This window comes from Monodelphis domestica, chromosome 3 (genome assembly GCF_027887165.1).
Source record: "Monodelphis domestica isolate mMonDom1 chromosome 3, mMonDom1.pri, whole genome shotgun sequence".
Classification (NCBI taxonomy): domain Eukaryota; kingdom Metazoa; phylum Chordata; class Mammalia; order Didelphimorphia; family Didelphidae; genus Monodelphis; species Monodelphis domestica.
Genome location: NC_077229.1, coordinates 437,980,769 through 438,124,947, shown reverse-complemented (window position 1 = coordinate 438,124,947; position 144,179 = coordinate 437,980,769). Strand labels below are relative to the sequence as shown.

At 38.4% G+C, this 144,179-nt stretch overlaps 1 protein-coding gene across 2 annotated transcripts; it reads left to right on the top strand.

The window, feature by feature from the left end:
• Positions 1-46,134: 46,134 nt before the first annotated feature.
• Positions 46,135-140,084, top strand: MTMR12 (myotubularin related protein 12). 2 transcript variants are annotated; one of them, XM_001365807.4, is made up of 16 exons: positions 46,135-46,496; positions 99,287-99,347; positions 104,683-104,822; positions 106,137-106,209; positions 107,444-107,574; positions 109,358-109,451; positions 113,250-113,379; positions 119,431-119,506; positions 120,281-120,387; positions 121,122-121,246; positions 122,543-122,621; positions 124,786-124,856; positions 128,242-128,414; positions 131,064-131,231; positions 132,621-132,782; positions 136,997-140,084. In XM_001365807.4, exons 1-16 carry the CDS (start codon positions 46,140-46,142, stop codon positions 137,558-137,560), a joined length of 2,511 nt encoding a protein of 836 aa, XP_001365844.3. In that variant the 5' UTR covers positions 46,135-46,139; the 3' UTR covers positions 137,561-140,084. The 2 variants fall into 2 exon arrangements, with proteins under 2 accessions (XP_001365844.3, XP_007487564.2); XM_007487502.3 differs by lacking the exon at positions 46,135-46,496 and adding an exon at positions 89,495-90,214.
• The last annotated feature ends 4,095 nt before the right edge of the window (positions 140,085-144,179 follow it).

The window sequence follows — 144,179 nt, the reverse complement described above, 5'->3', positions numbered from 1 at the left end:
TTTTTTTTTAGATCCCTGCAGATTGTTCAGGGAAATTGCATTGATACTACTGGAGAAGTCCATCACCTTCGATTGTACCACAATGTATCAGTCTCTGTGTATAATGTTTTTCTGGTTCTGCTCCTTTCGCTCTGCATCACTTCCTGGAGGTTGTTCCAGTCTCCATGGAATTCCTCCACTTTATTATTCCTTTTAGCACAATAGTATTCCATCACCAACATATACCACAATTTGTTCAGCCATTCTCCAATTGAAGGGCGTCCCCTCATTTTCCAATTTTTGGCCACCACAAAGAGCGCAGCTATGAATATTCTTGTACAAGTCTTTTTGTCCATTATCTCTTTGGGGTACAAGCCCAGCAGTGCTATGGCTGGATCAAAGGGCAGACAGTCTTTTATCACCCTTTAGGCATAGTTCCAAATTGCCCTCCAGAATTGTTGGATCAATTCACAACTCCACCAGCAATGAATTAATGTCCCCACTTTGCTGCATCCCCTCCAGCATTCATTACTTTCCATAGCTGTCATGTTAGCCAATCTGCTAGGTGTGAGGTGATACCTCAGAGTTGTTTTGATTTGCATCTCTCTGATTATAAGAGATTTAGAACACTTCTTCATGTGCTTGTTAATAGGTTTGATTTCTTTGGCTGAAAACTGCCTGTTCATGTCCCTTGCCCATTTGTCAATTGGAGAATGGCTTGATTTTTTGTACAATTGATTTAGCTCTTTATAAATTTTAGTAATTAAACCTTTGTCAGAGGTCTTTTGTACAAAAACTTTTTAATTTGATGTAATCCAGATTATTTATTTTGCATTTTGTAACTCTTTCTAATTCTTGCTTGGTTTTGAAGTATTTCCCTTCCCAAAGGTCTGACATGTATACTATTCTGTGTTCGCCTAATTTCTTATAGTTTCCTTCTTTATGTTCAAGTCATTCACCCATTTTGAATTTATCTTGGTGTAGGGTGTGAGGTGTTGATCTAAGCCTAATCTTTCCCACACTGTCCTCCAATTTTCCCAGCAGTTTTTATGAAATAGTGGATTTTTGTCCCAAAAGCTGAGATCTTTGGGTTTGTCATATACTGTCTTGCTGAGGTTGCTTGCCCCCAGTCTATTCCACTGATCTTCCTTTCTGTTTCTTAGCCAGTACCAAATTGTTTTGATGACTGCTGCTTTGTAATATAGTTTTAGGTCAGAGACTGCAAGGCCCCCATCATATGTGTTTTTTTTCATTATTTCCCTGGATATCCTTGATCTTTTGTTCTTCCAAATGAACTTTGTTATGGTTTTTTCTAAATCAGTAAAAAAAAATTTTGGAAGTTCCATGGGTATGGCACTAAATAGATAGATGAGTTTGGGTAGGAGGGTCATTTTTATTATATTGGCTCGTCCTACCCATGAGCAGTTAATGTTCTTCCAATTGTTCAAGTCTAGTTTTAGTTGTGTGGAAAGTGTTTTGTAGTTGTGTTCATATAGATCCTGTGTTTGTCTCGGGAGATAGATTCCTAAGTATTTTATTTTGTCTAGGGTAATTTTGAATGGGATTTCTCTTTCTAGTTCTTGCTGCTGAGCTGTGTTGGAATTATATAGAAATGCTGATGACGTATGTGGGTTTATTTTGTATCCTGCAACTTTGCTAAAGTTGTTGATTATTTCGATTAGCTTTTTGGTTGAATCTCTAGGATTCTTTAAGTAGACCATCATGTCATCTGCAAAGAGCGATAATTTGGTCTCCTCCTTGCCTATTTTAATGCCTTCAATTTCTTTTTCTTCTCTAATTGCTACTGCTAGTGTTTCTAATACAATGTCAAATAATAGAGGTGATAATAGGCATCCTTGTTTCACTCCTGATCTTAATGGGAATGGATTTAGTTTATCCCCATTGCAGATGATATTAGCTGATGGTTTTAGATATATACTGTTTATTATTTTTAGGAATGACCCTTCTATTCCTATGCTTTCTAGTGTTTTTAGTAGGAATGGGTGTTGTATTTTATCAAAGGCTTTTTCTGCATCTATTGAGATAATCATGTGGTTCTTGTTGGTTTGCTTGTTGATGTGGTCAATTATGTGGATAGTTTTCCTAATGTTGAACCAGCCCTGCATCCCTGGTATAAATCCTACTTGATCATGGTGGATGACCTTTCTAATCACTTGCTGGAGTCTTTTTGCTAGTATCCTATTTAAGATTTTTGCGTCTATATTCATTAGGGAGATTGGTCTATAATTTTCTTTCTCTGTTTTTGGCCTGCCTGGTTTTGGAATCAGTACCATGCTTGTGTCATAAAAGGAGTTTGGTAGAACTCCCTCTTTGCTTATTATGTCAAATAGTTTGTATAGTATTGGGATTAACTGTTCTCTGAATGTTTGATAGAATTCACTGGTGAATCCATCAGGCCCTGGGGATTTTTTCTTAGGAAGTTCTTTGATGGCCTGTTGGATTTCTTTTTCTGATATGGGATTATTTAAGAAAACTATTTCTTCTTCTGTTAGTCTAGGCAATTTATATTTTTGTAAATATTCATCCATATCACCTAGATTGGTATATTTATTGCCATATAGTTGGGCAAAGTAGTTTTTAATGATTGCCTTATTTTCCTCTTCATTGGAGGTGAGATCCCCCTTTTCATCCTTGATGCTGTTAATTTGCCTTTCTTCTTTCCTTTTTTTAATTAGATTAACCAGTACTTTTTCTATTTTGTCTGTTTTTTCAAAGTACCAGCTTCTAGTCTTGTTTATTAGCTCAATAGTTCTGCCACTTTCTATTTTACTAATTTCTCCCTTAATTTTTAGGATCTCTAGTATGGTTTTCTTCTGGGGGTTTTTAATTTGTTCATTCTCAAGTTTTTTGATTTGCATTTCCAATTCCTTGGTCTCTGTCCTCCCTAATTTGTTAATATATGCACTCAGGGACATGAATTTTCCTCTAAGTACTGCCTTGGCTGCATCCCATAAGGTTTGAAAGGATGTTTCGCCGTTGTCATTTTCTTCAACGAAATTGTTAATTGTTTCTATGATTTCTTCTCTAACTATCTGATTTTGGAGTATCATGTTATTTAATTTCCAATTAATTTTTGATTTGGGTCTCCATGTACCCTTGCCGATCAATATTTTAATTGCCTTGTGGTCTGAAAAGGCTGCAGTTATTATTTCTGCTTTTCTGCATTTGAGTGCCATGTTTCTATGACCTAGTGTATGATCTATTTTTGTGAATGTGCCATGTGGTGCTGAAAAGAAGGTGTATTCTTTTTTGTCCCTATTTATTTTTCTCCACATGTCTATTAACTCTAATTTTTCTAAGATTTCATTCACCTCTTTTACCTCTTTCTTGTTTATTTTTTGGTTTGATTTATCTAAATTTGATAGTGGTTGGTTCAAGTCTCCCACTAATATGGTTTTACTGTCTATTTCCTCCTTCAATTCTCCTAGTTTCTCTATTAAAAATTTGGATGCTATACCATTTGGTGCATACATGTTGATTAGTGATATTTCCTCATTGTCTATACTCCCTTTTAGCAGAATATATTTACCTTCCCTATCCCTTTTGATCAGGTCTATTTGTGCTTTGGCTTTGTCAGATATCATGATTGCAACTCCTGCCTTCTTTCTATCAGTTGAGGCCCAAAAGGTCTTACTCCAACCTTTAATTCTAACCTTGTGAGTGTCAACCTGTCTCATATGTGTTTCTTGAAGACAACATATGGTAGGGTTTTGGGTTCTAATCCAATCTGCTATTTGTCTACATTTTATGGGTGAGTTCATCCCATTCACGTTCAAAGTTATGATTGTTATTTGTGGATTCGCTGGCATTTTGATATCTTCCCCTAGTTCTGACCTTTCTTTTTTAGCTTTCTCCTTTTGAACCAGTGATTTACTTTAGGTCAGTCCCCCTAGTCCCCTCCCTTGAGATGCTTCCCTTTCTAGCCCCTCCCTTTTTATGCTCCCTTCCCCTCCCCCCTCTCCTTCCCTCCCTTTTTGTACTCCCTCCCCCCACCCCCTCCTTAATTTTCCTTTCTTTCTTGCCCTAATGGATGAGATAGAATTCAGGATCTCACTGGATCTAGATGTTCTTCCCTCTCAGATTTGATTTCACTGAGAGTAAGGTTTTAGTAATTCCACTTCACGCTCTCTTCCTCTCCTTCTCATATGAGAATTCTTCCCCTCCCCTTCCCATGTGTATCTTTATATGGGAAAGATTATTCTATTGATTCCCCCCCTATTTCTTGAAGTTATTCTTAATATTATCGATGGTTTCCCCCTCCCTTTTCCTTTTTTTGCCCCCACTTTCCCCAAATCTTCTTGATGCCCCAATCTTTCCCTATGCATGTTTCTTCTAACTACTCTTATGATGATACAATTTATGAGAGTTACACAAAACATTTTCCCCACATATTAATATATATAATTTGATGTAAATGTAGTCCTTATATAAGAGAGTTTGACTTAAAGAAAAAGATAAGATTTATCTCCTTTTCCCTTTCTTTCATATTTACCTTTTCATGTTTCTCTTGCTTTCTGTGCTTGGATATCGAACTTTCCACAGAGCTCTGGTCTTTTCTTAGCAATGCTTGGAAATTTTCTATTTTGTTGAATGCCCATACTTTCCCCTGGAAGTATATAGTCAGTTTTGCTGGGTAGTTGATTCTTGGTTGGAGACCCAGCTCTCTTGCCTTTCTAAATATCGTGTTCCATGCTTTGCGGTCTCTTAGTGTGTTAGCCGCTAAGTCGTGTGAGATCCTTATGGGAGCCCCCTTATATCTGAAGCTCTTCTTCTTGGCTTCTTGTAGGATTTTCTCCTTTACTTGGAAGCTCTTGAATTTGGCAATTACATTCCTAGGGGTTGTCTTTTGGGGATTTAGTATAGAAGGTGTTCTATGAATCCTTTCTATTTCTATTTTGCCCCCTTGCTCCAGAACGTGAGGGCAATTTTCTTTTATAATCTCCTGTAGAATAATATCGAGTGTATTGTTTATCTCTGGTTTTTCTGGGAGACTGATAATTCAGAGGTTTTCTCTTCTCCCTCTGTTTTCCAGATCTGTGACCTTCTCAGTGAGATATTTTATGTTTTCTTCCAATTCATTAATTATTTGGGTTTGCTTTATTGATTCTTGCTGTTTTATCATCTCACTTTCTTCGAGGTGCTTAATTCTGGTCGTTAGGGACTGGTTTTGCTTTTCAGCCTTGTCTGCCCTTCTATTGGATGCTTTGAGCTCTTTTTCCAATTGAGCATTCTTATCTGTCAGACAGCTGATCTCTTTCTCCCATTTTTCTTTCCAGGTTTCCATCTTTTGGATAAGTTCCAGTTTGAGATCTTCCAGAGCTTGTTGATAGTTTCCATTTTGGGAGGCGTGTTCTGAATTTTTTTGGATTTCCTCCTCATTCTCCTCTTTTCCTTGGGTACTTCCACCATAAAAGTTTTCAATAGTCACTTTTTTCCCTTTCTTCCTGGAGGCTTGATTTTGGGTCATGTGAGCCATCCCTTTGGTGGTTTTATTCCCCTTTCCTTTTTGGTCTGGGATCTGGGTGATATGGGTGGTTTTTCTGTGATTTTAGGTTGCTTCAGACTAGTTCTTCCCAGCCTCCGAGGTTTCTTAGAGCGCTGGGTCCCTGATCACAGCCACACTGCCCAGGTGTTCAGCTCCGCCCAGATAATCAACGCGTGGACCGCCCCTGGTGTTTAGCTCTGCGGAGATGTTCAGCGCAGCCCGCCCCAAGTACAGCTCCGCTGAAGAGCTGGATTCTCCAGTGAAACCGCCCTGAGACGTTTTTTCCTGGCAGTCCCCAGATCCCAAGGACCCTGGAGTGCCCCCCCCCCCCAGACAGAGACGTTCCCCACTCACTCGTTGTCCCGTTGAGCGCTCAGGTAGCTCACACTGGTTTAGTGGGGGAGGTGGGGTGGGGGAATGGCGGCTCAGTTCACTTTTCTGTGCAAGCTTTTCCTCCTTATTATAGTGTGGAAATGTTCAAATCCCACGTACCTTTGCCTCAGTGGAGTACTGGGAGTACTGGGGTGTCCTTCTGTTCCTCCAAAGGTGATTTTTATGCTCCTTTGATGTAGTCTCTTTTGTTCGGTGCCGGGGAGAGGAAGCGTGTGGCATCTAGATTGCGGCCATGATTACCCCGAGACAGCTGATGTTTAAGATTGGCTCAGAGACAGGAAAGGGGGCTTGAAGATTTTCCCCCTTTAGCCTTCCCTCCTCAGCTCTGGCTGCTCTCCCAGATTTGCTCTTGTCCCTCTTGTCCTTCTCTACTACTAGAGACTAAAATGTTTCTTCTTAGGAAGTTGTCTCTCCTCTTGAAGCTGATACTTACACTTGATTCAAATTTGGGAAAGGATAACCACTTGAATTGAATTAATTCAATTAGGGTAATACAAAGGAATGGCTGATAGGGAAAAGAATGGGAAAGGCAAATGGGGAAAAAAGAGGTCCCTTTCCCTAACTAACACCTTTCCCTCCCTCCTCAAGTTTGGGGAAACTCAGGCTTTGGCAGCCTGTGCCCCCTGAGAGATAGTCAGATTGGCTGACCCTGGGTTTGGCCCCTTAGCCACAGTTCAGACCCAGGACAACAGGAGCTGAGGTAAAGTCTGACAGAGACTCAAAATGTCTTTTCTCAGGCTTCTCTTCAGTAGTCTTTTCATTTGGGAAATGTTGGAGGGAAGGATTTCCAGTCACTAGCAAGAAAAAAGTGGATAACCCTCAGGAGAAAATCTTAACCAGCCCTTTCTCTTCAGCTTCTCAAAACTGAGAGACCAACTGCTCTTCAGAAGGAACCTTCTGGCTTCTCAAGATTCCAGCCTCCTGGGACCCCTCCCCCAATGAGGAGAAAGACTCAGCCTGGCACTCTTCCTTTAGTGCCAGCCTCTGTCACACCTCATTTTTCATGGTTTTCCTGTATTATTCTTATTTCTTTCCCCAATTTTTCTTCTACCTCTCTTATTTGATTTTTAAAATCCTTTTTGAGCTTCTCCATTAATTTTTGGGGACTTGAGAGCAATTTCTATTTTTCTTGGACGTTGGTTGCAACAATATTGACTTTGTTGTTGTCTTCTGAATTTGAGTCTACCCTGTCATCAAAATAATTTTCTATGTTGAATTTTTTTTGTTGTTTCCTCATTTTTCTGCCCCTTTTCTTTTCTTTTAATTTGAAAAACTGTTAAAATTGGGTTCTGTAATGTGGTGAAGGAAATACTATTCCAAGCTTCAGGTTCTTTGTGAAGTTGCCTTCAAAGTTGGCTTTTAATTCTTCCAAGGTGGCATGATGTAAAGAGAAGTGTGTTTACTATTAAAAGTCTGTGTGCTTAACCCCCAATCACTTTTACTCCTTAGAGCTGTGACCAGGGGAAACCAGGGTCCCCACCTCCCCACTGATTGCAAGTGCTGGTATATACTGGTGCTCCTCCTCACCTTGTGACTGTACCCCAGGACTGCAACCTAGTTCTGTGTATGAGCAACATGGCAAGAGTGTTGTACCCAGAGCCAGCAAAGGGACCCCTGTAATCTCCTTCTGAGAAGTAGTCTAATCCCCCTTACCATCTGTTATTGCAAGTTCTGGATGCTGTGGCTGCTACTTCAGTTGCACCCAAGGCCTGTTGCCTCCATGGGGCCTTGCCCTGGCAGGTATGCCACCTCCACCCTGGTGTTCCAGATCCCTCACATTGGCCTTCTAAGTTGTTTGGAGCTAAAAAATTACATCACCTTATCTTTTTGTGGGTAATACTACTTCAAAATTTGTTTTGAGGTATCATTGCTTTTTGGAGATAATTTTGATAGAATCAAATGGATCCACAACCCTTCTCATCATCTTGGCTCCATCCCCTCAACGGGTCTTTTAATAACCTCAAACTTCTCCCTAACATAAAGACCCATCATTGTAATAGATTATTAGATTCTGCAAGTCAAGGAATGCTGTAGTCTCTAAAGTGCTAAAGTTGAAGATGACCCAAAGAACAATGGAGAAGAGGAAGATAGGTGGGAGCAAATGATCACTGTAAAAATGGTCCTTTTTGAGGCTAAAATATCCTCTGTTTTTGATAGTATATCAGTGGAGTTTCTCAAGAAGTTTCTGGAGTAGAATCTGAATGAGAGAGAGTTGAATCCTGAATTGGCTAGCACCTACTCTCCTCCCACCTTCCCTGAGAGAGGGTGTTGTCAATTGCTACACTAATATATTGAGGTTCCCTGAGGGAAAGGGGTAGTGGAGAGTTGATGACAGGGTTTTCCTACCAACCCTTCAGCTAGGAAACACATCCTGCCAGGTCAAGGACTCTGCTGAAAGGCCAAGAATTCCATCTAGATCTTTCTCAGGTCAATTTCCTTTCCCAGCATACCTCACTCTTCCACCGACGCTTTCTGTCACTCACCCTGATGCCAAAATTCCAAAATCCTCTCATGCACTGATCATTACACCACACATCACCAACAAGGAATTGTGTAGAAATATGGTCTATGATCTGATCAAAGAAATGTATGAGAGAAAAAAATGGGTTGACCAGCCATGTTGTGAGTGAGATGGAAGAAATGGATAGCCTGTGTCCTCGAGTGGTAGCCATGAAATGTCTAGAGAATGCAAAGAATTTGAGTGGACCTTCTGTGTTGAACTTATAGAAACACATGCTAAAAAATCACATAGAATAACCAGGTATGAATGGGGTGCTAAATTAAATAATATTTGAACATTTATTAAGTGCCTCCTGAGTGGCAGGCACTATGCTAATCTAATCATTGTAGGGAATAACTATATTGATGAAATCATAGATCATTTAGAATACTAGCATATAAGAAGACATTAAATAAATAAAGTGGCAAGAACATTAGGATTTTGAGCCAGAGGATCTGGTCTTAAATCTTAGCTGTTCTATTTATCACTTGTGTAACCCTGAACAAATCCCTTCACTTATGTGTTAGCTCAGTAGGAGGCTCAGTGTATTGATAGCTAGTCCTAGAGACAGAAGGTCCTGGGTTCAAATCTGTCCTCAGACATTTCCTAGCTCTGTGACCCTGAGCAAGCCCCTTTGCCTAGCCCTTACTGCTCTTCTCCTTAGAAACAATATATACTATTGATTCTAAGATGGAAGGAAAGTTTTAAAAAACAAAACAAAACAAGAAAATGAGGAAGTTACCCTATTAAATGCTCTGAATCTCTGGTCTATGAACAAATTTTTAAAATTTACGATAACTATTAATTATAATGGTTTCCTCTATGATTTTATATACTTTAATGGATTTAGAAAAAGTATTCTGAAAAGGGGCCCATATGCTTCATTAAACTGCTAAAGGCATCCAGAACTCAAAAACATTAAGAACTTCTATCCTAGTATGAATTTTAGATTTATTACACCCTGCTTAGTCTAGCAACCAGGCATGTATACACCCTTACTTAAGGATTAAGTGTTGACAAGGATTGCCTATGACAGACATGTGCTAGCAAAGTGACAAATAAGAAACAACTGACAGACCCCTGGGCTGTCCTAAGTCAAGCCTAACCTACCGTTGGTACATGTGAGATGCAGGAAGTGATGTAAAAACTGGTCTATGTATTTTGCGTCACTTCCTCTCTCCAACCGCTTTTTGTGGAGAGGTGGCTCTGGCTCGCTTTCACAGTGGAGATGTGGTTGGTGGCAGCATGCTGGGCGTCTTGGCGAGCTTGCATGTCTTGTCCAGGATTGGTATGAGCATGCTAGGTGAGTGAGTTTAGACTGATACCTTTTTTTTCCTTACCTTCAAAATCACAAAATCACAAAATCTTAGGAGGCCCCTCATCTTGGAGTAGACCTCGTGGCTGGAAACCAAGCTAATTTTAATCCTGGAAGACGCTTCATGGCTGTGGTCTCTGAACTTCCCTTAGCTTAGGCTAGACCAGAAAATTCTTATACCTCTTTCTCCCTCTCTTATTCTTAATTCCTTCCCTCTATATTAATTAAACCACCATAAAATTCCCAAACTGACAAGTATTTTTATTGGAATTTAGAAATTAAATCCCTGGTGACCAACTAAATTTATATTCAGTCTCAACCCTAAATTTACCCATTACACTAGATAATCTTTTAGCTCTAAATCTGGCAAAATAAATTGAACCTTGGGAATCTAGAGAATGAGTTATAAAATCAATATATTTCAGGGAGGAAGGGGCATGGCAAGAATATTTGTTGATTTGGATGTAAAGTAGAGAAGATAAAACCCTGTTATTACTTTGGTGATAGGTCATCTCAATTTTGATGATAGCCCATAATAGCAGGCTTATTGCTCAAGGAATCAGACGAGAGAACAAGGCGCCCCATTATAATTGGTCATTTCCTAGACCAAATCAAAGTCTATTTGATGCATAAATGTCAGCCTGGCAACAACTCATATTTATATAGCAACTTATTTTTTTCACAGCACTTATTTGTTGAACTTAATTGAGTAATCTCAATGCTTTTGACACCTACCCTATTTTAGTAGGTTCCTACCCATCTTCAATCAATAATTTTATCCCTTGATTAGTCCTAATCAGTATTGCCTATTTTAACATGATTCTACAAGGATGGTGATTCATTAGTTACTTATTATTAGTAGGCAATAATCAGAAGAAACTAGGCACAAGTAAGAGTTGAGTAGATTCTTTCCTATAAGAAGAGTCTTTCTTTTCACGTTAAACTTTAACTTGTCAGCATAGCTTGAAGGGGCCCCTCTACCAGTCTCACAAGTTTCAGTGGAAAGACTCAAGCTATATTAAGAATCCCTCCACTCTGTATTGCTTCCTCCTTATGCCTTATTCCAAGGAGGCTTGACCTAATACCAAATCATATCCATGAAATGTCCATTGTTAGGGTGCCCAGGACCCATTGAAAAGAGTGAGTATACTGAGGATGGACTGTAGGTGAGCCAGTTGCCATGAGGATGGACTGTAGGTGGGCTGGTTGCCATGAGGATGGGCTGTAGGTGGGCTGGTTGCCATGAGGATGGACTGGAGATGGACTGGTTGCCATGAGGATGGGCTGTAGGTGGGCCAGTGTCCATATGCCCACTTTATTGTTTGGTAGCAACATGACTGGGGAAATATCGAGAGTTTGGAGTCCACCAATGAGATAACATGCTGATGCCTGGACTGACCAGACATATAAGGATGGGGATGGGCACTGAAGGGAATAAAAACTGTATACTCTGAAAAAGGTAGAACTGTGAGGAAGGTCTGGGATTCCAGTTGTTGGAGGGGACCAGGATAATTATTGGCTTTGGAGCTCTGCCTCAGTTGTTTTATTTCAAACTGGACAAAATTCTGATATCACACAAGGTTGTCTTGTGCAAAGGATGTCCCTGAACTAGACTTTTTGTTTGTTTCCAGAGAAGTGGCGATAAAATAGTAAGGGAAACACCTAGCCCCCCAAATTGTGAGTGACTCCAAGGGTACTCTTGTGTAGGATTGACAAGGGAGATGGGGTTTCAGTTCACCTGAAATCTTGTTCCTGCCCAATCTTTACTGGCTGAAGGGAAGATGAAAGGAAGATAATATTCTCCATCAGCACACTCCTTTTGTTTTCCTCCTGTCCCCCTTCACTTGAAACTACTTGACTTCTTGCATATTATAATCTAGGCCAAGTGTTGCTCTTTTTCCACTGCATCTTGTCTCTTGTCAGTCTGCCTTTGCACAGGCTATCCTCCATATCTGGGATTCTCTCTCTTCATCTCTGCCCCTAAGATTCCCTTGATGCCTCAAGGCTCAGCAGAGGTGCCAGCTTCCATTGGAAGTCTTCCATGAGCTCCCTTCCCCAGTTAGTACTCTCCCTCCTCAAATTATCTTGTATTCATATATCTGACTACATGCTATATCTCTCCCAGCCCAGTAGCAACTAAGCACCTGGAAGGAAAGGATTGACTTTGTTTTCTCTTCACCCTGAATGCCTGGCATAGAGTAGGTGCTTAATAAATGTTCACAGAATTGACTTTCCTCACAGTAATTCTAAGAGGTAGGAATTATGATCCCATTTTACAGATAAGGAACCTGAAAGTTAAAGAAAGTGACTTATTCAAAATTATACCAGCCAGTCAATAGCCAATAAGGGACCCAAATGTCCTGATGTCTCAGAATGAGAAAAGGCTCTTGAAAATCTCCCTACCTCCTCCTCTCTCCTACCCTGACCTGTCACCTCCAGTCCATAAATAATCATTTAATTCACATCCCACTTGGTATTTCTGCATTTCGGTTCATCATCTTGTCCTCACTCCACCAAACCCTTCTTGCAAACTCACATTGTCTTCATTTGTCTTAAATCTCAGGTTAGTCTAAGTTTCTCCTGCATCTCTACTCAGTCAGCATCTCAGCAGCAACAAAAGCCACCTGCCCTGGCACTGCGGACATTTAAAATGTGTGCAATGCTTTGTCCCAGATCCTGAAAGCTTTATAAATGGCCCCAGTCCCTGGCCTAATGAGATATAATCAACGAAAAGCATTACACCAAAAGAGGAATGGCGGGAAGATCGGGTGTTTGTGTTCATGTTCAGTCAGACCACCTCCACACAAGGGTTCATGGGTCAGTGATGTCGGGCCACTAAAGGTGAATTTCTAGGAGAGGGAAGACCCTGTGAAATTTCTTCCTTCCCCCTGGATGAGTGGAAAGGAGGGGGAAAAAGAGCAGGTGCTCTCATAGGTCACTGCTCCAGGTAAATGGTCCTGGTTCCTGGAGGTAAAACTCAAGGGCACAATTATTTAGAGCTGCCAGCGGTCTTAGACGAAGGACGGCTAGTTTAGCACCCAGAATAGAAATAAATGCCTCTGCCTCAGATGTCCAGCCTTCGGGATTATTGACCTGGTTCAGGACATAAAGAATGAAATTTTGAACGCCTGGACACAGTCTTCACAAAATCACTTCCCTTTTCTTTATTCCAAGTAAGCTTTCTAGAAGAAACGGTTTAGTTCCAACAACTGGAAAACCCAAAGTCCCAGGCAAATCAGTTGGTCTGTAGTATTAACAATTAAGGATAAAGAGAAGGATTTGCACAAGGCCTGACAACAAGTTAACAGCAGAACCTAAAGCAGTTAGTGTTGAAATGGACACTTCCTAGCTGTGTGATCCTGGACAACTCACTTAACCTTTCTCAACCTGTTTCTCAACTGTAAAATGGGAATAATAATAACATCCATCTTACAAGGTTGATGCAGAGATCAAATAAAATAAAATGTATAAAGAGATTTTGAAACTTTAAAGTGACATATATGCTATCTTTTATTATTATTCATCGCAACAGGAAACCACATCTCCAGTCACAATTCTAGTCTTCCTTCCTCTCTCTCTCTCTCTCTCTCTCTCTCTCTCTCTCTCTCTCTCTCTCTCTCTCTCTCTCTCTCTCTCTCTCTCTCTCTCTCTCTCTCTCTTCCTTCTGTCCTTCCTTCCTTCCTTCCTTCCTTCCTTCCTTCCTTCCTTCCTTCCTTCCTTCCTTTCTTTCTTTCTTTCTTTCTTTCTTTCTTTCTTTCTTTCTTTCTTTCTTTCTTTCTTTCTTTCTTTCTTTCTTTCTTTCTTTCTTTCTTTCTTTCTTTCTTTCTTTCTTTCTTTCTTTCTTTCTTTCTTTCTTTCTTTCTTTCTTTCTTTCTTTCTTTCTTTCTTTCTTCTTTCTTTCTCTCTCTCTCTCTCTTTCTCTCTTTCTCTCTTCTCTCTCTCTCTCTCTCTCTCTCTCTCTCTCTCTCTCTCTCTCTCTCCCTTTCTCCCTTCCTCCCTTTCTCCCTTTCTCCCTTTCTTCCTTCTTTCTTCCTTCCTTCCTTTCTTTCTTTCTTTCTTTCTTTCTTTCTTTCTTTCTTTCTTTCTTTTCTTTCTTTCTTTCTTTCTTTCTTTCTTCTTTCTTTCTTTCTTTCTTTCTTTCTTTCTTTCTTTCTTTCTTTCTTTCTTTCTTTCTTTCTTTCTTTCTTTCTTTCTCTCTTTCTTTCTTTCTTTCTCTCCTTTCTCTCTCTCTCTCTTTCTCTCTCTCTCTTTCTCTCTCTCTCTCTCCCCTTTCTCCCTTTCTCCCTTCCTCCCTTCCTCCCTTCCTCCCTCCCTCCCTCCCTTCCTCCCTTCCTCCCTTCCTCCCTTTCTCCCTTTCTCTCTTTCTTTCTTTCTTTCTTTCTTTCTTCTTCTTTCTTCTTCTTTCTTTTCTTTCTTTCTTTCTTCTCTCTTTCCTCTCTTTCTCTCTTTCCTCTCTTTCTCTCTTTCTCTCTCTCTCTCTCTCTCTCTCTCTCTCTCTCTCTCTCTCTCTCTCTCTCTCTCTCTCTCTCCCTTTCTCCCTTTCTCCCTTTCTCCCTTTCTCCCTTTCTCCCTTCCTTCCTTCCTTCCTTCCTTCCTTCCTTCCTTCCTTCCTTCCTTCCTTCCTTCCTTCCTTCCTTCCTTCCTTCCTTCCTTCCTTCCTTCCTTCCTTCTTCATACTATCAGTTCCAAGGGAGAAGAACAGTAAAAGCTAGGCAACTGGGGTTAAGTGACTTGCACAGGATCACACAGCTAGGAAGTGTCTAAGGTCAGATTTGAGCCCAGGATCTCCTGTCTCCAGGCCTGGCTCTCTTTCCTAGTTGTCCCTCCAATACCTTTTCCAATATACTTCTCACCACCCCTATGACTTACCCTTCCAAAACAACTCTCCCTGGCCAGCATTTCCCTATACAAATTGTCTCCTTCTCCTTGGAAATCTCTACCTGTTGAGTACATCAGGGCCTTGGGGTAGCAGCATGAGTGCTGCCTAGGGGATGGAGAGAGCAAAGTGGCATGGTAGGAAGATGCTGAGAGTAGATTCCACGACAGGAAACTTCTCAAAGCATCATCGTAAAGGCCTTGATCCCCAAAAGATGGGTTTTTGTTCTTGGGAGAAGTGTCGGGGTCCTCAAAGGCACTTTTCAGTTTTACAAATGCAATCTTTCTTTTTCCTCTTAATTCCATGCCCAGTTCCTGCCCATTTGTACTGTCTGTAACCTGCTACTGATAGACTAGCTCTCTGGACTGACTGACTGGCAATCGATATCCTTTGGTTTCTCTTGTGTGGATGGTTAGGTCAAACTCTTTTGAGTGGAGTTGTTCATCATTCAATCATTTCAGCTTTGTCAGACTCTTTGTGACCCCATATGGGTTTGTTTGGGTTTTTTAGGTAAAGATACAGGAGTGGGTTGCCATTTCCTTCTCCAGCTCATTTTACAGATGAGGAAACTGAGGCAAGCAACATTAAGTAATTTGCCCCAGGTTATATAGCTAGTTAATGTCTGAAACTGAATTTGAATTTGGGTCCTCCTGAGTCCAGGGCAGCTAAGTGGTACAGTGGATACAGCGTCCAGCCTGAGTCAGAAAGATTCACCTTCCTGAGTTCCAATCTGGCTTCAGACACTTACTAGCTATATGATCATGGGTGAGTCATTCAATCCTATTTTCCTCAGTTTCCTCATCTATAAAATGAGCTGGAGAAGGAAATGGCAAACCACTCCTGTATCTTTACCTAAAAAAAAACAAACAAACCCATATGGAATCACAAAGAGTCTGACACCACTGAAAAAATGACTGGCTGACCTCCTGACACCAGGGCCTGTCAGGTTGGTTTTTTTTTTATCTGCCCCTTTTACATGTAGGGAGGCAGGTTTTTCACTGGCCTTGTGCTGCTGCTGTACAGAGCGCATCAGGTGGCACTTGTTCTACTAGTTCATGGCTTAACCATGGAAGCACTTGGTGGCCTTACAGTGTCTGCCAAGGGATGTTCCATGCTCAGATATTCTGGGCTGATTTCTCTTATTATTATTTTAAACCCCTACCTTCCGTCTTGGAGTCAATACTGTGTATGGGTTCCAAGGCAGAAGAGTGGTAAGGGCTAGGCAATGGGGGTCGTCAAGTGACTTGCCCAGGGTCTCACAGCTGGGAAGTGTCTGAGGCCACATTTGAACCCAGGACCTCCCGTCTCTAGGTCTGTCTCTCAGTCCACTGAGCTACCCAGCTGCCCCCAGCTTTGTCCTTTTCACTACAGACCAATGCCTTCTGTGGCATCCAGCGGAGGCTGACTGTTAGACACTCCTGAGTATCTTTCTGGTTTAGCTTGCAAATGAATTTGAGCCAAAACAAAAGGAGATACAGTCATTGTTCTCTCCCCATCCAGTCCATGTTCCTATTACTGAATTAAAGAATGAAGAATCACAAGTGTTTATTATTTGCAAAATACTGTATTAAGTACTGGAAATATGAAACCAAGCAAACAAAACCTTTCCTCAAAAAGCCTATCTCCTAAAAGGGAAAACAACAATTATAGGGGGAGTGGTGGCCCTGAAAGGATAATTTGGCTTGGGAAGCAAGATGGATGGTGAATGGAGTGATCAGATAACTGATTGACAGTCTTTTTCAGAAATGGTAATGCTAGCAGCTACCACTATAAAGGAGTTGGATGCTCTAAACACTGTTCCAGAAGGCTGAAAACCAAGAATAATCACCCAGCAAAACTGAGTAAAAATCTACAGGGCCAAAAAAAAGGGGGGTGGGGGTGGGGTAGAAAACTACCAAGCAGCCCTAATGAAAAGATCATCACTTTGTAGAGATGAGCAAGCAATCATAAGGAATGAAACAAGGAAAAACTGCTTACATTCTTTTTTTTTAATTTTAATTTTATTTTGTCAATTTAGAACATTATTCCTTGGTTACAAGAATCATATTCTTTTTCTCCCTTCCCTCCCCCCACCCTTCCTGTAGCTTACGTGTAATTCCACTGGGTTTTACATATGTCCTTGATCAGAACCTATTGCCATATTATTGATGTTTGCGCTAGAATGTTCATTTAGAGTCTACATCCCCAATCATATCCCCATCGACCCATGTGATAAAGCAGTTGTTTTTTCTTCTGTGTTTCTACTCCCACAGTTCTTTCTCTGGTGTGGATGGCATTCTGTCTCATAAGTCCCTCAGAATTGTCCTGGATCACTGCATTGTCATTAATGGAGAAGTCCATTCTATTCGATTGTACCACAGTGTATCAGTCTCTGTGTACAATGTTCTCCTGGTTCTGCTCCTTTCACTCTGCATCACTTCCTGGAGGTTGTTCCAGTTCCCATCGAATTCCTCCAAAATTGCCTACATTCTAACAAATGTCACGAGTCAGAAAGAAAGTCTAATAACACAAATGGCCTAAGCATGGTTTTTGTTTTTGTTTTTTGATCTAGAAGGAAAAGGGGAGGGAAAGAAGGAAAAAAGGAAGGAACGAAGAAGAAAAGGAGGGAGGGAGGGAAGGAGGAAGATACGAAGGAAGGAAGAAAAGAAAGGAGTAAAGAAGGGAGGGAGGAAGGAAATGGATACACTAGGGAGAAACTAGAGAAGAAAGGTAGAATAAATCATTTCACTTAACTTGGGTAGAAGTAGAAGACTACATACAAAGAGGAACCCATGGGAGATCAAATTGAACGTTATTTTCATCTGAACTGATCAAAGGAAAGAAGAATAAACACACCAAGTTGTAGGGAAACAAGAGGTTATTATTCATTTTTGTAAAACATTTTTCTACACATATGATACCAGTGGAATCACACGTCGGCCACCGGGGGGTGGGAGGGAGGAAAAGAAAATGATCTTTGTCTTTAATGAAAAATGCATGGAAATGATCAAATAAAATACTATAAAATTAAAAAAAACATTTTTCTAAAGAAAAAACATTCAGACAATAAAAATTTGATTTCTAAAGATATGAAAAAGTAGGCATGAATCAGTAGTCATTATTTTCTCCATTATCTTTTTTTTCCATGAGGGGAGGGAGGGCATAGAGGAACTTGAGGCTAGAGAGGTGTAGGTTCAAGTTGCTCCTCAGATACATGCTAGTTGTATGACCCTGGGCAGGACACTTGACTTCTCATGCCCTGAGCCAACAAGCTGGGGAAACGCCAAACTGTATGTGTACCAGCTACACTCCTTGGATTCAACTCACCATCTCCATGCCCTCAGAAAAAAGTTCATCACCAGAATTAGCCCCTCAGTGTCTTCAAGTCTGTGCTTTCCTCAATATGCTTGGCTTTTTTCCCCCCTTCTAGCACCATTTATAATTCTTTCTATACAATGCATCAAGTTTATCTTCTAAAATGGTATTGCACCGAGTTGCTGTGTCTTTTCTCCCACAAGGAGATAAGTGTTTGCTAGCTGTGGCAGCTTCTGTGGTCCTTCCATCTCCTCATTATGGAGTCTGATCAGTATCGATTTAACTTCTGGGAAAAGCAACATGACCTCGTGGTGAGAGAACTGGACCTCAAAGAGCTTTTGTGTAGGTAAACTATATCTATCAGTGTTTACTGTATTTAAATTAAGACCGACAAATTACTTACAAGACTTATTAATTAAAAATGATAAAAGTACTAGGTGCTAACATTTATAATCTAATCTATAAAATAATTATGTGTAATTATATTATATATAATAATAAAATCTTATATATAAAACAATATATTATATATAATGACATAATCTTATATGTAAAATATATTATATTTTATGATAATTACCATATTTTCCAAGACAAATTTAGCAGGAAGAGTGGCACAATTTTACATATTTTTAAAAATCTATTTAATAATTGGCCTCTTGCCTTCAACACCAACTTTGCCAGTTTGGGATGTGGTAGGAACTAGAGTTCAGGCTGAGCAACAGCCCTGAGACTAGAATACTACCACCATTCATTATAGCAGTTAGGTATTCCTTAACCATTAAACATATATAAAACTGTGCTGCCATTTTAACTAGTTCTTAGCTTTTTATTTTAGAAAATTTTATTTAGTCAATTTAGAACATTATTCCTTGGTTACAAGAATCATATTCTTTCCCTCCCCCCACCCCTTCCTGTAGCTGATGCACAATTTCATTGGGTTTTACATGTGTCCTTGATCAGAACCTATTTCCATGTTGTTGGTGTTTGTACTAGGGTGATTGTTTAGAGTCTACATCCCCAATCATATCCCTCTCGACCCATGTAATCAAGCAGTTGTTTTTCTTTGGTGTTTCTATTCCCACAGTTTTTCCTCTGAATGTCGATAGTGTTCTTTCTCGTAGATTCCTCCAATCACTGTATTGCCACTAATGGAGAAGTCCATTACGTTTGATTGTACCACAGTGTATCAGTCTCTGTGTACAATGTTCTCCTGGTTCTGTTCCTCTCACTCTGCATCACTTCCTGGAGGTTGTTCCAGTTCCTAGCTTTTTTCTTTTAATGTATCACTGACAGAGTTTTTTTAGTGTTGTATCCTTACCCTACTTTTCCCATATGCTCCATGGTTTTTATTGAGCAATTTTGCACAGCACATTGATTTTTAGGAATGCATATATTAAGGTGTAGCAGAACTGACTTGCTGAGTTAGGGTTTTTATAGAATTTATATATATATATGTATTATCTTAGCAAACACTCCTCTCCTGAGTGCTCCCTCTTTTGGTTGGGACTATGATAAACAAAAACAAAATCTCCCATCATGATTTGGTACCAGATAAAGTAGGTAATTCTTCATTTTCAATTTGGCTAACAAAAGGGTATTCCCTCTACTAATATCATCACTAGATGATGGTGACTTTTTGAAAAATTGAACATACTTTTCTATCTGTAGTTTCTCTGATCAAAAAGAGAGCCTGAGGAATTAGACCTAGTACACTGTTACAACATGCAATATTAATATTATGATATATAAAGAGGTCATAGCTCTATATACTTTCTCACTAACAGGAATAAAAAGTTAAAATCAGAAGCTATCAGAAATCCTACTTCCTCTAACACACTCCTCATGAGCCTTCTCTTAGTCCTGTCTTTGCCCCACTCTTCCTGGTAGCCTCCTTCATGTATCTTGCGAACTTTCCCCACACAAAACCCTTTGTCCCAAGGTCCAAAGTCTCTTCCAGTTTCCTCAATTGATTTGAAGATTTTAAGGATGTCTTTCACGTTGCTTGGCTAATGTTTTTGTTTGTTTGCAGTAATTGCCCAAGGCGTCAGATTTCCTAGTTATAGAACTGACAATGAAGACAGAATATTTTAAATCATGTTTATTTCCAAAATAGTTGTATAAATATATTTCCAGAAATGTTTTACATGATTACACATCTAAAACCTATATGAGACTGCTTATTATCTCAGTGGAGGAGGGGGAAGAATTAAAGATTCATAATTCCTTTTAAAATGTTGAGGGAGCAGCTGGGTGGCTCAGTGAGTTGAGAGTTAGGCCTAGAAATGGGAAGTCCTGGGTTCAAATATGACCTCAAACACTTCCTAGCTATGTGACCCTGGGCAAATCACTTAACCCCCGTTACCTAGCTCTTACTGCTCTTCTGCCTTGAAATCAATACACAGTATTAATTCTAAAATGGACGGTAAGGATTTACAAAAATAAATAAAATGTTGAAGACTATTTTTACATATAATTTGGGGAAAAATAAAATGAAATTAAGAATATATATTTCTAAACTTTAAGGTGACATAATTTTAGGTACATCCCTCCACTAATAAAGATTTTTGTCCCTCCTGCCTTTGTAGATAGTTTTCTTTCTTTTCTTTTTCTTTTTTTTTTTAGAACCTTTACCTTCCATCTTAGACTCCAAACTATATATTGGTTCCAAGGCAGAAGAGTGGTAAGGACTAGGCAATGGGGATCAAGTGACTTGCCCAGGGTCACACAGCTAGGAAGTGTCTGATGCCAGATTTGACCCCAGGACCTCCCATCTCTAGGCCTGGCTCAAAATCCACTGAGCCACCCAGCTGCCCTCTATAGATAATTTTCAAGAGATGTGATGGTCATAAAATAAATCACTGCAGTACCTAGCATAGAACCTCTCTAAACTTAGTGAAGCTGGTCCTTGGAAAAATATCTGCTGCCAGATTCATGTTTGAAGTCTTTATAGCATGGTTGACCTGCAGATCCAATTCTATGGCTTCCAAATCAAATGGAAGTAGCACTACTTTAAGGCTTTTCATCTTCCAGTTCCTCTGATAAAATTCACACATGGTATTGACCTCAAGACTGACTTTGCTTTTGCCCCCAAACCAGTTATATAAAACCAATGTGCCATCGATAATTAATGTCCTCTTTTATATCTTATATATTTTTTCCTTTCAAAGTGATCTAATATGAGGTTTGGCCTGCCCTGCCCAATACACTTGGGAGGGGATTCTACTTTCTCAAAGGTTTCCAGATGATCCAATACCTTAGAGGATATTAGATAACACCCAACTGGTAGCCAAGTCCTGGAAATAAGATACAAGACCATGAAGAGGATTGTGGGAAGACGGTGGAGTAACTCCTCCATAATGGAAGTGTTGTGGGTTAAAAATATTGGTGGGCAGAAGAAAAACAACTGTTTGATCACATGGTTTGATGGGGATATGATTGGAGATATAGACTCCAAGTGCAATTATCAATAATATGGAAATAGGTCTTAATCAATGACACATGTAAAACCCAGTGGGATTGAGCATCAGCTGGGGGGTGGGGGGGGAGAACATGAATCATTTAACCATGGAAAATATACTAAATAAATTAAATAAAATTTTTCAATAAAAAAATTGGTGGGAGTTTGATAAACATTCAGAGAACAGTTTAGTAAATCAGCTCTACTTATTTATTCAGAGGAGAGAGTAGGGCTAGGAAATAGTAGATAGGAAATAGGAGATTATATCTCTTAAATAGTATAACTATGCCTAAAAATCTAAACCCTATGCTAAAATCTCTAAGAAACCCTAAATCTAAGGATCTTCTTGCCTGACTAAGCAGGCCTAACTAAACTACACTAAGATCATAATTTGCTATGTATCTTTTCCTAAGCTAAATCAATTGATATTAATCTCCAACACCTCCTTAAAAGTATTTCTTCATCCTCAACTCTCAGTGGTGAAACTGCCTTTCACAGTGACACAGACAGTTCTCTTGCACCCTCAAAGTGCTGAGGAGAAAGCCCCTCAGAGATAGATTTCTCCAATCGGTATCTAAATTCAACCTCTCAACAGTTAAATGTAGGAAGTATGTAAGGGATAGAGGACATTTCATGGATTAGCTTTAAGAAAGAAGAAGAATTTGGATACAAGCCCTGGGAGAAAATTCTGACAAGGAGAAAAGGATTGTGGGAGTTTTTACTAGCATTAACTGTCACTCTCCTGTTTTGGCTGAGCTGGAAGGAAGATCTTTGCTCTGGCAATTTTCCCTTGGAAATCCTAATCTTATGGAAAGATTAGTGATTCCTTGGTTTGAGAATTTGCCATGGAGTATACTGTTTTTTCCCTGAAGTACAGAGACCATCTGCCTGAGATCCATCTGTCAGAAATCCACTTGATGATGGTAAGCCCTAGGGTTTGGTCATCTGGGACTCTGGGTATATCTAGGAAGAACCCCAGACTTTAGATAAGGGCTTAAATACATCTATAAGTCCTTCTTCATTATCCTTTTTTAAAAAATCCATACTAATGGATATAGTAGTATAGCCATAGAGGTGGGTTTTCTGGGTCTTAGTTAGAGATAAGGAGTTTAGAGTAGCTTGAGTGAATTCTCAAGAAGAAATAATTCACTGTGAGGTGAAAGAGGTTGGGTAGAGATTAGATCTATAGGTTTAGGAACCTGCCTAACATTTCGCCTTTACTCCTATTATAAAAAATAAACTTTGTTTCTAGAGTCCAAGGGGTTTTGTGCTTTACTGGTCCTGAAGAAGTCCCTAGGCAAGTGATTATCATCTCCCATCCATCTAGGAAGGATTTTTATTTCAACTGTCAGATCCTCTTGACAGAGAGAGACCAACACAAATCCTCAGACCTCCGGCTCCCTCAGAAACAAGAGAAAATGGAGTCTCCTATTAACTGATTTTTTTTCTTTTATAATCAGCATCTTAAAGAGATGAAGTGCGAGAGCTGTCTGTTAACTACCTCTTAAAGTGACAGCATGAGATTAAGCAACTCCCTCTAACATAGAAACTCTGTTCTTAATGAGACAGAGTGAAATTAAGAAAACTCCTTATGACAGAAGAGAATACGGAGGGAAGCAGAGAGCTAGGGATAACTGGGAAGAGGGGTCTCTGACCTCCATGGCTTCAGTATTGCCCAAGCATTGAGGTGTCAACAAGCTGCAAACCCTGGGGGAGGGCAGCCAGCATCCCCTCATCTGTCTGAGCTGGGACTCTATAGCTCAGTGCCAGATATGGGGAGAGTCAATAAGCAGCAGTCCTGGGAGTGGCTGTATGGGCTGCAGTCTGGGCTCCATCTTCCCAGGAGTGCTGACCAAGATACAAGTTCTACTCCAGATAGAGACTCTGGAGAGGAGGAGCAAAGAGGCAGCACCCATCAGTGACAGGGGCCCTGTTGACTGTGGTCACTCACAGGACAGTGCAGTTCCTGGCTGCTGTCCTTAGGGGAGAGGATGAGCTGTCTGCTTGCAGTGGCAGAACTAGGGAGGAGTCCTAGTTGGAGCACTGAAGGTTAATGAGAGACTGGGGTTTGAGCTGAGGGGGAGCAGGGACTAAACTTGGCCCTGGATTATAGAAACTGGAAGAACTAAGTAGGACCCAAGAAATAACAAAGACAAAAAAATCCTGAAAGCCAAGGCATCACCTCTAATGGTATGGAAACAGAGCTTGATTCAAACATAAAACTAACAGTTAAGCTTATTGACTTGGCACTAAAATTTGAAGAAGAAAAAACAAGTAAGCCAAAGAGAAAGAACCCAACTATAGATAATTATTACAGGGACAGAGAAGACCTGAGTTCAAATTTAGAGGACAGTGAAGTTAAAACACCTATCTCTAAAACAGAAAAAAAAGCACCAAATGGTTACAAGCTCAAAAAGAGCTTTTAGAAGAGTTAAAACAAATGAGAGAGGTAGAGGAAAAACTAGTATAAGATTAAAATTAATTTCCAGCACTCCAAATATTTTATTTTTATGAAGTTTATTAATAATCACTTGAAGTAGAAGGAATAAAAAGGAGAAAGAAGTAAAAAAAAAACCCAACAATTTAACAAAATTAAGACCACATGACTAAGTTCTCCTTGCCTGTTTGAAAAGCCCACTTCACCAAAGCCACTAAAGGAAGACAAGAGAGCGAGAGGCAAGGCTACACCAAATTTATATTCTCCCTACATCAGCATGTAACCTGAGGAGAGTGGGGTGCTGGGAATTGTAGTTTCTAGGGTAACAGATTCTAAGTACACAATCCCCACTGTGATCCTTTGGGAGATTAGTCTACCCAATGGATCATTTAAACATAACTATCTTATACCTCTAAAGATCTAACTAAAGGTGCATACAATATTGCATTTTCTAAGAGGAAACTACAATAGTTAGAGCTAAGAGGGAAACAGAAGAGAGAGAGAGAGAGAGAGAGAGAGAGAGAGAGAGAGAGAGAGAGAGAGAGAGAGAGAGAGAGAGAGAGAGAGAGAAAACAAAACCAATGTTTGTTAGGCACATTGACACAAAACCAATTATGGGGCATTCTCCTTTGGCATAAGAGTTTACATTCAAAATAAATGTATTCAAACTCCCACAGTTCAATTTCACTACATCCCAAAGTTGATTCTGGATCTTTTGGTGCAGTGTGTGGTTTCTATAGGCATTTCATGGTGCCTTCTCCAAGCAGTTCACTTTTTTGATTTTGGGGAGGTAGCAAGTTTCTTATCCTAAAATTACCCTCAACTAAGAAAAAATTTTTATAAAACTAGAATTTTATAACAATTATACAACCCCCCACCCCCTGAGGAGGGTGTTGACCAACATACAGATCACCCAGGGATACATGGCTGAGTTATGAAGTATGTAAATCAATTGTTAAAATGAAATAAAAAGCATAAAAAAGAGGAAAAGAAAAAATCAAAATTAAATAATATATAAAAATTCTGAGTAGGCAAGAATAAGCCCATAGCAGGTCCTAGAATCAGGGCCCAGTAAAGTGATTTATGTCCCACATGCCTATAGGACCATTGCAGCAATATGTACTTACCCAATCAGCAGCCAATACAGAAAAAAAAAACACTTATGAAAGACAAAGGGACTAGATTTTTATAGCAGTCAGGAAATAGCATTCTCTGGTCTGATTTTACCTTTGTTCTCAAGGATAAGGGAGCCAATATCCTAGCCAAACTAAGGTATTCTTTGGAATATGGCATGGGGAAATCCTGCATCTGAGGTTGTCACACAGCCACTTCCTCAAACCACAAAACAAGTCCTCTGTGGGCACAGATTTTCATCAACCCCAGTGGGATTGATTGGTCTCCTAGACCTTGTGCTCATAGACACTGTGCAGATTAACTTTGTACTTCCTTGGCACTGTATAATGGCTCTTTTGTGATCCTTTCTCCTTGAATCAGACACAATCATTAATCAAAGTCCCATAATATTTAACAATCAATGGCAGGTTTCCAAAGCCTAAAGCTTTTGGGTGTGCATTGATATTAGAGCAACTGGATATTTTAAATTTATATTAGTGCAAAATAAAAAAAAACATTAATACTGGTAACGTGCTTCAAGTACAAAAATGAGAGAGAAAAAAGAAAACTCAAATCTCTATTGAACATACAAGGGGGAAAATAATAAAATTTTTAAAAATTCAAAAATATGTAGTTCACAATGTGATAGAGACTTGAAGAGAGAGAGGTTTTGCAGGACAAGCCAAGATGCAAGAAACAAAGCTGGGGACCTGTATGTCAATCAAGAAGAAGGTTCCAAATGGAATGTTCCCAGGAGGAGAGGCAGTTGAAGCTGGCTGAAGGACCCTTGGTGGGCTGGCTTGGCTTTTTGGTTCTGACCAAAGGAGGAACTGATTCTCTGGCTCTGGGAGTTGAAGCTGACCAAGGGAGAAACTGGGACTTCTGACTCTATATCTCTCTCTGAGATTTTACTGACCAAGTTGGAGGAAAGCCAGGCTGAAGGAGAGACTTTTCTTGGTGACTGGCTGAGGGGGAAAAGCTGAACTGATCTTGTTAGCTTTTGTCCCAGACTGAAGGACCCTTGAGGAGGGGCTTCTGAAATTAGGCTGAGAGACCTTGGTGGCTTTGTGAAGAAGAAAGATTTTAAACAGTTGTCCTCCATCTTTCTGAGTGTCCCTCTGTCACAGTTATTACTGGACTGATTTTCCAAACCCTCAAATTCTTATTATAGATTAGGGAAACCCTCATCCCTCTTTCCTCAGTTTCCCATCCTGTTGTTTTCCAATAAACCCCTTACCTGAGAAAGAAAACAAGAGTATCCTTATAGTCCACTCAGGGGGGAGGGAGGAAGCCAAAGGCTTCAAGAAGGCACTGGGAGGGAGAGGTTTGGAGAAGGGAGGAGGGTAGGAAATAGATTGATCCAATTAGCCTTCCAATAGGAATCAATAGGCAAACCCCAGTGCATTCCTCTGTAGCACCATCCCTCTATCTCAGGCAGCATCTCTCAGTGTCTCTCAAAGTACTTCTATCTCCATTGCAAATAGGCAGGTGTGTCCCCATACTAGAAGCAGCTCTCTCTAGCCTCAAGCCAGAGTACATCAGTCATTGCAACAAGAAATAGTTCACAACAAATTAATATTTTCTATTTCAACAATCAGTAACACACTGTATTTGCCCAAGAATAGGCAGAATGCAAAGATTTCTTACACAAAACTGAGATCCATTTCCTTTTTAACTTGGCTATGATCTACAGTATGAGTGTACATAATTTTCATTTTATAAAAACACCCAAAACAGTAGTATAGCAGCTAATGCACATTCAAAAAGTACCAACCCCCCCCAATAATAAGAGCACATTTAAATGACAATAGCAAAAAAAACCCACTATCATTTAGGATTCACATGAGTTGCTGTGTGATATTTAAAAAAAGAAACCTTTGAAGCTCGTGGATACTTGTCACAAGTTCTCCAGATCTAGCCAACCTTTCAACCTTGTTTTAGATATTCTTAACAAAGTCTATTACTGCCATCATTCCAAAATTTGGCAGGAGAGCCCAGAAAAACTTTTGTAATGATGATGAAAATCTTTTGGGTCTAAAATGTCACCAAGAATCTAGATCATTCTGGTGGAAGTGTAGAATAAGCTGAAGAGTTACAAATATAAAAAACTATTCAGAAGCTACTAGACTTCATGGGAAATGCTCCTTCTCAGGGGTACCACAACCCCTAGGGAAACCTTACTACCTCCAGATGAACATCCTTCCTCTGGCATGAGACTGTAACAGCTATAAAAGGCATGTCTTTATATGTCCCATCCATTGCAATGTGGAGGCAAGGACTAAAATAGTGAAAACCACTTCAGATGTCTCATCTATTACATTTTTATAAACGCAGAGGTGGGGAACATAATAGTGCTACAGCACTTTACTTCAGCTACTAAATGGACCCTTTAACTCTTGCTTAAAACAACTCGAAGGTAGACAAATGATCAGTCAGAGGTGCTACTGGATATCTAAAAATCATTTCTGAAGGCCCCTTAAAATCAATTTAAATTTTTAGGTCATTAAATTTTCCAAAGGTTGTATACAGGTTGTAACCTGTTTGATGGATTCCATCCATCATCATCTATGTGGCAATTAACAAAGGCAAAAAAAAAAAGCAGAAAAGGCCATTTAGGTAATGTGACCTTGATGGACCTGGTGACAAATCCGGAATCCATAAAGACCTATGGTTTTTCCATGGAAAAGGGTCTGTGCAAGTTATTTATGGACTTTTACAATGGTATTTTCTCCAGTCCAATTATATGGGGAAGTACAAATAAAGACAATATATAGCTAAATGGCCAAAATACGGTAACTTTAAATGACACAGTGTAACAGAATATCATAGATCAGATTAATATGTGAACTTAAAAAAAAACAAAATTAAATCTTAAAGCAAACAATCAACAAATACAATATATATAATAGGATACAGGCACTGAATTCAAGAGCCTTTTTCTCCAATTTCAATACAGAGACTTCTTCACTATTTGGAGGGGAACATGACTGAAAGAGTTAACAATGGAGTCTGAAAGGGATTAAAAATTCATTGCCAGACTCTTTAGGGTTCCTTCCCCTCCCCAGTATCATTATCCATCTAGATTCCTTTGGTCACATCTCTGGGGTTCCCCATACCCACACTTAGCATAGTAAGGATGAATCCCATATTGGATGTGTTGCAGAGACTGGGCAAGCCAAAATGGCAAGGGATGTAAGGAGATGAATCCCCCCCTCCTCCCCAATCTCAGGATTACTCAAACTAATTGCAAGGACCAGTGCACCAAGGAACAGTAGTAAGAGAAGATACCCCAAAACTGAGCTTTGCAAACTCTGTGATGCTCTCCCAGAATGGGAGCTGTTTGAGACAGGCAGGAAACTGGGCCATGCTTGCAATTCTGATTATTAAATTGCTAGCAAATCTACTTGCTGTTTGGAAGAGTAACCTTCCTTTCCCTCCTCCTCCCCCCCCCCAGGGGTAAAAATGCCAAGGAGCCACTTGCTTCCATTGCTACATGGAGAGGGAGTTAAGAGGGTAGAAGCATCTCCTAAGGTAAAAGCCCTTTAGGAGGCTGATTATTGCCTAAAAGAAACACCAAGGCTTCACATTCAGGTGTTAGCAATGCAAGGGAAAGAGGGGTTAAAACTTTACCAGCAACAGCAATAGCAGCAGCAGGAGGAGGAGGAGCAGAGGTTTCAGAGGCTTCAGAGGCTTCAATGGCAAGCAGGATGATCCAGGCAGTAAGCAAGGAGCAGCAGCAGGCGTCAACAGCAACAGCAGTGGGAAGCAAAGCAGACAGGCAGAGATGCCACCACTCCCTGGAGTGGAAAGGCTTAAAAACCATGGCAGCAGAAACATGGTTTCTTTCAAACTGATTTACTCAGAGAGAACTAAGGGTTCTAAACCCCACTTCTGGTCGCCATAAATGTAAGATTAAAATTAATTTCTAACACTCTAAGAATTATATTTTTATGAAGTTTATTAATATTTGAAGTAGAAGGAATAAAAAGGAAATAGAAGTTAAAAAACTTAATTATTTAACAAAATTCTATAAAATTAAGACCACATGAGTGTTTTATTTTATCTATTTATTTATTCAAGAAAAATTTTTCATAGTCTCTCAAATAGAGATCTCCTATCTAAAATATAGAGAGTGGGCAGCTAGGTGTCTCAGTGGATTTAGAGTCAGGCCTAGAAACAGGAGGTCCTAGCTTCAGATCTGGCCTCAGACACTTCCTAGCTATGTGACCCTGGGCAAGACACTTAACCCTCATTGCCTAGCCCTTACCATTCTTCTGCCCTGGAACCAATACACAGTATTAATTCTAAGACAGATGGTAAAGGTTGAATAAGTAAATAGATAAAATAAAATATATAGAGAACTGAGTCAAATTTGTGGGAATGAGCCATCCTCCTATTAATAGACGAACAAAAGAGATGGACAGTTTTTTGATGAAGAAATAAAAGCCATATATAGATACATATGAAAAAATGCTCTAAATCACTACTAATTAGAGAAATGCAAACCAAAACAATTGAATTATCATCTCACACTCATTAGATTGGCTAAAATGACAAAAAGGCAGGGCGACAAATGTTGGAGGGGATGTGGAAAAGTGGGGACACTGTGAGAGGAACTATGAACTGATCCAACTATTTTGTAGAGCAATTTATAATTATATCCAAGGAGCTATAAAATTTGTATATCACCAATTCCACTGCTGGGTCTATTTCACAAAGAGATTAGGGAAAAAGGAAAAGAACCTATATCAGTGATGACAAACCTTTTAGAGATCATGTGCCGTGCCTCACCCCACCACATTCTGAGTATGTCCCACCCCACCCAATCCACACAGGGGATGGAGGAAGCCCTCTCATTGGGCTGCTGGGCAGAGGGGCGGGAGATGTGAAAAATTGTTCTCAGGAATGGTGGCAAGGGGGAGGGGAGCGCCTCCATCCAAGTCCCTTTGCTTTTTTGGTAATGAACTCTGGTGGGGGGAGGCAGCCATGTTCCCATAGAGATCACTCTGCATGCCATGATTTGCACCCATGCCATAGGTTTGCCATCAATGACCTATATGTTCTAAAATATTTATAGCAGCTCTCTTTGTGGTGGCAAAGAACTAGAAATCAAAGGGATATTCATCAATTAGGGAATGGCTAAACAAATTGTGGTAGAATATTCCTATAACATAAGAAACAATGAGAAGTTTATTTTTTTTAAAACTTGGAAAAAACTGAATGAGAAAATGAAGATTGAAACAAGTCGAACCAAGAAGACAGCATATTGTTATAAGGATATAGGAATTAGCAGGAATAAGAGCAAGCTGCAAAGCAGGAGGAGGAAATATTACAGGGCAGAAGGAAGATTCCAGACCTCTGAAGAGGACACAGGCAGTTTCTGCTCAGGGAGAAAATGTTAAGCAGCCAAGAGCTGAGTCTGAGTCTAGTCTTTCTAGGGTGGACCTAGATAGCTAGATACTCTCTATCCTGTGGCTTTTCCTTATGATCCAGTGTATCCCTGTGAATCCTGCTGAAGCTGAGAGTGTTTTCCAACAGAGCTGCTCAAGACTTCAAGGGAATATCTATCAGTGAGACTTCCTTTGATCCTTGTTCCTGCTACCTTCAAGTCCTTCCTAATTTTTATATCCACTACAGAGAGTTAATTAATAGTTGTAGCAAGTAGATTTGTCGGTAGAAAATTATTAGATAGACTGGGTAAACAACTAGGTTTTGGGGTTTTAGATAGATCATCCCAATTCCCTTCCCTTCCTTCCTTTAACCTAAATTAAACTGTTTTTAAAATTTTTAGTTATATTTATAGTTTATACCCATTATTTAATATACATATTTCAACATACAACTACAGATTTAATATTTGATGAATAACTTGGTTTTTTTTAAATCCTTACCTTCCATCTAAGAATCAATGATCCCAAGGCAGAAGAGCAGTAAGGACTAGGCAATATGGGTTAAGTGACTTGCCTAGGGTCACACAGCTTGGAAGCGTCTGACAACAGATTTGGATCTAGGCCCTCCCATCTCTAAGCCTGGCTCTCAATCCACTGAGCCACTTAGCTGTTCCCAAGAATAACTTGTGAGTGTTCATTTCCAGAGAATTAACTAAGAAGTAGAAACATAAAAGACATTATCTATATATACATATGGTTGCCAGATGATGCCTTCTATGTATGGTATGGGGAGGGGAGGGAAGGACTAAGATACTTAGAAACAAATTCTATTAATAAAAAAAAAGACACAAAGCTATATGTCATTTTGGAGGGGGCAAGAAGACTGGAAAGGGAGAGGGATGAATATGAGTTGAGAAAAATTCAGGGAGGTCTTCAAAGATAAAATTTCATGTATTTCACAGTTTCCAACCTTCACAGTTATAGTTATGCCCAGCAAATCCATTAGGTCAGCAACAGTGAAAATTTTTTTCTAAGAATTTCACTCAAGCTATGAGGGTATCTCCACAATGACTGGTCCATGCCATGGCCCCTCTCCAAGGTACATCTTGTTCACTTCTTCTAGCAAATACATGGCAATAAACACATCACTAAAGTCAATGAGAGAGGTAGCGTGTTAGAGCATTTACAGCAGTGGATTTAGATAGGGAAGGCCAAAGGTTCAAATCCCACCTCTGCCACCTTGGTGGATCATTAATTTCATTTGCCCACCTTGGATCTCATCAGTAAATGGAAAATTAAACTAAGTGTTCTTAAAGGTCCTTTTCAGTTTCTATGAGCCTCACAGGGACATTGCCTAAATTGAGACCTAATGGAGCTGGTATTCTCCCGTAAGAACATCATTACAATCCTTAACAAGGGGTCCTTGAGATGGACATAAAGGATTAGGAAGGAAAATTTGGAAAAGAAATCAGATAAAATTAATATAATTTCCACTTTAAAATTAAAAATAGATCACAATCTCATGGTTGTAAATACAAGTAACTGATTAAGTCCTTTAATAAGACTTTGGGGTTGGGGCAGGGAACATGTCTTGGGATTTCCTATTTTGTTGCATAATGCATTTGAGGGCAGGCTTTCAGTCCAAAACTGCCTGCTGACAAGGATGTAATGGAGATAAGGAGAAAGAGGATTGGTAGGTATTTCCCCCCCTCTAACTCTCTGATTTAGCTGAACTCTGAAGAACTGCTTCATTCTTAATGGGGCTAAACATTGTGAAGAAGTCCTTATAGAAATGGATGTTACTGGGCTTGATGCATTTACTAGCCTTTCACTTGACTGAAAGAATCTTTTTTTCCTTTCCCTCTCTTATTATTATTATTAAAATCCTACACTTTCCTTAGAGCCTTCCAAAGAAAAGAGGATAGTGAAGAGATTCCAGTATTTGGCAGGCTGGGGAAGATGTTGTGTAATGAGGGTGGTTTCCCTGTTTAGGTAGGGTGAGGTTGCCTGGCTCCTAATTTCATCCTCACGTTGGGTTTTGGGGGGCATTTGGAGGGGCAGATTAGGATGAGTCACTTTTTAAGCTTTAAATTGGAGACTACATTAGGCAGAGGGCTTTTATAATAGTTTTTCCTTGGTGGTGGTGGTGTGTGTGTGATCTAAAGTCATCTAAAACAATAAGCCTTTCAGTTTCTCTGTGAGCAGGATGGACCAAGCCTAGAACAGGTCAAACTGCCTTAGGTGCAAAGATCACATTCCCCAGCCATGATGGCATAGCTTGCCTTAATTTTTGTGGGGAATGCTATCACAGAACTTGTTTTGTAACAGAAACAATGAGAACCACATCCCAGTTTTCCACTTTGGGATCAGAAGGAAACAATTGTGTGGGCCTGAGCACAATAGAGGGAAAAAGACTACCTCCCTGTCCTTTGTGGCTAGTGTTCTACTGGGCTTCAGCCAAAGACAGATGTATGAAGCTCCTCTTCTGTGCCTTCTTTCCCTGGCTCAGGGAAGGTGCACATCCGCCTTTGGGGGCCATGCATCACCCAGGGCTCACTTGTGATACCAAGAAGCTGTAGCATGCACGGTGACCACATCCTAGTAAAGCCAGGGTGAGTTAGGGGGATGTCTACAGTGAAGACTGAATTTAACACTCCCCTGATTAGAACAATGAAGATACTTAACTCTCCCCTGATTGTGAAGATTAAATTGTAACCCATCTATTTTTAGAACACAGTACTTAAAAGTTAAGTATGGAGATTGACCCATTTTTAGATTTAATCACCAAAGGTGAAAACACTCTATTTCAGGGAAGGTCTGTGACCCACGTGTGTGATAGGAATCAGAATGGACTAACTGCCTTCTGGGCAATCCTAAAACAAAGCATCAACTGTGATTGGTAGATGTAAAAGTGAGGGAAGACACAGGAAGTGATGCAAGGAGCATCTTGAAAAGGAGCTGTTATTTCCTGTGAGATGCAGTTCTTCATTTTTTGGAAGTGGAGACTGGAGGAATTCTTCATGGTTTTCGAGTTGAGGCTGGTGAAGAGGGGCAGAAGAATCTGCTGACTGGACTGACATGGGGTGAGTGAAAGGCTGACTCTTAACAGCTGGATTTTTCTGAAAAACAAACAAACAAACAATCCTCTGGAAAGACCTACTCTTGAGAGACACTTCCTGGTTCCTCAGCTTTGCAGAGGCTGGTTGAAACTAATTCTCCCTGCTCAGAAGGGCCAGGAGCAAATTACTTAATGCTCAGGCTAAATATCTTGCCTTATCCCCTCTCTGATTTCTTGCTTCACTCTTTCTACATTTTGTAAATAAATTGTAAATAAAATATCACTGGAATTAATTAAATTCTTGGCAACCACACTCTTACATAATCAAAACTAACCCTTTAAAAAATAACTCCTTTTCCCCCTTACACTACCCCTGGAATGGGAAAACTCCCCCCAACTTCAGATGAGAACAATTTATTACAATGGCCACAAAGGCTGCTAAAGCTAGAGATTGGCCAGACTTTGAAGAACTCCCAGACATCCATGGCATCCCGGGTCATCAACAGTCATCTTGACTTCTGTCTTGCCACTGGACTTGTATGACTCTGGAAGAGAGAGACTTTGTGAAACTCTGTCTGACTTAAATCCAAATTCGAGCAGAAGTCAAGACATCACAGTCTCCTTCAAAAATGAATCAAGAATCAAAAATCAAAAATGAAGGACAAAAATCAACAGTACCTAGTGAGAAAAAAATGAGCCTAAGATTCCAACTAGACCCCTTCGTTCCAGGCTTAAAGCCTGATCCCTGTTCAAGTGCAAAGCACTGCTAGGAGATAAAGCACTTTAACTTTTTAAAGGTTTTTATTTTTTACTATCACCATAGTTACCCAAGTATTCCTCCCCTTCTCATATGATAAGTAGTACTTTTTTAAAGGAGAGGGAAAAAAAGTCAGCACAACTGATCAATACATTGAAAAAATTCAGATTATTTCAACAGATGCCAAAAAAGGCTTTTTGACAAAATACAATACCCATCCCTAGTAAAAACACTAGAAGGCATAGGAATAAACAGAATTTTTCTTAAAATTATAAGTAGTATCTTTGTAAAGGCAAGTGTAAGCATTATCTCTAACAGGGATAAACTGCCAACTTTTCTGATAAAATCAGGAGGCAAGACTGCCCACTGTTACTGTTATGTTTCAATATTATACTAGACATTTTAGCTACAGCAATAAGAAAAGAAAAAGAAATTAAAGTATAAGCATGGTCGACTAAAACCTTTTACATATATTGGTTAGTTTTGCTAAACTTTTTTTTCTTCTGCTTTTTGTTATAAAAGATGACTCTGGGAGTAGAAAGGGATATATTTGGAAACAGATTAATACAACTTTTTTTTTTGGTAAAAGAATACAAGGAATTGCAGGCCATGATGGAGATGTCCTTACTGAGAACATAAAGGGAATGAAAAAGGAGGTGAGTTGATCGAGTTGCCAAGTCAAGAAGTATTTATCAGGCACTTTTACTATGTCCAGACTGTGCTAAGTGCTGGGGACATGAAGAAAGGCAAAAACCAGTAAAGTGAAGCAAAGCAAAGCAAAGAGAAGCAGAACGAGAATTACAAGCACAAAGACTCTAGAAAAAGACAGAGGCAACGGTAATAAAACTTTAGAAGGAATAAGACACAAAGCAAACACTTTCTTTTAGTTCTCTGTTAATTCTCTTGTTGTACTTTGCTAAATAATAAGGATTTTATGTAAAATGTAGACTTCATATTGTTTATTATATTCGTCGGTGATGATTAAATATATATAAGGTAGCCCCCCTCATAACTGGGTCACTCACTGTAAACCTCCCTCAGATGTGACATATTTTGTAGGTCGGCATAACACACTCAGGATAAGAAAGATGTCTTCCAAACACACAGGAGCTCTCTCCCACAGCTTGCTAAATTACAAATGTGAAAGGGGGCAAGTGTAAACAGTTCTGTGGGTCTGAGAGCCCACACGGCACTCAGGGTGGCTCTGATGCTGCAGTACGCGATGGTGATGCCAGGAGGAGAACTGTCATCTCTCCTCAGCAAGGAGTTTCCTGCTTCTCTCTTCTTAGAACAAGACCTCCTGGTTCTGGGCACTTTCTGGGGATGCCCCTGTGCCTGGAAGGCTTTCCCTCCTCATCTTCTCTTGCTTGGCTTTCCAGGCTTCCTTCAAGTCCCAGCTAAAATCCCACTTCTTGCTGGCATCCTTTGCCCTTCTCTCGGCGTTCCAGTGCTTTCCCTCCATTTGTTATTCCCTAAAGATTCTGTCCGTGGCCTGTTTGGACATAGTTATTGAATGAGATTTCTCCCATTTGCACGTAAGCTTCTTGAGAGCAGAGACTCTTTTTGGCTTTTCTTTGTATTTCAGGTTTTGTATTGTAATAAAATATGTAAGCTGAGGAGAAACTACTACTTGTTGAGAGAGTGAAGGTAAACTGAGGAGAAGCTGTTACTGGCACATGGTAAAGTGCTTGGAATCCCCTCCCCCCTTATGCCCTTGGGGGGGGCTCTCCTTTGCTTTTTGCAGTGTCAGACGTCCCTGCTCCACATTTAAGGCTCCACTTCTTATACGAGGCCTTTTCTGAGTCTCCCTTTTAATTGCTTTGCATGTACTTTATATTTAGTTATCTGTGACCACATTATACCCTCCACTAGAATACAAATTATTGAGGAAAGAGATCATTTTGGTTTTGTCTTATTGTCACTAGCACTTGCACAGTGTTTTGGCCGAGTAGGTCCTTCATGCTGGTTGACTTGAACTAACACCTGCTTGCAAGAGTCTTCCTGAGGCCCCTTGAATTGTTCATAATTTTTGATCTTGTGAGGTTTTTCTGTTCCATGACTTGCTACTATAGAATGCTAGTTAGAGAATGTTACCACTAGTTACAGCAAATCTGCATCTTTGAAAAAGCACATTGCAAATTCCAAAATGCAATTCTGCATGATCGCTTCCTCATACTCACTTCTTGGCCAAGTCCATTATCCAACTACATCATTCATCCCAGATTCTCAGATGATCAGCCAATTTGATGAATTGCTTGTCCAGGTGCATGTCATAATCTGGATAATATGTGTCTCTCGTCCACTTTGTTTTACCACCTCTTCTTATTCTTCTTTTAAATATAATTCTTTTTTTTTTAAACCCTTATCTTCCGTCTTGGAGTCAATACTGTGCATTGGCTCCAAGGCAGAAGAGCAGTAAGGGCTAGGCCATGGGAGTTAAGTGACTTGCCCAGGGTCACACAGCTGGGAAGTGTCTGAGGCCAGATTTGAATCCAGGACCTCCCATCTCTAGGCCTGGTTCTCAATCCACTGAGCTACCCAGCTACCCCCTTTTATCCGCTTTTCTGGGTCACAGTATATGAGGTGCTGCAAATTGGAAGGGAAAGGAAGTAGGTTGGTGGCAGGAATGCTGACAGCAGCGAGAAGGAGTAGGATAGATGTGGAAAGCTACCAAAAGGAGAGTTAAGCTTGCAAAAGGTAGAATGGCCTCTGAACATTTAGAGGAGAGGCAAACATTTCTCTACCTTTTAGGCTGTTAAGTTTCCATCAGTAGACTTTTTCCAGCGTTGGCTCCAAGTCAACAAGAGAGTTAACTGTGCTTGTTGTATTGTTTAAGAAACCAGGGACATATAATATATATACACATATATGTGTGTGTGTATAGAGATATAAACATAGATGTTTTGGAAATGTAACAAGGGTCTTATTCAGATCCCCATTTTAGAATTTCTATCAAAAGTTGTTAAGTTAAAAGAGAAAAAAACTTTGGATAAAGGGAGTAATTTTCAGTTACCTATAAACTTTACTCATGTGGTACCTCAGAACTGGAAACACCATGAGAAACAGCCCGAAGTTGTTCCTTGCTCCTTCCCTGAGCAGTAGGGAATAATTGGACAAGATAAGATTTGTGAGAGAAGTAGGGGCCCATGGACTGAACTTTTTTTTTTAACCCCTACTTTCCACCTTAGAATCTATACTGTGTATTGGTTCCAAGGCAGAAGAGTGGTAAGGGCTAGGCAGTGGGGGTTAAATGACTTGCCCAAGGTCACACAGATAAGAAGTGTCTGAGGCCAGATATGAACCCAGGATCTCACATCACTAGGCCTGGTTCTTAATCTGCTGAGCCAACTAGCTGCCCCCAGGTTAACTTTTATACTCAGGACTGTGACTCATTTTATGTACATCTACCCAAAGATTTCTTTTTCTCTTTTTTAATAATTTTCTTTCAGAGTACTGTGAACTGAATGTTTATAGGGGGGATGCCAGTCTCAGTTGTACGGCAGATATATATACTATGCATTTTAGTGGTGTGACTTAGAGTGATAAACTAAAAGTCATGCTGTGTGTATCAAATTCCTGGTTCCATTACTTACTATCTGTGTGACTGGGCAATTATTCTAATCTCTCTGGGCCTCAGTTTCCTCTTCTGTAAAATTATTGGATTGAATTAGATGATCTTTAATGTTCTTTCCATATTTCAAGAACTTTTAATCCCCTGATCCAGGGTCAATAACTTACTATTTTCTCAGGTTTCCTTATTGGGGGCACTGAGAAGAGAATGAGAAAATCCCCCTGGAATGTACCTGGATCTATTCTATCATCATAATAGTATTTATACACATGACTCTTGGGGAAAGAGGCATTCAAGAGCCTCTAGAGAACCAAATTATAGCATCATCTCACTCTATTCCTTTTGGTTTTGAAGTTTAAATTTCAACAAATGTTTCAATACACAAAGAAAAGAAAAAGAGGATTGTATCTGTAATTATGTATAGCATACTTTTGGCCAACAAGGAACTCTAAAGATAACCAGGAGTAAGGATGTCATCAAAGAACTGTATGACAGAAAGAGAAGTGGGGCTGGTTCTGTGGCATGAGAAGGTAGCCAGCCAGAAGGCAACACAGAGAGCAAGTGCTCAAACTGCAACTCTGAGCCCCGCCTTACCCCATATAGGGGAGAGAGGAAGCACTCCCATTGGCTGTTGGGGAGAGGGATGGGTCATGTGAGAAACATCCTTGGACACATGTGAAGAGGGGGAGGGGAGCAGCTCTCCCTTTGGCACACGTGCCATAGGTTCACCAACAAGGACCTAGAAGGAAGGAGAAAACAAAGAAGACCTCTAACACACAGAATAGCAACTCCTAGTAAATGTTTGAGAAGACATGTTCCAAAGTCACATAGAATATTTAGGCACAGAAAACCTGTGTTCTGCATCTGCTGAAGTCCCAAATTGGTGAGATCACATTTGAGTACTTCACTATTCAATTTAATACAAGCATTACAAAACTACAGTTTGTATGGACTCCCTTCTATCACCTCCTTCTCCTTCCCCTTTTTTAGTGTTTCATTGACTTTTTCCTCCCCATCATTATTACTACCCAACTAGTCCCTTCCAGCACTATTCTTCTCCAGTCAACTCAGACTGCAGCCAATCTTGAGTATTATCTCCAGAATATACACGGAACTTTCAAATCTTTGTGTGTTTCCTCTTTCTATTCTCCATTATCTATACTATTTTCTTACTGACCATCACCCTCTTATATTCATTTGTTGAAATTCTTTCCATAATTAAACAGTTTTTAAGTAGTATAGACTATGTGGGATATGAGTTTCCCTGAACCTACCACTCAGGAAAAGAATACTAATATATCATAGGAAAACATGTTGCAAATCATATAAAAAGGAGATAAGTCCATCAATCATCAGGTTCCCCTTTCCCTTGAAAGTGTCTGTTTCTGCCTCTTAAAGAGACAGAGGAAGAAATAAAGAAACTCCCTTTAACAAAAGTCACCTTTGAGAATCAATTTAATAAAATTATCACATTAAAAAAAAACACCTTTACCTTCCTTCTAAGTATCAAAACCGTGTATTGGTTCTAGGGCAGTAAGGGCTAGGCAATGGGGGTTAAGTGACTTGCCCAGGGTCACATAATGAGGACGTGTCTGAAACCACATTTGAATCCAGGACTTCCTGTCTTTAGGCCTGACTCAATCCACTGAGCCACTTAGCTGCCCCAAACTATCACTCTTTTAAGGGCAGCTAGATGGCACATGAATAAAGCTCTGGGCTTGGAATTAGGAAGACTCATCTTCCTGAGCTCAACTCTGGCCTCAGACACTGACTAGTTGTGTGAGCTTGGACAAGTCACTTCACCCTGTCTGCTTCAATTTCCTCATTTGTAAAATGATCTGGAAAAGGAAATGGCAAATCATTCTTTGTCAAGAAAATCACCAGGGGGCAACTGGGTGGCTCAGTGGATTGAGAGCCAGGCCCAGAGACAGAGGTCCTGGGTTTAAATGTGGCCTCAGATGCTTCCTAGTTGGGTGCCCCTGGGCAAGTCATTTGACCCCCACTGCCTAGCCCGTAACACTCTTCTGCCTTGGAATCAATACACAGTATTGAATCTAAGATGGAAAGTAAGGGTTTAAAAAAAAAAGAAAGAAAATCACCAAATGGGGTCACAAGTTGGACACAACTGAAATGACTCAACATATATAACGACACAAACTCATTAGTCTTTTAAGCCTGTGGGACTTTTTGTCTATACCATACAGAAAGTATTACTCATCATTGACCATTTCAGTGCACTAATGTAAAAAGCTGGAGTTGGGTGTTATAACAGCCTTCCTGCACATGGATGAAGAAGCCTCCTGAGTTATTTGTTTTAAGACCAGTGATAAAGGCCCAAAAAAATCTGAATATCAACTGGTCAATTCTGTGGGGATCTTCCCTTCCCCCCTTCCCCTCCCAGTGCAAGTTACCCAAGTCCAGCCTCCTTGCACCCTCTGTCCAATGCCTGGTCTTGCTGAACTCAGATAAGAAACCTATAAAAACCCACCATATTTAATGGGTTTGGGAGGGTGCCCAAGAGACTGGATATCAGAAAAGATTCCTCCTGATCTGAGGGGCCACTATTACCTTTAAGATTCAATTATCTGGGAGAAGAAACAGAATCCTGTATGGCCTTAGTTCCATAACGTAATTCTGTGTGAGAGAAGGTATTGTCTTCCTTTTTGGTGTTTATATTTCACAAAGGGAACCCTAGAATAGCATCCAGAGGATTCAGTGACTCCCCTTCCCAAACTATTGTGTGCAAATGAAAAATTTCCCCTGTTCCATGCCATCAGTCGCATTTATTAATAGATGAATTCTTTGATCTTTACATAACAGGAATTTTGTAGGCAGTTTGGAAATTCTCCTGTGGTGCTGACCAGACACAAAGGGGAAACAAGAACTGATATTCTGAGGGCAGCCCAAGAAGAAGATAAAACCAATTTTGGAATCCATAGTCTAGTTTCCTTAATTCTCTTCATATTTCCCTCAAATAATGACCACTGAGTAGTCTAGATCAGTTTTCCACAAATTGTTTTGATCAAAACAATTTTATAAATTTTTACTTATAAAAAAAATTGAGCATGTACTCCCAAGGTGTGTATATTCCATCTTTACTGATCATAAGCATATTCTTCTCTAATAATTATATGCATTATAAAACTTACATGGAAATAGACATTTTAAAAGGAAAAGATAAAGATGAAGTCATGGATTCTAGAGTCTACGGGAAGTCAGAGAAGTTTAATGAGCCAGGGAGTGACAGAGTGTAGAGGCCTTGTAGAGGATGGACTGGAGAGACCGGAGGCAGCCATCGAAAGACTGGGCCTGCGTGGACCACCGTGTGAGCAGAGAGAAGAGAGGAAAGCAGGAGAGGTGGGAATGACGGAATGGGGCTCCCTCTCTTCCTGGGAGCCCTGAGGAGGGGAAAGAGCTTTGTGTCTGTTGGAGAACTGGTTAAAAAAATAATAATAAATTCTTATTGACTGACTGATAACGGTAACATTATATGTGTATAGTGTAACACTGTACACACCAATATATTACTTTACATTTTAAACTATGTAAAACCTATACATGCACAGATACCTCCCAATCTATGATTTTATACTGAAAGGAACTCCAGAGTAGGCCCTCCCTCTGCTGATCCTAAGGGGCCCTCTGTCCACAATTCAGTCTTTTTTTACCTTATTTTTTAACAATCATTTTTTATAATAATATTATAACATAATATTATAACATAATAATAATAATAATATAATAATGATTTAACAATCATTACTTTATCTTAGTAACAACTCTCAGATGGAAAGACAAGTGCTAGCCAAACAGGGTTAAGTGACATGCCTAGAGTCACTTATTATAGATTAATTATTATATGTGATAATAATCACAATTATTGCATATTATGGCCTATGTGTGGAACACAGTGCTAGGTTATTTGGAGAGAGAATAAAGTCATGATTCTGTCTTGATTACCAGTTTAAAGGACTAACCTTCCCAAAGGCTTAATGGGGAAAGACATCCTGAAATGTAGCATTAGTATAATCTGAAAATATTTTAAGTCTAATCTTCCTCAAATTCACTATGATAATTCACAAACTAGGCAAAAGATGTACCCTACCAATATCACAGGGTTATTCTATAATTATAAAACAAAATGATTATAAGGTATAAAGTATATTACAATGATGGGTTATTTTTTCAGTTCTCCAAAAACCACTATCTATGATTTCATCCTGAATTCAATTGGAAGAGGTTGATGAGTGTTTCTCTTTGCGACTGAAAAACATCCTCTTGTGGTCTTCTTGGTGACTTAAGCTCTCCAAGGGGAGCAAGGACAGGCACACTCATGCTGTTGTCAGGTTGTACTGAAGGGTTCCTGTTTAGCAAGAACTGTAATATATGGGCCAAAAAGGGAACATGGAGGGAGAGAGAGAAAGAGTTGTGAAAACGGAGAGGGGGAAGAGATTGACCAATATTTGGCCTTCATATTGAGAGGAGTATGTCTCCTCAGAGGATGGTTCTGGGAGATGGGGGATAATAGATAGAGGGATAAGCTTTGGTAAGATGACACACTGCCTCCCTTTTGGTCCCAGCTATTGTTGAGAGGCAGGATGGACTCTTCTGCCTCTGGATCCCTCAAGTATACCAACTGCCACTCCCCCCCCAAACCTTGGGTTACTCCACAGCCCAGGAGAGATGATTGCTTCTTGGGTCTGATTGTTTGGATCCCTGGGATCCTGAACTAACTCTCTTCTTTGGGGAGTGGTATATGGATCTTCCCAAATCTTCAGCTCCCTTTCCTAGTATCAGAAACTAGCCAGACCTGATTCTAAGTAGTAGACAATATATTTGGGTTCACCCAGGGAAGGAGTGGTAAGGGTGTCAGGTAAGGGAAGTGGGTGAGCAGGAAGCCCTATTGACTTGCCCTCTCTGGCAGACTGACCCCCCCCCCAAGGTCTTGGGGTTCAGGTTCTCAGCCTTGGTCCCTCTTCCTGCCAGCTGCTGGCTTGGTCCCTATTCCTGGGCTAACTAGTTTGAGCACTGGAGTCTGGGAACAAGTTAAGATGGAGAATGAGATCCTTGAGAAAGGGGACTTTCTTCAAGTCCCCGTCCACAATATTCACTGATGAATCTGAGCTGTTGTTGAGAGCTGAGTGAGAGATATTCATAGGTTCATATGGAAATAATTGATCTCCAGAGAGACTCAAGCTTCTTTCTAGCCTGTGAGAGCTGCTTCTTCTCCTACCTGGCTCCTAGCTGGAAGAAGTGAAGGAGTGATTACCATTTGGAGTCCTCCAAGTTTCTGATTCTCTGAATGGAATCTTGAATTTTTTCTTCTTGCACCTTCCCCACTCTCTCTCTGCAGCTGAATTCTGCCAGAGATTTCTCCTTGCACAAATTGGACAAATTCCTCTCTTACAGAACTCCCAGAGTTTGGGACGGGCAGATTTTTTAGGAACCTGGGGTCACTTCCCAACCAGAATGACTTTAGTGGGGAGAGAAGTTATTCTCATCCCTCCTCCATATTTGCTGTTGTTCTGTCTTGTCTAATTCTTCATGACCCCATGGACCATACTTTCCATGGGATTTTCTTGATAAAGACACTGGAGTGATTTGCTATTTCCTTCTCCAATGGATTAAGGCAAATAGATTAAGCAACTTGCTCAGAGATACACAGAACTAGTAAGCATCTGAGGTAAGATTTGAATTCAGACCTAGCACTCTAGCTTTATCTACTGATTGGTACCCCTACACAATTTTTCTAGTAGGAAAAACAAACAAACAAACAAACAAGAGAGAGATAGACATAAAAAACATTGACTGAAAATGGTGTTTTCTTCTCTTTTCCTTTTTCCTTGTGGGACAAGGAAGAGATTCAAGAACAATTTATAAACAGAAAATATCATATTGAATTTTTTAAAAAAGAGAAGTCAATCATGATTACCATAGGTTGTGAACTCCTTGAGGGCAGAGATTATTTTATATTTCTTTTTATTCCCATAATTTAGCATGGTATCTGACATCTTTGAAATATTTAATAAATGCTTATTGTTAATAAAATACTTCAACTTAATACTTATCTCACATGCATTCATTTATTCCACAAACTTTTTAAAAGCACCTACTGTGTGAATGGCACTGTGCTAAGTGTTTGTGGAAATAAAAAAATTAAAGTATGGTCCTATCTGGTGGAATTTACATTACACTAAAAAAGATGACTAAAATGCCAATAATTTATAATAAGCAGTAGTACATGATAGATGCATTAGAGGCACAAAACTAAGAGCTATGTGAGGGGTGTTTTAACTGACTTAAGTAATCACGAAAGGCTCCTAAAGGAGGTAACATTTGACTTAGGCTTTAAGGAGTTTATAACCACATCTGCTTTCCAGTCATTTTTGTCCAAATTAATTAACCATTTAGTAACAAAGAACTTGAAACTAAGGGTTGTCCATCAATGTAATTTAAACAGTTTCATTTTATTATACTGCTTTAAAGTTCACAAAAATTTACTTGTTGTCTAATTTGTCCCTTACAACAACCCTCATTTTAACCACAGCATAGTAGCTAGTGTTAGAAATAAACCTCTGGGCCATAATTCTCCAAACTTTAATTGTGGTCAATTAAAGCTGGAGATCTTACCATGCCCAGTCTGTGGCAAAACCCCCATTTTGATGTTCAACAGTGTGTTTTTTAGGTTTTTAACAGTTAACTAGCATGCCATTAATTAGGCAGAAGGTACATAGAATATTATGAAACATGCTGTAGCCTTTGATAACAAGAGTTTGGAACATGGATATGAAGTTATAGGTTCCAGTACAAGGTAAGATAAGAAAATTTAATCCTCCAGAACTATCATATTACTTCTGGGATGGGTTGGGTCAAAGTAACTTTTCTTGACAATACTCCAGGGATCCTGTGGCTGGCATACATTTTCACAGGATCAAACAATATCTGGATATGCCAAGGTTGTTTTCTATGATCTCATCAGGTCAGCCTTGCACTCACCATTCTAAATGAACTTGGCTCCTTCTGCATGGGTTTCAGCCTCTTTAGATACCTACACAGGGCTGAAGTTTTTATTCCTCTAACAGAAGCTCTTAATCTAGTTAGTTGCAAACTATATCCTTTTTATACTATGGTTAATATTCTATTATAATTGATATCTTTATACACATTATAATAACTGGGTCTAATTTTTTCTAAAAATTATAATTTCAGTTACTTATCTAAAGGATTATATGTGATCATTCAGCTCATGATAAATAATATAAAGGCAATAAAACAATTTTTCTTTCACTAGTAGATGTCTAAGGCAGGATTTGAACTATAATGAAATACTGCTGCCCCCTAAGAAATTACCAAAAGGGACGGTTTCAGAGAAATCTGGAAAAACTGTTATGAAAGTAAAGTGAGAAGAAACAGAAGCACAAATTACACAGCGACATTTCAGAGACAAATCTTTTGACAGACTTAAAAGAACAATAAGAAATGCAAAATCAATCACAATTTCTAAGGATGATGCATGCGACCTACCTCCTGACAGAAGGATGGATTCAAGATGTAGAATGAGACATACATTTTGGTAACATGGACAAAATGATTGTTTTGCTCAACTATGCATATTTGTTCAAAGGAGTTTCACCCCTTTCCTTTTTTTTTTTAATGGAGCAAAGTAGGATGGGGTGGGGATTGTTAACTGAAAAATAAAGTAAAATAAAAGATTAAAAAAAAAACCCTAACTAAGGGGCAGCTCGGTGGCTCAGTGGATAGAGAGCCAGGCCTAGAGATGGGAGGTCCTGAGTTCAAATAATCTTGCCTCAAACACTTCCAAGTTATGTGACCGTGGGCATGTCACTTAACCCCCATTGCTTAGTCCTTACTGCTCTTCTTCCTTGGAACCAATACACAGTATTGATTCTAAGACTGAAGTGAGGGGTTAAAAAAAATAACAACCTAACTACAACAAGGGTTTAAAAATAAAAATAATAATAACAATAAAAACAACCTAACTACAAATTTCTGAATATAATCCAGAAAAGTGGATGCTACCTTAGAACACTACTGCTTCGGTATCGGTTACTGGCAGCACGAAAATTAAGACCACCCAATCTAATGCAATATACACAGACCCAGTTGGCGGCTCCCTCAATCTTCGGAGTGTATTTCGAAACTTACTTTGCGCTGTATTTTGGGGGAAAAAAACCAAAAACAGGCAAGTATTAATAACAAAATCAGAATTCAGCACACCAGGAGCTAGCTACAATTTAGTGAACGTCCTTTTGGAGACGGAAAATTAGCCAATCAGAAGAGGCCTCAGAGACTATAAGTCGTTGATTGGTCCGTAGAGACATATCTTCAATTCACTAAAGAGGGGGTAGGTGTTCAAAGAGAGAGAGAAAAGCTTTGTAACCAACCAGGGAGAGATCTGAGGGAGGGACTCCAGATTGGCCCTATCATGGAAGCCAGGTCCCCTAAGGGGGCGGGGCGAGAAAGGATGGGATGTGGTCTCTGGACACCAGGAGTGTTCTGAAGTGGGGAGGGAGAGTGGGCGTAGGCAGGCTGTGGGCGCGCCCACAGAACTATGGGCGGGGTGAATGGAGTCAGCTGCGGGAGCCGGATACAGGCGCCGGGGCCCTGGGGATGGGCGGAGCCGCCGCCAGCGCCGCCGCTTGGTGCTGGTGGCCGCCGCTGCCGGAGGAGCCGGAGCTCTGGAGACTAGTCGTCCTTGCTGTTGTGCTTCTACTCCCCTCACGGGGCCCAGCTCCCGAGGACGGCGAGATGCTGGGGAAAGGGGTGGGCGGCGGCGGCGGTTCCAAGGCGCCCAAGCCCTCCTTCGTATCCTACGTGCGCCCCGAGGTGAGCGGCCCGGCCCGGACAGAAGGCGCCAGGGCGCGGGGTGGGGCGGGGGTGGGGGGCGCCGGGAGCGGAGCTGTTCCTCCGCCACCTTCCTCTCTCCCTTCCTCTGCTTGCTCTTGGGGAGGTGGGTACGGGAGCGTGGGGATGCCCCCTCCCGCCCCGGGCGTACTGGGGCGCGGTGCCTCAGAGCTGGAATGCTGGCGGGCTCCCCGGCCGAGGAGGGGGCGTCGCTGCGGGGCCGCAGGTGTCAGCTGGATGATCTCGGCTCGCTGCGACCTGGGGAGGGCGGCGTTGGGGCCGGGAGAGGTGACTGTGGCCTAGGACCTTCCTGTTGGCTTGCTGAGCTTTGGGCTGGTCCCCTAGGAGGAAGACAGGGTGGCCCATGCTTTCCGCCCCCTGCTAGGGCATGTCTGCTATGCCTCCGTAGTTTCTGCCGACCTTGTACACTTCGGGCACCCATGTTTTTAGTTTCAAGTATGTGGTGGATTACTAACTCCTGTACAGGACAAGCCTCTTGTCATGGCCTTGTCTCGCCTCGTCCCCCTGTCGGTCCCCTTCTCCATCCTCTGCTGTGTGCTTCTCTGTGTCCTGTTTTTGCCCCTTTTGTATCCTCAGCGCTTAGCAATGTACTTGATACCCAATGAGAGCTTAATAAATGCGTGTTTCTCCCCTCTTTCGACCCCCTCCCCCAAATCATTTGTCTCCTAAAACCTCCATTCATTTTTTTCCTGTTTTTCCTTTCTCAAAGTACAAGTTCTTTAGAAAGCCCCATTTCCAGAGAGCATGGACATAATTTAGGGTTTCCTTTACACACTAACTCAACCTCTCAGAGAGACTGGAAGTTAACGTTGGACACTTGAATCCTGTGGAGCTGAGGCTCTCATAGATAATACCAAGCTGGGAAGGATTTGAATCTGACACTGCCCCGGGCCGGACTGTCTATGTACCTGTTGTACTCAGCCTGGGAGTTAAGAAAGACCCCATTTCACATCCTGCCTCAGACACTTCCCCAGCGATGTGACCTTAGGCAAGTCACTTAGGACTCAGTTCCTTCCTCTCTGAAATAGGGATATTAATAGTACTTTCCTCATCAGTTCTTGTATCAAAGGATATAGAGCAGTTTCCAAATCTTAGAATATTATATAAATGCCGAAAATTATTGTCAGCCTTCCACACCACAGTCCCTGGTGAACAGTGGGGGATTGGGGAGTGGTGGAGAGAAGCATCTTTGAATCTCCACAACCTAGCAAAAAGTGTCTTGCAGGTATCAGGCTCTTAATACATGTTCCTCCCATGGTTGAGTGATCTGTCAACTAAGGACCAGCCTCTAGTTAAGTTAGTTTATCACCAGGTTTCTTTCAAGATGATACATTTTCCACCTCTGACTTCTTGCAATCTAAGTTGTTGGTGGGTTTGGGATCTGTGTTTTATCTGGAATGGGAATTACTTCCACCATTGTAACTATAGATTCTTGACATATCAAAACTTCAAAGCCAGATTCAAGCAGTTGCAGTTTTGCATTAGTTTGTGAACTTTCCTGTCCTCTTTTCCTTTCTTGTCACTCACAACTCATTCTGTTACTCCCTTCCATGTAGGTGAACTGGCACTACATGCATTCATTCTATTTGAGGTGATTTGAAGTCACATGAAACCAGCTTGAAAGTTAGAATGGCACTGTGTGATTAGCTAGGTTTGATCTTGCCAAGGGCCTCACTTCTGGCCCCAGGCAAGACCAGAAGTTTTGTGTAATTTTCTTAAGGTACATTGAAAACTCTTTGGTGTTAGGTAGACTGTAGAATACCAGAAGATAGTCTTATTTTTAGATCTTATTTTTAAACTAAATAACAACCACTTCCTCTGTAAACACTTAGAATGGGTCAGCATCCTCCTAAACTTTTTTGAACAAAGGAACTCTGCTAGGGAAACTAACTTATAAGTAAAATAGTTTAGTTTTTTTCTGCTTCTATTTTTGTTAAAGTGCTCTCAAAGGGCAGTTGTTGATCTTTTCATTTGCTTCTCAAGGCGAGTCAAAAATTCAATTGTACAGTCCACTGAGAAATGTAGCAAAGACCAGGAATCCCTGAACTTTCCATGTACATATGCATTCTTTTAAATGAACTGTGTATTAATTACAGCCCACAGGCTAATTTTTTCCCTTTGGGTGAATTTAGGAAATGGGTATAGTTAATTAAAAAATACACCCATGCTAATAACTTTCCCCCCTAATTTGTTTTATTTGGCTTATTATGATTTTAATTTGGCTTCTTTCTTTTTCTTGAACCAACATAATTTAGATTATCATAATGATAAAGTACCTATCAATCTTTCTCCCAAAAGAATATTATCTTCTAATCTAGAAAAATGTGAGTTATGAGAACCTGACCAAAATTATGGCTTCTCTCACACTTTTTTTTTTAAAAGACTGTAAAGGTAATGTATCTCTTGTATTCATCATACTATCAGAAATTCAAATGAGAGGTATTCAGATAAAGCATGTATGTCTCTGAGGATGGCACTAATCTGTCTGCCAACGACCTTAAATTACTTAGTTATATAAGAACTGCTTCAAAATATTTTTCTAAAAAGCTCTTTTACTAGTTGCCTAGTGTTTTTTGCTATCATTATCCCTTCCAAAATTACTTTTTTATTAAAAAAAAATGATTTTTTGTCAGTTGGGAAACTGCAGGGGGGTTTTCTTTACAGATCAGAAGTGCCAAAATAGCTTTGGCATCTTTACATCTAATGATACCTGCTGTTAACAGGGCAAATATTTGAGCCACCAGAAGTGATTTTAGGTTAACTGTAACTTTTCCTTTCACAAAATGCCATACTGAAAGGAATGTTGGAAATAGTCCAATACATTCTAATTTTACAGATGAAGAAACTGAGGTACAGAGAGGCTGTGACTTGTCTATGGTGGTAGGACTAGTAGTGCTATCCTAGGGAATATTTAAAATTAAGGTTTACAAAATATTTTACAGAATTCTTTTTTGAGCCTTGCAACAACACAATTGGGTGGGTGCTGCAGGTGTTAGCCCCATTTTGCAAATGAGGAAAAACTGGCTCAAAAAAGACCAAATGATTTCTCCAGTCATGCAACTAGTAAGTGTCAGAGTTGAATGCAAACCTAGTTTTCTCCTTATTCCATGACCAATGCTGCTACACTGAGTTGTACAACTAGTTTTTTAATAGCCTCATGTTAATAAAAACAGAAGCTCCAAACTGACCAAAATGCTTGAATATACTTTTCATATTGCATTTTTTTTCTTTTGCCCTGACGCTATTGGCATTGGACTTAGATGGAATAGAATTTGGTTTTGTCTGTTAACAGGATTTAGCTGTTTTGTATGTAAGTGACTAGTTGTTTAAAATGCTTAGAGTGGGGAAAAAACCAGTCAGTAGTCCAAGAATCTTCTCATTCCAGGTCAATGGATATAAAAGTTTTAAAATTCTGAACTGTGATTCAGTCATTTTTAGAAACAAATTCCCTCTCAGTGTAAAATCAGTTGTGCAGAAAAGTGGGAAACAGATGGTATGTGTTGGCAGATTGGTGCCTGGGTGGCCACCTGAAAACAGTCCTAGAGCTTAGAGCATGAATAGTGAGAGTGGGATTTGTATTCCATTCTTGAGGGCTTTTTTTCTCTGCACCATAACAGAAAATATCACTGGGGAAAGGAATATTGAAAGGGAGCCTTTAGAAACTAGGAAGTTAATGCTTATTTTAGTTGAATGCTAAAGTCATTTGGACTTGTGTGTAACCAAAAGGATGAAGGTAACAGATTCATGCTCCAAGCAAACAAACAAACAATATATATATATATATATATATATATACACATATACATATATATAATTATTATTATTACATACCTTGTTTAAGGTCCTGGCATTATATCCAAATAATAGCTGTTATACTGAAACTACTTGTAGATGATTGTTAGGGGCTTAAATTATTGTGCAGGTGGTTGATAAACGTCCTGAAACAGTTTGTACAACCCTTACTTATTATCAGGAGAGGTGGGATAGTGAGAGAAATAAAATTCCTTGTACTGAAGAATAAATAGAACAGAGCCCTTGCTCTTAAGGAGTTTATGATACCTTTTAAAAAGAATATAAAACTTTTTAAATAAGAATAAAGTACATGCCCACAATGGTGAAATCATGGGGCAGAAGAAGAATAGTAGAGTAGAACAATATCAACATTTTCTCAGGACTCTTTTTAAAAATTGTTCATTATTTTAAAGCATCATTGTCACTGCTCAGTAATTTTCTGATTTGTAATCAGAAAGTCATTCTCTTCCAGGTACTAGTTGTGACCCTGGCTTTATAAATTACTTTATCTGAGTAAAAGTTTTTTCTCTTTCAGCTCTTAACTTTATCCAATATTTTGAATATACTAATCCCACAAAGACATTTCTTTCAGTTTGTAGTCTTACTTCTGGGAACAAAACTTTTACCTAATCATACTACTTCATACTTAATGTAAGTTACACATCCTTAATATGAATTGCTTATTGAAAATGGAAGCTTAAAATAAGTATAAGCCAATAGAATGCTATGAGAATTTCTTTTTTAAAATAATATATCCTGTCTTAGTAACAACTTTAAGACAGAGGGATAAGGACTAAGCAAAAGGAGTTAAGAGACTTTCCTACAGCTAGGAAGTATCTGAGGCCAGATTTAAATCTAGATTGTCCTGGCCCCAGGCCTGGCTGTTATTCTGCTGTGCCACCTAACTGCCTCTTGAGACTAATTTTTTGATATGTTGTCTCTAGAAGATAGACTATGTCAGGCATGGGTGCCCCAGGCATGGAAGGAGGAGATGGGATGTGGGGTGTGAGGGATGGCAAGTATGAACTGAAAAAGCATTGATTATAAATACTTAGTATGCAGAGACACTGTGCTGAATTAAGGGATCCAAATAGAAAAGTCCTTGATATCAAGGAACTCACATTCTGATGGGGGTAAAAGGGAGCAGCTGCAAGTGAAAGGGAAAGGTCCCATTGTCCTTAGGGGGTAATGATAAAGTAGACAAGGTTGTGTCTTCTTTAAAGTAATTTCTACTGATAAAATTATGTATTTGACATATATGTCACATGTGACACTATTTGCATAATGTCTGCTGATTAAATTATATATTACTGAGGTTGAGCACTTTGATGGTAATAACATTCTTTTCCCCATCTTCAGTAGCTGTGGAAGCTGAGGAGGAGGAGCTGTAGCACCTGCAAGAGGAATTGCCCTGTCTCTTCTCCACATCCTCAGGGGTTGATTCCTAGGACAGTGGTTGATGGGGCTGAGTTGGAAGCAAGACTGGTGGTTTAGAGAGTGCTCCAGCTCTCTGGGGCTTTCACAGTTTGTCAGGAGTTGGTGGTGGAGGTGGCAAGGAATGTGACTTCTTTTGCAGTAATTGCTTCCCTTGGTGACAGATGAAGAATCTAGGTCAAAAGCAGTCTCAAGAGGCTACTGTTATCATAGTGGATGCTTGAAGTTAAGGATTACAAAACATTGCTAATGTCGAGGTTCATTCTAGAATATTAACGTCAGGGTCTGAGGTGGTAGATAGCGTCGATAGTATGAATTGTTCAGCACATTCTGCCCTCTTTCTTTCTCTGCCTTGTTGATTAAGTTGGGCTGGCTTGTTGGTGAGTTGACCGGTTTGACTGGAGCCCAGAATAAATGAGGAAGAATAATATGTAATCAACTTGGAAAGGAAGGGTGAAGCCAAATTATGATGGGATTTAAGTGCTAGAGAAAATAGAATATTTTTTCCTCAAAGGGCAATGGGAAGCTCCTGTAGCTTTTTGAGCTGCAGAGAAACATGTTAATTTGTATTTTAGGAATATCAAATTGGCACCTCTGGAGAGAGTAGCTTGTAGAGGGGAGACACTAGAGGCAAAGAGACCATTTGGGAGGCTTTTGTAGTCATGCAGGTAAAATATAATGAGAACCTGGATGTGATTTGAGTAGAGAAAAAGGGATACTTTCAGGAGTTTATGATAAAGTAAACTTGACAAGACTTGGCAACTGGTAGGATATTAGGGGTGGTGAAAGAATGAAGAATTAACTCCTAGGTTGCAAACCAGAGTGCCTGGGAGAATGTTGATGCTCTCCACAAAAATAAAGTAATTGGAAGAGGAAGGTGGATTCAGAGGGGAAAATAGCAAGTTCTGTTTTGGACATGTATTTGAGATGACTATTGGACGTCTGCAGGAGATATGCAGCAGACATATAGAAATGCTAGATAGGAGCTCACGGGACAGATGACAACTAGATATGTATTTTGGGGAGTCACTATGTAGAGACCGTTAAATTAATGGGAACTGACAGGGTCACCAAAAGAGAAAGAAAGTAGACCCAGGACAGAGCTCTGGGATATACTCATACCAGGAAGTGAAACATGGATGATGCTCCAGCAAAGGAGTTTGAGGATTGACCCAATAAGTGGGAAAAGAACCATGGCAAAGCAATGTCCTGCAAACAAGGTACAGGTGAGTTTCCAGAAGGAGTGAATGGGACAGTGTTGCCAGATGTGGCAGAGTTAAGAAATGTGAGCACTGAGAAAAGGTCACTGGATATAGCAATAAAGAAATTATTGGTGTCTTTAGAGACTAGTAAGACTAGAAGTCAAATTGCAATAGATTTAAAGCTTTTTAAAACATGTTTTACCAAAAAAAATAAATGGGCCACGCTGGACATGCTATATCCCCTTCCATATATGTTATTTACCATTTTTGGGTGGTATATGCTTTGCCATCAGTTTTCTGTGACTCTTGATTTTTTTTTTAAGTCTTTTAATGGTGTTTTTTCTTTGGATTTCTGTAGCCATTATGTTAATTACTTTCCGGGCTTCACCTATTTCACTCTGCATCAGTTCATACATGTCATTCCAAGTTTCTCCAAATTCTTCATATTTGTCATTTTTTTGAAGCACAGTAATATTCCATCACATTCATATGACAGTTTCATCAGCCATACCATCAATCAGTGGGCAATCACTTTTTCCCAATTCTTTATTCTATTAATTACTTTTCCTTTCAGTTATTAATTGTAAATGTTTTGGTATATGTGGGACCTTTATTTGTAGCTTTGTCCCATGTGAAATACATACCTTGTGGTGGTATCATTGATCAAAAGACATAAAGAATTTAATGACTTTAAAAAAATATGACTTTCCCACTGTAGGAATTCAGATTCTCCAGACTCAATTTGCCAGTTACTTGGAAGTTATGAGCTATAGTTTATATAATGCAAATTAATGATTAATAACATTAAATGACTATGCCCTGAAGCTTGGTAAGAAGGAACTACTATTAAGTGGTAACTAGGGAGATCTGTTTTAATAAAAATCTATTATGCCCTGTGCTTGAGGAGTTAAAATGAAATTTAAAATAAAATATGTTGTTTGGGCTAGGAACCTAACCAGTTGTAATCTCTGGCCTTTTACCATACTGGGATAAGAGCAAGTAATGATGACAAATATGATCTTGGATTTAGAGTGAAAAGGACCTTTTGTCATAACTAGGGCAACTAGTATAGTTTAAGGCCTTGAATCAACAGGGATTGGGTGAAGGAATTGGGTATATTTTTTTGTCTGAAAAATTGAGGACTGGTAGAGGGAGTAAAAAAGAGGAAGTATTCGAAGAGACATGATAGCTATCTTGTTGTCATGCAGAGGATACATTTTACTTATTAAGTTTAGTCCCAAAGAACAGATTGGAGATCAATGGATGTATATAGCCTTGGGCATGCACTACTCAGTCAGCAGTGACACTGGATAGACATTCCTGTCTAGGCCACGGTGGGCACTTTGTCATACATTATTGGTAAAGACTTTTGTGTACAGCTCTCTTCCCAGAGACTTGAAGCTATATGATACAATGAAAAGAGCTCTGGGTCTGAAGTCAGAGGTTCAAAAGAAGAGAGTTGTACTAGATGACTTTTGAGGTTTCTTCCAGCTCTAGATCTGGGATCCTATGTGAGGATAGAACTAGTTAATCTTTCAGAGTGTAGGGAAGGAGACATAAACCCTTAGGAGAGGAGAGCCTTAGGAAAGGTCTGCTGGAGATGGTGGGATTTGCCCTAATCTGAAAAGTCAGAGAAACTTTTAAAAAGGCTGATGTAAGCGGGAAGTGTTCCAGGCATTGGGGCCAGCCAGTGCAGGAGTCTGAGAGAACAACAAAAAGGCTGGATCTTTGAGTTATGGAGAGAGCTGAAGTCTATGAAGATTGAAATGGTAGGAGGGGGCTGGGTTGTGTGAGAGAGAAAAATCCAGAGATGTGAGAGAGACTTTTGAAAAGGAAAAGCCTGGAGACTGCAAAGATTCCATCAGCTGGGGAGGGGGGGAATAGGGCAGAGGGGAAGGGGCTAAGAAGGTTTGGAACCTTTAGAAAGGGAACAACTCAGAAGGAGTCGATCTTCTCTCTCTTGACTTGAGACTTCCTGAGGAGAGGATCAATATCTGACTAGATCCTGATCCAAGAAATCTTTCCTTCCCTGAACCTGATCACAATCCTCCCAAACCAACGAGTGGACAGAGAATTGGAGAGAAAAGGAGTCCACAAGAAGACTTATCACAATCTCCCTTTCGTCTTGACTTGAGACACCTGCTGTGTGGGGCTAAAAGCTAGGGTTCATCACTCTGAACCCCTCAAGGGCGCAGGCCACCAAATCTGGGTTACCTAACTTTGGGGGGAAGAGTTTAGCTAGCTAGGGATCCTCTTTTCCCTCTTCCCTCCTGATCCCAATCTACCAGCATTTCAACCTTATCCTTCAACCCTGTTTAGGATAAACTTGTTACCAAACTCTAACTGACTCAAGACTGAGTGAAGGGTAGTAGCTGAGGGGGGAGAGCAGTGATCTCTTCTCTCTCTAGAATAAGAAGCTTGCTATTAAGAAAGAGACAAACAGTGGAGAGTGAACAGGCAGGCTTAGTGAGGGGCCATAACTAGAGAGTACTGAAAGGGGGAAAGAACAGTCTCACCCTCCTTCTACCTCTTGGTCCAAAACCAGTAATAATTCCTCTCTTTGTTCTTGCCCTGAGGGAGGGAAGACTCCATTCTCTCCCTCTCCTATCTCCCCACACAAAAAAACCCTTTATTACAGTTGTGAGGAGCTTTAAATACCAAGCAGAAGCTTTTATGTTTTATTTATATTTATAAGTTTATCCAGAAATTGGGTGACAATCAGCCATCATTTTAGAGAACATTACTTTGGCTGCTAAAAGGAGGATGGTTTCCCATATTAGAACATAATCTGATTGAGGGGAGGGACTGTATTTGATTTTGTGCTTGAATCCCTAATGCTCAGCACATATTAAGTACTTAATAAATGCTTTTTCTATTTGTTCATTCAAAAAAAAAAATAAAAGGAGGATGGTTTGGAGTAGGAGAGCTTTGAGGCAGGGAGACTGGTTGGTAGCCCAAATAATAGATAATGAGAGCCTGTACTCAAGTATGTGGAGAGAAGAGGACTTGTATAAGAGATGTAAGATTTTCTGATAAATAAAATATGGAGGGTGGGGATAGGAATGAGGATTTGAGGATGATACCAAGATTATAAATAAGCCTGGTTGACTAGGAAAATGGTGGTACCCTTTGGTAATAGAAAAATTGAGAAAGGGAAAGAGTTTTGTGGAAAAGATAACTAATTATGTTTTGAATATGTTGAGTTGAGGTGTCTAGAGGACATTTGGGTAGCTAGGTGGCCTAGTGGATAGAGCACTGGAATCCGGAAGACTCATCTTCCTGAGTTCAAATTTGGCCTCAGAAACTTACTATGTGACCCAGGGCTAGTCACTTAATTAACCCTGTTAGCCTCAGTTTCCTCATCTATGAAAAGAGCTTAAGAAGGAAATGGCAAACCACTCCAGTGTCTTTGCCAAGAAAACCTCAAATGAGATCACAACCTCAATAACTAGGGAACATTCATTTTAAGATCCCAAAAGGCAGCCAGTAAACTGGGACTGAAGCTTGGAAGAGTCTAGTACTGGATATGTAGTTCTGTGAATCATTTGCTTGAGGGTCACTGTTAAATCCATAGGAACTGATGAGATTGCTAAACAAGTAGAGGGACAACAGAAGAGATCCTAGAACAGATCCTCGTGACACCTCCCAAAGTTAGTGGTAACACTTTAGATGAAGGCCACTGAGAAGGAACAGAGAGTTAGGGGTTAGTTTTTTCAAATATATATAAAAGCTGTTGTGAGAGAAGAAAGATAAGCCTCTGTATCTCCCTTATTTCCAGAGACATCATATCAAAATTAATTTAAAGGTATTGTTCAATTCAGAGTAACTGTCCTGTAGATTTTAGTGGCACATAATAGGAAAGCTACTATAATAAAGAAGTCAATGAACTGTTTTGACATTTAAAGGAGAGTTCTTATACCCCCAAATGGGAACCATTGCGCTAGTGTTTTTGTTTTTAATTTGATAAAGAAAAAACATATTCTTTAGTAGCAAGTTCCTGGCTTCTGCTAGAACCAGGCTGCCTGTGGGCATTAGTAAATGAATGAGAGGCTGACATGACTCTACTGGAACCATTTGGATTTTGAGTTCTTTGAAACTTTGTCGTTCGAAAGAGAATTCCCTTCCGGCCTGGATGGGTGGGTGGGACTATTTTAAACCTTAGCTTTGAGAAAACCCTTGGCTGATTGAAATGGGGAGGGGGGGAGTATTTTGTTCAGAAACAAAATGGGTCCATGCTGTGAATATTATATGTACATTTAAGAATGTAAAAGCAATATATCCCCAGCATAGTCATTAGTATTTCCTCCTCAATTCTAGCCTTGCTTTAGGTACTATTCTAAGTTTAAAAAAAAAATGTTTTAAGAATATTGATAGTTATCAGTAATGTTTGCCATTAAAGTCAGAGAAGAAAGTGTCTTCAAAAGATCACTTTCTTATTTGTGGCTTTTGCTTGATGTTCTCCCTTGAGCTTCTGCTTTTTTCTCTGACTCTTTCTGCATGTGATTCCTGGGGCACCTCCCTAGGTTAAGTCTAGTACTACATAAGTTTTTCCTGTGTAGTAGACAGCAGCAGAAGATAGCTTGAATCCAGGCCAGAGACTGAATACAGCTCTTGTAAATACTTCCTAAAGCCTGATAAAATAGATTGCTGTTGAAAAAGTGTTCTAAGTTCCAGGCTTTTCTTATGTTCTCTTTCTCCTTATTTAGCTCCTGTGTTCTGGTAAAAATTCAGCCAGCATCAGCTTGCAAATTCTACATTTTCTTTTACATACTAAAATGGATAATGCTTTTGGAAGTTTGAGATGCTAAGAAACCTAGTCTCAGATAGCATTTTGGAGGTGAGAGAATTATTACAGCATACTAGCTTCTTTTAATACTGACTGCCCATCAACAGCTTAGCCTTTTGGAGAGATTCTGTGCCAACTTATTTTTGATGTCAACAAGTTCAGATAATGTGAATAATGAAATGCTATAGACTTTATATTTGAGTATCTCATTTTATGTTGGATTTGATAATTTGTAGGGTCCTTTCCAGATCTCAAATAAGATAATATTTGTAAAGCACTTAGAACAGTGCTGCATATGGTATGTCCTATATTGTAATTTTTTCCTTCTCTTCCCTCTAAATTTGTAGTCCTATGATCATGGAACCTTAGTTTTCAGAGCCCTAAATAAAAGTAATACAGTACTAGGGAGATTTTACTTTTACAGATTATCTAGTCTAACCTCAAACTGAAGAGGAATCTCCTCTACCATATGCTCTGTTTGAGCACATCTAATGAGGGGACAACCAATTACTTTCCAAGGCTGTCTATTATACTTTGGGATAGTTTGAATTGTTAGGAAATATTTCTTTACATTGAACTAAAAGATACCTATCTATAACTTCTGTATTTTGCTTTTAGCTTTGTGACAAAGGAAGGACATCCTTTAAGAACTTAAAGAGAGGTTTATCATGGATGTCTACCTACCTGTTCCACACCCTGCCCCATGTCTTCTCTTAAGACTGGCATGCCTGGTTCCCTTAGCTAGCCCTGGTATGGCTTGATCTTTAACCCCTTCGTTGTCTTGGCCATCTTGGTCATTCATTAACTTCTGTACATTTCCTAGTTTATCACTGACCTTAAAATGTGTCACCTTCCACTAAAAACACTCTAGATGTGGGGGCATGGTACAGTGGGACATCACCTTCTTGGTTCATTGAATGCTGAACTTTTCAAAACACAACCTGAAGATTTTTAGCTTTCTTGGCTGACAGACCACAATTTTGAGTCATTGATCTACTAAACCCAAGACCCTTTAGATAAAACCTTTTGCCTCACCATAGTTCCTCTATCCTGTATTAGCCTGTGGATTGTTTTGAACCCAGGAAAAGTTCTTTACATTGGTACCTATTAAATTTCTCCTTATGATATTCTCTATATTTATAATTCTCATAAGTCTGTCAGGGTCTTTTTGGATCCTGACCCTGTCATCCAGCACATTAGCTCTATCCCTTTCAACTTTTTGTACTCTAAAACCTGATTAGCTTAAGATCTATGCTTTTGTTTGTGGCACTGATAAAATTTATTTTTAGAATTTAAGGGTTGAACAATACGGGGCCCACCAAAAGAGCACATCATTTACAGGCCTCTCTCTAAAGAGGCATTAAACACACACACACACACACACACACACACACACACACACACACACACACACACACACCATCCCCACCCCAGCCCAGCCCCCTTACCTTTTGTCTTAGTATCAGTTCCAAGACAGAGGAACTGCAAAGTCTAGGCAATCAGTTGAGTGACTGGCCCAGAGTCACACAACTGGGAAGTGTCTTAAGGCCATATTTGAACCCAGGTCATTCCTGCTCCAGGCCTAGTATTCTATCCAATATGCTACCTAGTTATCCCTCTAAACATTCATTTGACTCATTATTAATGTCTATTCTTTGGACCCACTTGTCTTACCAGTTCTGAAGACACCTGACTTATAAACTGCCATTTTCCATCTTATTCTTAAGGCATTCATGAGAAACTTTGTGAAATGCTTTGCAGGAATACAGATATACAGGATGTCCCATAAGTCTTAGTACAATTTGAAATTAATAACTTGAGAACTATAAATTCTGTAAATTTACCCCCCAAAAACATTGAAGGTTAAATTATTTAAATTTCTTTTATACTTATTTAGTTTTATGAATTTTGAATAATAAATTGCTCATTTTAATTTGAAAAAGACCAAGCACCTTGTCATTATGCACTGGATATGTGACAGTTTCTGGATGACACTGATATTCTTTCAAACCAGTGATCAGTAAAGGAGGTCCTCTTGGTCATTTCAGTCACCTCATCTGTCTTCAGTAGACATTTTTTTTTTTGTGGAGTCACTTCAACTCTTGTATACGCATGATCTTTGGGTGTTCTTAAGACTAGAATTACAAAAACAGTCCTTTCAGTCACTGAGCAGCAGATGAAAGTTTTTACAAAATTTGAAAGTTGACAAGGTGATATATAGCACAAGATGATGGTTGTGTTGAATTTTAATAAGAAATATCAATATTTAAAATTTTTAATTAAGCCTGCCAGACTTTTTTGTAAGTTAGTAGCATTTATATTTCTGAAGTTATTATAGCTTAACTCACACTTTTGAGATGCTATTATGTCTACATGAGTATTCTGATATGCAAGTCTAGTAGCTCTGAGATTGTGGCTGGGCCTGTGACTTTGTTGGCATTTATTTAATTGACTTCACACTAAACTGTATCAGTTGTCCTCCCTGTTTATGAATATGGTTCAGTTCCAATAAACATTTCTGAAAGCTTCTTTAGCTAGAAGTTTACAGTTTTGTGTACCAATATGTACACCAGTTAGTTAGTAGTAGTCTCTCGGTGACCGAGAATGACTATTGTCTTTGTGCATTATCATCTATTGATGTATCCTCATGTGGCTTTGAAGTCCAAAGGCTGAGGCGCAGAGTTTGTGGCACATGGGACATGGGACGCCAGTTGTTACGGGAGGTGCGGTTGTGGTCTGGTGTCGGCGTTAACGCGCAGCGGCAAGACGTCGACATCACTCATCTTCAGAGGTGGTGACGGCATGATTAATGTGGGTTCGCCAGCTGCTTCTGTCAGAGGCAGCGAGTTCTAGTTGCTTTGGTGTAATGCCAGCCCACTTCAAGTTTGACTTTAGCTGATCCTTAAATCTTTTCTTTGGTCGACCTTGTTTCCTGAGTCCAGCTGACAGTTCACCATAGAATACCTGTCTTGGTATTCGCTGTGGGTCCATGCGGATGACGTGTCCAGACTATCATAGCTGGGTTTTGAGGACCAGGACTTCGATGCTGGTGGAGTTGGCTCTGTCGAGGACTTCCTGGTTGGTGATTCGGTCCTGCCATCGGAACCTCATGATTGACCAGAGGGAGCGTTGGTGGAATTGCTCCAGCTGTTTCATGTGCTTCCGGTACAGTGTCCATGTCTCACAACCGTACAGGAGCGAGCTGAGGACCACTGCGTTATACACTTTGAGCTTCGTCACAGTGCTTATACCTCTGTGTTGGAAGACTTTGCAGCACAGCCGCCCAAGTGCCTGGCTGGCCTTTTGGATCCTGGCATTAATCTCGTGGTCTAGGGACCTGTCGTTGGCGATGGTGCTGCCCAGGTACTTGAAAGTGTTGACGTTAGAAAGTTGCGTGCCATCTATTGTAATGCATGGCTGGTTCGTTGGCCTCCCCAGTGCAGGTTGGAACAGCACCTCTGTTTTGCTGAGGCTGATAGTCAGGCCAAACAGTTTTGTTGCGGTGGAGAACCTGTCCACAATGGTTTGAAGATGATTTTCTTGGTGGGCCATGAGAGCACAGTCATCTGCAAAGAGAGCTTCCAGGATGAGTCTCTCTGTTGTCTTTGTTTTTTGCAGTCAGGCGGCGAAGGTTGAATAGTGAGCCATCTAGCCGGTATTTGATGTAGACGCCCAGGTCTAGATCCATCACAGCATGTCGTAATACTTGGGTGAAGAATAGGTTGAATAGTACCAGAGCGAGGACACAACCTTGTTTCATGCCATTGGAGATGTTGAAGCGATCAGAAGTCTCTCCACCAGATAGGACTTCCCCTGTCATGTCGACGTGAAAGAGCTGGATCAGTTTGACAAATTTTGCTGGGCAACCGAGCTTGCTGAGGATCACCCACAATGCGTCCCTGTTCACTGTGTCGAACGCCTTTGTCAGGTCTATGAAGACAATGTAGAGTCTTAGGTTCTGCTCAAGGCATTTTTCCTGTATTTGCCTCACCATGAAGACCATGTCGATGGTGCTGCGATCTGGTCGGAAGCCACATTGTGATTCAGGCAGGTTCTGCTCTGAAACAGATGACAGGAGTCTGTTGAGTATAACACAGGCGAGGATCTTTCCAGCAGTGGAGAGTAGTGAGATGCCTCTGTAGTTGTCACAGGCTGCTCGTGAGCCTTTGTTCTTGTATAGGGAACCAGGATGTAAAGATCACCAGAGCCATGAGAGGAGCTGAATGCTGGACAGACCACTGATTGGTTAGAGCGACTCTTCAAATGTGCATTGCGCCTCGCCATCCAAAACGCACCCAGACAGTTTGCGCATTTTACAGTGTGAGTTGTCTTAGAGATCCATCTTATTTGCAAACATTTCAGTCCTGCCTGGATGACAAGCTGTCTGCCAAGGGACCACTCACTGGAAGCTCAACCAAGAAATGGAACCAGTTCAGAGATGCAGTGAAGGAAACATCAAAGGCAGTCCTAGGCCCCAAACAACGCAACCACCAATGGTTCAATGAGAACAATGCTGCTATTGAAGACCTATTGAGCAAAAAGAACAAAGCTTTTATGGAGTGGCAAAATAACCCAAACTCTGCTCCTAAAAAGGACAGATTCAAGTCTCTCCAAGCCACGGCACAGTGGAAGATGCAATACCGATGGTGGGGAAAAAAAAGGCAGAAGAAATCCAGCGCTTTGCTGATACGAAAAACTACAAACAATTTTTCAGTGCCCTCAAGACTGTCTATGGGCCATTAAAACCCACCACCACTCCCTTGCTATCCTCTGATGGTGACACTCTCATAAAAGATAAAAAAGGCATCAGCAACAGGTGGAAAGAAGACTTCAGTCAGTTTCTCAACCGACCCTCTTCAGTCGACCAAAGCACCTTTGACCAGATCCCCCAAAACCGCACCATTGAACAACTTGACGTCCCTCCTTCAATAGAGGAAGTCCAAAAAGCCATTAAACAAATGAGTGCAGGCAAGGCACCCAGTAAAGACAGGATCCCAACCGAGGAGTACAAGGCCTTAAATGGAAAGACGCTCCAGGCATTCCACATAGTGCTGACCAGCATATGGGAAGAGGAAGACATACCCCCAGAACTCAGAGATGTACACCAGTACTCATTGATAAAAAGTAGAACTCAAGTGTATGAGTGGTATTGAACGATCAAGATACTTTTCTGCTTTAGGATTCCTTGTGACTTCTTAATATACTGTAAACTCCTTGAGGGCAGAGACTGTTTTATTTCATCTTTATACCTTCCTTATCATAGTGCCTCATTTAATAGATTAATTAAATTGAATTAAATTGAAGGTCAGTCATCTCTACCTTACTTTCTATAAAGTTTTTCCAAATTTCCCAGATTGTAGCTGAGAAATAACTCCCATTAAGCCTGATCAGTGGAACATAATTTTGAAGTTATTTTTTTAAATAGGGAGAGTGAATTTGTCCTCAAGCTATTGCCAGATTCTCATCCAGTCCTCTTGTTATCATTAAGTGCATTTTTATAATTAACTAGTTAGGATTGTAGCCTACCGCAGACATGAAAGTAACTAACTGGTACAAGGAATAAATCTGAAACCTTGGCCTCCTTTGCTCCAACCATCTGAGCCTTTGAACAATGAGAAAAACAAGGAAGAATTTAACAGTCCAAATGAAGTTTTTGTTTTGTTTTGTTTTTTTACTAACAGTCGCAAACCAACATTTTTAAAAAACTCAAACAGAATCAAAATCTAACCATTGTAGGTATACATAGTCTGTGAAATAGTTATTTGGCAGGGAAAGGATTGCCTTTGAAAGAAATCTTTGAGATGTTGGAAAGTATCTAGAAGGAAGGAAACTGCAATGGTTTTCATAATCAATCCCTAGTCATATGTCCATTTGGATGGAAGGAGTGAAGAGGAAAAGGAATATTTAGGAGGCTTTTTATATCTGTGTAAAACAATAAGTAAGCAGAATGGTTCAGTTCAGCAAACATTTATCATTTTAAGCTCTAAGAGGAGCAAATGTGGGAAGCTTGGGAGTTATTCAGAATCTAGGGAGTTATTCATGTTTCTTCAACTTGTTCATAACTATTTGGTTTTCAGTTATATAATCTTAGCATATTGGGGCTTTTCCCAGGTGAGTTATAAATAAAAAGGGATGCTATGTTTTTGTCACTTTCATTTCCTTTTTCTCTATTCTATTATACACATTGAAATGTGTTGATCATATTTAGAATTCCAAACCAGTGAATTAACACTAGGTTGAAATTTTTTTTAATTAATAGCTGACTTCTGACATTTTGGTAACATTTCATTCTTTGGGCTTATTTTTCTCTTCACCACACCCATTTTTAAATTATCTTTTTTATCTAAGTCAATTTTTTTTTATATCCAGTTGCTTGATTACATCAGTTCAGTGATTCATTGAGATTTGGGAAAAGCTTTTAAAAATAAAATAAGTTCTTGGAAGAAGTTGGTTTTTTTTTAATATAGGTTTAGTTGTAAAGTGTTCCAACTTGATTTTCACAACAGTGCTTATCCTGAAATTTTATTTATATTGCTTCAATTTAAATGTGACTTTAATCTTACAGAAGAGGGGTCTATAATATTTCAGACACAACATGCCAAATATTCATTTATTCTTCTCATAGTGGAAAAAGGAGAGCCTGGGTAAGGAAAAGAAGGCAGCAAATCTTGTATATTTCCATTTTGATTAAGGTCAACTGCCTGGCCACACATGTAAAGAACCAACTTAAGCAAAAATGTAAGTTTGCCAACCCCTTTTCTACTCCATGCTTCTAGGACTAATAAGGATTTTTGTTTTAAAAACCTAAAAATTCCTTTGCTTATCTTAAGGTTTTTTGTCTCAAAATGTCATAGTTTCTTTCATGAGGCTAAGAACTTGAGTGTATTTAATCTTATCTCCAAATAGAAAAATTGTTACTCTCCTTTAATCTTTCAAGTAAAATTTGTGAAGTACTGCTGGACTAGTGAGAGAATTTATTTCTGTCTCTCCTGGCACACTGTCTTCCCTTCTCCCTTCCCCTTTAATTATTAATTTTACTTATTATTTTTTTTTACTAATATGCTCTTCCTGTATGTTCCAATCTGTTATGAAAACCACTTTTCTCTTTGGACCAGTACACAGTGTTATGGACATTAGTACTTAAAGAAGTCTAGGGCCCAGTTAACTGTGGATCAGTCACTTGGCAACAGGAAGCACTTATGTCTTTATCTCACAGAGGATCCTGGGTTGAAACAACATTATTTGGCAGTTCTGTATTCCAAAAATAGGATCTCTTTGCTCTCTTGTACCTACCCCTAGTTTTTTCTTGCCTTCTCTTGCCTTGTGCCTTCTCATTGACTTTCTCTATATATTTACCCTTGTTGTTGGAGAAACTTTTTTTTGTTGTTGGCTTATCTGGCCATTTAACTTTTGAATCCTCATTCTGTGGAAAAGATGGCATACTCTTAAAAAGAGAAACAAGAGAAATGTGGTACTTGTGAACATGTTTAGGCTTCTCTTACTATACTCAAGTACAAACACATAAACATAGCCAATTACAATTGTATAGAGTATAGAGTATAAGGGCTAAGTATTCAATATGTAAAAAGGGAATTAGGGTATATCAACAGTGAAATCACTCTCTTTACACATTCTTTACATATCATTTCTTTTAAGAGCATCTGTGAATTTTCTGATTAGTTCTTACCAGGGTGAATTAGCTTCTTCAGCTCTAAGAGATATCCAGTGTAGTAGTTTTTGCTTATCCAAAAGCATCTCCATTAGTAGTATATACCACTTCTCTTCTGTTCCTCTACCACCAGTAGGGAATTTAGACAGAGCAGAGGGGTATAGGTATCAATACCTTGTATGACTGTCACCTTAAATGCAACACTTTCAAAATTGAATTTGTGTTCCTTTCTTGTTAATATGGTCTGTGTGAGAATTTCATCGCAGTTGAATTAAGAATTGTCTCAGAATAGGAACGAGTTTTTGTAGTGCTCTGGAGCAGCTGTTTCTCTGCCCTCCGCTTCTCTTAGGTCAGCAGAAGAGAGACTAAGTTTGAAATTGCTTTACAAGAAGTTTAGATTGTGCATTAGTGTAAGTAAGGACTTTTTGGCTTTGATGATGTAGATAGTATGGTGACTTTCTAATTGTTATATGGTGATTTTGAAAGAAAAGGTAGTAGGAGTCAATCTAACTGGTTCCTAGTTGCTGGTTTTAAGACTGCAATCCTTAGAGGTCTGAGAAAATGACTGGAAGAGAGTACTAATTTATGTAATGAGAGAGTAGAGAAATCAAGAGGAATGTAAAGACCAGGAACTTGGAATATGGTTTTGTCTGATTTGCTTACCTTTAGAAAACTGGAACGTGTCTTTTGACCAGACATCTGATTACTGGTTATCTCAGTCCTTTGTGTCTGTTTCCCAGGTGTCTGCTTCTGTTCTCTTAATTTGTTATAAGAGTACTCTATCCTTTACATTGCCAAGATGGTGTGTAGAGGAGAGACCGAAAAAACTAGTCTTGATCTTAGAGTCTAGAAATTTGGAAAGTACATCTAATCTAATAGTTTGTCAACAAAGGGTGTTATAGAATTGACAGCAGTTAGTTCTTTCATTCCTGTTATTACCCAATTCTAGTTACCTACGAATTAGAATTAGTGGAGGGCTTCTATTAAACCCTTAATCTTTTTTGTTTCATTGATGAGACTCTACTTAAAAGTTAAAAATTAAGCTTTAAAAAATCAAGACAGCAAACCATTTAAATGTAAATAAGATACCATTTCCTTATTATATCTTTTACTTTTTCCAAAAAGGCTAATTTTGTTATGTATGTAAAATTTTTAGTGTGTTGACTCCTAATACTGATTCTATACCATAGAGTTTTCCATACAAGAACATTATTTTTAAATTTCTGCAACTACTTTTAAATAAGATTATGAGTCTTTAAATTCCTGAAAGTTTTTACTAAGACCCTCTGCTTTCTGCTCTTTTTCCCTTGTTAGTCATCTTGAGGCTGTAACACTTACTTGAAATATCCTATCCTCTCAAGGCTCTATTGTTTAGTCTGGTGAAGGAGATGATGTGTAATACTTAGTCCTTTTTAAAAATCTTTCTACCTCCCTCCTTGGTTGGCTTTATTTTTTTCCCATGGCTTCAGTATTACTTGTGTAAAGGATTCTCAGATTTATATAGAATTCTCAATACTGATCTTTACCTCTTATAGCTCTCCACCTATATGCCCCTGCCACAGCCTCAAATTCAATGTATCCAAAATTGAACTTATCTCTTTTATTTTCTCCCCCCTCAGAAAAAAAACAACAACAACAAAAAAAAACACCAAAAAACCCTTGGTCCTCTCAACTTCTTTATTTCTGGTAGTTGTTTGTTTGTTTGTTTTTGTAAAAAATGTTTTATTTCATTAATTATATGCAATAACAATTTTCCACATACATTTTTGAAGTTATATGATCCAAACTGCCTCCCTCCCTCCCTTCCCCCTTCCCAGAGATAGTAAGCAATTTGATCTGCATATATTATCATTCAAAATATATTTCCATATTGTTTATTTTTGTGAGAGAATAATCATATAAAACCAAACTCCCAAGTAAAAACCCAGATAAACTAAAGTGGAAAATAGTATGAATTCGATCTGCATTCAGTTCTTTCTCTGGAGGTAGATAACATTCTTTGTCATAAGTCCTTCAGAATTGTCCTGGATCTTTGTTTTCCTGAGAGTAGCTGTTTTTCACAGTTGATTATGCCACTATATTGCTGTTACTGTGTACAATGTTCTGCTTCTGCTTATTTTACTCTGCGTCATTTCATGCAGGTCTTTAAAATTCTTTTCAGAAATCTTCTTGTTCATCATTTCTTACAGCACAATAGTATTCCATCACTGTCCCACAATTTGTCTAGCTATTCCCTAATTGAAGGGCATCCCCTTTGTTCTGGTGGTTCTAGTAGTCCAGTTATTCAGGCTAAAAGTTTGTCTTTTTAAAATATTCCCCCTCATTGCTTCTCTTTTGTTATTTAATCAGTTGCCATCTTTTGTCTCTGAAATATCTCTTGGAGCACCATCTTTTTTGAATTCACTAACTCCATTCAAGCCCTTATCACCTCTTTTTTAAAAGTCTGTTACTGGGGGGCCACTGAGTGGCCCAATGGATTGAGAGCCAGGACTAGAGACAGGAGGTCCTTGGTTCAAATTTGGCCTTAGACCTAGCTGTGTGACCCTGGGCAAGTCACTTAATCCTCATTGCCTAGCCCTTACCACTCTTCTGTCTTGGAACCAATATCTAGTATTGCTTCCAAGATGGAAGGTAAGGGCTTAGGATTAAAAAAAAATTAATTCTATTTTTAAAATTATTAATAACTTTAAAAAATTAATCTGTTTCTTCTACTACTTACTCTCCATCCCACTGAGCAAATTTTAGAAAATACCTCGAGTATTAGCACCTCAAGTATTTTTTGGACGAGCACCACTTAAATTATATTGTTGTGTAGTCATTTGGTTTAAGTTATCATTTTCCCAATATCTATTCCTGTAGTTATCATTCCTAAAGTTATACTTTTCATTATCATTATTATAGTTATTTCTATAATTATCACTTCTGTAGTTGTTATTAAACTGCAGATTCCTTCTGAGTGCCTTGAGTAACGTTCTACACTCTACCATTCTGTGGCCCTTCTCACAGAATTGGCAGGTAATGGTTCGATAATTAGATTCCTGGAGAGGAGCAAGTGCCATTGGTTGAGTATCATGCCCACTGTTCAGTTTAGTAATCATATCTTTTAAATATCTCAATTCTTTCTTCATTTCCTCCAGGAGATTATTATTTTCTTCCTCCTTTTCTTTGTTTCCCTTTGAAACATATAGAGCTGTTTTCTGTAACTCTTCAAGGTCCATCTCCGGCCATCTTGAGCAATGTGATCTAAAATAATCTCTAATCACTTTGCAAGAGTTATTGACAAAGTGCCTTTTAACTTGTCTTATGCAGTTTTCTTTAGATAGGTCAAAATCCAGGAATCTACCCCCAAACTCAGTTATTCTGTCCATGAATCTGGAGGGTGTCTCTTCCTCATTTTGTTTTCTTTCAAATTCTGTCCACTTATCTATACTGTTTGCACACTCTCTCATTGCTGTTAAGATGGCCTCTCTACAGTGGTATAGTTGTAGATAATCTTCAGAGTCAGGATCCTGAGATGGCCAGTGTGCTTCATTGTGCCCCCAGGTTTTGTTGACATGAGCAAGTATTTTATTTTTCTCATATTCAGTTTAAAAAGCCTGTAGCAAGTTCTCATTGTCTTTGTAAAACGGATTATATTGAAAAAAATATATGTCATCTTTTTTGTTACCAGAAAGGGATCTTGTTCATATGTGGGAATATTTCGTGTAAATTCATTTATTTCTTGGGGAGTAAATGGTATATTGTGCCTTAAAGTCACCATATCCCTATTCTGTCCTATTTCAGGTACTTCTCTTAGAGGAAACAGGCCTCAAATTGAATTTGGTACCTGTTGGTCAGTTTGAATAAGACAAGTTTCTTTAGATGGATGCGATTTCCTTGGGGCTGGAATTGGTTTTTGGGTAGGAGAAGGAACAGGAAAAACTGGGACTTCAGGAGAAGGATCTTGGGGATTAAGTTCAGCCAAAATTTGTAAACCATGAGAGAACAAGTCTGTTAGCTGAGCTATAGGAAAGGTATTTTCCATCTCCATTTCGGGAAAGGGAATTTCCTCATTCAGAGGTTCAGAAACATGTCTGTCAGGTTCAGACCTGTTTTGGGTGGCCTGGATGTTTGCTAATTGATCCTGTAAGAAGCATTTTAAATTTTCCAATTGGGCTTGCATGTTCTCCTGTATTTTAGCCTCAATTTTTTCTATGTTTTCCTGTGTTTTATCTTCATATTTTTGCATAATTTCTTGCATTTTAGCTTCAGATAATTTTTTTATGTTAGTATCTCTTAACACAGTACTGAGGAGTACAAAAATGACATTACCTGATAACATAAAAAATTGGAGGTATCCTGAATTCCTCAATGTTCCTAATTCTTCAACCACCATATAAATGTTGAAGAATGTAGTATTCATTTTTATATATAGTTTTTGTAATTATTTTCCTAGCTGGCTTCACAAAACACATGGGGAGCAGGACAAGACCAAAATTTTCTCCAGGTCTCCCTCACTCCTAATTAAGAGTAATCCAGGCTGTATTGTTAGTGAAGGTTGCCTAAAGTTGTTTGTTCCCTGAGGGAAAGGAAAACAGCTTCCCCAGTCCTGCTGCTTTTTGGTTTAAAAAACAAAACAAAACAGCTGTGTTCAATTCAAATTAAGGAGAAACAAGAGAAATAAAAATGTTTTATACTCACCTGCTCTCTCAGCTGTGTTTCAAACTGTTTAAAAGGCTGACTTGAGTAAGTAATAAAGATAGAAAGAAAAGAGATTTCACAGAAATTTGGGGGTCCTGGTCACAACCTTCCTGGATTAGCCAGACTATCAAGATAATTTTAGGGTTGTGACTTAAAATCTACATTTAATTGGTCGCCAGGGAAAATCCAAAATAAAATACCCAAGTCAGTCTGGAAATTTATGGTAATTTAATTAATATATAGGGAAAGAATTTAAGGAGGAGGGAAGAGGAATTGGGATTCCTCCTGCCTAGCCTGTGCCAGGGGGAGTTTAAAATTCCTGTCTCTAGGTCTATGAAGAAGATTAGAGACTTCTAGGGGCATAAAGTTGGAAAAGTAAAGGAGGAAACTCACCACCGAACTGGACAAATAGCTTGTAGCCACGCTAAGATGCTGGAAGGCTCAGCACACTGCTCTCAGCTAACTCTCCACTGCCAATAAGGTGCCAGAGAGAGCCAAAAATCCCAAATATATAGACCTTTTACCCTTGTGTCTCTTTCTCTAAATTTTCATGTCTACCAATCATATCAAAGGCTTTTCTCCAGGCCTGCCCATACTTTTAGTTCTCATCTTCTTTGATTTGATTATATCTTTTAGAGTTACTTAACACTTCTTTAAGTTCACCTTTTGTAAGTTACTTGACCTTTTTGTGATTAATTTAACCTTTATAGTTACTTAACACCTTTTTGTATTGAGATCTAAAAATAGACTTAGCTTAAAGTTCTAGCTTCACTATAAGGTGAGAACTAAGTACCTTTATTGTTCAATCAGGAGATTACAACTTTATCTTCCCCTAAAGTATGGTCTAAGTAGGGTGGAGTAATTTAGAGTTCCCAAGGCATTCCTGATTTTGTTGAATTAAGTATCTTCATTGTTACAAACAGGAAATAGCTAAATCCAATTTTCACACCTGCCAAAAGCCCTCATTATATAGCTACAGCGAAACACATTAGCCATGTCGAAAAAATGTTCATATCTTTGTGAGGAGGTGAGTAGATGTGTTTCATTTTTACTCTTTTGGACTCCTGGTTTATCATTATGTTGTTCAGAATTCTAAGGCTTTTCAAAGCTGTTCTTTGCTATAATCTTATCATCACCAAGTAAGTTATTCTCTTAGTTCTGTTGACTTTGCTCTGCATCAGTTCACAAAGTTTTCTCCAATTTCATCAGAAATTATCCATTCTGTCACTTCTTATCACACCATATTATTTCATCATATTCATAGCTTTCAATGCCTCTTGCTTTAGAGTGTTGATAATATCCAATATTTCTGCCTAGTTTAGATGTGTGGAAAGTGTTTTGTAGTTATGTTCATGTAGTTCCTGCGTTTGTCTCGGCAGATAGATTCCTAAGCATTTTATATTGTCTAAGGTATTTTTGAATGGAATTTCTCTTTCTAATTCCTGCTGCTGCTGATATGAGAAACCAAAACTATTAATAAGCACATGAAAAAGTGTTCTAAATCTCATATAATTAGAGAGATGCAAATCAAAAACTCATACCTAGTAGACTGGCTAACATGATAGCAATGGAAAATAATGAATGCTGGAGGGGATGTGGCAAAGTTGGAACATTAATGCGTTGCTGGTGGAGTTGTGAATTAATCCAACCATTCTGGAGGGCAACTTGGAAGTATGTCCAAAGGGTGCTAAAAGATTGTCCTTTGATCCAGCCATAGCACTGCTGGGTTTGTACCCCAAAGAGATAATAAGGAAAAAGACATACACAAGAATATTCATAGTTGTGCTCTTTGTGGTGGCAAAAAAATTGGAAAATGAAGGGATGTCCTTCAATTGGGGAATGGCTGAACAAATTGTGGTATCTGTTGGTGATGGAATACTATTGTGCTCAAAGGAATAATAAAGTGGAGGAATTCCATGGGAACTGGAACAACTCCAGGAAGTAATGCAGAGCAAAAGGAGCAGAACCAGGAGAACATTGTACACAGAGACTGATACACTGCGGTATAATTGAATGTAATGAACTTCTCCATTAGTGGCTATGTAGTGATTCTGAACAACCCAGAGGGAGCTATGAGAAAGAACACTATCCATATTCAGAGGAAAAACTGTGGGAGTAGAAACACAGAAGAAAAATAACTGCTTGATTACATGGGTTGAGGGGATATGGTTGGGGATGTAGAATAAATGAACATTCTAGTGCAAACATCAACAACATGGAAATAGGTTCTGATCAAGGACACATATGATACCCAGTGGGATTGTGCGTATGCTACAGGAAGGGTGGGGGGAGGGAAGTGAGGGAAAGAATATGATTTTTAAATTTTATTTAGTCAATTTGGAACATTATTCCTTGGTTACAAGAATCATGTTGCTACTTTCTGCTTTAAGAGTCTGACATTTTCACTTCTCTACTCAAAACCTGTCAGTGGTTACTTACTGACATGGAATTAGCCTGGCATCCAAAAGCCCTCAACAATTTTGACTACAAGGCTACCTTTCCAGCCTGGTTGCATTTTTATTTCCTTCCTACAATCTGTAACCCAACCAAATAGAATTAGTTGGGGTAGAAGCATTCCCAATAAGATCAGGAGTGAAACAAGGATGCTCTTTATCACCTCTATTATTTAACATTGTACTAGAAACACTAGCAGTAGCAATTAGAGAAGAAAAAGAAATTGAAGGTATTATAATAGTCAATGAGGAGACCAAATTATCACTCTTTACAGATATGATGGTCTACTTAAAGAATCCTAGAGAATCAACTAAAAAGCTAGTGGAAATAATCAACAACTTTAGCAAAGTTGCAGGATACAAAATAAACCCGCATAAGTCATCAGCATTTCTATATATTTCCAACACATCTCAGTAGCAAGAATTAGAAAGAGAAATTCCATTTAAAATCACCCTAGATAATATAAAATACTTAGGAATCTATCTGCCAAGACAAACACAGGAACTATATGAACACAACTACAAAACACTTTCCACACAATTAAAACTAGATCTAAACAATTGGAAAAACATCAATTGCTCATGGGTAGGACGAGCTAACATCATAAAAATGACAATCCTACCCAAACTAATTTACTTAATTCAGTGCCATACCCATTGAACTACCAAAAAACTTTTTTACTGCATTAGAAAAAACCATAACATAGTTCATTTGGAAGAACAAAAGATCAAGGAAATCCAGGGAAATCATGAAGAAAAAAAAATGCAAAGGAAGGTGGCCTTGTAGTCCTAGATCTCAAACTATACTATAAAGCAGTGATCATCAAAACAATTTGGTACTGGCTAAGAGACAGAACATGATTCGTGTAACCAAGGAGTAATGTTCCAAATTGACTAAATAAATTTTAAAAATACTAAAAAAAAGAATTACTTGTGGTTCCCCAGTATTATCCTTCCTTTTTCTAGCTTTATGCAGAGAAGCAGTATACCCCACAAAGAGAATCCTTGTTCTTCCACTTATTTTTATATGGGTGACGTTGGGCATGCTGTTTAGCTCATGTGGGTCCCAGTTCCTCATCTAAAAAATGATAGGATTCAATTAAATCATCTCTCATAAGGGCCCTTGTAGCTCTAAATTTATGATTTTAGGAATGTTTCCCCCCCCTTTTGTGGAAGAGATTTCTCTGCCTGTTGAAATCTTTGCCTTCCGTTGAGGACCACTTCCTTGAACTCTTGCCTTATTTTCCCTCCCCTCTCCCCCCCACTTATTGAATTTCATGCTGCTCTGGACCTCTTCTATGTATTTATTAATAGAACTTGTATTAGAGTTGTTTCTATATTTGTCTTACCCTCTTCTCCCCACCCATTTATCATAATATCATTGAAAATGAGGATTATTTTACCTAACAGAGATTGACCCACACTTTGAATTAATTTGTAGAAAGTTCACCTGAACAAAAGGAATACAGACTAGATTACAGCAACATTTGGCACATGATTACATACAGATTAGCATAGCAGTAAGTCTCAGATTCTTCTAGCAATATTGTTAAAAGATTATAAGTTTATGTGCTATATTTTATTAACCTATTAGTCCTGTTACAACCAAGAGATTTGAACTATGATGAGGAAGGCAGTACAGTTTGATTGGAAGAAGTATTATTAAAGAAAGTAAATCATTTACCTATAGATGAATGTGACCTTCCATTGAAATCTTGTAGGTTTACTATTTCATGAATAAATAGCCATTTAGAGATGCCACTTGTTCAGGAATGAGTGAAAACATATTTGCTAAATATTTACTCTGTATCAGACACTGTGCTAAGGTCTGGGAGATAAATAAAACCAAGCAAGACAGTCCTTGTCCCAGAGCAGTGTCCAGATTCCAATGGAAGGGGATTGAGGAAGATGGCTAGAGTACAATTGGCATGTTTTGGAAATGACTGAAAAATGACATGGAAGTAACATTTCACAAGTAGGCCAGTGCCTTCAATGTCTTTCTATTATGTAGGGTTTGTTTTTATTGGAAGATTTTTCTTTGTTTCATCATTTGGTGTGACCAGCCACAGAGGGAGAGAATTCTTTGGACATAGACTGAGTCTTGAGTAGCAGGTCCAGCCTGCCTCAGCTGGATGTAATGTGTCAGAACTTGTGTCCTGTTGACCTAACCTTGAGAACCCAGGGTTATCTTGATACTGAAGGAGATATGAGAGGAAGTCAGGCATTTATTTGGTTTGAGAGATGATCTAGTAGGTTCACACCTTAGTTTCGTTAGAACCCTCTTTTTTTGGTTTGTGTGTGTATTTGCTGAAAAGTAGTTTTTATTAAAATTTGGCTCATTGCTTTTGCAGATGACCTAGGGTTTTGAAGTTACAAATCTAGAGCTGGGGATAAACCTGGAAGGTCTTCTAATTTCACCTCCTTCCACTTACAAATAAGATAACTAAGGCCTATAGTATATGATGGAGCTAGGATTCATAATCAGGCCCTCAGGCTCTAATCTCAACACTTTTCCTCTGGCAACACATTGCCTGTAACTTCTGCTTAGTAAAAAAGCTTATTCTTTAGGTCCCAATTGCTGTTTTGTCTTAGAGTGGTAAGTTTGCTCAAGGCCTGGTGCATTTTCATAGCCAATTCTACACTACAGCTCTCCAGTTTGAGAATTGGTTCTCATTTGACATAAATCAACTACTATTCATAAGGTGGGACAGACTTAGCAGTAGGTGACTGTCCCTTGTAGTTGGAGCCCAAGCTGATGTAACAAGCCTCATTTTTATTTAAAATTTTCTTTTTTATTATGAACTTAATAAAGAAACAACTGTGAATATTTCAATGGGAAAACACTATATATTGTATTAAACACTATCCATGAAACACTAACTTCTGTTATAAAAAGCCTTCCCCACACACACAAATATAGCTTGGGATTTCTTTTTCCATATAATTCATATTTTACATGGTGGTTAACTGCTCAAGTCCTATTTTTGATCTATAAGGTATAAACTTAGGGAAATTAGAAGACCTGGTTTTCATGGTCCTATCCTAACTGAATTTGAGCCACTTGGATTGGGGAAGTCTGATAACAGTTTCCTGGCATGAAAAACCAGGACATCCTCTGGCCTCAGCAGCATTTACTATTGTCTTGAGCTAAAATAGCAAACTTTTGACTGTATCCAAGGATAACCATAAATGGTAACATATAACATATATAGAGGAGAGCTATATAGCTGCTATCTTTAATTAAAATAATTTGTAAAAAATTGCTCTTCAGTACTTTTATTTTTAAGATTTGGGGAATAATAAGGGAACACTAGATTATAGTCAAACCTGTTAGGCTTGATATTAAAACACTGTGGCTATAGGTGAACATGACAGTTGAATGGGGGGGGGAGGGGTGAAAATTTCATCTTAACTTGATTTCTCAACCGTGGCAGTAGTGTTTCCACCATTTGCTGGTAAGGAAACTAAACTGGGGGGGGGGTTGAAGAATAAATCTGTGGGTTAATGGGAAATCTTGGGCTTTTAGCCTTAAGAGCTGGAACATAGGAGATATTTGCAAAGCCATTGATTTCTAGGCAGTGGTGTGGAAACTGCTGCTTCATTGAACATGTTGAATGGCTTGGGAAAACTTGGTGATATTCCAATTGAGTTAACAGCTGTTCCATTCCTGAACTTCCTGGAAGGCTTGCTGAACAGACATCATGATTTCCAACTTTCTGGGTTAATACCAAATAAGGGGCAATCTTTCATTGGATGTCATTTCTTCAAAACTTCTCCTGATAGGAGATTCCATAATCTTTATTCTAATCCTGTTTCTCATTTAGTGAAGAAGCATTTGTCAGTACCCTCTCTAAGTCGCCATGCTAATTGCTAAAAACACAAATAAGAGTAATGGGGGGTGAGTAGGGGTTCACTGACAAGTGGGGGAAATAGGAAGGATCTTGTGGAGGATCTGGCACTTGAGCTGAAGTTTGAAGGGGACAGAGAGTTCCAAGAGGCAGAGATGAAAAGGGAGGGTATTTTACAAATAGGGGACAATATGTGCCAAGGTTGGAACACAGAGAATGGGATATTGTATGCAATGAACAAATAGTACAGTTTGGCTGCAGAATAAAGTGTGTGAAAGATAATAATGTGAAGTCAATCTGGAACAATAGGATGGAGCCAGATTGTGAAGGATGTCAAGTGGCAAACAGGAGTTTGTAGTTTATCCTCAAGGCACTATATAGGGAGGCACTGAAGCTTTTCACTCAAAGGAGTGATGTGGTCAGAACTGTGCTACAGGAAAATCAATTTTGCAGTTGTGTTGAGAGTAAATTAGAGGGGACAGAAACTGAATTAAAGGAGATCAATTAGGAGGCTACTTACTGTGAGTTCAAATGAGAAACGATGAAGACATGGTTAGGGTGGTTGTGGTGTGAATAAAGAGATAATGGATTTGAGGAATGTAATGACCAGACATGGCACAGTATTGGTTTTGAGAAACCTGTGGGACAATCAGGTAAAGTTATCCAATAGATATTTGGAACTCAAGAGAGAGATGTGGGCAGTACTTGAAAGTCATTTTCATGGAGAGGATAGTTGAATTAATGAGTTGATTAAATCACCAAGAGAGTGGAGAGAAGGAGAGGGCATAAAGAGTGGGACATAGATGAAGAAGCTGTAGCAAAATTTGTAAAGAATTGGTTAGATAGGAAGGGAGCCATGACCAAGTTTTGTCTTCAAAGCCCAAGGAGAGAGTATCCAAAAGAAGGGTGTGATTAAGAAAAACAACAGAGTTCAAGAAGGATGAGAATTTGGACAAACCTTTGAATTTAGCAATAATGAGTGACATTGGACTTGTGATGTTGGAATGAGTATTTCTAATTGACTAGTGGGAATAGAAGCCAGATTGTAAGGATTTGAGAAGTGAGTTAGAGCTGAGAAATTGGAGGCATCCTGTATAAATAACTGTTTGGCAGTGAAAAATGAGGAGGTTGGTATAGAATAATATCTTGGAGGAATGATAGGATAAAGTAAAGAATGTTTTTCATTTTGTTTTTTAAGAATAGAGGAGTTTGGCATGTTTTAAGGCCATAGGGCAGGAGCCAAAAGTTAAGGAAAAGTTGAAAATTAGGAAGAGAGGGGAGAATAAAGGGACAAGTGCCTAGAGGAGATGAGTTGAGGTTCAAGTTGACAAGAGGCACCACATCATCCTCCAGATCTGGAGCAAAGGAGGATGATGAAGGCATATATCCTAAAGAAGTCAAAGAAAGAGGAATAGGACCCATGTATACAAAAACATTTGTAGCAGCTCTTTTTTTAGAGTAACAAAGAACTGGAAACTAAAGGGTACCTGTCAAAGGAATGAGTGAACAAATCACGGTGTATGAATGTAGTGGAATACCATGACGATGTGTAAGAAATGTTAAAAGTGGCAACTTCAGAGAAACCTATATGAGGCTTGTATGAGCTGAAATAAAGTGAGCAAAGCCAAAAGAACAATTTACAAAAGGACATCAACACTGTAAAGAAAACAATGAAAGACTAAGAATTTTGATCAGTGTCACAACTAGCCATGATTCCAGAGGACTGTTGTACCATGCCATCCATCTCTTGACAGATGAACTCAGGATGCAGAATGAAATCTATTTTTAGATGTGGCCAATGCAGAAATTTGGTTTGCTTGACTATATATTTGTTGCAAACCCCCCCCCCCCTCCTTTTTTTCAATGAGGAGGAGAGGAGAAATGGAAGGGAAAGAAAAGAAATATTTGTTCATTGAAAAAAAAGTTTAATATATATACAAAATGAAAGGTAGAAAGATGTAGTTAATAGAGAGGAAGAACTGCTTTCAAGACTTTGGATTCAAGATCCATTTCTGACACATACTTGTGTGACCTTGAGCAAGTCACTTTCTTAATCATAAATTTTAGGGCAAATCCAGATATGCAGTTAGAGCAAATTTTGTCACTTGGAGTTTCCTATGTGAACAAAATTCCAGTTCCAACATGTGTGTATACATACATATATACATAGTTATACATACATATATACATTCATATACATAACATATACATAGTTATGCATACATACATATACACATTCCATAAGAATTTGACTATATATATATATTTTTAAGGTGATAATTTAAAAGTTTTAAATGTATTGGTGTTTGGATGTAATGTAACACATCGATATCAATATTGTAAAGTGTCCCTTGTGAATTTTCCCCTAACTGAAGCTTCTGTAATAGAATAGCAACTGCTATTCAAAGCCACTATTTGGAAAACTATCTTCCTTTCTGTGGCATGTCTAATCATTTATACCTAATGAAAGTTCTTGCTTAAGATAGCCATTCAGACACTTCTTTAGTGTTGGGTTTTATGCATGTGTGTGTTTTTAGGGTGTGTACAGAAAGATAAGGCTTAGTGTTATATTAACAGTTCTTTATAGCCATCTATTGAAAAATGAAGGTTAACATAAATGACCATTTCTTTTAGTAACACAGGGCAGGCCCACATAAATAAAAGACAATTTAATTTAGTGAGGATTCTTAAGAGATATGTAAATATTTCTAATTTAGAAAGAACACAAAATGCTTTTCAATACATACAACAGACAATACATTATTCTCTAGATTATGGTGAGTTAAAGGGAAAGAGAAAGAAAGAATATAAAGAAAGATGGCTGAAAAGAAAGAAGAAGAATGCTCTAACCAACTGTGTTATTCTATTTGGTCTTCACAACAACCTTATGAAGTAGGTACTATTATCATTATCTCTCTCTCTTTTTTAAACAAAATGACTTAATTTATTTGAAAACATTAAAGGCACTTACATGTTCTAATATTAATACATTCAAAAGATGGGTTAAAAGGATTAACCTTTCTCACAATCATCTATTGTGAGCATTATACTAAAAATATATTATTCTCAAGCAAAATCCCCCATTATAACTGCTGCCTTTATACTGATGAGGAAACTGAGGCTAGGAAGGTTAAATGATTTGCACAATACACATAGTGGCATATCTAGTAAGAGTCTAAGGCAGGCTTTTAATTAACAGCTTGCTGATGTCAGGGCTAGCATTCTGTCTATTCTGCCACCAAGCAGCCTGGATTGAAGTAAGTGGAGATTTGAGCTAGGAAGACCAATTGATAGATTGATGGGGTAGTTCAGAAGCAGACAAACAGTAGATTTGTGGTTTGTAATCATAAATAACATTAATAGAAAGTTTAAAACATGCAGGAAATTATGGATGAGGGCATGTAAATAAAAAGTATGAGGTTAATATTTGTAGTCATTTACATATTTTGTCATTATGGAACTTTATTATTTTATGTACATACTGTTTTGTGTATTTGAAGATTGGTGTTTGAGAATTGTTTAACTTTACATGTTTCTTAAAAGTGAAAAGAAAAAAGAAAATTGTTCTGATTTTGGAAAAAAAGGTCAATTATGGAAATTGTAGAATTCTGATCTTCACATAAAACAATGACAGAATCAAATTTTTTCTTTCAGTCGACAAAAATAGTTTTTGTCTCCTACTCCCCCCCCACCACTGGAAAAAAGAAAAACAAAATCCTTCTAAAACAGTGGTTCTCAACCTTTCTAATGCCGTGACCTCACAATACAGTTCCTCATGTTGCGGTGACCCCAAACCAAAAAAATTATTTTGGTGGCTACTTCAAAACTGTAATTTTGCTACAGTTATGATTTGGAATGTAAATACCTCATATGCATTATGTGTTCTCATTGCTACAAATCAAACATAATTTAAACAGTGATTAATCACAAAAACAATATTTAATTATATTTTGAGAAATATTAATCCAGCAGGAGGCAGCCTGAGCGCTGGGGCCAGAGTTAAGTCCTGCATGGGGAGGGGGTCCGCAGATGCTGCCTTCTTCTTCCTGTCGTCTCCCTCCAGCTCAAGATGAGACTTCACTTTGCTGGGGTTACTCGGCTCGGTTATCTGCTCCAGGAGTTATCCGCTCCAGGACTTGTTCTTAACCCCTCCGGAGCCAGCGCCCAGGTGCTCTCTCTGGGTCTCTGTTTGAGTCTGGTCTCCAGGCAACAGGGTAAATCCATCGCCCCTCATAGAGGGAGGGCTGCTGATAGGTAACTAATATTAGTACAATGTGCGGGCAGCAGGGTCCCCGTTCTTTCCGAGATCTTGCTGTAAAGTTGTGCGATTTCTCAGAGGCTAAAGCCATCAGAGATATGTATTTTCCAATGGCTTTAGGCAACCCCCTGTATTTTGGTCGTTCAACCCCCACCGGGGTCGCAACCCACAGGTTGAGAACTGCTGTTCTAAAAAATGTTTGTAGTTTGTAGTTCCTGTTCTGACCATGGCCTAAAAAGTCATGTTCTGCACCCAGTCTGTAACCTTTCTCTTAGTTAAGAGGTGGGGTCACATGCTTGATCATCCATTCTCTGGAATCATGATTGGTCATTGTATTGATTGGAGTCTTTCAAAATTGTTCTTGCAGCCTTGTTATCGTATAAATTGTTCTCTTTGCTCTGCTAACTTCACTTGGCATACTGACTCATCATTCTCTTGTGTGCACTCCTCCTCCTCTATAAATTTCCCCCTTCCTACCACTTGATCAGTGAATTCCAATGGTTCCCTAATACCTCTGTCATCAAATATGAAATCCTTTGGTTTTTTTGGGTCCTTCATAACCTGGCTCTTTACTACATTCCAATCTTCTTATACCTTTTCCCCTTCATCAGTGACACTGACCTACTTGATGTTCCTTACATACCACCCTCTAGATCTCTTGATCCTGAGCATTTTTAAATGATTATACCACAAGTTTGGAACAATCTCCTTCCTCCTCTCCATCTCCTAAATTTCCTATTTTCCTTCAAGATTCAACTAAATCTCATTTTAGGCAAGAAACCTTTCTCAGTTCACTTTAATCTTTTTTTTTTTAAACCCTTACCTTCCGTCTTGGAGTCAATACTGTGTATTGGCTCCAAGGCAGAAGAGTGGTAAGGGCTAGGCAATGGGGGTCAAGTGACTTGCCCAGGGTCACACAGCTGGGAAGTATCTGAGGCTAAATTTGAACATAGGACCTCCTGTCTCTAGGCCTGGCTCTCAATCCACTGAGCTACCCAGCTGCCCCCAAGTTCACTTTAATCTTAATGCCTTCTTTCTCAGATTATTTCTAATTTTTTTCATAATTGTACTTTTTGAATATATTTGTTTGTATCTTCTCTCCTTTATTAAACTGTACTTATTAAACTCCTTTGGGAGTGACTAATACGGTAGTTTTGTTGTTTGAGGGTTCTTTTTTTCCCCTTCTTTGTATCCTGGGGCTTACCATAGTATCTGGCTCATTAATAGTAAGTACTTTATAAATGCTTTTTGACTTTGATAATTTCACTATGAGTTGTTAAATGAATGTTTTATTCCCTAAGAAAGGAAGTATTGATTGCTGGACATTATTATGGGTTCCTTAAGAACAAGTTATGTTAATTTCTTGGATAGGGTTATTAGCTCAGGAGAGTGCCACAAATAGAGTATATTTGGTATTCAGCAAAGTGATTTTCCTGGTGTTTAATAGGTAGTATCTGAGGTGAGAGCTCTGAAGATGTATGGGTGGGGTGTGAGCAAGGAGTGTATTTCAGGCACAGGGAAAACCTGGGCAAAGATGTGGAGGCAGAAGGTAGTTCTGTGGGCCAATTCAGCTAAATCATGCAGCACATAAGAAGGAAGCACTATAGAATGAGTCTAGAAAGGCTGCCTGAAGCCTGATTTTGAAGGACTTTAAATGCCAGGTTGTTTATATTTTTCTTAGAGGTAACAGAACCAGGGCAGTCTAATGGTCATACTTGTGCTTTTAAGGTTATTTTTGGCAACAATGTGGACAAAAAAATTGAAGAGAGAGAGCCTAGAACCTGGAAATATATTTAGGACCCTGTTCCAATAGTCCAGGCAAGAGGTGATGAGAGCCAGATTTTGAAAGATAGTCTGGTAAGTGAAGAGAAAGGAGTAGATGTGAAAGATATCATCGTTCTAATCAAGACTTGGCCCTAATTAACATGGTCAAAAGATATAAACAGGTAGTTCTCAGATGAGGAAATTAAGATTATCTTTAGTTGTAAAGATTAAAATTTGGGGGGGGGGGACTGAGGCAGGTACAAATTAGTTTCTCTCTTAAAGGAGTTATATTTTTAGAGGTTTATTTAAGACAAGGAATTTAAGAATATACAAGTAAGAGAAGCACGTGCTAGGTGGGCCGAGAAGCCCATTCAATTTTCACTCAGATCATGAGACAGGTCTGCTTGCCAGCGGAAACAGGAAGAGAAGAGAGCTTCAGTAGGTGGAGAACTCCTTTAAATAATAATTTGTGATCTCGCTCAGGTGAGAATTCAGTGCGATTATAAAGCATTCTGGGAAGTGAGCAAGGACTTCTGGGGACTGGAGTCCTGGATTCAAGTCTCCATTTTTACATAGTATTATGAAAAAAGGCTTCAGATCACTATTACTTGGAGAAATGTAAATTAAAACAACTCTGAGGTACCACTTCATTCCTATCAGATTGGCTAATATAATGACAATGTTGGACCAGATGTGGAACCCCCATTGCCTAGCCCTTAAATACTCTTTTGCCTTGGAACTGATACTTAGTATTGATTCTAAGATAGTTAAGGGGTGGGGTAAAAATCTGGGATTAATTTTGAGGTTGTGAACCTGATTGGAAAGAGAATGGTTTCCTCAATAGGGAAGTTTTAGAGGAAAGGAAGGAAATAATATTTCTTTTTTTTTTAAGAGCCATGACCTGAGTGTGGCAAGGGCAACTGGAGCTTTTCTCCAGACCACACTGACATTAAGGTATCAACTTTCCTTTTTTTTTTTAACTTAAAATTTTTTATTTAGAATATTTTTTCCATGGTTTACAGGATTCATGATCCCTCCTTCCCTCTCCCCTCCCAGAGCTGACGAGCAATTCCACTGAGTTATACGTATATCATTGTTCAAAACTTATTTCCATGTTGTTCATATTTGCAGTAGTGATCTTTTAACATCAAAACCCTAATCATATCCCCATCGACCCATGTGATCAATCACTTGTTTTTCTTCTGTGTTTCTACTCCTACAGTTCTTTTTCTGGATGTAGATAGTGTTCTTTCTCATATGTCCCTCAGAATTGTCCTGGATCATTGCATTGCTGCTAGGAGAGAAGTCCATTACGTTTGATTGTGCCATTATGTATCAGTCTCTGTGTACAATGTTCTCCTGGTTCTGCTCCTTTTGCTCTGTTTCAGTTCTTGGAAGTCTTTCCAGTTCTCATAGAAATCCTCCAGTTCATCATTCCTTTCAGCACTATAGGATTACATCATCAACAGATAACACAATTTGTTCAGCCATTCCCCAATCAAGGGATACCTCCTCATTCTCCAATTTTTTGCTGTCACAAAGAGCGTGACTATAAATATTTTTGTACGAGTCTTTTCCCTTATTATCTCTTTGGGGTTCAAACCCAGCAGGTATGGGTGGATCAAGAGGTATCAACTTTCAAATCTAGTATCTCACCTTAGCTGGCATGGAGAGTGACTCTAGGTCCAAACATGGGAGGGAAACATGATTCATTTGGTGTATGTCAGCACTACCTTTTGAGACTCCTCTTTGCCACCAGGTTCTGAGGAAGTTGATGCAAGGTATTTCTTCTTTCTGATATCCTGCTGTGGCCCCAACACCCCAGACCCCAAGCAGCCAAGCAGTATCTGGGAGCTATGCATGGGGACCTCCTCTCTCTCTTCCAACCAAACAGTACCTCAGTATCTTCCTGTGGCAAGGCAAAAGGGAGTCTATGATAAGCATTCACTTGCCATTTCTGTAGAGTTCCTTCCCCATTCTGCCTCTTTTTTGTCCCATTTTCCCCTTCTCTGGGTCTCTCAGAAGGAAGGGAAGAGGAGATAGGTAGCTTGGGAGTGTCCAGTAAAATATGTACCTCCATGACAGTGTATTCCCTTCTACTATCACCCCTCCAAAACAGTAACTGCTTAACTCTGATCCTCCTGACATCTTACCCCATCAGGCCTTGTTCACCATTAGCCTGAAGAGAGAAAAATGGACCTCAGATCATGGAGGGGGAGAGTGAGGCATAATACCCTTCCTGCCTGTGCCTTTCATTGAAGATTCCCTGAAATAGCTGGTCTCTATCCTTTGGTGAATAAAGTTAGATAAAATAAGCTGCCGTGTAATCCACATTTAGTCCCTTCTTCCACACTGCCTTCTGTGAGTGACTGAAGATCTCTCTGCCCACTCTCAAAGTACCTTATGTAACTACCTTGTACCTAGTATAAAAATTCCTAGTTTCCATTCTTTTTTTTAGTGGGCAGTTGATGATGTAAAATGAGTTCAGGAGAAAGATTAGGCATCTCATTTGTGTCTCTATTCAGAAATCATTTGTATAGAAGTAATGACTGAATTTTTGGGAGCTGATCTGATCCCAGAGAGTGTACGCAAGTGCGTGTGTGTGTGTGTGTGTGTGTGTGTACACAGAGAATAAGAGAGAAAAAAAACATTCAAGACAGTGGAGAGGAAGAGATCATCCACAGTTCGGAGGCAAGAGACAAATGGTGATTCAGTAAAGGAAACTGAGAAGGACCATTCTGATAAGTAGGACCAGAACCTGGAAAGAGTGTGAAAGATAGAGGAAGCAGTCAACAATAGAGATCAGACTCCGAGAAATCCTGGAGGTGGAGTACTAAGGCTATTGGATTTAGCAGTTAAAAGAACTGTGTTATGTTTCAGTGCCTTACTTGCCTACCTGAGAAGTAAACTGGTTTAGAAATAGAGATAAAGACTTTGTGAGTTAAAAGGGAAGTGATAAGATAGCTAGAGGTGATAGCAGAATCTAGTAAAGATTTTAAGAATGGAAAAGATTAATTGTAGGCTATAAATAGTCACTGGACAAAAAGAGTGAAGGTAAGAGAGCATAACTGGGAAGAAAGTTTCCAGAAGAGATGGGAAGGGAAGGGATTAAAGCCACAAGTAGAGAATTAGTCTTGGCAAGGATAAGTCTTTCTTGGAGACGATTACAAAGGAGAGAATCAGGGAGTCATAAGAGGGTTTTGAAGTAGGGGAGAAAAAAGGGGTGGTCTTGAGTTTCTTCAAAGCGGGTGGCAAGATCATAGGATCCTAGATTTAGAATTAGAAGGACCTTAGAGGCCATTGAATCTACCCCCCCCCCCTCCTTATATAGATGAGGAAACCAAGCTACAAAGAGGTCAGGAGACTTGTGCAGAGGCACACAAGTGAGGGTCTGAGGCAAGGTTTTTAATGACCTTGAGTCCCTAATCTACCCTAATCAAGTCCCCAATTCTGCCTCTTGGGAAGGGATACCATGGGAAGTTTAAGAAAAGAGCAACTCTAAGTCAGTCAGGGAGGAAATAGAGGAGTACAGTGGAGTAGGGAAGGTTCTGTTGAAATTAAGTAACATACATTTATTAAAGACCCAGTTGGCATCATTCTATGACTTCCTGCAGCAATGAACTGTGTAGCATGTGAGAAGAACAGGTAGATGATGGGGATAGCTCAGGTTTGGGGTCTAACAAGGCTTTTGAGGTGATAAGTAGGGATTAAAGGAGAGAGGAGAGGAGAGTATGAAGTCAGCCCTGTTAAGTCCAATGGTTAAGACTGAAAGGAGAAAAGTCAGGACAGAGCAGAGTGGTGGACTGATCAAGCATGGGCTGTGTGGAGTCACTTTTTTTTTTAGGTAATACTGCCCCATTTTATTTATTTTTTAGGTTTTTTCCTCATGGTTACATGACTCTTGTTGTCTCCCTCCCCTCTTCCCTTCCCCCTCCCGGAACTGACAAGCAATTACCCTGGGTTATACATGTATTATCACTTGATACCTATTTCCATATTGTTCATTTTTGTAATAATCTTTTAAAACTCAAACCCCAAATCATATGCCCATACAAGCAAGTGATAAATCATGTTTTCTTCTAGATTTCTACTCCCACAGTTCTTTCTCTGGATATGGATAAGCATTCTTTTTCTCAAGTCCCACAAGAATTTTCCTGGATCATTGTGTTGCTGCTAGTAGCATCATCTCACAATATTTCAGTTACTGTGTATATGTTCTGATTCTGCTCATTTCACTTGTGGAGTCACTTTTGATCCCATTTGGGATGAAGAGCAGGAATGAGATGGGACTTTAATGATCAAGGAGAAGGATTTCAGCTCTCTGGATCCCAGAACTAGAACAGTTATGAGTGCTGAGATTAAATAATGTGTTTATTAAATTAGATTCAACAAACATTTATTGAGTGCCAGCAGCATGTTAGACCTTGTGCTAAACACTGGGGATACAAAGACAGAAACAACAACCTCCCTCCCCAAGGTAATTCCCTTTATTCCTGTGTGGGGTTGAGCTGGAGCCCAGGTGGAGGTGATGGGAGGTGAGGACTAGATGGACTGGGAGGTTAGTCAGGAAGCCCCACAGTGGTGGTGGGAACGAGGAGGATGGAAAGACTGTTGAGAACGCCATTTGATTCCTTGAAAAGAAAGAAAGATTCCCAAGTATGAGTAATAGAGTCTGAAATGACAGTAGGGAACTGAGAATATCCCTATTCCTCTTTGGCTCTGTTTGTGAGGGGGCACATGAAAAAAAGTCAGGCAATTAGGTGGCACAGTGGAGAAGGTGCCAAGTATAGATTAGAGAAGAACTGAGTTGAAATCCAGCCTTAAACACTTCCTGTGTGACCCTAGGCTAGTCACTTAACCCTGTTTACTATAATTTCATCTCCTAGAAAATGATCTGGAGAAGGAAATGGTAAGCCATTATCTTTGCCAAGAAAACCCCAAATGTGGTCACAAAAAGTTGGACATGACTGAAACCACTATACATAAGAAACAGGGAAGAAGCCATAGAGCTAGAGAAGATGATCTGGGATGATGTGTCTTTCTGGGGGAGCAGAGAAGGGAGCTAGGCTTCTGTGAATTCAAAACTGAAAAAATAAAGAGGAAGATGTCCAAGATGAACAGAAACTAATTAATGATAGAATGGGAGTTTCAGAGGGGGAATGAAAGAGCACAGCGTAAGAGTCTGGAATGGTAGAACTGAGGTGTGAATGAATGAGGGAGTAGGAATGAGTTAGTGGCAGGAAAAGAGAATTTTCAGAGACTGATTATCAGGGATTAGAAGAAGAGGAAATGTTTGCTAGCTAGAGGATGAGGAAGTACCATTTAAGTGGGACACTTACTTGATTTAAAAAATAATAATTTTGAAAAAAAAAAGCCCCAATTAGGAAGATTTCTTCTCTTTGAAACATCTTGTTTCTAATCATTTGTTCTATTGACTAAAACTCTTTTCTTTCTACAATTAAGATAAATGTCATTCCTTTTTCTCCAGATTCTTAAGCTATTTGGATAACTGATTCACTTATTTTACTATCCTGTTGTCTCAAGGATTTTTATTGAATTCCATTCCTCATTGTTTTATGTTTTGTTAAACCAAAGGTTAAAAATATTTTGTATGATCCTGGATTTTTCTGACCTATCATACCATTTGTTTTATGTCTCCACCTTGCCTGGCCCCCCCTCTCCCTCTCCCTCTCTTCCTCTCTCTCTCTCTCTCTCTCTCTCTCTCTCTCTCTCTCTCTCTCTCTCTCTCTCTCTCTCTCTCTCTCTCTCTCTCTCTCTCTCCCTCTTCCTCTCTCACTCCCCCCTCTCTCTCACCCCCCCTCTATTTCTCTCTCTCTCTCTCATATTCAGCATCATAGATACTTCCTTCTGGGAACTGCCCCAAATCCACCTAGAATGGGGATGTTATTATTTTCCTCTTCTAGAGCAGAAACTTTTTGTTGTACCTGAAATCCTTAACCTATTCAGCATAAATACAAACATCAGTGCTTTAAAACTAAAACAGTAATTATTTTTCTGCTGGTCCAAGTAACCAATCTACTGTGCAGTTGAAAACTAAAGAAAATAAATATGTATTAAGAATAATAGCTATTGGGGCGATTCACAGCCAATGAAGAAGAAATGAAAGCAATTATTAGGAATTATCTTCTCCAACTATATGCCAATAAATCTCTCAATCTAAGCAAAATAGATGAATATTTTAAAAATATAAATTGCCTAGATTAACAGAAAAGAAAATAGAATTCTTAAACAACCTCATCTCAGAAAGAAGAAATTGAAAAAGCCATCAATGAATTCCCTAAGAAAAAAGTCCAAGGACTAGATGTATTTACAAGTGAATTATACCAAACATTTAAAGAACAATTAATTCCAATACTATATACAGTATTTGGACAAATAGTTGAAGTAAATCTACCAAATTCTTTTTAATGACACAAAAATATTAATACCTAAACAAGGAAGAGTAACAAAAGAGAAAAAAACTGTAGACCAATCTCCCTAATGAATATCAATGCAAAATTTTTAAATAGAATGCTGTCAGGGAGAAAACAACAATATGTCCCTAGAATCATACACTGTGTCCAGGTGGAATTTATGGCAGGAATGCAGAGATAGTTCAGTATTAGGAAAACTCAGCATAATTGACTGTATCAGTAACAAAACCAACAGAAACCATATGATTATTTTAATGGATATCAAAAAAGCTTTTGACAAAATACAACACCCGTTCCTATTTAAAGCACTAGAAAGCATAGGAATAAATGGGTCATTTCTTAAAATAAGTAGCATCTATCAAACCATTAGCAAGCATTATCTATAATGGGGAAATGCCAGAAGCTTTCCCAGGAAGATCAAGTGTGAAGCAAGAATGCCCATTGTCACCACTACTGTTCAATATTGTGCTAGAAATGAAAGCTATAGCAATAAGAAATTGTAGTAATTAACTATAGATGAGGAAATAAAGCTATCTCTTTGGAGATGATATATATGATGGTATGCTTAGAGAATCAATCAGCAATGCTAGGATCCTCACAATATCTTGAGAAGTAAGTGCTATTATTGTTATTGCCCCCATTTTACAGATGAGGAAACTGAGGCAGGGAGGTTAAATGACTTGCCTGGTGTCAAAGAGCTAATAAGTGCCTGAGGTAGGATTTGAATTTGAGTTTTCATGATTCCAAGGCCAACACTCTCTCCATTTAATCACTTAGCTGCCTAGTATATCCAGCTGGCATGACAAAAAGAGCATTACCTGACAGGATTCATCATTGATAACATACCTAAATAACATTAATAGGAGAGCACATGCACAGTTTGAGACTATGAGCATATTCATCTTAAACAAAATAAAAAACCAAAGCATGGCTAACAAAGTCTAGCTAATTATCTGTAGCACACTAGCTGGAAGGAAACATTAGCGTATATACAACAGTGAGCACAACTAACAAGCAGACACTGCTGATCAAGACACCAGTTGAGATTAGATAACAAATTTGTTGAGCACTTGAAGGCCACTCTAATGTTTGGCACCGAATGTTTCTCAAGGTCCTAATAAAAAACAAGGATTATTTGTAAGTTTGGCTGGTGGGGGGCTGAGGACAGACCTTTTAGCAGACAGGGCGGGCTGTTGATGAGAATCAGCAAAAGAGGCCAGGAAGGGGAGTGATCAGTGGAGAGAAGAACCAAGAGAAGGAGGTGGAGAGCCCTGGGAGAACAGCCTGAAGGAAGCTGGCCACCAGCAATGAACCGTGTGCGCGAGGGCTAAGACAGAGAAGAATTGGGAGATGGATTCGGTAACTAAGAAATATGGGGAACTTTGAGGAGAGTGGTTTCAGTTGGGTGAGATTCAAAGACAGGCTTCAAGGCATTGGACAGAGATAAGGAAAACAGATCTTTTTAGTTTGTGAAAGGCAGGTAAGAGGAGCATGTTAGCCTGATGATAAGGTCAGGTGTGGAGGTAGAAGACTTGGACTGCCCAGGAGTCCGAAGATGGGGGTATTCAAGAATGGGAGGAGGCGACGGGTTCAGGGATTTAGAGATGTAGAGTAGTGTAGGGGAGCGGAATGGATAGGGCTGAGATAATGTCCTGTGAATGGCTTGAGGGGAGAGAATTTTGGTGTACAGCCAGTGAGGGAGTGGGATAATCAATTAGGGAAGAATGAAAGGATTGTTTTATTGCAGGGATTATGCAGTTGAGATTAGACAACATACATTTGTAGGGCGCTATGTTAGCACTAATATTTGACTTCCTCCAACCATCAGCAGCAAGTCAGTGGTCTGGGAGAATAATGGAGAGTTGTGTTTGTCATAGTATGAGAAGGGACAGGACAAGGGAGGGCAGGGATTCCAGAGCAGAAGACTGTGTAATGTTGAACTGATTAATCAGCTACATGGTCTAGATTAGGAATCTAAGAAGAAACCCTGTTGCTTATGCTTAAATACTACCACCACAAGAGTTACTTCAGATAAACTTAAATACAGCATAACCAGAAGTTATCCCTTTTTGCTTTAGTTTCTAGGAAGCTCAGAACAAAATTCAATACTCAATTACAATAGTTAACTCATCCCTGAGTAATAATTTCTTTTTTTTTTATGCTTCTTAAAATTTAGAAGCATAGGTAGTGATCTTTCCCATTTCTTTTTCATTTCCCACAGAAAGAACTTAACTTCTTTTGGAAAATGGGGCATATTGCATGCTACTTGTTATATACTTTTTGATAGGGGGCAACTGGCACTATAGAGAGCTGGACCCAGAGTCAGTAAACTCTAAGTTCAAATGTCACTTAATACAGTAGTTATTTGTCCCTGAAAGTCACTTAACACATGTCTGCCTCAGTTTCCTCAATTGTAAATGGACAGGATTGGTGTGAGAATCAAACAACATAATATTTGTAAAGTACTTATTATTAGTACAATTCCCAACACATGGCAGATGTTTAATAAATGCTTGCTCCCCTTTTTGTCTAGGAAACCATATTGCCAACCTTGTTTAGAATTATGTATGATAGCAGATAGACTCTTCTTGAAGAATTTTAATGTGAGTAAAGTACCTGAGCTTTAATATATGAATATTGATGTCAGCTGCTCAGGGGTCTCTGGTTTCCTTTCTGCTTCTCAGCTATGCCCTAATTTGGGAGGTTGCGAGATCTTTTTTTATTTTACTGAGTATATTCAAGGGGTACAAGTACTCTTCTGTGACTAAGTGACTATTTTCTTTTAACACTGCATTTCAGCACTGAAGATTTTGTTGTTCTGAATTCTGATAGACTTCATTATGTAGCTGCAGTACTGAAGGAAGTCTGATAAGAATTGCAGTAGGAAGCTAGCCATTGCAGGAATTTTGACAGCTTCTCTGTCTTGCCCTGATGTTGAGAGCAGCCTTTCTCTTGTGAAGTACATGATTCCTAGCTGACCTACTAAGTCCCCCCTTTTTCCTAATTGACAGATACCTTTGTTCCACAGCTTGACACCAGCTTCAGCCTGTTTTCAGTCCAGAACAAACTGGTAACTTGAAAATGTAACATTCTACTGAGATTCTAGACCTTTGGCAGAGGTGAACATGAGTTGAGGAGGGTCTCTTCAGCCTTTGCCCTATCAGGGATGAGCTCTCAGCTCTCTAATATTTTCTAATTGCTAATACTTAATGCTGCTATATATTGTTTCCCAAGGTATTGTGCCCCTTTAGGGTTATTTTTATTTGCAATATTTATTATGTTCACATGCTACAGTTTGTTCAATTGTTCCTCAGTCTTTGGACATCTAAGTTGTTTACAATTTTTGTTGTTGTCAGTAAAACTCCTATGAATATATTTGTACAGATCCTTCCCACCCCATTTCATCAATACTTAGGATTTAGTCCTAATAGCATTTATCTCTCAGCCCCATTTAAACATTTTTTTAGAATTGACACATAACAAAATGTCCTCTTCCACCTCTCGACTTCTTCAGTTTTTTGTTTGACTATGCTGATTTAACATCTTTTACTCAGGCTGGGACCGAGTAATTTGAGAAGGGAGAAAAGGGTTTCAGTGACCTTCCCTTTGAGATTATCTTCCATTTGCCATGTATATATATAGTTTCTATAGAGTTGTTATGTTATTCCCCCATAAGACTAAAAAAAGCAAGAACTGTTTTTGCCTTCCTTTTATAGCACCAGCATTTAGCCCAGTGCATGGCACATAATATCATATATGCTTAATAAATGCATGTTGATTTACTATAAACTAGTCGTAAAAAGTAGAAACTTTAGCCAAGCTGAAGGACATACATGGTTTCTTGTGCCAGGTCAAAAAAAGGGATAATTCATAATCTTACTTGAAGTACCACTTCCTAGGCCAATGTACTCTGATTATCCATTTTCTTTTGACATTGTGTCTCCAGTAATTTAAATATAGTAGGCACTTAAAACCATGCTTCTTATCCTGAATTGAATTGAAGAAGTAATCTGTTGTTTTGGGGAGGCATTATTTTAGTTTGAACTTTACAAACAGTAAAAAGGCTAACAAGTTCCAGGTTCTTAAACTGGCCTTAAAAAAAACAAAAACCCTTATCTTCCATATTGGAATCAATACTGTGTATTGGTTCCAAGGCAGAAAAGTGGTGAGGGCTAGGCAGTGGGGGTTAAGTGACTTGCCCAAAGCCACACAGATAGGAAGTATCTGAGATCAAATTTGAACCCAGGACCTCCTGTCTCTAGGCCTGGCTCTCAATCCACTGAGCCACCCAGCTGCCCCCAAAACTGGAGGCTAGTGATTCTCAAATGCTAATGATTCTCAAATCTGCCTTTTCTGCCCCAAACCCTGCTGTCCTCCAATCATCAATCAGACATCTCCAAATTGAATGTCCAGGAGATGTCTTAAATTCAGTTATGTCCACAGAACTTACTGTCTTTCCCTCTAAGCCTCCCCCCATCCCCACCCCTTACCTATTATTGTTTAGGGCAACACTTATTGTCCCACTTCTTCAGACTGTGCATGTAGGAGTCATTCTGGATTCCTCAGTATCTCTTGCCCCTCATATCCTATCCTTGGCCAAGGCCTATTGATTTCACTTTTGTACCATGAATATACCCCTATCTCCTCTCATACTGCCACCACCCTTTTTTTCCCCAGGCCTTACCTTCCATCTCAGAATCAGTATTGTGTACTTTATTGTGTACAGTTTTCCTTTCCATAGAGGTCAAATTTGAACCTAGAACCTTTCATCTCTACACTTGGCTCTCAATCCACTGAGCCATCTAACTGCCTCCCCCATTACCTAATTTCTTGATTATTGCAATAGCCTGTCTATGGTCCTACCTGCTTCAGATCTGTCCTTGTTCCAATCCAGCCTCTAGCTACTAAGGTGATTTTCCCAAAGCACAGATCTGACTATTAAATAAACTTTAGTGAGTTCCTGTTGCCTTCTCCGTTTGGTATCTAAAGCCCTTCCCCATAGCCTATCTTCTTCTGCCTTTACAGTTATGTCTTACCCTCCAACATTTACTCTTCAGTCAAGTGACACCTGGCCTCCTGGATGTTCCATGAACAAGACACTCCATTTCTTGGCTTCAGGCTTTTTTTTCCTAGCTGTTCCCCATGCCTAGAAGTTTTTCTGTTACAATTACTGACATTTCTGGGTTCCTGTAAGTCCCAACTAAAATCCCCCTTTCTATAAGAAGACTTCCACAATCCTTAATTCTTGTAGTTTTCCTCTTTGAATTAGTTTCTATTTATCCTGTATATAGCTTGCTTGCACATAATTTTTTACATGGTGTCTTCTATATTAGATTGATCCTGGGAGTCTCCAGGATCCTTTCAAAGGATCTGAGGGGTCAAAATTATTTTCATAATACTAAGAGGTTTTAATTTCTAATGTGAATATCAAAAGCTATAACCCACAGAAGCAAAAGCCTTCAATAATGTTTAAGAGTGTAAAGGGATCCTGGGACCACAAAGATTGAGAATTAATAGTTAACATAGAATAGTTTTGCCATCTTCAGATAAGTCCATAGTTCTGACATTTCACCAAAATTATAAAAAGAGATTAGGACCTGTATTAAAATTTTAGTGGAACATTTTTATACCATAGTCATGAATGGTTTTATTTTATTACCTCAGGTGAGAAAAATTAAACTTGAGTCTCCTCTTAAGATAAAAGTGAATAAGCATCACCAATATAGACTTGTTGCACAGAATTGTCAAACCAATAAAGAGATCTAGACATTTCAGAAATTAGTCCTTCAAAAAAATTTAAAACTTTTTACCATCACACTTGGTAGTTGATTTGGTTTAGGTTTTTTCATAGCCATAGAAATACTTGGCTTGATTCCCTAGTTGATAAATGGGCAAGGGACATGAATAGGCAATTTTCAGTCAAAGAAATCAAAACTATTGATAAGCATGTGGAAAAATGTTCTAAATCTCTTATAATCAGAGAAATGCAAATCAAAACAACTCTGAGGTACCACCCTCACACCCAGCAGATTGGCCAACCTGACAGCAAAGGAAAGTAATGAATGTTGGAGGGGATGTGGCAAAGTTGGAATATTAATGCGTTGCTGGTGGAGTTGTGAATTGATCCAACTATTCTGGAAGGCAACTTGGAAGTATGTCCAAAGGGCACTAAAAGACTGTCTGCCCTTTGATCCAGCCATAGCACTGCTGGGTTTGTACCCCAAAGAGATAATAAGGAAAAAGACTTGTACAAGAATTTTCATAGCTGCGCTCTTTGTGGTGGCCAAAAATTGGAAAATGAGGGATTGCCCTTCAATTGGGGAATGGCTGAACAAATTGTGGTATATGTTGGTGATGGAATACTATTGTGCTAAAAGGAATAATGAAGTGGAGGAATTCCATGGAGACTGGAACAACCTCCAGGAAGTGATGCAGAGTGAGAGGAGCAGAACCAGGAGAACATTGTACACAGAGACTGATACACTGAGGCAAATTCAAATGTAATGGACTTCTCTACTAGTGGTAATGCAATGAGAACTGTAGGAAAAGAAACAGAAGAAAAACAACCACTTGATCACATGGGTTGGGGCTATGACTGGGAAAGTGGACCCTAAAAGATCACCCTAGTGCAAATACTAATAATAAAGAAATGGGTCTTGATTGATTGCACATGTTAAACCCAGTGGAATTGTGCATTATATATGGGAGAGAAAGGAGGGAGGGGAGGGAAGGAACATGAGTCTTGTAACCATGGAAAATTATTTCAAATCATTAATTAAATTAAGTTTTATAAAATAATTTTATGTATTAAAAATATATAAAATAAAATTAAATATATAAAAATTAAATTTTAAAAAAGAAATACTTGGCTTGATCAATTGCATTTGCTCATTCAATCTTTTAACTTTTCATTTAGAAAAAGATAAAGAAACCTTTGGCTTTTAGTTTAGAAACTTTTGAATATAGCCTAGTTCCCTGCTCCAATTTAATTGTGCATATGTTGCTATTATTCATGTTAATGTTTTTAAGTTCGTTAAGAATTCATTAATTCTTAATGAAATTATTTTAAAAGTTTTTTCCTCATAAAAATCTTGTGAATTAGGTAATATAAATCTGCATTTTATTTGGAGGAAGGTTGTGGGTACAGACCTGTGATTTTAATATTTGGGGCTTTCTCTCCACTCATGCAGAATGGTAGATGATCCAACTTAGTCTCAGAAAGTTGCTGAGAACACTGAAAGATTATGAGATTCTCCTTTAGTCACACAACTCATTTATCTATTAAAGAAAAGATTCAAGTCTTCCCAACCTCACTTTAATATTCAAATTACTTTGCTTTTCTGTGTTTGATAGATGGATAGAAAAGGCATTTGTTAAGTATTTTGTTATGTACTGTTCTAAGTGCTGGAGATAGAAATACAATCGAGCAAAATGGTCCTACCTTCATGGAACTTATATTTTAATGAGAATGATATAATGGAATGGAGGCCTAAAGAATCAAAGATTAAAGGACTTGCCCAGAATCAGAGCTGCTAAGTGGCAAAACTAAAATTTGATCCCAGGTCCCTTTTCTCCAAATCTAGAGATGTCCCTCATACTTTACATTGCATATGGTGGCACTCTGCAACTTAGAGATGATTTAGAAACCAATTCAAAGGAATTTCAGTCATGTTTTCTGAGCCCTACATAGGTGTGTTAATGTATGAACTCCCCTACATTTGCCCTTTCCAGTTGGATATGGATGGCTATTCTCTTTAAGGCTTAACATAATGTTTTTTTAATGCTTTTTCTCTTTGCTTTTTACTGGAAGAAAATGGAATACTGTCTTAGGATGAGTTCTACAGTATACTTAACTTCAGTGAGTTCCTGGACCTAACTTCAACCTCCCCAGCTGTAGGCCCCTCCAGACTCCATTAGAAATGGCACCAAACTGAATGCCAATGCCCCTTTCCTCTTTCTTTCATGACTAGTTATGACCTCCTCATTCCCTCAGGGCCAGAGAAAACCCAGAAACCCTCTTTATTCCTTCCTTCCCAGTGACAGTGGACTACTCTTGTGGGCATTCCAGGCCTTACCACCTGCATCCGTAGGACTTCTGGTTCTTTTCTACCTTCACGCTGAACTATCCCAACTATGTGTTGCTTCTGCAGTTAGTGTGAACTCCTTGAGAACAGTTTTCTTTTTCTACTTATAATTTCAGTTATCAGCACAATGCTTCATACAAGCACTTAATAAATCCTTTTTCATTCATTTATACATATGAATAGTACATAATACTTTGAATATCCATAGTAATACATGTATAATGGGTTGCCTTCTCAGTGGGTATAGGAGAGGCTAGTGAGAGGAAGAGAATTTGGAACTCAAAACTATAAAAAATGAATGTTAAAATTTTTAGAGAAAAAAGATGTATGTGCATTTGTGGATAAATATATAAGAAATAGAACTAGAGGGGGAAAAGAAGTGGAGGGAAGCAGTGGAGGGAGGGAGAGAGAGAAAATGAAGGAATGAATGAGTATGATGCTGGTCCTGCTTAACTTATCTTGAATAAAATTCATATTCTTTAGGTACTTGTGCTTCTTGTTACCCAAAATTCTCAGTTCTTCCGGTCCTTCCCTGTACTCAAGTGAAGATGTTTTTTTATGCCTTGAAGGGCTATAATATATTGAGGTTTAAATGACTGCTGCTTACTCTCCCTAAAGGAGGAGGCTAAGTGGGACAATCGAAAGAGCACTAGGCTTTTAGTCAGGAAGATCTGAGTTCAAATCCATTGGATACTTGCTAGCTGTGTGACTCTGAGAAAGGCACTCTTTGCCTCAGTTTCCTCAACTGTAAAATGGGGATGATAATAGCACCTCCCTCCCTGGGTTGTTATGAGGATTAAATTAGATAATAATAGAAAAACTCTAAGCATAATGCCTGGCATATAGGTGGCGTTAGATACATACTTACAGCACCCCCTATTCTCCCTTCCCACATAAAGCTCTTTTATTTTCTCTGCACACACACACACACAAAAACATTAGATCAAGAGCTACTAATTTGCTTATAAAGTGACGGTTTTAGATTGGATGGTCTCAGGGATCTCTTCTAATTCTAAATCCTTAACATATCCAAAATGTTATAATTTTCCATCATCATTGTCTATAGTTCAAAGTTCCCATAATTGTTTCTAATCTTAGTGCTATTCTCTTCTTTTTTTTTCCTTTTAAATGGCTACTTTTGCTCCTCCTTTACCTGTTACCTATAAAGACTAGGCTTTGATAGCTATTGTCATTGAGAAAAGATATTGGTTGGCAAATTTACCATGTTATGGTGAGTGCACATGTACTCTTAAAGACACTAGCTTTTCGAGATAATGGACAAAAAGACTTGTACAAAAATATTCATAGCTGCGCTCTTTGTGGTGGCCAAAAATTGGAAAACGAGGGGATGCCCATCAATTGGGGAATGGCTGAACAAATTGTGGTATATGTTGGTGATGGAATACTATTGTGCTAAAAGGAATAATGAAGTGGAGGAATTCCATGGAGACTGGAACAACCTCCAGGAAGTGATGCAGAGTGAGAGGAGCAGAACCAGGAGAACATTGTACACAGAGACTAATACACTGTGGTATAATCGAACGTAATGGACTTCTCCATTAGTGGCGGTGTAATGTCCCTGAACAACTTGCAGGGATCCAGGAGAAAAAAACACCATTCATAAGCAAAGGATAAACTATGGGAGTGGAAACACCAAGGAAAAGCAACTGCCTGAATACAGTGGTTGAGGGGACATGACAGAGGAGAGACTCTAAATGAACACTCTAATGCAAATATTATCAACATAGCAATGGGATCAAATCAAGAAAACATGTAATACCCAGTGGATTTACGTGTCGGCTATGGGGGGTGGGGGGGAGGAAAAGAAAATGATCTATGTCTTTAATGAATAATGTTTGGAAATGATCAAATAAAATTAAAAAAAAAGACACTAGCTTTTCTTTTTCCTGCAGTATTAATTTGCTTTCATGTTCTTAGGGACATTCTTTCACTGTCAGAAAGGATCTTTAATTCCTTAGACATCACACACACTGAAAGCAATTATTTTTGGGTCCAGAACCATGTCACATTAATTGGGTTAGGCTTACTTCCTTTCTTTTAGAAATTTTGTATTTATACTTATTAAGCACATATAATTTTAGAGAGGCTGATATTAAGATTTTTCAGTTCAAAACAAATCATTTTGTTTAGTTTTAGGATGTTCAGTCTTTGCCTGATGCTCATCAACCAAAATCACCTCAGTAGTTAATGACCTAATAAACAAAATAATATAATGGTCTGATGTGTTATTTGCTTTGTTGTGAACTGTGTCTTGACAGTATGGCTTGGTGTTGTTCTTTTCAAGCATTACATTTTTTTTAATTCCTTTTTTCTTCCTCTCTTTTAGGAAATACACACAAATGAAAAGGAAGTAGCAGAGAAGGAAGTAACTCTCCACTTGTTACCAGGTAACAGGCTATGTGAGGATTATACATTATGTGTAATTGGTCAATAAATACATTACCTTATTTCTTATGCTACTATTTATACTCCTTTGTTTTCAACCAAAACTGAATGAGGTTACAAAGCTGAGTTGCAGGGATAGCTAGCTCAGTAACCACATACCTGGGTCTACATATATGTTTTATATGCCAAGCCTAGACTATGCAAACCTTTTGCTTCTCTTCCCTGTTGTTCCCCACCTAATTTTAAATTGGGTAATCAGCTAGCCCCTCTCACCATACATATTAGCAGAGTCTTTTTTTTGCCACCCTTTTCTTTCCTGACTTACAAATTGAACAGAGCAAAACAAAAACACCCACTGCCCTCAAAACTTTTGTCTAGTGTATACCAACTTTCCTTAATAAGATAGATTAGTTTGACCATCATAGTGTAAGTCCTTACTTGCCATCTAGTTTTTTTTTCCCTCATCCTTATTTCACTTCCTGTACCACTTAGGACAGTTGATATATCTAGAAGGATTTAAATGCCCATTAAAATCATGCATTTATCAAGCACTTTCTATGCTAAGCCAAGAAGCCTATATTCTTAAGGGAGAAACAACATAGACACATATATAGACATATAAGTACATATTTAGGGGTATTATATGAGATATAACTTATATGATACAAACTTTTATAGATATAAATAAAAACATATGCATAAACGCATTGTATACAGGGAACCTTACAAGGGAAGACATTAGCAGCAGAAATGAGAGAGGGGCAGGAAAACCTCACACAGAAGGTAGGCTAAGTCTCGAAGAAAGGAAGCCAGGGGTGCTAAGAGATGGAAGATGAAGAGAAAAAATAATTCTAGGTAGGAGGGACAGCCAGTTTAAAGGAATAAAGACAGGAGAATGGAATGTGATATGTGAGGAGTATCAAGTAAGCCAGTATATCCAGACCATAGAGTTTGGAAGGGTGACTGGAAGATAGGAAGGGGTCCAAATTATAAGAAATTTTAAATGACAAACATTCATATTTTATGCTACAAGTATTGGAGGAGTGGTGGGGAGAATGGGAGTGGAGTGGAAAGTCATCAGATCTGTACTTTAAGAACAATACTTTGGCAATGCTTTGGGGATAGATTGGTATAGGGAAAGTTCTGAGGTAGAAAGCCAATTAAAAGGTTATTGCAGTAGTCTAGGCACAAAGTGATGACAGCTGTCTTTGTGAGTAGAATATAAAGAAGAGATTTTGCAAAGGTAAAAACAATAAGATTTGGCAACTGATTGGATAATGAGAGTGAAGAGTCAAGAATGATAAGAGGAAGAGCTAGGGAGCATAGTGGATAGAAGACCAGGCCTAGGGTTGGGAGGGCCTGGGTTCAAATGTGACCTCATACACGACCTAGCTAGATGACTCTAGGTAAGTAACTTAGCCCCAGTTGTCTAGCCTTTGATGCTCTTCTGCCTTAGAATTGATGCTAAGACAGAAGGTAAGAGTTTAAAAAAAAATTATAATAAGGTTGTGAAGCTTGGTGGCCAGAAGAATGGTAATGCCCTTAAATAGTCATAGAGTTTGGGAAGGGAAAAAAGGTGTTATAGGAGAAATGGTAATGAGTTCTTTTTTGGAGATAATTAAAATTGAAGTGCTTCCAGAGCATTCAGTTTAAAATGTTCAGTAGGCCTCTGGTAGTGGCAGAACTCAGGAGAAAGAAAGATACTATTTGTCTGTGGATCTGAGACTAAGCTGCCCAGAAATGATAATTGACCCTGGAGTAACTGATGAGGTCACCCAGCAAGATGGTACTAGAGAAAAAGGAGAACAGGACCAGGGAAGATCCTTGAAAGACATTTAGAGTTGTTGAGGGTGACATGGAAGATCCAGCAAAAGAGATCTACTGTTGTCAGACATAGGGAGGAAAATCAACAGAGAGTAATGATACTAAGATCCTCAGAAGAAAGATCCAGGAAGAGATAGTGTTAGCCATGTCTGATGTTGTTGACAGGTGAAAAAAGACCAGGATTGAGAAGGAGGAGGAGGAGACAGAGACAGAGGAGACGACCTTTGGACTTGGCAATTAGGAGAAAGTATTTTCAGTTGAATGATGAGTCAGAAGCCAGATTGCAGTGGGTTTAGACAAGAGAGAGCACAGAAAGTGGGAGTATCAGTACAGATAACTTTTTAAAGTTTATCTGAGAAAAGAAGAGAACTAGAGGATGGAAGGAGCTTGTGTCAGGTTTTTTTTTTTTAAGGATAAGGGGAAACTTGGCTGGGCTTAAAAACAATAAGGAATAAACCAATGGAAATAGAATGAAGATTGAGGTGTATAATGGAAGGGGCAATGTCTTGGAGAAGACAGGATAGGATAGGATAGGATAGGGTGCAGAAAGAGGTGCTAAAGAGAAGATCTGAATCATCATCAGAGACAGGAATAAAGAGGAGGTAATGGGAGACCATCTCAAGGGGATCTGAGATAGGAAGAAGAGGGATATCAGCATTTTAAGGGAAGTAGCAGGTGAACTTCTCAACTGAGAGAGCAGTGAAAGGGAGGGGTGTTTGTGGAAAGCTTGAAGAGAGAACAGAAGGTTTGGAACAACTGTTGTGTTGAGTGGGAGAAAAAGTCAGGTAGGAGTAGGATTGCTTTGATATATAGTGAGGCATTAGTTGGGGTTAGATAATATAAATTTGGAGTGGATGGCTGTGTGACTCCTCTGTTCATCAGGAAGAGAATAAGAGCAAAGGAGGTAGATGGGAGTCCAGGGTAGGGGTTCGGGAAGGTGTGAGCCTTCAAGCATCAGAGTCAGTGAAAGCAGAGTATTAGAGCTCTCTCTCTCACTGGAAGTAGTGAGACAGGGGAATGAAAGAAGATGCAGCCAGTACTGGAAAGATGGAGAGGAAAGTGTTGCCATCCTGGGGGCTAAGGAGCCAGTTCTGAATTACTGCCAGAGAAAAGAAGGAGCAAGAGAAGAGGGAGGCTAAAATGAAAGGCTGCTTTAAATCAGTCAGAGTTCTAGATGGCACAGAGGAGAAGACTGAGTGATCTGAAATGGGTATATTCAGGAGGATAGGGTCAAGGTGAAAAGGATTAAGGGAGCAGGATGAGGGTTTGTTCCTTAGTGGCTGGGGGATTCATTAGCACTGGGGTAGGGCAAATAAGAGAGACTTAGGTGTATACTGTTAGGAAAATGAGTCCTGAGTATCCTGAATAGGAGGACAGCTACTGAAGAAAGAAAGGGATAAGAAAATTCAGGGTTTCCTCCAGAATCAGGCCATCTACTTCTCAGCACTGCCAGTCCTCAGTTACCTGACCCCCACTCTCCTTGGCAACAGATAGTGTTACTAGATCTTGGGGGCACCCCAGCCAGGATGTCCTTCAAGTCCCAGCTAAAATCCTGCCTTCTATGGGAAGCTTTTAGCAGTCTCTCTCAATTCTAGTGTTTTGCTTTGTAGAAGATTCCCAATTTATCTTCCATATACTTTGTACCTAGTTTGTATGTTGTCTCCCCCATTAAAGTGTGACCTTCTCCAGGGTAAGCAACTATCTTTGTATCCTTTGTTTAGCATAGCATAGTGTGGCACATAGTAGGAACTTAAATGTACTGTCTGACAAGCACAGCTTGGCTATGTGATGTCCTGGGATCCATGTGAGGTCCAGGAACCTAAACCAGGAAATAGGAAGTGGTATGTCCCAGCCTAGCAGTCATGTGGGCCCTCATATTCTAAGGGTCTCTGAGGACTCAGCAAGGAGACCTAAATTTCAAATGTTTCAGGCCACAGGATGTGGTTTATCTGTTCTTGAAGGAAGGGTAGCTGTGTGTTCTGAAGCCTGTACTCTGTATACTGTACCATACCGCACTTTGGAAAGAATTTTAACCTTGTTCATATCAATCAGTGTGCAACTCGAAGCACTATGCTATGCTTCAAAATATCATCTCCTACTGATTTTTTAGTATAAAAATTATAAGATCTCCTATTAGCTGCCTTATATTAATTTTTAACTTAAAGTGCTTCAGCCACAGGATGGTATATGTCTGGGAGAGAAATGTATCTGGAAAATTCATTAAAGCCATTGCAAGGAGTTTAAATCACAGAAAACATTTTTAAAACAAGTTTCCCTCTAGCTTAACTAAAGCCTTTTCTGAAGCTGTTTTGAACATTGAATAAATCCCTGGCTTAACCATTGTATACGTGCATGTATTTTCCCCCAAACACTGTTGTCTCTAGAAATTGAACTATTGGATAAACCTTCATTGGATCAACAACTCCTGTGTTACCTTACTCTGTAAACCTTAAGCAATTACTTAACTTCTTAAAAAAAGAAGATAAATTAATACCCATCTATGTTTTCTTGCCAATCTTGGGGCATCTAAAACTTGTCTCTGATCTAACATGGAGAGTTCAATGAAGAAGGAACAATTTTAATGATATTATTACAAGAAATTTTTAAAGAGGATAGCTTATTTTCTTCTTTTTCCCTTCAACCTTTTTGTATGTGTGTATTTGGGGGTAGGGGAGAATGTATATCTATACTGGATTTGCTTTTTTAGAGGAAATAGTTTCCTCTTCCTCCTTATACTATATATTTCTAGTCTTTTCCCCTGTATCATTCCCTTTTCCTACCATTTATGATGGATTTCTGCAAAACATTAGCTTTTCTTCTTGAGAGCAGATAGACCCTGCCTTTTATTAGCATGTACTGTTGTTGCTTGTCTTTGGAGCCCTGCTCAAAATGATTAGGATGATCTTGAAGAAGCTGCTTTGCCTCATACCTCTTGTTTGTAAACTGCTAACTTTGCAATCAAAGAACCAGGCAGATTCTATCAAATTCCCTTTTCCCTGCCAAAATGAGAAATTATGACTTCAGTCAATGGCTATAAAACTGATAAAAGATTCTGTATTTTAAAAATATTAGCAAGATTTCACTCTACCTGTCAGCCATACAGGGGAAAGATTTTTATGGAATATCTGTCTAGTCTAAAAGGAGGTACTGACAATCTTGCTACCATGTCTTCTTGATGGTGGAGGCCTGATGAATACTATCTTCCTAGAAACTTACATCTCTTAAAGTCAGGTTTATCTAGAAAAATGTTCATCATAGATCTATAGTCAGTCTATTTTGACTTTGCTTATCTTATCTTAGTGTTTGAGTATTGGCACTATAATTAAGTCTCTCACAAGATTTTTTCATCCCATACCACTGCACTAAAACAATAAAAGGGTTGGTAGTATTTTCACATAAAGAAACAAAAATACATGTGAGCTTATTCTTGTTTTTAGTCAAGATAAAACTGTAAGCCTTTAATTGTTTTACTATTTCTGGAAAATTCATGTACATATTTTGCTTTTTGATTAGGTGAACAACTGCTTTGTGAAGCCAGCACAGTACTTAAATGTATCCAGGATGATTCGGGTCAGCATGGAATCTGTGGGAAACTCGTTTGCACAGACTTCAAGATTGCCTTCCTTGGAGAAGAATCTACATTGGATGATAATGTATGAAAATATTTTTACCTAGACTATACAATAGGTCCTTAACGGTCATCCAGCTTCTAGTTTGCAAATATACACAAAACAATCTGTGTGTATGTGAATGTCTCTATCCCTGTCATATTTACATAGACATATAGAGAATTTCTTTTCTACCTCCCTATTTCCTCTGAGAAATCAAAGTATTGAGCTCTTACTATGAGTACTGGGCATGTAAAGAAAGGCACAAACAGTCTTTAGCCTCTGAGTCTTCCTTTCGGTAGCAATACCGCTATGAAGCATTCTAGTAGTATCATTTACAAGCTTGCTTAAATTTCCCAGGTCCCAGGTAATTTGACTGTCACTGATAATGCCTTGGGAGTAAAAGCCATCCTCCATATGTATATGAAGGAAAAAAGGAGATGGGTGTAATGTGTAGTGAAGGATAACAGGTGGACAACCTAAATACTTCACAGATATACATGAAAACATTAGAAGACACAGAGGAAGCTCTCCAGACTCTTATATATAGGTTTATGGGACAACGTGTATGAGAACCATCGTGTGTGTGGCAAAGAGAAGCTGTTGTCTTCATTGGTAGGCAAGGTACTCATACTAATGAGGGAGTACCTCCCTCAGAATTTAGAAGTTTCTATAGAATACTATGTGCTAAGCACTAGGGGAGACAGAAGAGAGAAGTTAATGTTCCTGCCCTCATGGAGCTGGCCCTCTGAGTCAACAGCATGAATAAATGAAATCTACATAGTAGGAAAATGTTACCAGTGCTAAGTTTAGAGCAGAGATCACTTCCTGGTTCCTGTTTAAACTTGCCCTTTATCAAACTTGCATTTTAAATTGCAAGGCTATGGTCCTCTAGTGCCATTGTGTCCTTTCTTCTCCTCTTGTTAAATGTATTCCATTGTTCTATGGAAATCCATGAAGAGTACATTTACCAGAAGCTTGAATCATTTGATCTTTTCACCTTTTACCAGGTTTGGATTTGCTTACTTTTATAGGTGAAGAGAATTTCTGTGGCTTCTAAAATTTATAACCCCTATTTCCCTTCCCACTAAATTAAGTGGATATTGTTTGGCCCTGTATGTCCCTTTGTGGAACAACTGAGGAGCATGATGCTAATCATGTATATTTGGGTAGTGTAGAGTTCTTTGTCTTGTTATTTGTGCCACATAACTACATAATATCTTACCCAGTGTTGTGGTTATTTCTTCCTACCGTTCTTGAATATGTAAGCCGGAGATAACTCAGTCTGTGCCCAACCTGTACATCTTTCAATCCTGTTCATTAGGGCCTCTAACTTATTTTTTGTTCATGTTTTTTTAGGAGCCTCAATTTAAGAATAAGTTGATAGGAGAAAATGATATTACTTTGCACTGTGTTGACCAAATTTATGGAGGTAAGAATGTGTTTTACAGTCAAATTTTAAAGTATCTCACAAGCAAATCTTGAAAATCTGTTCTACATGTAGCACCAACTCCATATTCAGTAGCAGCCTTGGCTATTCAGGTTGTCCACCAAAAGCTAACTTTGTCAAATCTGTCATGGGATCATAGATTTACCACTGGAAGAGACCTTTGAGACCATCTAGTTCATCCAATTCATTCTAAAACTGATGTACAGAGAATTAAAGTAATTGGCCCAGAGTCACACAGCTAGTTTGTGTCTGAGCTTTTTTAGTCCAAGTCTAGTGCTATTACTGTCTTTTAAACTTTAAGGTTTTTTTTTTTAAGTCTTTTAAATTGAGGAACAGAGGGCACTTAATTCCAATCCCACATACTAGGACTTGCCTGTGTAGTCTAGGGCTTCCTTTCTTCCTACTGTTCACAATATGAATTTTACTCCGAATTTAATCAGTTTACGGCTATGGAATTTATTAAACATTTAGTGTGATTCTAGTGCAATGCAAGGCACCAAGTATTATGGAAGGTACTAGAACACAGTAGTTATGTGAGTGCTCATAAAAAAAAAAAAGTTTTGTGGTGAGGGTGTTTGGTCTTTTCAGTTGAGTCCAACTTTTCATAACCCTATTTGGGATTTTCTTGGCAAGCATACTGAAATGGTTTGCAATTTCCTTCTCTAGCTCACTTATTTGACAATTGAGAAAACTGAGGCAAACAGGGTTATGTGACTTCCCCAGGATCACTCAGCTAATAGTGTCTGAGCTCAGATTTGAATTTAGGTCTCCTTGACTCCAGGCCAGCACTCTATCTACTCTGCCACCTAGCTGTCCCATTTTAAAAAGCTTACCTTATAGAATTCTTCATACATTCCCTCCACTACAGAACTGTGGTCCCTCTAATAGATTTTCCCCTGGTGAGCTCTTTGCTTGGTGATTTTTAGTTTTAGGGTCCTGGTTTCTTCAATTCAGTAAAATTTAGTTCTCCTGAGAATAATTAGTTTTTAATTGCTGATGTGGCCAGTATAATGAAGAAACAGGACTGCTCTTAGGCTGGGGTATATATTGAACTCTTGCTGAATGGGTCTTAGGGAACAAGCGCTGTTTTTAACTCTCACTTTTTAAAGAGGACAGTCATGATTCTTTAAACTGTAGCTTATCACCTTCATGCCTTAGTAACCCAATTTTCTTTTCTTATTTGATCTACTGACTTGGATTCCCCCCTCCCCCATAGTGTTTGATGAGAAAAAGAAACCATTGTTTGGACAACTAAAGAAATACCCTGAAAAGCTCATCATCCACTGCAAAGACCTCCGAGTATTTCACTTCTGCCTGAGGTACACAAAAGAAGAGGAAGTTAAAAGGGTAAGTATTTGTATCTGTTTGGAGAAATTATTTCCCTTTAGACCCACCCACCACCCCCCAATCCTGGAGAAGTGGGTTATGGATGGGTGTTTATTTTGTTTATACTGCCAAAAAGGTAGGGGAAAGAGCAGTTTGTGTTGACAGGGTTTTAAAAAAATAATAATACAATAATGTATTATTGGGCCATACTCAAAATTCAATTAAGCCAGCCTATGCATTTTCAGAGAGTATACTACTGCCTTCTGAGGCCCTTCATTCATTTTATACCTTGCTTTCTGGTCCTTCACTAGACAGGAACAGTTAACAGAGTAACTCTATGGGAAGACAGTGAGGGGCATTGGAGGTGGGATTGGAGAGAGAAGGCCTGAAGTAATCTTCCCCTGAAGCTGTTAGCTTCCCAGCTAGTAGGTGATGGTCAATGACCTTGACACCTAAGGAAAAGCAAAAGTCAAAGTCTTGAAAGGAAGTATTGAGGTGAGGAAGAGAGAACTATAGTTTCTGTGAGGGAAGCTGGCTCTTACAGAAAGAGCTGTGCTTTGGAGACTGAGTAAACCTTAATTGCTTTGGACCAGAGAAAAATGATATGGTATAAATAGGCAAATTCAGAAAAGTGACTGGGATTATTTTACTTTCATCACAGTTCCTGTACTTTTGATGAACAAAATGCAAGACACACTGTGAGACTTTTTTTTTTTTAATCTCACTTTAACCACTTCAGTAGAAATCTGATGGGACTTCACTGTGTTTCCTTTTTCTGGCTATGGCAAATAATATTCATGTGTTGTCCCAGCTCTTTACAATTACATCTAAACTTCAAAGTAACTTCTATAGTCAGCCCTGTTATCCATACTAAGTAGGCTTGGAATGGGAGGATAGTTTTCAATACTAAAAATCCCTAGGTAGCCCTCAAATATCATGATAGTAAGTGTTTCAACCTAGCAGTAAGTTGGATTGGTTTTACCTTGGGGAAGACCATTTAACCTCTTTTTTACCTTAGTTTCCTTATCTATAAAAATGGGAACAATAATAGCATTTGCCTCACAAGGTTGATGGGAGTATTATGTGATAATATAAATAGCATACTACAAAACGCTAGCTATAATTATTATTGTTATTATTGCCTAAAATTGTTTAGGTAGTGTCAGAATGCAATTTGAACCTAGCCTTCTCACTGTTAGTTATTTCCAGTTAATTTCATGTATAAGGATTGTTTGTACACAGTTGTCTGCTTGTTGTCTTCACCATTAGACCCTGATATCCTTGAGAGCAGGGACTGATCTTTCTTTTTATTCCCAGCATTTATCATGGTATGTGTTACATAGTAGGTGATAAATGTTTCTTGAGTAACTCCAGATTCATGCTAACTTCATATGTACAGAGATAGGAAAAAAGATCAGGAGATGTCGAACAAAAAATAACTTTTTAAATTAAACTGTAATATTTTTATTAGACTATATTTGGGAGTTTGAGATTTTATTTACAATTTTATTAATCATTGAATTGGCACTTAAATCCAATTTTTAAGAAAAAAGCACTTTTTAGAAAACTTTTGCCTGTAATTTAGTAATCTTACCACTTACGATGGCTCCAAGAGCTATCATTGAAGTTTGGGGTTATATACCTAACAGCTGTCATAGGGGATTATGAAAGCTATCTTCCCTAAGTGTGTTTCTAGCAGCCTAGTCAAAAACTATGAGCTTTCTTCTCTGAGATTTCCTGAACAAAATTGAAGTGTGCTTAGCTCTTTAGTACTTAACTTGATGGTGGCGATTTTTTCCCCTAGATTGTCAGTGGCATAATTCATCATACCCAGGCTCCTAAACTACTTAAACGATTGTTTCTATTTTCCTATGCAACTGCTAAGCAAATCAGTACAGGTAAGTGATATCTGATCTTTTTTTTCTCCTCTTTGGTTTCTGCCTTCATTTTTGGTTTTAGTAAGTTGCTTAAGCCTAATGGAAAATAAGTTTTGTCTGCAAGTGTTTGACAACTGAACCTAATGTTTAGATTTTTAACATTGTTGATACAAGATAGACTTTGTAAATTGTAACTCTGTGCTCAGAGTTTAGAAAAACACAAATTGAAGTGTTCACTTCTAAATTTTTTTTCCTTTTTAAATGTCTTGATCTAGGAGGTTCTAGGAGTATGTAACATGTGTTACATACTAAAAGTCTTAAAAATCATAGCAAGTTTTTATAGGACAAGAAATACAAGCATATTTTTTAAAAAACTGGCATGGTGTGAGAAGCGACTTCATTTCCACAAGTTGGCCATACACTGTAGTACATTGATACTTAATTAATTGTGTCATGGACCCCTCTGAAAGTCTGGTGAAGCCATTCTCAGAATATCATTTTAAATGCAGAAGATTACAATGGAAACCAGCTGTGTTGAAATACAATTTTGTTTTGTTTTTAAGAAAACAAGTTTGTGTACTCCAAAGAACTCTTGCCCTACTGTCTTTCTATACAGGAAGTCAAAACAAAGAAATTCTGGAAATCGAAGATGACCAACTCATTGGAGTCTAGTTCCTCTGAGGGCAATCAGTGGTGTTAGGTTGCAGAATGAGGAGACATGGCTGCCTTGACAACCTTGGGCTTTGCTGGGGCACAGACTCTGCTCTCTTTTGACTCTTTCATTTTCTTGATTTGGCCCCTAAATCAGCCCATTTGCCATGCTTTATCCTGAGGTGGCTTGCGTTCTAATTAGCCCCAGAGACTTTCAGGTCTATATGTCAAGGCAGTGACAAATGGAATGAATGATGTGGGAGTTTCCAATGGTATTTCAAGGGCAGTCTATAATGCAGTAGTATATACTCTTGTGAGGGACCTGGGTTTTGTGGTATTGTTATTAGTCAAATATTCTGAGTACTATATAGCTGTCATATAGATTATGCGGGCTATGACCAATTTTCAGGCAAGATAACCTGAGTTCAGGTCCCACCTCTGATACATACTAACTACATGAACTTGAGCCCATCACTTCAATATGGCAGTGTTCTTTAATAGAAGGTGTTTTTCTAAACCAGACATTTCATAAACCAACGAAATCCTTATAAGTTGCAGAACACTTGTCAGTTACTGAAAAAATGGGGCTGCACCAGAAAAACTCATCTTCCTTTCCCTCTCCTTTTCCCTTCCTCTCCCCAATCTAGTTCTCTAGGGAAAAAACATTTCTATGACAATTTTAAAGTTTAACCTGTATTTTTTTTTAACTCTTACCTTCTGTCTTAGAATCAATACTATGTATTGGTTTTGAGGCAAAAGAGTGATAAGGACTAGACAATGGGAGTTAGGTGACTTGCCCAACATCACACAGCGAGGAAGTGTCTGTTTTAACCTGTATTAAAATGTTTCCATCACTTTTTAAGTCTAGACAATCAACAGAATAATAAATCAAGCCCTGATTTAAAGTATTTGCTGATGTTTCTAAGATATAAATGCTCACTCTGAAAATTTAACAATTGACTCTTGCTTTATACATCCACCAAAACTGTGCTAAATATCATTTAATTTGTTTTTGTTTCAGAAAACACTCAAGGATTACAAAGTGTTTCAGAATTAGTCTTATAAATGCTAATTAACATTATAATGTTGGTGTGTGGAACAAAATTTCATGTGAAAATAGTTGTGTGAGATGCTAATTTATTCTCAATTATTATAATTAATTGGAAAGTTTGCTGGTTGAAAAATTATGCTCTACTTGAATTAATCCTATGCCCTTCTTGGCTTAATTTTAGCTTTTTGTCCTGATTCCTGGAATTTGGACACAATCTGAATATTTCTTGCCTAGCCAGTTTTTAACTTTCTCTCCACCCTAACATATGTTGATCAGCATGCCAAGAACTTTACCCTGATTGACCCTGCCAGTTTTATTCATCTGTAGTAACTTAAGTACCTCAGTTGATTCCCACCCTCGTCTTCCCTCATCCCTCACACTCATTGAGCAATTTCATAACAATAAATGTTGAATTTAGCAATTAATTGAAACAATTTTAAGTTAGAAATCAAATATAGAAATTTTAAGAGATGAGAATTTTGTCGTCTGGACCATTTGGTGTCAAACTCAAAAAGGAACAGATCCCTGCCCTGCTTATTGGCACGGAAAACCACAAATTACCATTATCTGTCTTGTAGAACAAAATAAATAAAATACATTTCCCAAACACATTTTTATCTGGTTTCTTCCATTCCTTGCCACATGCTGAGTGTGAGTTTGACACTGATCAGGAAAACATTTGAAAGCATCATTTGTCCTAACAGTTCATTAATATCCCTAAAAAGAGAGTCTCTAAAAACTTCATTTGAAAGACTTGCCTTTCTAGAGACTGAACTACTAAACCTGAGTAACATGATCTTTGACACCTTTTATAAGTTTTACTTTACTGGCAGGGTAGCAGAAAGACACTAGCATATTGATTCAGTTCAAGCTTTTGAAAGTTTTGTTGTTTTGGGCGGGGTTACATATTATTTTGTGGCTGTTGGATTTGCACTTATGGCCTGGCACTATTCAAAATAGAGGGCACAGACTTTATCAAATAGGTAATCTTTAATAGCATCTTTATTTGCAGATATGCAGTGATGCAATGATAGATATTTGAACCAAATAGCTCACTTCGGTTTAAGTAAAACATCTGAGACTGGCTTAGCAAGTGTCCTTACCTGTCTGCAGCCACAGCCAGATACTTCTTCCCCTCTTGTCCTTTCCTGACAACTCTCAAATGGAAGCAGAGTCAGACGAGCAGAGGGATGTCATCTGTTGCCTTGGCAACTTTAATAGTTGCTTTATTGTTACCTATCCCCAGGAAGCTTGATTCCACTTCAAATGGAAGGACACATGCTATTGTATAACTTCTTTAGCACCTAAACTAAAAAATTCTTTTTTGGTGGCAGTTCCTCTTCAAATAAAAACAGTGAAAGTTGACACTTTGCCAAAATCAACCTTCTGTCTTTCTGTACGTTGTGGTAAGGCTAAAAAAAAATGCATTTATTATTTTAGCATATGCTTCAAACCTTTCTTCCAGTTTTTTTTTTTACTGCTCTTTTAGGAGCTAAATTATTGCATAACGTGGCTAAAAATGCAGCTGGGTATGTGGCTTTGTGAAGAATAGCAATCAAAATATCTTTGTGTCATGTGAAATAACAATTTTTCGTTAATGAAGAAAATAGTATAAAGTTTACTTTTTTTATTTGAATCTGACTTCTTCATTGGTATAAGAATGCCCTGGTATGAAAGTTGCTTTTATCCATGCAGTTCTTCTGTCATTTACAGTTTTAGAGTTGCCTAGAGCCAGTAAGAGATAAAAAACTTACTTTTCAAAATAGCTAGGTAGCACAGTAGATTGAAAGCCAATACATAGTATTGATTCTAAAATGGAAGGTAGGAGTTTAACTTTACCTTGGGGTATACAGCTTTGTATATGTCACATGTTTTACTTTGAACACAGATTTTCCAGATTCCTCAGTCACCCCTTCACTACCCAGTGCTGTCCTTCAGGATAAGATTAAGAGTAAGAAATGAACTAGTTTTGCATAAGTAAAGTGTGTTAAAAGTTTTGTTGATGTGGGAGTATGATAAAGGAAATAAGCTAGTATCTACGATTTCACTTCCATATAATTGCAATATCGGTGCCTTATGAAAATCTTATTTTAATCCTTTTATCTTTGTTTTGTTAGCCACAGGCCCCACACACCAAACTGTAATGTTTGACACAATTAAGGACTGGCATTGGGAACTGGAGCGAACGAAAGGAAACATAAAATACAAAGCAGTGAGTGCCAATGAAGGCTATAAAGTCTGTGAAAAGTAAGGTTTTAAAATTGTGTTTTTTACAGAAAGCTTGAACATGCCAAAGGTGTTATTGTATAGACCCGTGATGGAAAACCTTTTAGAGATGGAGTGCTGGGCCCTGCCCTTTTCCCACCCCCCCAGACCTAGCGTCATGCCCCTCCACCTACTTGTTGGGCATGCCCTGTCCCCCCCTTACCCCATACAGGGAAGGGAGTGAGGAAGTGCTCCCATTGGGCTACTGGGTGGAGGGGCAAGTGAAGTGAGGAATGACCTTAGCAAGTGTAGAGAGGAGGAGGGGAGTGGCTGGAGCACTCTGTTCCCCTCCAGCTCTGCTGCCTATGAGTCACCCACCTTACCCCCTGTGTGCTCCCATTGGCTGCTGGGCAAAGGGGTGGGAATGTAAAAAAATGTCATCAGGAATAGTGGAGAGGGGGAGGGGAACAACTTTGCCTGAGTCCCTCTGCCTTTCTAGTAACAAACTCGGTGGGGAGGGCTACCACATGCCCACAGAGAGCATTCTGCATGCCATCTTTGACACCTGTGCCATAGGTATCAGCCCATCACTGGTATAGACTTTGAAAATATACTAAACAAATATTCAGGTATACAGCTTCTTTTCCCTTAGACTGGGAATCCTGCTTGAAGATGTCAGAGCTACTCTCTAAAGCCTTTTTTGTTTGTAGAAGCTTAGCACCTCTTGAAAACTTGGTCCTTGATGTACTTCATTTGAAAGAGAGTCTCTAGGACTCTGCTAAAAATGTCTCCTAAAATCCTTGTCATCATTATAGTGTCAGGTCAGTAGTTTCTCTCTGCTCAAAGAGGTTTTCCTATCAAGTAGATCTGTTAATCAATTGATTCTGTGCTTGTATGATGCAAGCATTTGAGTTAGCTGCCAGCCTGAACCATAACCTTTTGTCCAGAGTAGGAGATGAAGGTTTCTGAACTGATTTGCCCCATTGTTTTCTGGCCTGTTTTGTGCTCTAAAACCTCTTCAGCTGAATAGCTTGATGGTAAAATTTTCAGAGTAACTGTTTTTGTCATCATCTAGCAATAGCATCTATAATAAATGCTAAGGAATATAGATTAATCTAGCAAGTAAATATTGAGAAAGGGGGATTTTCCTTGGGTTTGCTTTTCTTTTGGACCGATGTAAATCTTTAAGGGAACTGTTAAAGTGAAGCAAGAGTAAGGCAGTAAGGAAGAATGGTTAAATCATCAAATTATTTTTTTCTCAGTACATAGGTTCCATATCACTTGTTGGATAGCTACCCCAAGCATTTATTAAACATTCACTATGTGCAAAGCACTGAAGACAGTAAATACCTATATGCAAAATTGACTTTCTAGGGCATACCCTTGTTCAGGGATCCTGACTGTAGCAGGAATTCTTAAACTGAGATCCATGGACTGATATCTTTAATATTTCTATAGTAAGAGGCTGCTCAGTGGTTAGAACATTTTACTTGGAATCAGGAAATCTGGAGTTCAAATCCTACCTCAAACACTAGCTATGCAACTCTGGACAAGTCACTTAATCTCTCTATGCCCCAGCTTCCTTATCTGTAGAATGGGGGTAATAATAGTATCTACTCCCCAGGGTCGTTATGAGGATGAAACACTCACAAACTTTAAAGCACTCTTTAAGCGCTGGCTATTATTAATTAATATATTTGGTTTCCTTTGCAATCCTGTGCATTTTATTTTATGCATTTAAAAACATTATTCTGAAGAATCTATAAGAAAGTCATTTAATTTTTCTCAGCCTCAATTTCCTCATATGGAAAATGACACACCTGAGTTGCTGTAAGGATCAAATAAGGTGGTGCGCTTTTCAAAACTTAAAATGTTATAGAAATGTTAGTAACTGCTGCTGCTATTTCTATAATCATTATTACTCCTAAAGTATATCTATATTGGAATCTTCAGTAGGCATTCCCAGTTTGATAGCTGCCAAAAGAACCTTCTGCTTAACATCCAAAGAATGTTAGATAAAGCCATAAATTATTAGATAAATAGAAAGATTTAATAGTGAGTTATTCATCTGTTGAGATGTATATCACATTTTGTCAAATTGTCTTTATGTACTAATGTCAGAGGTCACCGATGTGAACAATGTGGACAATAATCAGCTCATAATAGCCAACATTTAAAGCAATGCTTTAACGTTTGCAAATGGGGTTGTTTGAACTTAACAGTTATACCTTGAAACTCTTTCCGAACACAGATAACACCATAGAGAAAATTTCTTTGACTAAAAAAAAGTTATTACAGTTATAAATTTGACCACCTAGAGTGCCAGAACTTTTGATTTCTGGCACATTACCCCCCAAAACAGCAAAAGTCCCTTGTCAGGTCCTCACACCATCCTGGTAAGCTCCTTGAGCAGACAGGCCCAAAATTCCTATTAGTAATATCTTAGTGTATAGAATTTCCCACAGACTACTCATAAATCTGAAATCCCTGAAATAAAAACAATATATTTTTTTGCCATTTTCTTCGTGTATATCCCGTTTTATTCCTCTAGCTGTCAGATCTTTTCTGACTTAGGTAGAAGTTTGAAGGGAAATTTTGAAACATTTCTGTTGGAGATCTGCTTTAGTGGGCTTGCCAGCAATTGTAGAGTGCAGGTGTTGGTATTTAACAAAGAGCCTACTCTCCATTCAAATGGAATTCTTCCTATTTAGCTCATGGTTAAATTTTCCTTCATACCACTGAGTAATTTTAGTCTTCTTCTTTTGTAGAAAGGGACTGTTTAAGAGGAAGACGCAAAGAGCTGCTTTGTTGGGAGTCAAGGTTGTTTCTGAGAACTAGGACTTCAAACCTGGTTCCATTTAAGTGTGCTTTATGGTTTTCTATAGAGTATTTGGTTTGTAGATGTTCAATAAATAATCATTTAGTGTGAGACACTTCTGAAATTCAGTCCAATATAAGCTTACCTTGTTTAAATTTCTCTTTTGAAAATCTCATGTTTGAAACTAGTTGATACATTTGCTGTCCAGTAGGGATATTGGTACATGGCGAAAGGAGTACACTACTTCTAAAGTCCTTGAATTCTAGAATTGTGGCAACTGTATTTCTTGGTTTGGAACAAAATGTCACTTTCCCCTGAGCTATTTGCTGAGGAACTATGTCCTCAGTAAAAGTGATTAGAATCTCCAGAAGTTCCTTTTTGCATATTGAAGGCAAACTGGAATTGCCAGAATAGTTTAGCTAGATATTGTTTATAGACCCTGTCATAAGCAGAAGTTTTCATAATATTTTAAGTTTGCAAAGTTATGTAGATTATCTTATTGCATCTTCCGAATAGCCCTGTTGAGATTGGTACTTCAAGCCCCTGTTTTAGGGAATATGGACAGGGACTGGACCTGTGGTTTCTTAGTACAGGGAGCTCACAGATGAGGAAACTCTTTCTACTGAAACAGGTCATCATCATCTCAGCAACTTCTAGTTCTAAAGAATGGCTTAGAGCCTTCAGAGATGAATTGACTTGCCCAGGATCACACAGCCAGTACATGTCAGACTGGAAACTCAGGAATGCCAGGTTCCAAACACAGGCTCTCCATCCATAACTTGTATTTCCCCTCTTCAAGATCATGTACTAGTGATGACACACCAAAATGGGAAGTCTCTCTATTGTGATAATTCTGCTTATATACACATGTAACAAAATACAAGGTAACTGGAGGTGAGAAAGGACCCGTGAACAGCCGTAGTGTGGCATAATGAATAGAATCCTGAAGTTGCCATTTGGAAGACTCAGCTTGGAAATTGTCAGCACTCACTCTTAGCCCTGGTTTCTACATCTTAGCAAATGAATAAATATTAGCACCTACCTCAGAGAATTGTTCATAGGATCAATGAGATGACATAAAGAGGTTTGCAAAGCTTAAGGTATTATAGAAATGTGAACTATTAACTGGAATGAATGTACTGGGGAAATCTTCCCAGAAGAGGTGACCCCTGGGCTGCGCTTTACCGTAGGCTAGTGAGTCTTAAGAGTCAGAAGTCCAGAAGTCCAGATAGAGTCTAGGCAGCAAAGATCCAAACACAGGAGATGGAGTGCTAAGTGGGAAGTCGCTACTAAGTCCCTTTGGCCAGAACAAACATCTTGTAAGGTGAAGTAATGGCATAAATCTGAAAGGTAGTTTAGTTCCCATTTGGAGTTTTCTTGGCAAAGATACCATATTGGTTTGCTGTTTCCTTCTTTGGCTCATTTTATAGGTGAGAAAACTGAGGCAAACATGGTTAAGTGACTTGCCCAGGATCATAGCTAGTAAGTGTCTAGAGCCAGATTGGAACTCATAAAGATGAGTCTTATGACTATAAGCCCAACACTCTCTCCACTGCACCACCTAACAGCCTGAGAAATTTGCATTATTTCTGAGATGTAATAGGGAACTTCAACAGGCATTTTTTGTTTTATTTTGTTATTTAGTAGGGGAGTGGCATGCTCTGGTTTGTGTTTTGGGGGTTATTAATGTAGTAGCTAGATGAGGGATGGAGATGAGGGATGAAGGGTAGAGACTTATTAGAAGGCCTTTGTAGTAGTTGAGGGGAGTGGTTTTACGAAAGAGAGATCAAGCTGGAGACGAGATGGGGAGATAGAATCTGTAAGTTTTGGCAACTGATTGGATAAGAAAATCAGAAATCGGGAAGAGTCCAAGATGACTGACTCAGACTCTGTATATCTAGCTCCATTGTCTCCTTTCAACTCCTCCCTCCTCACTAGCTACCCCATGGTATTTTACAAACAGGGTGTCTTAGGAACATCCAAACTCAAAAACAAAACTTACTTTTCCTTCCAGACCCATCCCTCTGTTCCCTATTTCTCTTAAAAAAGCACCACCATTCTCCCATGTTTATAGCATTGTCATTATACTCGGCTCCTTATTTCCTCACCCTGCCTATCTAGTTTGTGCCTAATCTTGCCATTTTTGTGACCCTGGGCAAAATAATTTTAATGTCTCACTGTTCTAGGCTAGGGATGGACAAGGCTACAGCCTAAGGATTAAATTAGTCTTTCTTCCTGTTTTTGTACAAACCTATGAGCTAAAAGTAGTTTTTTACATTTTAAAATACAACAAAACTTGTTTAAAAATGTAAAAACCTCAGTTTCTACACTGTACAAAAACAGGCAGCAGGCCCCATTTGACCCAAAGGCCCTAGTTTGTTGATCTCTGCTCTAGGTAAGTCTCTAAGACTATAAATTGGAGAGAAGGTGCTGACCAATCAATCAATAAACATTTACTAAGTGCCTTTTACATACCAGGCACTGTACTAAGCACTGGGAGTACAGAAAGAGGCAAAGATGGGTCCTGCCCTCGAGGAACTTACAGTCTTATAAGGAAAACAGCATGCAAACAAATAGGTAAAAAGTAAACTATATTAAGAGGGGTTGGAACTTGCTGTAAAAGGTGGAACTCTTGTTGAAATTTAAAGGAAGCCAGAGGGGTCAGTAGTTGGCATGGAGGAGTGAAAGTGTTCCAGGTATGAAGGATAGCCAGGGAAAATGCATGTGATAGAGCGTTTTGTTTGTGGAAGAGCCAGGAGACCAGTGTCACTGGATGGAAGATTATGTGTTAGGGGTAAAGTCTAAGAAGACTGGAAAGGCAAGAAGGGGCCAGGTTATAAGGGTGTAGATTGCAAACAGAGCACTCATAGAGGCACTTTCCTTACCTGAGATTTCCCTACTCTACTGAAATCCAGTCGTCCTTCCTTTCTCTAATGTCATAGAATTTGAGAATTGGAGGGGGCATCAGAGAACACACTTGACCCTCATTTTCAGATGAAGAAACAGAGGACCAGAGAAGTAAAAAGGGATTTATGAGATTATACCAGCTTTTGACACCCCACTGGGGTTAGAATCCTTGTCTTGTAACTTCCTGTCCAATGAGTGCTCTTTCTACACTGAGAGAAAAAGAGAAAAAGACAGAATGCATTTGAACTAGTCCATTAATCAAGCAACTATGTCCTCAGCTGTGTTTAAATTTTTGTTTTAGAATTTCAGCTTTTTTAATTTAATTAACAACAGCCTTTGTAATAGAATGAATTGTTTCTTCTCTGTAGGCTGCCTGCCTACTTTGTTGTTCCTGTTTCTCTTCCTGAAGAGGATATATCATGTTTTCAAGGACGAGGTATACCTGTAAGTAACTATGAAGGCCCTAAGAATCCTGAAGGTCAATTGCTCATGTCATTTGCCTTAAATTTTTTTTGTCATTTATAGAAAAATTATCTTATTTAAAGCTCTAGGTTTATATTGTCCTCATTCCAACAGGGATTTGAAAATATCTTAGGGACTCCCCAGAGGTGGTAGTGCTTCTGTTTCTAGAAAAGAAGGCTAATTTAGTCATGCCTGAGACCATTTTCTGAAGGACTTACCCTAGTTTGACTGCAAACACTTTAGGCAGAAGCTGCCTCTGGCATAATACTAGTTGTGTGACCCATGGCAAGTATCTTAACCTTCAGGGCTCCAAATAACTCCCCAAAATTATAAGTTACAGAAAAGATGCCAACCTATTGTGAAAGGATTTTTTTCAATTATTACTCTATGTTTCTAAGGTCTAATTTAAAGAAGGAATCGTTTTTGGTCATCTGAAATGTTTTCTACAAGGGTGACAGGAATCCTTGTTAATTCAGTAGGATATGTTTCACAAAATGATGACATACAGAGCTTGTTTTCTTGTGTTGCAGACTACAGTCAGGCAGGAAGTATACTTAATGATCAGTGTGAGAATCCAGAAAACTCCTAATTTTCAAATTTCCCTAGCCTTTGGGGAATTTATTGAGAAAATATCATAAATAAATTGTGCCATATGGAACTTGCTGGTTCACTAATAAAGAATGTTTGTCTCATTGAAATTATAGCAATATCCCCTAAATGGTTTTGAATGTCTGACTGTCCTTTTTCATTCTCTAGATTTGGTGTTGGTCTTGCCATAATGGTTGTGCCCTTTTGAAAATGTCAGCTTTCCCCAAAGAACAGGATGAGTCCAATTTACAAATACAAAAAGCCTTCTTGGATGGGTCAGTAATTTCTTATATTTGTATTCCTTTTTTTCTAAGTGATATTTTTTTATTTTAAATATTTTTCTAAGTTTACATGATTCATTTCCTTTCCCTCCCCTCTTCCCTCCCTCTTCCTACAGCCAACAAGCAATTCCACTGGGTTGTACAAATGTTATAAGTGACTTCCTTTAAAAATGAAAACTGGGGGCAGCTGGGTAGCTCGGTAGATTGAGAGTCAGGCCCAGAGATGGGAGGACCTAGGTTCAAATCTGGCCTCAGGTACTTCCTAGCTGTGTGACCCTGGGCAAGTCACTTAACCCCCACTACCTAACCCTTACCACTCTTTTGCATTGGAACCAATATCCAGTATTGATTCCAAGACAGAAAGTAAGTGTTTTTATTAAAAAAAAAAAAGAAAACTACTTATGCTTGGTCATAGTAGTCTTTAGAGATATAGACAGTAATAATAAAACATTGATTTTTTTCCTACAGGCTGATAGCCTTTTATTATAGAGACTTATAGTTTATAATATTTGTAGACAATCTTGATTTATATTTATTAAACTAATTTTTATGAAAAGTACCTGTACTTGTTAAAATTTTCTTCAAAAAATAAATGAGAATACATAATACTATATTCATTTTTGCCATGCTGATATCTTCTTCCTAAGGGATTTTGAGTTTTAAATACTTGTAGCTTACTTTTGATTAATGTTTTTTCTTCTAATCTCTTGATATTTTTTTATATCCAGAATTTACAAGACCATCCACAACCCACCTTATGAAACTTTAAAAACTGAGGACCTATCAAACAGTTTCATATCCCTACAGGAAATCCAGACCTCATACTCTAAATTTAAACAGCTATTCCTAATAGGTGAGGAGTACAACACAAAAATAACTTTTCTTCAGATGGGGAAAAAGATGCTAATTGAATCACATGGCAGATGACATCCTTGCCTTACTTTCTAGTAACATTCAGATGCTTTTTGCCATCAAGACTGAAAGATGTGTAGATACAATTTATATAATTTTGGCCTCCCATTGGCTTGCCTTATTCTAGTCTCAGATTCCTTCTCTTCTGTTTTGGGGGTCTATTTTTGGTCTTTTGAGAGTGAAAAAGTTCCTTGGAGGGGTGGAGAATATATCTGTAAGTTCTGTATATTCCCAGTGTAGACATAAGTATTAAATAATAAGAGTTTATTATTAATAATATCACATATTAAATAATGAAATGTAAAAAAAAATCTCTTGGGAAAATTAACATGGTTGCTAACCACCTTTAAAGAACTGGCAAAAGAGTCATCAGAAAAGTATGATTGGCATCTTGACACCCCATTTCTGAATGATTGACCAATCCTAAGTAAATTGTGATACAGTAACAAGATATTGCTCCACCATAATAAATGATGAATACATGTTGTCTTCCCCATTAGACTGTAAAACTTCTTGAAGGCAGAGACTGTCTTTTGCCTCTTTTTGTATATAAAGGTTTTCACTGGTTATTTTTATTCTTATTTGTCACAGTCATGAATGTGCTGTATCTAAACATATGTGTATCAGATGTTATAGCTTATTTGCTTTTCTTTATCTCATATGGATTAAATCTAGAGAGAGGAAATAAGGAAAATGTGGTATAAGGACAGAAGACATCAATAAAATATATTTTAAAATATGTGTGTTAGCTTCATAAAATTCAAGGTACTATTAGGGGAAAATGTATTGTTGGTCACTGTGTATAGAATGAAGAATTTTAGATTTTAACTGAATTGAAATCTATACTGTGGGATTTTTTTTCTCCCTACTTTATTTACTGCACAGCAAAGGATCCAGCCGAATATTGGCATCTTTGTAATTTCTTTCTAAGTGGAAATATATTCAAACTAAGAAAAAATAGTAGTTAATGCTCCTTTGCTACTTGTATTTTTTTAACTAATGTAGATTTCTCATATTTTTCTCTTATGCCAAATGACTCTTCCCAGGCATCTTAGTTAAAAAACAGTATAACTGAACATTTAAATTCATAAAGTAGTTTCATGTTTAGATTCTGAATTGTAAAGTCAGTTTCTGACTATATTGACCTTATTTTGTCCCAAATCAGGCTGTTAAGTAACCTTGATTTCATAAGTGTTACTTAATGTTGATATAACTTTTTTTTTCCCTACCATTACAGACAATAGTTCTGAATTTTGGGACACAGATGTGAAATGGTTTTCATTATTGGAAAGTAGCAACTGGCTGGACATTATCAGGTATTCAGATTACTTGAAATCTTACAGTTTTGTATCTTCTAGGTCTTGAACAATTAAACTTTCTCCCATCAGATAAATTTTTACTCTGGAATATTTTGTATTTTGATATTTGATATCATCATTAATGAAATTTTATTATTTAATATTTGTGTCTATATTGGGAATACATGGAATTTACAGCTATATTCCCTTCCCCAGTGAACTTTTTTTTAACTCTCTGAATACTAAAAATAGACCTTTAACTCAGAAAGGGGAGAATCTGAGACTATTAGACAAGGTAAGTCCCTTTTCCCTTGTTCTCTTAGTAGATCTAAGGCTTTAAAAAATACTATAAGAAACAAGGAATCTCCTCATAATAAAGAAGTCATGGACTCAAGTTTCACAATAAGATATTCATTTTCAGAAATGAACAATGTGGGGATTTGTTTGGTGTGACTATATTTGTTACAGTTTTGTTTTGTTTTTTTAAATGGAGGATAGATGGGTTATAGAAGGGAGAGGGTTGCCTAAAAAGGAAACAAAAGAGATTCATTGAAGCGTTTTTTGATGTACATATAGAATATAAAAAGGGCCAGACGAAATCGTAGACAAGCAGGTTAGCTTTGAAAATCATGTGTTGAATTTGTTATTTACTTAAAGAGAAAAGCAAGCTATACATGATGGAGATGTGTAGTTTCATGTTCAAATCTCTTTATATTCAGCTCTGTGTCATACAAAGTGCTCCTTTTGTTTCATGCTTGAGTGAAATAAATCCAAAATAAAAAAGGAGTCACAGAAGGTTCTTGATATTTTGGTTTTAAAACTTTTTTTAAAGCTTTTTTGTTTTTTCATTGTTCATTTCCTTAAATAGCACACACACATACATGCATGCACACACGTCTACCTCTGTGTTGAACCCTCCCTTGGAACAAAAAATGACTTAGGACAAATGTACACAGTAACTGAATATGACAGTATAGGCAGCATTCCATATCCATAGGCCCCCCATCATGAAGGGACATTAAATTGTTACATTTTTCTAGGAATAAGTTTTGGGTTTTTTTTAATATGGATATCTAGTCCAGAAATACCTCTAAGAAAATTCTTAAGATTCTATGTTCTATGTCTACATTGCAAAGTGAAGGTAGCCCTTTGATCTCTGGAACAGTATCAGCCAAGTGAAATTCAAAAACAAGACTATTTATCTTCCCAAGATCAGCTTAGCTAAATTCAAAGAGGCTCTTCACAAGAAGGTTGACTATTGGGTAATGAACCTTCTTGAGCCATACCAACTAACTCACTTTGGTGTCTATCTAAACAGGCATGTAGGGATTATAGTCTATCAATGGAGATTTTTTTGCATGCAATATAGTTCTTTATTCCAGATTGGTTTTTAATCACATACACATAATATTACACAGTAATGAAAATAATCAAAAAGAGTAAGAAAGTTAATAAAATACCCTGGTTTACAAAACAAAACTGATTTTTGTGAAACTGTTAAACAAAAAGACCAACCAAACATTTTGTAAATTAGTTTACATAAGTGAGGAGTGTAAGGAATCACAGTTACTTTATCCACTCTTCACCAATTTACTATCATATGTATTTAATAATTCCTACCAATCCCTACCTATACCTATAAAATTATTGATCTTTTTTAAGTTTTGAAGAATATTCTAATATTTAAATTCCAACTTCGAAATATTCTGTATTTGGTATGTGGTAGAGCAATGTATTTTATGTATCTTCTTATCATTTGAATTTTTTATTGGGCCTTTTGTTTTCTATGGTGAATTTGATTGTTCATTGTGACAGTCTCAGAATCTGAAAGCAATTCAGACAATGCCTAAGCTTGAAACCTTTCATATTGTCCCCATTGATTAGTGTTTTCTTCCTCTCCAGATATTCCTAGAATTCTACTTGATGTCCCCTTTGTCTCTCTCTCCCAACCCCATACTCTAGTTTTTATCTACATATTTATTATATATATTTATTTATAGATCTATAAGTGAAAATTCCATAAGGGAGGGAACTATTCCATGTGTGTCTTCATATTTCCCATGCTAGCATTGTGTCTTATGCATACATTCGTTGTAGTCCCTTTGAAAGATACCCGTTGCATGTTTTGTTGAAAATATTGCACAGAAACATTAATATCCTTTTTTCTTGTCTCTCTCTTTAGACGCTGTCTGAAAAAAGCAATAGAAGTAATTGAATGTCTAGAAGTACAAAACACAAATGTTCTTCTTATAGGTAAGATGCTTTTTGAAGGAAAAAGTGTTGCTCCCCTTTTCCTTACTTGGATCCACTTAACTTCATCTAGTTTTATGTGACAGCTGAGGACAGTTCATAAGTTTCTTGCCTATTTTCTTGGATCCCTAAAATTCTCTGCCCAGTATTTTCATGTAACTCTTTAAAAATAAAGTCTTACTTCTGACCTGTTGGCAGTAAGACATACTCTCATACTAAGAAAGAAATATTGTAAATTATAGGTAGATTTTCTTCATTCAACCAGATAACAAAACTTGCAATTATTAACATCCTTGAATTTCCTAGTACTACTTCAGCTTAGTTGAAATGAAAAATCCATAATCTTTTCTTAAATAAAATATCATATATATCTCTAACACACAATTAAAGGTTGGTTACAGAACTAAAGCACTCTCCTTAACAAAGTGTTTCATATAACCAGAATTGAAATTATTTAACTTGTTCTCCATAATTAAGGAAGTTTTTGTGATTCTTTCACTCATTCAATAAATATTTATTAAGTATTTAATACGTTCTAGGCCCTAAGTGTTGCCAGTATAAAGAAAGGCAGGGACAGCTAGGTGGCTCAGTGGATAGAGAACCAAGCCTATAGTTGGGAAGACCTGAATTCAAATGTGACCTTAGACACTTCCTGGCTGTATGATGCTAAGCAAGTCACTTAACTCCTGTTCCCTAGCCCTTACCACTCTTCTGCCTTGGAGCTGATACCCTGTATTTATTTTGTTACGCCTTTACTTTCTGCCTTGGAATCAGTACTAAGGCAGAAGAGTGATAAGGACTAGACAATGGGAGTTAAGTGATTTGCTCAGGGTCACACAGCTAGGAAGTGTCTAAAGTCCAGATTTGAACCCAGGACTTCTTGTCTCTAGGCCTGGCTCTCAATCCACTGAGCTACCCAGCTGCCGCCTATGATACACTGTATTCTGAGGTGGAGAGGTTTTTAAAAAATATATAGACATAAACAGTCTCTGTTCTCAAGGAGCCAACAGTCCAAGGGGGTACTTTAGATAAATTTTAACCTATATTTTTAAAGACAGACTGAAAAGTCTATCTTTCACATGTTTCTTTTTTTTTCCCTTTTAAACATTATTTTATTTGGTCATTTTCAAACAATCATTAGAAACAAAGATCATTTTCTTTTTTCTCCCCCCCCCCCCTTCCTGCCACCCCTCCCATAGCTGACGCATGATTCCTCTGGGTATCACACGTTTCATTTTTAAAAATCTGTTTCAATATTAGATACCATTATTATTTTCTGCTGCGTTCAGAGAACTGTAGTTGTCTTAAATAAGAAATTATGTGGAAAATCTCTGTGGTCTCAGCCTTCAGAGATCTTGCAGATTAATGGAAAACACAGAAGACCTTACTGAAACATCACTATATATCTAACTAGCTAAAGTGGTACAGAGATTTTTGCCTGTCTGGAGTTATTTTGTTATGGGAGAAGAATAAATAATGAAGAGCCTTCAAAAGTCTAAAACACCTCAGGCCAGACTGTTGATCAGGAGGAGCCATATGGGGAATTTGAGTTCATTCCCTAGCGAATATGGAACGTTAAGTTGACTGGCAGAGAAATTCACTTGAATAGATACCATTGTTTGAACTGAAATATTAGCTTAGGCTAAGTAAGGAAGTAGGAATTTTAGCCTTGCTGTTAGGTCTTCCATGTACAAAAAACAGGAACCTATACCTTTAAAATTGACTAGTTCTTTGGTTTTACTTTTGTTCTAGAGAGGAAAAGAGGCAGGAGATTTGACTCATGTCAATGTGATAATTTTGGCCAAATTACTCTCTGAAAAAAAGTCTGTTGATTTGGGCACCTTACCTTGAGTTTATTCCCTCCAGTAGTAATAGTCATTTTCTTAAACGTTCTTTAAGCTGTTTCTAAGTACCACTTATTGTGGTTCAACAGAGAAAACAATATAGATTGTTGGCACAGTTGCTCCTCTTTAGGAGCTTAAACTCTAGGAAAATATACATTTTTCTTAATCATTACTTTTAGTCTATTTGTCTATCTTTCATCCAGTCTTCTAGGATAGAAATCTTGGGGCTGTCTTTAACTCTTCTTCTTTCTTAAAAATGTTTATCTTTATTTTCTTCTATTGTTATATACATTAAACAAATACACAAGTAGACACTATGGTATTTACACATGTGGAGCATTCAGTCAGTAAAGATTTAATCAGCACCTATTTTGTACAGAACACTATGAAAGGTGCTAAAGGACATACAAATTCAGGGTAAGACATTGACTACCCTTGCCTTCACAGAGTATAGTGTCTAATGGAAAGATAAGACAACTCTGCCACACAACTTTGTGGAAAATGTGCAGTAAAGGTTTGAAAAACAAAGCATGTGAGATCAGAAGCAGGAGACAAGTTAAGGAAAGCTGCTGCTTGAATTGTTACCCATCCTTCAAAGCCCAGTTCACTGGGCAAAGAGGGACAGAGAAAGGTGGTCCAGGCACAGGAAACAACATATGAGCAAAGAAAAGCTGAAGAAGGTGGGGCAGAGTTAGGGGATAGGCTGTAGTATAGTATCTAGAAACTAGAAATGAAATGTTCCTGGAAGAAAGAGTAGAGCATGGTGCTAGATGCTGGACAGCCTTGAATACCAAGTAAAAATGTCTTAGACTTTACTAGAAGGACAGTCAGGGGAGCCACTGAAGAGTTTTGAGTAAAGTAGTAGCATGACCTGACGTATACATAGAAAGACAATTGGTCAGAGGTTAAGTGAATATCCTCTAGTCACACAGCCAGTTTTTGTCAGAGACAGCATGGGAACTCAACCAGATCCTATTAATAATAACTTCAATGCTGGCTCTTTAGCCACTGTGTTCAATCTCTCTTCAGATCTAGATCAGGGATAAATCATTTGGTATAAAAATACAAGAATTCCAGGCCTATGAAGACTACTCTAAAGCATTACAAAGATAGGAATAGGATGAATATACCCCGCCCCCCAAAAAAGAAAAGAAACATCTGAGATGAACCTGGAATGAACAGCTAGCAGGAAATAAGACAGTCAAAGTTAAAAGCATGAAAACACCAAATGGGATTTGCTAATGAGAGCCTCCATTATGTTTTAGATTCTTCATTCCCTCTGTGCTCCTAAAAAGTAAGTGGATTTAATGTGCTAGGTAATGAGAGAGGATGTGTATAACAGTTTGGAAACCTCAAATTTTAAATAAATATTGCTTCTCACCTTTAGAAAAAAATTTAAGTATGACCTTTGGCAATAGCAACTGTTGCCTATAAGTGCTTTGATGTTGATACTCACATTACTGTTCCAATGTATATATCCTTTGCAATTTTAAAATATTTTGTACTATACTGTCTTTTTGTATTATTGCCATGATTTTTCCTAGAGGAGAATGCATCTGACCTGTGCTGCATAATCTCCTCTCTGGTGCAAGTGATGATGGACCCATACTGTAGAACCAGGTTTGGCTTTCAGAGCCTCATCCAAAAGGAATGGATAATGGGTGGGCACTGTTTCTTGGATCGATGCAACCATCTACGCCAGAATGATAAGGAGGAGGTAAATTTTAATGACTATTTTGGGGTTTCCCTTGGGGGATTTGGTGAAAGTACATCAATTCTATTATAAGATCACTGCTGGCAAAAGATTTTGAGTTAGGAAAAGATTCGCTCTTTTCCTGATTAATGTGAAAATTTGAACAATTTAAGTAAAGTGATTTGTAGATGAAAGACATTAAAGAGATCCTCTATAACCTCCTGTCCTCTGTATTCATCAAATCAACTTTGATTGTTTGCAATTTTCAAAATTAACTTCATTTTATTGGGGTGACCCCCAAAACTGCTGCTGATTTTATTTAATTATTTAATTTTTATTTAGAATATTTTTCCACGGTTACATTATTCATGATCCCCACCCCTCCCCGCTTTCTCCTCCCCACCCCATACCCCCCAAAGCCAACAAGCAGTTCCACTGGGTTATACATGAATCATTGTTCAAAACCTATTTCCATGTTATTCATATTTGTGGAAGAGTGGTCTTTTAACATCAAAACCCTAATCACATCTCTAACGCACTACATGGTCAATTATATATTTTTCTAATGCATTTCTGGTTTCACAATTCTTTCCCTGGATGTCGATAGAGTTTTCTCCTAAGTCCCTCAGAATTGTCCTGAATCACTGCATTGCTACTAGTAGAGGAGTCCATTATGTTGTATTGTACCACAGTGTCTCAGTCTCTGTGTACAATGTTCTCCTGGTTCTGCTCCTCTCACTCTGCATCAATTCCTGGAGGGTTGTTCCAGTTCACATGGAATTCCTCCAGTTCATTATTTCTTTGAGCAATATAGTATTACATCACCAACATATACAACAATTTGTTTAGCCATTCCCCAAGCGATGGACACCCCCTCATATTTCAATTTTTTGCTACCATAAAGAGCACGGCTGTGAATATTGTTGTATAAGTGTTTTTCCTTATCTTTTTGGAATACAAACCCAGGAGTGGTATGGTTGGGTAAAAGAGCAAGCATTCATTTAAAGCCTTTTGCACATAGTTCTAAATTGCCCTCCAGAATGGTTGGACCAATTCACAATTTTGCCAGCAATGTATTAATGTCCCAATTTCGTCACATCCCCTCCAACATTCATCACTTTCCTTTTCTGTCATAATAACCAATCTGCTAGGTATAAGGTGATACCTCAGAGTTGTTTTAATTTGCATTTCTCTAATCAGGAGGGATTTAGAACACTTTTTCATGTGCTTATTGATAGTTTTGATTTCATCCTGTGAAAACTGCCTATTCGTGTCCTTGACCGTTTGTCAATTGGGGAATGGTTTGATTTTTTGTAGGTTTGACTTGGTTCCTTATATATTTGGGAAATTAAACCTTTGTCAGAGAGTTTTGTTATAAAAATGTTCTCCCAGTTTGTTGCTTTCCTTCTAATTTTGTTGCATTGGTTTTGTTTCTACAAAAACTTTTAAAAGTCGTTCATTTTACATTTTGCAATGTATCTCTTGCTTGGTCTTAAATTCCTTCCTTTTCCACAGATCTTACAGGTATACTCATCTATGTTCATCTAATTTATTTATGATTTCACTCTTTATATTAGTCATTTACTGATTTTGATTTATCTTTGGTATAGCGCGTAAGATGTTGATCTAAACCTAATTTTCCTCATACTGTTTTCCAGTTTTCCCAGCAGTTTTTGTCAAATAGTGAGTTCTTGTCCCAAAAGCTGGGGTCTTTGTGTTTATTGAACACTAGCTTACCGAGGTCACTTACCTGAAATCTATTCCATGATCCTCCTTTCTGTCTCTTAGCCAGTACCATGTTGTTTTGATGACCACTACTTTATAGTACAGTTTAAGATCTGTACTGCTAGCCCCCCATTCTTCACATTTTTTCATTATTTCCCTTGATATTCTTGACCTTTTGTTCTTCCAGATGAACTTTATGATTTTTTTCTAATTCTATTTTAAAAAAGTGTTTTGGTAGTTTGATAGGTATAGCACTGCTGCCAATTTTAGACTTTTGTTTTCAGGGGGAAAATTAGAATTCAGAGTATCTTACAGGGAAAAAATCAACGAAAGTAATGAAGAAAATTTTGCCTTACTCATAAAAAGCATATTAACTCTAGATTACCATCTCATTTCAATGCAATAACTGTGAATAATTCAAAATAAGGTTTCAGTAAAGAGAGGCCTTGGGTGACCTAGGAATTTTAATAAAATTGGAAAACACAATTCTTAGAAACTATACTGTTCTTTTCTGTAATGTTGATGTGCAGAGTGATCAGGTGATTTAATCCTATGGAAAGGAATGGCAATATTTGTGTGGGCCAGTCTCCATTCCCAGCCTTTTTTTCAGTTTGCAAAGCAAGCCTTTGTTTTTTCTTAAGTGGTTCAGAAAAGCTTTACTGAGTACCTGTACCATTCATAGTGATTTACACAACTCCAAAAGAAGCATTGACACAAAGCCTCTTGCCTTTAAGAAGACTTGCTATCTTCTTGGAAAGTCTATAGCTCTGATTTAGGCCTGTCTTAATGTCTTTCTCGCCCTATGTTTATACCATCATGCCTTAGTTGATCTACATTAAAATACCAAACTCCTTATACATTAGAAGTAACTCTCACTTTTCTGGGACTTAGGACAGCTCCCATCTGCTACATGGCCTTTAAAGTAACTTAATCTTCTTTTTATTTTAGGTTCCTGTTTTCCTACTTTTCTTAGACTGTGTTTGGCAGTTGGTACAACAGTATCCTCCAGCTTTTGAGTTCACGGAGACTTACTTGACTGTTTTGTCAGATAGCCTGTACATACCTATCTTTAGTACCTTCTTCTTCAATTCACCATATCAGAAAGATGCTAATGTGGTAAGAGCCTCTATTAGAATTTTATTCTCTTATTTGCTAGTTCAGTTTTTTTCAGGGTTTTTTTTTTGTGCCATTAAAATTCTTTATTTTTCTTACTGGTATTAAAAAGTTCTGCCTAACCTTTGTCATTTTCTCTTTGTTCTGCTCTGAAACTGCTCACAGGGCATAGCACCATTACATAAATAGCAAATCCATACTTGGATCAGCTGAGTAGAAATTAAGAAAGTAGGAACAAGTTTCAAACTACCCTTTAACTTTCCATTTTTAGAGTTTTTTGTCTCACTTAACAATAAAGCTCATAAGACTTAAATGTATTTTTTTTAACCTTTACCGTCCATCTTAGAATCAATACTGTGTATTGGTTCTAAGGCAGAAGAGTGGTAAGGGCTAGGCAATGGGGGTTAAATGACTTGCCCAGGGTCACACAGCTAGGAAGTGTCTGAGGTCAGATTTGAACTCAGGACCTCCCATCTCTGGGCCTGCCTCTCAATCCACTGAGTTACCCAGCTGCCCTTAAATGACTTAAATGTATCTTAAAGTCTGCCCATTATAATCTTAGACCACAACCCATTCCATGTATTTTATTCTTTTCATCCCAAAATCAGCCTTTCCTATAATGATTTACATTTATCTTTCTTTTTTTTAACTATAGCTTTTTTTTCCCCACTACCCTATGAAGGTAGGTGGATCAAGTACTGTCCCCAATTTACAGAAAAGGAAACTGAAGCTTGGAGGTAAAGTGATTTGCTTTAGGAGCACATAAGTATCATAGCTAGGATTTGAACCCAGGTCTCACCTGACTCTTAAGTTCTAGTTCTTTTTCTACTACAATGTGCTATCTCTGTAAAATATAAAAGGAGGCAGCTAGGTCATAGAGTGAATAGAGAGCCTGGCCTGAGTTAGGAGGACTGAGATTCAAATTTGACTTCACATATCCTAGTTGTGTGACCCTGGGCAAGTCACTTAACTCCAATTGCCTAGTCAGTAAGACGATTACTACTTGATACTAAGATATTACTTGATACCAAGATAGAAGACAATGGTTTTAAAAAATAAAATAAAATGTAAAAGACCTGCTTCTTATCCCTGCAGTTACTGCAGTCTTGTGTAAATACTCTAGTGTCCATGTCATTTTAGTTAAAACTCCACAAATCCATAAAAGAAACACAATTTCATCCTGTTTTAGCAAAGTTTTTTTTTTCCAGTGAATAACTTAATAAAAACAAACTCTCTTACATATGTAAGTGACAAATGAATGATAAATATCAGGGCAGTCATCATTTCTGGAAAGGGAACCTTGAGATTCTTACAACATGCCCTTTCTTCTCAAAGTTTTGCCATGTTCTGTCCCACCCTTGGAGCCAATATAATCTGTGCTTGTCTTGGCAGGGTAAGGAAAGCCAGGACTCACAAAACAAGCCTTTGAGTCTCCTAACCGTTTGGGATTGGTCTGTGCAATTCGAATCTAAGGCTCAGATTTTGCTCAACAATCCTCTTTATGTGGAAAAGCCAAAACCAGACAGAAACCCAAGGAGAGCCCCACATTTTAAAGTAAGATATTTATATTACTGATCTTTCTTGCCTGCCCAGTCATATGTAATGTCATAAAGAATTTTTTATGTTATATATAATTGATATAAATACCTGTGTTACTACTTCACATCCAGAGACATTTGTGATTGGCCAATATAAAAGATCATTAGAATTGTTTGCATTTTGAAGACCAGACTTTGTCCTAAATCAAAATGATCTTGAAACATGGTCTTTTGACACTAAAGATGGAATTCTGCCAGGTAAGGCCAAATAAACCCATATTTAATGAGGGGTCATCGTAAGATATAGCTTATTTATTGTCTGGGTGCATTATTTTGGCAAAAAAAATTAAATTTATCTACAGTTCCTAAGTACCCATGACTTTAAATGTAAGTCAACCAATGAGTAAACATTTATTAAGCACCTGCTATGGGTTAGGCTCTGTGTGCTAAACACTGTGGATACAAAAAGGAAGCAAAAGACAGCCCCTGCCCTCAAGGAGTTCACAGTCTAACAGGAGAGACAACCAGCCAACAAATGTATACAAACAGATAAATAGGAGATAAGTAACAGAGGACAGAGACTAGAATTAAGAGAAATTGGGAAAAACTTCTATAAAAGATGGAAATTTAATTGGGACTTAAACCAAGGAATAGTTATTTAGTTGGAATAGAGGAGGTAGAACATTACAGACATGGGAGACAGACAAAGAAAATGCCCAGAGCCAGCTATGGAGTGTCTTGTTTGTGGAACAGCAATGAGGAGATCATTAGTAACTTTGGAGAGAGAAGTTTCAGTGGAATGAGATCAGAAGCCAAATTTAAGGGGTTAAAGAAAGGAATGAGAGAAGAGAAAGCAGAGGGACCTTTTACATATGTGGCTAAGAGTTGGACAGAAGAGACAGAATAAAAGTTAAAAGTACAGGGTTTTTTCAAGATAGGGAAGACAGCAATAGGCATAGTAGGCAGCAATAATAGAGTGATGATATCTGGGAATGTTTACTAGACAAAATAGAATGGAATCACTTGAGCCTCTAGAGCAAGTGGTTAGCCTCACTAGGCCATCTCATGATATGAGACTGGTGAAGGAGATATTGGCAGAAGGTATGAATGATCTACATAAGAGAAAGAGGAAGGTCATATTGAATGACCTAAATTTTTTCTGTAAAATCAGAGGTCATTTTCTCAGCCAAGAGGGGAAGGTGGAAGTGGAGTCACAGGAAGTTTGAGGAGGAATAAAAAGATTTGGAGGAGCGGCTATGGAGGGGGCGGAGATTGTATCAACAAGGGAAGAATCATAAGATCGCCAACAGCAGCAAGGGCCCAATTAAAGTTTTATAACAGATTGGGGGCCAGGGACTCAGAGGAGGATAGTGAAGGGCTGAATTGGTTCTTAAGGAGTCAAGATGAGAGGAAGAGTAGAGAGTGGCTAGGGAAGGGGAGATAACCTGAGAAGAAATGGGATGGGGAGGTCATGGAATGAACAAAGATTAGGATTTAGTAAGGGAAGGAAAGGTAGTAGATTATAGTCAGTAATACATGTTAGATGATGGTTTTCTTTTTCTTTGAATATATTTTTATTGATAACTTTTGCTTCTACAATTCCAAAATGCATTCCTCTCCTAGAGAGCCATAACTTGTAACAAAGAAGAAAAAACCAACATTGAAGAAATATGGCATTAATTCTAATATTACTGACCCATAGTCCAAAGAAGCAAGTGCTTTCTCATCTCATTTTGGGGGTCAAGCTTATTCATTATAACTTCACTGAATTCTGGTTTTTTTTGTTCTCTGTGGTCAAAACAGTTGTTATTCTTTCTACTTCATTGTCATAGTCTTTATGCACATATTATTTTATTGATTCTTCTTACTTTATTTTACATTAGTTCACATAAGTCTTCCCAGGTTTTTCAGTGTTTGTTATATTATTTCTTACAGCATAATAATATTGAATTGTATTCAGGTGCCAAAATTTTTTAACCATTCAAAAGACTATTTCCTTATTTAAGTGTGTCTTTAAATGGAGTATACCCCTTCCTCTCTCTCTACCTGCTAATCATTTCAATTTGACTATGCATGTTTGTTCTACTACATTCATCTCTGAAACACTTCCCGAAAAAGGTGAGTAGACTCATAGCTGTCTTCATTACAGGAAATTGCTCCACAAAGTCCCTCAAAGAAATGAAGTCAATGGTCACTAATCCCTTAATAAAATATTTGCCATTGTGTCTCTCTTCTGAAAATATATTTCTGGTAGTCCAAGATGGGGGAACTTGGCTGTCATGCTTGTCCTTGCTCTTGTGAATGACTGTTCAATGGCCTATCTGAAAATTTGGGTTAATTCTTAATAAGGATTGAGTTTGGACCAGGCTAAGATTAGACTTAAAAGTCTAAAAATGCCAAGCATTCCAATGCCTTTTCAGTAATAATAATTGACCTTTATACCATGCTTTAAGATGTGTAAAATGCTTTCTATACATTATCTTAATTGATCCTCCCAGTAATTATGGAGGAAGAGAAATGTAAATGCTATGGATACTTTATCTCCTTTTTAAGCATGAGAAAATTAAGACCCAGAGGTTGTGACTGGCCCAGAGTCAAACAGCTAGTACACGTGGGAAGCAAGATTCGACTTGAGGTCTTTCTGACTCCCAAATCCAATATTCTGTCTACATTCAATCAAACAAACATTTATTAAGCACCTTTTATTTGCTAGGCCTTTCAAGAATCTTACTAGACTGGAGATAGTACTTCTTATGCCTCCGTGGTCTTAAACTCTTGCCCACCTCTCCCTCTTCTTCCCTCCCCCCCCCCCCCATTGGATCTGAAGGAGATTGATCTATGAAAGTGAAACACAAAATAGCCATACCTGAGCCATTTGGTATTTTGCCAGAAATAGTTGTTCCTAAGTACATTATGCCCCCTGGTGGCTTCACATAGACACCTCTAATCCTTGGCTGTTTTGAAATCATAGCATCTTAGAATGTTAGGAAAGTCCACAGAGTGATCAATCGGACCCCCTCATTTTACAGAAGAGGAATTTGAGGCCAGATGGTAATTTACAATTTCATCCAGATCTTGTTTTTCTAATGCCTCTCTTCACCACCCCTGTGAATGTTCAAGTATCTGAGGCACTTAGAATTTGAATAGAAGAAAGAGTCACTTGCTGTGTGAGGGTTGCAGTTTGGGCACTCAGGTTCACCATCCCTGCTCTAAACCAACCCCCTCATTTTACAGATAAGGAAACTCAGGCTAGAGTGGTTAAGAAACTTACCCCAGGTCATACAATGTGGCAGAGATGGGAGGTCCTATGGTCCCAAATTCAACACTTTGATGTCACAGGACTGTTTTTCCATACTGGTCACTGTCCTATAAACTTTTTCCATATTACCAAAACCTTTCCTAAAATGTGGTGCCTGGAACTAAGCATAGAACTGTGGATGTGGTTGAAAGAGCCATTTTTCTTCTCCTTTCCCCACATATAAATCCTTTTTTTCTTTTTTTTAAAACAAGATACACTGGATAGACAAGTAGTAACTAAGCAGGCCCTGGCAGGGACTCCTGGTTAGTTGTAGATAAACAGTTCAAAGTGCCATGGTAGGCTTTGTAAATTGGCAAAAAATCAAACAAACAAAAAAAAGGTATCAGCTAATTTAATAATAAATTCACAAAATATATCCATTTAGAGCATTGCCTGGGTGCTTAATCTTAACTGTAAATTAGAACCAGAGCCTGGCTCCTTTTAATTTATCCCCATAAAAATTCCACTCACCAAAGAACTTCTGTTTCTATTGGGAAGGAGTAAGAGGAAGTCATTCAAGGTGTTGAGGATCAGATCCCCCTCTTTTTTCATCACAGACTTCTGGCTTAATATTTTGGCTTTCCTCTTTCCCAATCAATTTTCCAGGAATATTGTTTGCTTTTGCTCTAGTTCAGGAGAGAAGAGGATGATGTTATTTACCAAATCAAGTCAAACCTCACTTTCTGTGAAGGCTCCCCCATTTTTTCCTCTTCCCTTTGCTTGCATTTGTGAGCCCATTGTGTATCTAATACTGTTTTTATGTAAGCAAATAAAAGTCAAACTGTAACTTCTCTGTGCTGTTAAATTTTAATAACTTTTAGCTACAAATGGTAATTTTGATGCATCTTAAAAGGCTTTTACAATATTTTTGTACTCTACACCATCAAATAACTATGCTGTTTATTAAACAAAAGTATTTGTCTCTTTTAAAGCACCAGCGACAGCTTTCTCTACCACTTAACCCAAATAAATCATCTCCTAAAAGAGGATTTTTTGAAACAGACCACTTAATCAAGAACCTCCTAGGCAAGAGAATTAGCAAACTAATTAATTCTTCTGATGAACTTCATGACAATTTTCGAGAATTCTATGATAGCTGGCATAGCAAAATTGTTGATTATCATGGACTGTTGCTTCCTCATATAGAGGGTCCAGAAATCAAAGTTTGGGCCCAACGCTGTCTGCGTTGGATTCCAGAAGCCCAGATCCTGGGAGGTAGCCCAGTGGCCATTATGAACAAAGTCTTAGAAATGATGGAAGAGGTTCAGAGCTTGCAAAAAAAAATTGATGAGAAGCACAACAGCCTGATGGCTCCTCCCCTGGATGGCCTGTCACTGCTAAGGAAGCCTGCCCGCCTGTCCTCTTTGTTTCCCTTTGCTTTACTCCAGAGGCATTCCTCCAAGCCAGTCTTGCCCACAAATAGTTGGAAAACATTGGGTGATGAGGAAGACTTGGCCAAACAAGAAGATGAATTTGTTGATCTAGGTGATGTGTGACTTAAATTTTTTTTTTGTCAGTTACTCAAAAACTGTGGAGAAGGAGACCACCGAAGACTGTTGTGGGTTCTTGGCACTTAAAATGGATCATAGTATAAGACCTAATATATTAGCAAAGTGTTTTTGTGGTTTCGGCTAGGTCATCACCAGCCTAGTGGCCAGGAAAATGGATGGTTCTTTGTTTACTGTGGCTAATGAAAAACTATGCAACTGAAACTGTCTCTAGGAGAGTTACTTTCAAGGTATTATAACTTGACACTTGAATAGGATCGTGTCCTCTTATGTAATTTCTACAAAGCAACTGTCAGGAAGATGTTTTCATGTCTGGATTACAGCTAAAGGACTTGGTCAATTGTTCTTGGTCTTAACACTTTGCTAAAATTCTTTCTGTGCCAAAATTGTTACCAAGTCAGTAAGAAGAGTCAGTTTTCTTATCCATGTCATTTTAAGATACCTCTAAAAATGCATTTGTGTAAAGGATCAAAAGATTTATTAGAGCATGGGAAGGATGTGAAGATGTGTTATGGTGTATGTTTAAGCAAAACAGTTCATTGTTCTCTACATCTCAGGCATTGAAAAGCTGAGATTCCAGATCCTTGATTTTCTGATCATTACTTTCACCCTTCCATTGTTTAGCTTTGTAGTTGCTAGACAGAGCAGATTTAGTAACACATTTGTATATGCTATGCTGTACATCCTTCTCTATGTGGGATTCCTTCATTCATTTATTCATTCAGCAAAATGTATTAAGCACCTTCTGTGTGCAAGATACTAAGCTGCACTTAATTAGCATTCCTCCACTTTCTGGATGCCTTGATATACTTCTAATTGCTTGCTGCTAATCCCACTAGCCAGACTGAGTTTTTCTTCAGCTTGCTAGGGGAGCCTCCAATTCCTTCTAATGGGGCTAAATTTTTCATCTGAGCCTCCCAGTATTTGAAGCTAACAGCTTAACGTTTTTCTTAGTGCACACTGAGACTCTAGATCTCTTTTACTAGAGCATTACAAACCATAGCCTTCTGTGGCAACCCCAAAGTTGTCCTTTGATAATGTCTGTCCTGTGCGCAGACTGATGGAATGTGATCCTTTTGAATGTGTCTTTCACAGCTAGGAAATCATTAGAACATTAGAATCAAGATTGCTGAATATCTTATAGTACCTCAGTGATTTTAAAAGCCATAGAAGAAACGTGATTTTATGCCTGACACCTCTTTTTGATCTGCTGTTTGAATCATATATTTTTATGCAAAAAAAAATACACTTTGTAAGAATTAGTCATTTTGCTCCTGATGTGACCTGTCAAATACTACATGAGAAAGAAAAATCATTTGTTGAGGTTTCTAATTTAATGTTTCTTTTTGTACTTGTATGTGTTTATATCTAATAATAGAGCCTCTTGTAATTGTTCGATGTGGGAAAAAACCCTTACTTGCTCAAGGACAATGACAAAGAATGTTGAAACTGTCGTTAGAGGAGTTTCTAAGTTTGCACTGAATCATCTTTATACATACAGTAAATTGTTGACTGTTCTCCCATCTCCATGTTAACTTATGAGCCAGGTTGAATCTATTTAGTTGAGAGATGTTGAGTCTGGGGGAGAATAGGATTAATGTGAGTGAGGGGAGGTTCACAATTAAAAAGTTCCAAGTCTAGGTTGCCTTATAAGTCTTAATAGTGAGGACAGTGTAAAGCTTTCAATAGCAGTTTTTAATAAGGACACTAGTTCCATAGCTCCCTTCTGTTACATGGGCTTTCTTAAACTAGCACTAACCTCTCCACATTGCTCCACTTTCTCATCCCCCTACCCACCCCCCAAATACACTATGGAGCTAGCTATTTTTGTTACCATATTATTATAAAGTGAATATTTATACAGTAGCCTATAAAAACTTCGGATTTTTAGTAAACATGCATTCCAAAAATACTTTGTGTGATGCTTTATGCTCCAGAAGTCTTGGGTCAGAATCACAAATTTGTGACCATGGTAATAGTAGTTGATTGTGCATTGGAATATTTTTATATACTTTTGCAAACTGCAGTCCAGGAAAAGAAGAGTAAGCTGTTGTAACATGTAAAGTCATGATGGTTATGTATTTATATTTGAAATCAGATTTCTATAACTTGTATTTGTGTACAAAATTATCAAATGGGTTTATATATTGTGAAATTTTTATTAAAGATTGAAACATCAGAAGTGCTTAATTGTAAAAGCTGAAGTGAAACCATTTAAAACTTTGTTGAAGATGCTGCACTGCAAGTTTAGAAATGTACATTAATTTACTGTATATAATATCCTGAGTTTCTCTTTATACCTCCAAGTTTTTACACTGAATACAAGCTAGCTTTAATTGAATTTTAAAACATGCCTGTTGTTTTGTTTTTTGTTTTTTGAGGAATAAGCTGTTGGACAAAATCTGTATAAATTTGCTTTTTATTTTACTGTATGTACAATTAGAGTTTATATACTTGTATCACACTGCATCATATCTGATAGCAGGAATTAAAGCACAGTTTTAAAATAGCACCATATTTTGTGTGATGCATTCTGTACTGTTGTCTCTTACAGCATGGGGTCTTTTGAAAAACAAAGAAAATTGTCCACATAGACACACACTGCCCCCTTCATCCCCACCAAAGTCATGTTATATTGCCTTTTGCCTTTTTCCCCCTTTCTTTCTTAACCAGACAAGGCAGTCCCCTGAAGTTAGAGGCAAAAATACACAGGTTCAGAGTTGAGACCTATTAGAATACTTCTATACAGAGGAGTCCAGCTCTTACCAGAGAGCCAATTGTAGTTGTAACAGCTAAAATTTAGGGGAGACTATGGGGAGACTGAGGCAAGTAGAAATTAGTTTCTCTCTGCAAGGAGTATTATATTTTTTAGAGGTTTATTAAGAATTAAGGATTAAAGAAAATACAGGATAAGGAAAACGTGCCTAGGCCAGAGGCCTAGACAAGACCTCACCTACATTATGGAAAGAGCCACGTCTGCTCTAAAACGGAAGTCCAAAAGAGAGAGAGCTCAAAAGCCCTTGCAAATCAGCTTAAATACCTTCTCGATCTTGCCCACCTCAGAATTCTGTGAGATTACAAAGCATTTTGGGGAAGTGGGGCAAGGGCTTATGGGGATTGAAGTCCAGGGTTCAAATCTCAGTTTTACATAGTGAACATTTACATATCAGAAACTGGCAAACTACAAAGCAGGACTTAATTTTTTTTTTTGTCTAAAATTAAATTGACAGAGAAAATGTTAATAATGCAGATTAAACTTAAAAGTGAATCATGGGTACATTTTTTTCCCCAGAGAGACAGTTGTTAAATATTTATCAGCACATTTCACCTTATAATACAATTATGACTTTGGACAACTCCCTTGACCACATGGTTCTCATTTGTTCCCATCTTAAGATAAAAGAACTAAACTAGATGATCTCTTAGGTCTTTTCCTGCTTTATATCCTATGAAAAGCAAAAACCTTACTAGGAATTTATTTAGCTCTCTATTTGTCACTCTCCCTCTTGCTTTTATGTTCCTTTTAAAAAAAAATCCACTTGAACTGTTCTGGCTACTTTGAGGAAATATTGATGTAAGGGAATCAGTGTATAAAGAATAAAGTTTCATTGCTAAGTGGAAAATGGTGGTTTGTGTTTTTCTCGTTCAGAGTAAGTTTATGGATTATTTTACTTTTCAGCTCCCATCCTCTTTTAATTTTTATTTTTTATGACTATTATCAAGGGTAAAACCAAGGTTGCTAAGCATATGAAACAATCTCCCAAAGTTACTATCATATATTCCCAGCCAGAAAAAGAGGTTGTCTTCAAAGCTGTCTTTTGTAAGTATTGTAAATGAAGATATTGGACAATGACAAATGGATCTGCAGAAGAAAAAAAAAGCAAGGAGCTCAGAACTTTGCAACACCAATGGAACCTTGAATTTAGCAGTTAAGCAGCTTGAGCTGGCTGAGAATTCATTCCTCCTCTGGCTGTTTGATCAGAAGGTAGAAGGCAGACCTCTCTATATCCACTCTAGCCATCGCCTTCTACATAGACTGTGAGCTGCAGAGAAATTTGGTTTAGCCCAAAGAGACTTGTCAGCAGTGTTGTGAATATCTACCCTTAGGGGAAAATAATTCTGTTTCTGAACTGACTATATTTCAAATCTTCAATCAACAAGATAACTTAGAGATTAGGGAGAACCTAATTTCCCTCTTCCCTTACCCTAATCTCTTCTTATCCTTTCTTCCCAAAGAATAAAAATCCCTTTAGTTAAAGGACTGGTTGTGGGATGTGATTATTAGGGGAGAAATATTTCAAACCTTACCATCTGTGAGAAGACCATTTCCCAGACAGTTGAAAAGGAACAGGAAGTAGTATAGGAGAGGGGCTCAAGATTCAGTCTTTTCCCTGGCTTGCTTCCTGGTGCAGCCTTTCAAAAAATTCCCCCCTACTATAATTCACAAAGTTTCAATATCTACTACAAATCTGGCACCCCGGAAAAGGTCTGACCCACACCAGGCTACTGGATATAGATTAAAGTGAAAAAATGATGCTGCAAATATTGTTTGGAGTTATGGCACTAGCTATCATAGCTTGCTACTGGATTTATAACATTTTATATAGTGCAGTTACCGGAGTGGTGATGGAAATTATAGGATTGATAGCCAACTCAACTGTTTATAAGAACTATGCCATTTACAAAGAATACAGTAGTATGGCAAATAATTTTACACAAGCTTACGTATTTGCCAAGGCAACAATCCAGACACTAACATACGTCAGGAACATCCTCAAATTCATAACACTTAAAAAGGCAGACCAGATTCTAGTAGTAACAACAACTGGAATAATTAGTTAGGAAGATGTGTGAGGAATATTTAGATAAGCAAGGAAAAAGACAGGCTCAAGATGGGAATGGGAAAAATTCAAGTGCTAGCAGATATAGAGAACAGAGACAAAGACAAGAAATCAAAAGACCAAAATAAGAAAGGGGCAGAGGGAAAAGATAAGGACAGTACAGAAACCAAAAAAATTCTGCCTCAGAGATATTGCAAAGATTTCTGACTATACTGGTGTCATTTATTCAAAAGTCCACAAACCATTTTTAGTATGATAGTTAATGGATAGATCTGTCCCTAGGGTAAAAATAATTGAATGGGTATCCTCAACTTCCTTAATATTTTTAGAGACTATATCATATATAATGACAGGGAAGTACTGTTAGTGGGGAGGCAGGATTAGGGTTTCCCTCATAACAATCTCAGTGTACCCTTTTGTAATTGCTTTTTCCCTTTTAGGGTCTGCCTTGATCATTTAAAACAGACTTCCTATCTATCTCCCTTCCCCTCCCTTCACAAAGTATTAGAATCTGGTCAGTCATGGATAATGCCAAGCAGATGTTTTTTAAATGTATTTAAAAGTTTTCCAGAAAACAGTTTCTAAAATATAGACTTAGATTTTTTGAGTGGGTTACTTTAGTTTACCACTATGGGCTGGGGCTGAGTTTTGGTGGTTTTTTTTTTACATCTTATTATTGCATTCTTTTTTTTTAACCCTTACCTTCTGTCTTGGAATCAATTCTGTGTATTGGTTCCAAGTCAGAAGAGTGGTAAGGGCTAGGCAATGGGGATTTAAGTGACTTGCCCAGGGTCACACAGCTAGGAAGTGTCTGAGGTCAGATTTGAACCCAGGTCCTCTCTCTAGGCCTGGTTCTCAATCCACTGAACTACCCAGCTTCCCCCTTGTTATTGCATTCCTGATCCTTTTCAATACAAAAGTGTGTGTGTGTATATATATATATGTATATATATATGAATTATTGCTTATAAACAGATAAACAACATGGACTGTAGGATGTCTTAAAAGTATTTTTAAAGGTTTAATTTTGCTTGCAAGCATTTCTAGCCCTTTAATAAAACATATCTTATTAGTTTAGAAAGTAGCTTCTATACATGTAGGAGTAAGTTGGCTTGGGTTAATCCTTGTTCCCTCAATTCTGAATTTTTAAGACTTGCCTTTTATCTTCACAAATGGTTTGAGGGAAGTTAACTGTCTACCAAAAACTCTGGGACCAAAATGGAACCATCTACATGTGGATTAGAAGTGGTCTCAGTTTTTATTCTGAGGATCTTGAGAATTCTGGCCCCTTAGTAAGATGCTGCAAAGTGATCAAAATGAAAATTTAGAAACAAACAGAAAATTGGCTATCTATATTAAAGATACTATTTGTAGCTGTGGTTGCTAAACTCTCTGGGCTCAAATATGAAAAGCTCTGATCTCTGTGTCTATGTGGTTGGGGATGAGAGTGATTAAATGAAGAGTTACTGCCTGTTACCTGAGCCTAGGAGGATGAGTAATACAGTTTTAGCTCCTTCCTTTAAGGCCTCTAGACAGTTGAGAACTTCAGGGACTCTCCTTGGTTACAAGATCAAACATAAAGTATCCTGGGAGTCTTCAAATTCTTATGAGGCTCATTGGAACATAAAGATTGCTATTAAACAATGCATAGTGACGTTCAAGTTTGTAAACTGGTTCCTGATTCCCTGTTTGATTTTAGAATTTCAGACCTTCCTTTAAAGGAATTGATATTCCATTATAACATGGCCTAACTATGGATATTTACA

Bases quoted from the DNA above. Each gene is read 5' to 3' on its own strand.
- MTMR12 (XM_001365807.4), top strand. From the start codon at position 46,140: ATGTGGTCTCTGGACACCAGGAGTGTTCTGAAGTGGGGAGGGAGAGTG. The intron at 109,452-113,249 runs GTAAGTGATATC...TTGTTTTGTTAG, and splicing joins TGCTAAGCAAATCAGTACAG to CCACAGGCCCCACACACCAA. The intron at 120,388-121,121 runs GTCAGTAATTTC...TTTTATATCCAG, and splicing joins CAAAAAGCCTTCTTGGATGG to AATTTACAAGACCATCCACA.